The sequence below is a fragment of the Salmo salar genome, chromosome 22, assembly GCF_965601325.2.
Source record: "Salmo salar chromosome 22, fSalSal1, whole genome shotgun sequence".
NCBI lineage: Eukaryota > Metazoa > Chordata > Actinopteri > Salmoniformes > Salmonidae > Salmo > Salmo salar.
Window position 1 is genome coordinate 65326393 of NC_138312.1, and position 144179 is coordinate 65470571.

The 144179-nt window shown below is 43.2% G+C and overlaps 1 protein-coding gene and 10 non-coding genes across 12 annotated transcripts; 8 read left to right on the top strand and 3 right to left on the bottom strand.

Moving 5' to 3' along the window:
* Positions 1 to 5113: 5113 nt before the first annotated feature.
* On the bottom strand, positions 5114 to 95419 carry pparg (peroxisome proliferator-activated receptor gamma). Of its 2 annotated transcripts, none has more exons than XM_014168482.3 (9): positions 95088 to 95419; positions 45886 to 46398; positions 45559 to 45728; positions 38992 to 39130; positions 31703 to 31902; positions 22124 to 22304; positions 20254 to 20697; positions 9917 to 10032; positions 5114 to 7960 (listed from the first exon to the last, which is right to left on the bottom strand). In XM_014168482.3, the coding sequence occupies exons 2-9, from the start codon at positions 46394 to 46396 to the stop codon at positions 7829 to 7831; spliced, it is 1893 nt and encodes a 630-aa protein (XP_014023957.2). In that variant the 5' UTR covers positions 46397 to 46398; positions 95088 to 95419; the 3' UTR covers positions 5114 to 7828. The 2 variants fall into 2 exon arrangements, with proteins under 2 accessions (XP_014023957.2, XP_045561073.1); XM_045705117.2 differs by having other exon boundaries at positions 45895 to 46398; positions 95088 to 95417.
* A 25072-nt stretch (positions 95420 to 120491) lies between these two features.
* On the bottom strand, positions 120492 to 120563 carry trnap-ugg (transfer RNA proline (anticodon UGG)). Its single transcript has one exon. It is a non-coding gene; the product is annotated as a tRNA-Pro (tRNA).
* A 9795-nt stretch (positions 120564 to 130358) lies between these two features.
* Positions 130359 to 130430, top strand: trnap-cgg (transfer RNA proline (anticodon CGG)). The gene has a single exon. It is a non-coding gene; the product is annotated as a tRNA-Pro (tRNA).
* A 2731-nt stretch (positions 130431 to 133161) lies between these two features.
* Positions 133162 to 133233, top strand: trnap-cgg (transfer RNA proline (anticodon CGG)). Its single transcript has one exon. It is a non-coding gene; the product is annotated as a tRNA-Pro (tRNA).
* A 273-nt stretch (positions 133234 to 133506) lies between these two features.
* trnag-ucc (transfer RNA glycine (anticodon UCC)) lies at positions 133507 to 133578 on the bottom strand. The gene has a single exon. It is a non-coding gene; the product is annotated as a tRNA-Gly (tRNA).
* A 991-nt stretch (positions 133579 to 134569) lies between these two features.
* Positions 134570 to 134641, top strand: trnap-cgg (transfer RNA proline (anticodon CGG)). The gene has a single exon. It is a non-coding gene; the product is annotated as a tRNA-Pro (tRNA).
* A 1336-nt stretch (positions 134642 to 135977) lies between these two features.
* trnap-cgg (transfer RNA proline (anticodon CGG)) lies at positions 135978 to 136049 on the top strand. The gene has a single exon. It is a non-coding gene; the product is annotated as a tRNA-Pro (tRNA).
* Positions 136050 to 137386: 1337 nt separating this feature from the next.
* On the top strand, positions 137387 to 137458 carry trnap-cgg (transfer RNA proline (anticodon CGG)). The gene has a single exon. It is a non-coding gene; the product is annotated as a tRNA-Pro (tRNA).
* Positions 137459 to 140232: 2774 nt separating this feature from the next.
* trnap-cgg (transfer RNA proline (anticodon CGG)) lies at positions 140233 to 140304 on the top strand. The gene has a single exon. It is a non-coding gene; the product is annotated as a tRNA-Pro (tRNA).
* Positions 140305 to 141641: 1337 nt separating this feature from the next.
* trnap-cgg (transfer RNA proline (anticodon CGG)) lies at positions 141642 to 141713 on the top strand. Its single transcript has one exon. It is a non-coding gene; the product is annotated as a tRNA-Pro (tRNA).
* Positions 141714 to 143050: 1337 nt separating this feature from the next.
* On the top strand, positions 143051 to 143122 carry trnap-cgg (transfer RNA proline (anticodon CGG)). The gene has a single exon. It is a non-coding gene; the product is annotated as a tRNA-Pro (tRNA).
* Positions 143123 to 144179: the final 1057 nt, after the last annotated feature.

Here is a 144179-nt window from a genome sequence, read left to right on the forward strand (position 1 = left end):
ATGTTATTGAATCTTTACCTTGACTGCCTAATTTGACTTTGGGGATTTCTGTCGACTAAGTTCTCTGGACAACTGTTTGTACTCTGTTCTACATGTGGAGACTGAACATTTGAAGATTTTCAAGCTCTTAATGTCTAAGTCTCTAGAATGGCTATGATCTGTGTGTAAAGTAAAATGGAAAAATACCAGAAATTCACAGAGATATTATCTGCACCCAATGAAAGAAAGCAGTTCATTGTGAATGTTATGAAATGTGTCATGTCTGACTGAATAATAATCCATCTCCTCTTGCAGGGTGTCAGACACTAAACACTAATCAGGTTGAAGCCTTTGTTACCAGTGAATGACTGAAGGGGAAGTGTTCAGCAGGCATGGTTGAACCTGTCACACCCCCACATGACTCATTTTAATGTAGTGTGAAATCTGATTATTGCAAACCTCCCACTTTCTCTGTGTGCTCTATGGTCATCTGTAGATCAGTTAGTAGAACATGGTCGTCTGTAGATCAGTTAGTAGAACATGGTCGTCTGTAGCTCAGTTAGTAGAGCATGGTCCTCTGTAGCTCAGTTAGTAGAGCATGGTCCTCTGTAGCTCAGCTGGTAGAGAATGTTGCTTGCCGATACAAACATTAACATGGACTTCCTTATCCAGAGTGCTATATTTGGACATGTTCCTTTAATAAGGGGGTTTCAGGAGAGGGAAAATATACTTTTGAAAATGATTTTCCAGAAAGACCGCAGAATCTTGGCAGGGCCAAGTCAGCTGAGACTGGACACTAACAAAGTGAGGATATGCTGACAAGACATAAATAACACATTTAATCATCGGCATCATAGGAACAGCATGAGGCTGCCTTCCAGAATACCCACCTGCCAAGTACACTTTATTTTTTAGGACCTATGGAGAGCTGCCTGGGTCACATCTTGCAGTAGGCTACATAATATATCATAATATATATCTAATAGGGTAGATTATATATCCAGTAGACTAGATAATATAATATATCATAATATATATGCAATAGGATAGATAATATATATCATAATATATATGCAGTAGGCTAGATAATATATATCATAATATAAATGCAATAGGCTGGATAATATAATATATAATAATACAGTGGGGGGAAAAAGTATTTGATCCCCTACTGATTTTGTACGTTTGCCCACTGATAAAGAAAGGATCAGTCTATAATTTTAATGGTAGGTTTATTTGAACAGTGAGAGACAGAATAACAACAAAAATATCCAGAAAAACGCATGTCAAAAATGTTATAAATTGATTTGCATTTTAATGAGGGAAATAAGTATTTGACCCCCTCTCAATCAGAAATATTTCTGGCTCCCAGGTGTCTTTTATACAGGTAACGAGCTGAGATTAGGAGCACACTCTTAAAGGGAGTGCTCCTAACCGCAGCTTGTTACCTGTATAAACGACACCTGTCCACAGAAGCCATCAATCAATCAGATTCCAAACTCTCCACCATGGCCAAGACCAAATATCTCTCCAAGGATGTCAGGGACAAGATTGTAGACCTACACAAGGCTGGAATAGGCTACAAGACCATCGCCAAGCAGCTTGGTGAGAAGGTGACAACATTTGGTGCGATTATTCGCAAATGGAAGAAACACAAAAGAACAGTCAATTTCCCTCGGCCTGGGGCTCCATGCAAGATCTCACCTCGTGGAGTTGCAATGATCATGAGAACGGTGAGGAATCAGCCCAGAACTACATGGGAGGATCTTGTCAATGATCTCAAGGCAGCTGGGACCATTGTCACCAAGAAAACAATTGGTAACACACTACGCCGTGAAGGACTGAAATACTGCAGCGCCCGCAAGTTCCCCTGCTCAAGAATACATATACATGCCCATCTGAAGTTTGCCAATGAACATCTGAATGATTCAGAGGACAACTGGTGAAAGTGTTGTGGTCAGATGAGACCAAAATGGAGCTCTTTGGCATCAACTCAACTTGCCGTGTTTGGAGGAGGAGGAATGCTGCCTATGACCCCAAGAACACCATCCCCACCGTCAAACATGGAGGTGGAAACATTATGCTTTGGGGGTGTTTTTCTGCTAAGGGGACAGGACAACTTCACCGCATCATTTGACGAGGCAATGTACTGTGAAATCTTGGGTGAGAACCTCCTTCCCTCAGCCAGGGCATTGAAAATGGGTCGTGGATGGGTATTCCAGCATGACAATGACCCAAAACACACGGTCAAGGCAACAAAGGAGTAGCTCAAGAAGAAGCACATTAAGGTCCTGGAGTGGCCTAGCCAGTCTCCAGACCTTAATCCCATAGAAAATCTGTGGAGGGAGCTGAAGGTTTGAGTTGCCAAACGTCAGCCTCGAAACCTTAATGACTTGGAGAAGATCTGCAAAGAGGAGTGGGACAAAATCCCTCCTGAGATGTGTGCAAACCTGGTGGTCAACTACAAGAAACGTCTGACCTCTGTGATTGCCAACAAGGGTTTTGCCACCAAGTACTAAGTCATGTTTTGCAGAGGGGTCAAATACTTATTTCCCTCATTAAAATGCAAATAATTTTATAATATTTTTGACATGCGTTTTTCTGGATTTTTGTTGTTGTTATTCTGTCTCTCACTGTTCAAATAAACCTACCATTAAAATTATAGACTGATCATTTCTTTGTAAGTGGGCAAACGTACAAAATCAGCAGGGGATCAAATACTTTTCCCCTTCACTGTATATATATACTGCTCAAAAAAATAAAGGGAACACTTAAACAACACAATGTAACTCCAAGTCAATCACACTTCTGTGAAATCAAACTGCCAACTTAGGAAGCAACACTGATTGACAATACATTTCACATGCTGTTGTGCAAATGGAATAGACAACAGGTGGAAATTATAGGCAATTAGCAAGACACCCCCAATAAAGGAGTGGTTCTGCAGGTGGTAACCACAGACCACTTCTCAGTTCCTATGCTTCCTGGCTGATGTTTTGGTCACTTTTGAATGCTGGCGGTGCTTTCACTCTAGTGGTAGCATGAGATGGAGTCTACAACCCACACCAGTGGCTCAGGTAGTGCAGCTCATCCAGGATGGCACATCAATACGAAGCTGTGGGAAGAAGGTTTGCTGTGTCTGTCAGCGTAGTGTCCAGAGCATGGAGGCGCTACCAGGAGACAGGCCAGTACATCAGGCGACGTGGAGGAGGCCGTAGGAGGGCAACAACCCAGCAGCAGGACCGCTACCTCCGCCATGGTGCAAGGAGGAGCACTGCCAGAGCCCTGCAAAATGACCTCCAGCAGGCCACAAATGTGCATGTGTCTGCTCAAACGGTCAGAAACAGACTCTATGAGGGTGGTATGAGGGCCCGACGTCCACAGGTGGGGGTTGTGCTTACAGCCCAACACCGTGCAGGGCGTTTGCCAGAGAACACCAAAATTGGCAAATTCGCCACTGGCGCCCTGTGCTCTTCACAGATGAAAGCAGGTTCACACTGAGCACATGTGACAGACGTGACAGAGTCTGGCGACGCCGTGGAGAACGTTCTGCTGCTTGCAACATCCTCCAGCATGACCGGTTTGGCGGTGGGTCAGTCATGGTGTGGGGTGGCATTTCTTTGGGGGGCCGCACAGCCCTCCATGTGCTCGCCAGAGGTAGCCTGACTGCCATTAGGTACCGAGATGAGATCCTCAGACCTCTTGTGAGACCATATGCTGGTGCGGTTGGCCCTGGGTTCCTCCTAATGCAAGACAATGCTAGACCTCATGTGGCTGGAGTGTGTCAGCAGTTCCTGCAAGAGGAAGGCATTGATGCTATGGACTGGCCCGCCCGTTCCCCAGACCTGAATCCAATTGAGCACATCTGGGACATCATGTCCCGCTCCATCCACCAACGCCACATTGCACCACAGACTGTCCAGGAGTTGGCGGATGCTTTAGTCCAGGTCTGGGAGGAGATCCCTCAGGAGACCAACTGCCACCTCATCAGGAGCATGCCCAGGCGTTGTAGGGAGGTCATACAGGCACGTGGAGGCCACACACACTACTGAGCCTCATTTTGACTTGTTTTATGGACATTACATCAAAGTTGGATCAGCCTATAGTGTGGTTTTCCACTTTAATTTTTAGTGTGACTCCAAATCCAGACCTCCATGGGTTGATAAATTGGATTTCCATTGATTATTTTTGTGTGATTTTGTTGTCAGCACATTCAACTATGTAAAGATAAAAGTATTTAATAAGATTATTTCATTCATTCAGATCTAGGATGTGTTATTTTAGTGTTCCCTTTATTTTTTTGAGCAGTGTATATTTCCAGTAGGCTAGATAATATAATATATATCCAGTAGGATAGATAATATATCATAATATACTATCTAATAATATATATGCAGTAGGCTAGATAATATAATATATATCCAGTAGGATAGATAATATAATATATACCCAGTAGGATAGATAATATATCATAATATAATATATAATAATATATATGCAGTAGGCTAGATAATATAATATATATCCAGTAGGATAGATAATATATATTCAGTAGGATAGATAATATATCATAATATAATATATATGGAGTAGGTTAGATAATATATATCCAGTAGGCTAGATAATATATGCAGTAGGATGGATAATATATATCCAGTAGGCTAGATAATATATTTAATTATATACAGTGCCTTCGGAAATGTACCGAATAAAATGTGTGAAATCTGTGTGCTAATTTTAGAAATGATTGTGTTAAAGCTTGACTGCTCTGTCTGCAGCTGGAAATCATATTGAAGCCATGAGATGTTTATCTTGTGTCTAGTTCAGCAGAGTTCAGTAACGTTGTAACACAACAGGGTGTGTCATGGGGAGACACATTATAGAGCTGATGTAATGGCTGTAAAATAGCTTTGCGTGTTTAGACTGCACGAACACTTCCAGCTCTACAACATGGCAGGAAGCATTTAGGGATTAGATGTAGCATGATAACGCATAGTGGGAAGCCATTATGGCCCACCTCATGTTAGCATGATAACAAAATTCTCCTAATATCATGTTTGTCTGATAAAAATCTGGTTACATCTTTTTAAATATTTTTCTCCAGACATAATGGTGATTAATAAATTATGAAAAAGAGACATAGAAAATATTTATTTACATATTTTGACAAGTTTCAAGAGTCTACAAACTGTTTTTTTTAAATGCAAAAAACAGTCCATTTGCACTTTGAAAATAAAAATGTCTGTTTCAACAACAAAAAATAGTAGCAAATATCATCAAAATCTGAAAAATACTGTATTTGAAATACAACAAGTACAGCATTTTATACTAAGGTGTATTTTGTATTTATTTATCCATCTACGCATGTACAAAAATATGTATTTATTTATATGGCTTTTATTTCACACATTCATTGTATACAAAATACAAATTACAGCTGGCAAATTATTCAAAATATCATATGAAGCACAATATAGTATATTTATCTTACATAATGAGCTCACACCCTATAGAAACCCTATAGAAACCCTATAGAAGCACTAGAAACCCTATAGAAACCCTATAGAAACCCTATAGAAGCACTATAGAAACCCTATAGGAACACTATAGAAACACTATAGAAACACTATAGAAACACTATAGGAACACTATAGGAACACTATAGGAACACTATAGAAACACTATAGAAACCCTATAGAAACACTATAGAAACACTATAGGAACCCTATAGAAACACTATAGAAACCCTATAGAAACACTATAGAAACACTATAGGAACCCTATAGAAACACTATAGGAACCCTATAGAAACACTATAGAAATACTATAGGAACCCTATAGAAACACTATAGAAACCCTATAGAAACACTATAGAAACACTATAGGAACCCTATAGAAACCCTATAGAAACCCTATAGAAACCCTATAGAAACACTATAGGAACCCAATAGAAACCCTATAGAAACCCTATAGAAACCCTATAGAAACACTATAGAAACACTATAGGAACCCTATAGAAACACTATAGAAACACTATAGAAACACTATAGGAACCCTATAGAAACACTATAGAAACCCTATAGAAACACTATAGAAACACTATAGGAACCCTATAGAAACACTACAGAAACCCTATAGAAACACTATAGAAACACTATAGGAACACTATAGGAACCCTATAGAAACACTATAGAAACACTATAGAAACACTATAGAAACCCTATAGAAACACTATAGAAACACTATAGAAACCCTATAGAAACCCTATAGAAACCCTATAGAAACCCTATAGAAACCCTATAGGAAGCCCTAGAGGAACCCTATAGAAGCACTAGCAACCCTATAGAAACCCTATAGAAACCCTATAGAAACACTATAGAAACCCTATAGAAACCCTATAGAAACACTATAGAAACACTATAGAAACCCTATAGAAGCACTAGAAACCCTATAGAAACACTATAGAAGACCTATAGAAGCACTATAGAAGCACTATAGAAGCACTATAGAAACCCTATAGAAACCCTATAGAAACACTATAGAAACCCTATAGAAACCCTATAGAAGCACTATAGAAGCACTATAGAAACCCTATAGAAACCCTATAGAAACCCTATAGAAACACTATAGAAGAAATATAGAAACCCTATAGAAGCACTATAGAAACCCTATAGAAACACTATAGAAACCCTATAGAAACACTATAGAAACCCTATAGAAACCCTATAGAAACACTATAGGAACCCTATAGAAGCACTAGCAACCCTATAGAAACCCTATAGAAACACTATAGAAACCCTATAGAAGACACTATAGAAACCCTATAGAAGCACTATAGAAACCCTATAGAAACACTATAGAAACACTATAGAAACACTATAGAAACACTAGCAACCCTATAGAAACCCTATAGAAACCCTATAGAAGCACTATAGAAACCCTATAGAAACACTATAGAAACCCTATAGAAACCCTATAGAAACCCTATAGAAGCACTATAGAAACACTAGCAACCCTATAGAAACCCTATAGAAACCCTATAGAAGCACTATAGAAACCCTATAGAAACACTATAGAAACCCTATAGAAACACTATAGAAACCCTATAGAAACACTATAGAAACCCTATAGAAACCCTATAGAAGCACTATAGAAGCACTATCGAAACCATGTGTTGCAGGTGAGTCAACTGAGATCAGATCTGACAGGTGGACCTGTTACCTAGTGTAGCCTATCTGGTCCTATGGGGATAAATCTTTAAGACACTTACATCTTGATATTATAGATGTGTTTGTTTATAAACTCTGTAATGAACCTATATTAATTTGTAATGAACAGAATCTATCACCTACATACAGCATAACATATATTAATTGGTGGTGGTGATATGCTCATAATAATCACAGTGTTTTTTCCTTTTCAACAGTGCCAATAGGACCATCTATCACGTCAGACAGGTTAACATCTCATTCTGCCAGGTAACTACTAGTCCCTAATATAGTATTCCAATATTTATTATTTTACCTTTATTTAACTAAGCAAGTCAGTTAAGAACACATTTTTATTTACAATGACGGTTAACTGCCTTGTTCAGGGGCAGAACGACAGATTTTGACCTTGGCAGCTTGGGAATTCGATCCACCAACCTTTCGGTTACTGGCCCAATGCTCTAACCACTAGGCTACCTGCCGCCCCAATATGCCTCCTCAGTGGCATCAATAGGACTAACACATCCATATGAAGTTTTCAACCGGTGTCTTTCCGTTACCTTGGATGAAAAACTATTTCATATAGTGCGCAAAAGTAGTGCACTATATAGGGAATAGGGTGCCATTTCATATTGACCCTACTAGTAGAGGTCTCTCATGATCTCCTGCAGCAGTGGGTGGAGACACATGTCCACTTCAGTCTTCTTCAGTAGCTGGATTAGGTGCACGTGGTCTGTTACTATCTGCCTCAGGTCTGTCATCTTCTGCAGAACCTAAACGATACACAATTTGTTTCATTTGTTAGGAACCTTTTATACACAGCCAACAAATTAAAACGATCAAATACGTCTTTTTTTTTAAAGGCAGAAGACAGATCCCAAATGTACAAACACAGGAAGTTGATTTGAGAGCAAGGGAACACCCACAGGAATAGATTTAGAACTCTTTATAGTATCAGAACTAGAATTAGAACCCATTAGAGTATTCTACAGTATATCTCCAGAACCCATTAGAGTATTCTACAGTATATCTCCAGAACCCATTAGAGTATTCTACAGTATATCTCCAGAACCCATTAGAGTATTCTACAGTATATCTCCAGAACCCATTAGAGTATTCTACAGTATATCTCCAGAACCCATTAGAGTATTCTACAGTATATCTCTAGAACCCATTAGAGTATTCTACAGTATATCTCCAGAACCCATTAGAGTATTCTACAGTATATCTCCAGAACCCATTAGAGTATTCTACAGTATATCTCCAGAACCCATTAGAGTATTCTACAGTATATCTCCAGAACCCATTAGAGTATTCTACAGTATATCTCCAGAACCCATTAGAGTGTTCACCCACACCTCGTCTCACAAAGATCTCCAATTTGGACTCCAGACCAAAGGAAAAATGTCCACTGGTCTAATGTCCATTGCTCGTGTTTCTTGGCCCAAACAAGTCTCTTCTTCTTATTGGTGTCCTTTAGTAGTGGTTTCTTTGCAGCAATTTAACCATGAAGGCCTGATTCACGTAGTCGCCTCTGAACAGTTGATGTTGAAATGTGTCTATTACTTGACCTCTGTGAAGCATTTATTTGGGCTGTAATTTCTGAGGCTGGTAACTCTAATGAACTTATCCTCTGCAGCAGAGGTAACCCTGGGTCTTCCATTCCTGTGGCGGTCCTCTCCAGTACCCATAATCCAAGTCGATATATATTCACGTAATAATAAGGACCACACCCACAAATTGGGGAAAACAAACATTCACCCCCAGTGTAAAAGATACGACTTCGCAGTTGATTTTTTAGTAAAAAGCTGCTGTGTTGTTCAATGTACATGTAACCAGGTCAAAAATCACGACCTACGGATCGCAACGCTCCCACGTAGGCAAATAGAGCCTGGGAGATGAGCCCCGTGGCTTCAGGGTATTCTACGTGGGAGAGTGGGAAATGTGGGGACGCGGTGTCCAAGTAAGCTGTGTGTGAGAAAAATATTTCATCTGTACAAGACATTTAACTTGTTTACTAAATCAAATCAAATTTATTTATATAGCCCTTCTTACATCAGCTGATATCACAAAGTGCAGTACAGAAACCCAGCCTAAAACCCCAAACAGCAAGCAATGCAGGTGTAGAAGCACGGTGGCTAGGAAAAACTCCCTAGAAAGGCCAGAACCTAGGTAGAAACTTAGAGAGGAACCAGGCTATGAGGGGTGGCCAGTCCTCTTCTGGCTGTGCCGGGTGGAGATTATAACAGAACATGGCCAAGATGTTCAAATGTTCATAAATGACCAGCAGGGTCAAATAATAGTAATCACAGTGAACAGTGAACTATAGTCCATTTGTAACTCCACTCACTACTTGTAGTTGTATACTCTGTTTGTAACTCCACACTACTTGTGGCTGTAAAGTCCGTTTGTAACCCATTAGACTATTAGAACTAGAATCAGAACAGAGTATTAGAACCAGAATCAGAACAGAGTACTAGAACTAGAATTAGAACAGAGTATTAGAACCAGAATCAGAACAGAGTATTAGAACCAGAATTAGAACCCATTAGACTATTAGAACTAGAATTAGAACAGAGTATTAGAACCAGAATCAGAACAGAGTATTAGAACCAGAATTAGAACCCATTAGACTATTAGAACTAGAATCCGTTAGAGTATTCTACAGTATATCTTCAGAACCCATCAGAGTATTTTCTACAGTATACTGTATATCTCCATGGTAATACCTTGGCGAAGAGCTGCAGGGAGTCTGGGTGGTTGAGTTTCAGTTGGAGCTCCAGAGAGTGGAGGACTGTTTCCTGTAGCTCCTCAATGGGCTTCACATTCAGCAGGCCTGGACGATCTCACACACACACACACACACACACACACACACACACACACACACACGATGTGTCAGCTTGAGGCTTTCAGCACAACTTGTTTAATGCAGGACTGAGAGCTGAGGTTGCTACGCTTTATCTTGGCCAGGTCGCAGTTGCAAATGAGAACTTGTTCTCAACTAGCCTACCTGGTTAAATAAAGGGTCAGGGTTATATATATATATATATATATATATATATATATATATATATATATATATATATATATATATATATATATATATATACACTGCTCCAAAAAATAAAGGGAACACTTAAACAACACAATGTAACTCCAAGTCAATCACACTTCTGTGAAATCAAACTGTCCACTTAGGAAGCAACACTGATTGACAATAAATTTCACATGCTGTTGTGCAAATGGAATAGACAACAAGTGGAAATTATAGGCAATTAGCAAGACACCCCCAATAAAGGAGTGGTTCTGCAGGTGGGGACCATAGACCACTTCTCAGTTCCTATGCTTCCTGGCTGATGTTTTGGTCACTTTTGAATGCTGGCGGTGCTTTCACTCTAGTGGTAGCATGAGACGGAGTCTACAACCCACACAAGTGGCTCAGGTAGTGCAGCTCATCCAGGATGGCACATCAATGCGAGCTGTGGCAAGAAGATTTGCTGTGTCTGTCAGCGTAGTGTCCAGAGCATGGAGGCGCTACCAGGAGACAGGCCAGTACATCAGGCGACGTGGAGGAGGCCGTAGGAGGGCAACAACCCAGCAGTAGGACCGCTACCTCCGCCTTTGTGCAAGGAGGAGCAGGAGGAGCACTGCCAGAGCCCTGCAAAATGACCTCCAGCAGGCCACAAATGTGCATGTGTCTGCTCAAACAGTCAGAAATAGACTCTATGAGGTGGTATGAGGGCCCGACGTCCACAGGTGGGGGTTGTGCTTACAGCCCAACACCGTGCAGCACGTTTGGCATTTTCCATAGAACACCAAGATTGGCAAATTCGCCACTGGCGTCCTGTGCTCTTCACAGATGAAAGCAGGTTCACACTGAGCATGTGACAGACGTGACAGAATCTGGAGACGCCGTGGAGAACGTTCTGCTGCCTGCAACATCCTCCAGCATGACCGGTTTGGCGGTGGGTCAGTCATGGTGTGGGGTGGCATTTCTTTGGGGGGCCGCACAGCCTTCCATGTGCTCGCCAGAGGTAGCCTGACTGCCTTTAGGTACCGAGATGAGATCCTCAGACCCCTTGTGAGATCATATGCTGGTGCGGTTGGCCCTGGGTTCCTCCTAATGCAAGACAATGCTAGACCTCATGTGGCTGGAGTGTGTCAGCAGTTCCTGCAAGAGGAAGGCATTGATGCTATGGACTGGCCCGCCCGTTCCCCAGACCTGAATCCAATTGAGCACATCTGGGACATCATGTCTCGCTCCATCCACCAACGCCACGTTGCACCACAGACTGTCCAGGAGTTGGCGGATGCTTTAGTCCAGGTCAGGGAGGAGATCCCTCAGGAGACCATCTGCCACCTCATCAGGAGCATGCCCAGGCGTTGTAGGGAGGTCATACAGGCACGTGGAGGCCACACAAACTACTGAGCCTCATTTTGACTTGTTTTAAGGACATTACATCAAAGTTGGATCAGCCTGTAGTGTGGTTTTCCACTTTAATTTTGAGTGTGACTCCAAATCCAGACCGCCATGGGTTGATAAATTGGATTTCCATTGATTATTTTTGTGTGATTTTGTTGTCAGCACATTCAACTATGTAAAGAAAAAAGTATTTAATAACATTATTTCATTCATTCAAATCTAGGATGTGTTATTTTAGTGTTCCCTTAATTTTTTTGAGCAGTATATATATATACGCCTACCTACCTCCGGTTAAATAAAGGTTAAATAAATAAAAAATAAAAATAAAAGGAGTGTTGGGTAGGGTAGAGTAGAGTACCAGGAGCATTAGGTAGAGTACCAGGAGTGTTGGGTAGGGTAGAGTACCAGGAGTATTGTGTAGGTAGAGTACCAGGAGTGTTGGGTAGGGTAGAGTACCAGGAGCATTGGATAGAGTACCACGAGTGTTGTGTAGGATAGAGTACCAGGAGCATGTGGGTAGAGTACCAGGAGTGTTGGGTAGGGTAGAGTACCAGGAGTGTTGGGTAGGGTAGAGTACCAGGAGTGTTGGGTAGGGTAGAGTACCAGGAGTGTTGGGTAGGGTAGAGTACCAGGAGTGTTGGGTAGGATAGAGTACCAGGAGCATTGGATAGAGTACCACGAGTGTTGGGTAGGGTAGAGTACCAGGAGTGTTGGGTAGGGTAGAGTACCAGGAGTGTTGGGTAGGATAGAGTACCAGGAGTGTTGGGTAGAGTACCAGGAGCATTGGATAGAGTACCAGGAGCATTGGGTAGAGTACCAGGAGTGTTGGGTAGGATAGAGTACCAGGAGCATTGGGTAGAGTACCAGGAGTGTTGGGTAGGGTAGAGTACCAGGAGTGTTGGGTAGGGTAGAGTACCAGGAGCGTTGGGTAGGGTAGAGTACCAGGAGTGTTGGGTAGGATAGAGTACCAGGAGCATTGGGTAGAGTACCAGGAGTGTTGGGTAGGGTAGAGTACCAGGAGTGTTGGGTAGGGTAGAGTACCAGGAGTGTTGGGTAGGATAGAGTACCAGGAGTGTTGGGTAGGATAGAGTACCAGGAGTGTTGGGTAGGGTAGAGTACCAGGAGCGTTGGGTAGGGTAGAGTACCAGGAGTGTTGGGTAGGATAGAGTACCAGGAGTGTTGGGTAGGGTAGAGTACCAGGAGCATTGGGTAGGGTAGAGTACCAAGAGTGTTGGATAGAGTACCAGGAGTGTTGTGTAGGTAGAGTACCAGGAGTGTTGGGTAGGGTAGAGTACCAGGCAAGATGGTCCCCCATATATACACTTTGTATGTGGAAACCCCTTCAAATTAGTGTATTCAGCTATTTCAGCCACACCTGTTACTGAGAGGTGTATTTGTATTTGATTTAACCTTTATTTAACCAGGAAGGGCTCATTGAGACTTGAAATCTCTTTTTGAAGAGTGTCCTGGCAAAGATTGGCAGCACTAAGTCATTACACAATTACAGACAGACATGACAAACTCCTGGTAATCTAGTAAAAAACCATAGAATTCATAGGAGTATAACAAAATCATAAAACAGCAAATTAAAAACATTGACAGATCAGAGAATCAGCCTCAAAATCCTTCGTCAGTGATTTAAAACACCAATCGGGACGAGTTCTTCCAGTTTAAAAGTATTTTGTAAGGCGTTTCCAAGGCGATGGCGCAGAGTAAATAAAATCCCTTTTACCAAATTCAGTTCGGACATTTGGAACAGTTAGCAGGATAAAGTCCTGAGAACAAAGGAAGTACCCACCACATTTCTGAACAATAAAAATGCTCAAATAAAATGGTAGTAAACCCAAAATGGCTTTGTAAATATAAGTATACCAGTGACTGAGCCTACAATTGACTACAGAAGGCCAGCTAGCCCCGGTATATAAAGTAGAGTAGTATAAGATCGAGCACACAGCCATGCAATCTCCATAGACACACATTGGAAGTGGAATGGCCTTACTGAAGAGCTCAGTTTTTTTTTAATAAATAGTATTTTGCCATTAATTAACTAGGCAAGTCAGTTAAGAACAAATTCTTATTTTCAATGACAACCTAGGAACAGTGGGTTAACTTCCTAGTTCAGGGGCAGAACGACAGATTTTTACCTTGTCAGCTCAGGGATTCGATCTTGCAACTTTTCGGTTACTAGTCCAACACTCTTACCACTAGGCTACCTGCCGCCCCAGTGACATTCAATGTGGCACCATCATAGGATACCTTCTTTCCAACAAGTCAGTTTGTGAAATTTCTGCCCTACTAGAGCTGCCCCGGTCAACTGTAAGTGATGTTATTGTGAAGTGGAAACTTCTAGGAGCAACAATGGCTCAGCCGCGAAGTGGTAGGCCACACAAGCTCACAGAACGGGACCGCGTAGTGAGTAAAAATCATCTGTCCTCGGGGTTGCAACACTCACTCCCGAGTTCCAAACTGCTTCTGGAAGCAACGTCAGCACAAGAACTGTTGGTCGGGAGCTTTATGAAATGGGTTTCCATGGTTTCCATGGCCGAGCAGCCTAAGATCACCATGCGCAATGCCAAGTGCCGGCTGGAGTGGTGTAAAGCTCACCGCCACTGGACTCAGGAACAATGGAAAGACGAGTAAGGAATCACTCTTCACCATCTGACAGTCCGACGGATTAATCTGGGTTTGGCGGATACCAGGAGAACTCTACCTGCCCGAATACATAGGCCCTTTCCTGTTTCAGCATGACAATGCCCCCATGCAGAAAGAGAGGTCCATATAGAAATAGTTTGTCTAGATCGGTGTGGAAGACCTTGACTGTCCTTGCACAGAGCCCTGACCTCAACCCCATTGAACACCTTTGGGATTTATTGGAACACCGACTGTGAGCCAGGTCTAATCGCTCAACATCAGTGCCCGACTTCACTAATGCTCTTGTGGCTGAATGGAAGCAAGTCCCCTCAGCAGTGTTCCAACATCTATTGGAAAACCTTCCCAGAAGAGTGGAGGCTGTTATAGCAGCAAAGGGGGACCAACCCTTACCCTAACCCTTACATAACCCTAATATAAAACTAAACCTAAAATAACCCTAACCCTAATATAACCCTAACCTTAACATAACCCTAATATAACCCTAACCCTAATATAACCCTGACCATAATTCAACCCTAATACAACCCTAACCATAATTCAACCCTAATATAACCCTAATATAACCCTGACCATAATTCAACCCTAATATAACCCTAATATAACCCTAACCATAATTCAACCCTAATATAACCCTAACCATAATTCAACCCTAATATAACCCTAACCATAATTCAACCCTAATATAACCCTAATATAACCCTCCTGTTCCTCTAATATAATGGTTAGGGTTAACACTAACCCTAACACTAACCCTAACCCTAAAATAACCCTAATATAACCCTAATATAACCCTCCTGTTCCTCTAATATAATGGTTAGGGTTAACACTAACCCTAACCCTAAAATAACTTAATTTAACCCTAATATAACCCTAATATAACCCTGACCATAATTCAACCCTAATATAACCCTAATATAACCCTAACCATAATTCAACCCTAATATAACCCTAATATAACCCTCCTGTTCCTCTAATATAATGGTTAGGGTTAACACTAACACTAACCCTAAAATAACTTAATTTAACCCTAATATAAACCTAATATCAAATCAAATCAAATTCTATTGGTCACATACACATATTTAACAGATGTTATTGCGGGTGTAGTGAAATGCATGTGTTCCCAGCTCCAACACTGCAGTAGAATAACAATTCACATACAATACACACATCTAAAAGTAAAATAACGTAATTAAGAAATATATAAATATTAGGACGAGTAACATCGGAGTGGCATTGACTAAAATACAGTAGAATAGAATACAGTATATACATATGAGATGAGTAAAGCAGTATGTAAACATTATTAAAGTGGCCAGTGATTCCATGTATATAGGGCAGCAGCCTCTAAGGTGCAGGGTTCAGTAACCGGGTGGTAGCCGGCTAGTCTGATGGCCTTGAGATAGAAGCTGTTTTTCTAGTCTCTCGGGTCCCAGCTTTGATGCACATGTACTGACCTCGCCTTCTGGATGGTAGCGGGGTGAACAGGCAGCGGCTCGGGTGGTTGATGTCATTGATGATCTTTTTGGCCTTCCTTTGACATCGGGTGGTGTAGGTGTCCTGGAGGGCAGGTAGTTTGTCCCCGGTGATGCGTTGTGCAGACCGCACCACCCTCTGGAGAGCCCTGCGGTTGCGGGTGGTGCTGTTGCCGTACCAGGCGGTGATACAGCCCGACAGAATGCTTTCAATTGTGCATCTGTAAAACTTTGTGAAGGTTTTAAGTGACAAGTCAAAATTCTCTAGCCTCCTGAGGTTGAAGAGGCTCCGTTGTGCCTTCTTCACCACACTGTATGTGTGGGTGGTCCATTTCAATTTGTCAGTGATGTGTATGCCAAGGAACTTGAAGCTTTCTACCTTCTCCACTGCAGTCCTGTGAATGTAGATGGGGGGTGCACCCTCTGCTGTTTCCTGAAGTCCACAATCATCTCCTTTGTTTTGTTGACATTGAGTGAGAGGTTGTTTTCCAGGTACCACACTCCCAGAGCCCTCACCTCCTCCCTGTAGGCTGTCTCGTCATCGTTGATAATCAAGCCTACTACTGTTGTTTCGTCTGCATTTAACACCATAGGGTACCATGGTGTTGAATGCTGAGCTATCGTCAATAAACAGCATTCTTACATAGGTATTCCTCTTGTCCAGATGGGATAGAGTAGTGTGCAGAGTAACGGCAATTGCATCGTCTGTGGGTCTATTGGGGCGGTAAGCAAATTGAAGTGGGTCTAGGGTGGCAGGTAAGGTAGCGGTGATATGATCCTTGACTAGTCTCTCAAAGCACTTCATGACGACAGAGGTGAGTGCTACGGGGCGATAGTCATTAAGTTCAGTTACATTTACCTTCTTGGGTAGAGGAACAATCGTGGCCATCTTGAAGCATGTGGGGACAGCAGACTGGGATAGGGAGAGATTGAATATGCCCGTAAACACACCAGCCAGCTGGTCTGCGCATGCTCTGAGAACGCGGCTAGGGATGCCGTCTGGGCCGGAAGCCTTGCGAGGGTTAACACGTTTCAATGTTTTACTCACATTGGAACCGGAGAAGGAGGGGCCACAGTCCTTGGTAGCCGGCCATGTTGGTGGCATTGTTATCCTCAAAGCATGCGAAGAATGTGTTTAGCCTGTCCGGCTAAACTGGCTGGTTTTCTTTTGTAGTCTGTGATTGACTGTAGTCCCTGCCACATACGTCTCGTGTCTGAGCCGTTGAATTGCGACTCTACTTTCTCTCTATACTGACGCTTAGCTTGTTTGATTGTCTTGCGGAGTGAATAACTACACTGTTTATATTGTGCCATATTACCAGTAGCCTTGCCGTGGTTAAATGCTGTGGTTCGCGCTTTCAGTTTTGCGTGAATGCTACCATCTATCCACGGTTTCTGGTTAGGGTAGGTTTTAATAGACACAGTGGGTGCTACATCTCCTGTACACTACCTTATGAACTCAGTCACAGTATCTGTGTATGCGTCTAAATTATTTCCGCAAGCTACCCGGAACATATCCCAGTCCACGTGATCAAAACAATCCTGAAGCGTGGATTCCGATTGGTCAGACCAGCGTTGAATAGTACGAAGCACGGGCACTTCCTGTTTGTGTTTCTGCCTATAGGACAGGAGGAGCAAGATGGAGTCGTGGTCAGATATGCCGAAAGGAGGGCGAGGGAGGGCCTTGTAAGCATTCCGGAAGTTTGAATAGCAATGGTCGAGAGTCTTAGTAGCTTGAGTAAGACAGTCAATATGTTGATAGAACTTTGGCAGCCTAGTCCTCAGATTTTCTTTGTTAAAATCCCCAGCTACCAATAAATGCAGCCTCAGGATATGTGGTTTCCAGTTTGCATAAAATCCAGGGAAGTTCTTTGAGAGCCATCGAGGTTTCAGCTTGAGGTGGGATGTAAACGGCCGTGGCGATGACGGAGGATAATTCTCTTGGGAGATAATATGGCATTTAATTGTGAGGTATTCTAGGTCGGGTGAACTGTATGTTCCTAGAATTACACCATGTCGTTAATCATGACAGACACCCCTCTGCCCTTCTGCTTCTATGAGAGATATTTATTCCTGTCTGCGCGATATACTGAGAATCCTGCTGGCTTTACCAACTCCGAAAGAGTATCCCGAGAGAGCCATGTTTCCACGAAACAAAGTATGTTACAGGCCATGATGTCTCTCTGGAAAGGAATCCTTGCTCTAAGCTCATCAACTTAGTTATCCAAAGACTGAACATTAGCGAGTAATATATTCGGAGGCGGTGGGTGGTGTGTGCGCCTCTCCTCCTGTTTTGGGTCAGCCTCTGGAATAAGTTAAATTGCTCTGGGGAGAGTAAACAAAGGATCTGCTCCAGGGAAGTCCTGGTCGTAATGCTGGTAGTTCTGGTGAGTTACCGCCGATGTAATATCCAATAGTTCTTCCCGGCTGTATGTAATAACACAAAACATTTCCTGAGCTAATAATGTACAAAATAGTACATAAAAAACGAAATATCGCAAAGTTTTCTAAGAGCTAGTCGCGATGCTGCCATCTCCGTCGGCGCAATCTAACTTCAATCCACTTATGTAGTATGCTGCCACCTTCACTTACTATATACAAAATAATGCCAACTCCACTTGTGTACTACGCTGCCAACTCCACTTGTGTAATATGCTGAAAATGTCACTTAATATATGTAATATGCTGCCAATTTCACTTAATATATGTAATATGCTGCCAACTCCACTTAGGTAATATGCTGCCAACTCCACTTACTGTTTGTAATATGATACCAACTCCACTTATGTAATATGCTGCCAACTTCCTTTGCGTAATATGCAGCCAACTCGGCCTACTGTAATATGCAGCCAACTCGGCCTACTGTAATATGCAGCCAACTCGGCCTACTGTAATATGCTGCCAACTCCACGTAATATGCTGCCAACTCCACTTACTGTAATATGCTGCCAACTCCACTTACTGTAATATGCTGCCAACTCCACTTACTGTAATATGCTGCCAACTCCACTTACTGTAACATGCTGCCAACTCCACTTACTGTAATATGCTGCCAACTCCACTTACTGTAATATGCTGCCAACTCCACTTGTGTAATATGCTGCCAACTCCACTTACTGTATCCACTTACTGTAATATGCTGCCAACTCCACTTACTGTAATATGCTGCCAACTCCACTTATGTAATATGCTGCCAACTCCACTTATGTAATATGCTGCCAACTCCACTTATGTAATATGCTGCCAACTCCACTTATGTAATATGCTGCCAACTCCACTTATGTAATATGCTGCCAACTTCACATGTGTAACAGGCAGAGAGGGTTTAGGGACCATCTTCACTCCTTTTGTCACGATAAATCTATGCTGCTACTATACAGGTCAAACCTGTCTTTCTGACATACACTAGCTGTCGCTGTGCTGATTAACCCTAAATCTATGCTGCTACAATAAACACATGAAACCTTTCTTGTGGTCTTTGGTATCCAATTGGTAGTTACAGCCTTGTCTCATTGCTGCAACTCCCGTACGGACTCAGGAGAGGCAAAGGTCGAGAGCCGCGCGACCTCCGAAACACAACCCAGCCAAGCCTCACTGCTTCTTGACACAATGCCCACTTAACCCAGAAGCACCAATGTGTCGGAGGAAACACCGTATACCTGGCAACCGTGTCAGCTGCACTGCACCCGGCCAGCCACAGGAGTCAATGGGACAAGGACATCCCTGCCGGCCAAACCCTCCCCTAACCCGGGCGACGCTGGGCCAATTGTGCGCCGCCCCATGAGTCTCCCGGTCACGGCCGGCTGCGACAGAGCATGGACTCAAACCCAGAATCTCTAGTGGCACAGCTAGCACTGCGATGCAGTGCCTTAGACCACTGCGCCACTCGGGAGGCCAAAAATCATAAATGTTTTTGAGAAAGATCAATTGAAAATACAATTGTATTGGAGTAAATTTATTTTTTCTTTTCATTTTGATAAGAGATGAAAATGTAATGAATTTAAGGTTATTTGTCGATGTAAAAATCTAAATGTACAGCTTTTAAGTTTGTGTCATTAGATTTGGGGTGTGGGGGATGGGGTTGCGAGAAATCCTAGCCAAAAAAATGGGTTTCCCAGAAATTTGAATGAAAAAATAGGGTCCCTACTTAAAAAAATTGGAATAACACTTTTCTAGACTGTAAAGCCCCACCACCACTGCTGAGGATGATAGCTAATCCCCACCCACAGCCATTGAGGATGATAGCTAAGCCACACCCACCCCCACTGAGGATGACGGCAAACCCCACCCACCTCCACTGAGGATGACAGTAAACCCCACCCACCTCCACTGAGGATGACAGTAAACCCCACCCACCTCCACTGAGGATGATAGCTAAGCCCCACCCACCTCCACTGAGGATGATAGCTAAGCCCCACCCACCTCCATTGAGGATGATAGCTAAGCCCCACCCACCTCCACTGAGGTGGTTGTCATTATGTAATGATGCTAATAATAATATTACAATACTAACCTCCACTGAGGATGATGACGGCGAGGAAGAGTGCCATATCACTGTCATACAGCTCCAGGGTGTTGAACTTAACAGAGAACTCAAACTTGGGTTCCATCATATCACAGAAGGGTTTCCTCAGGCTCTTCAGGAACTCTCTCGTCATGAAGATCTGTCCATAGGAGATCAGTGTACCATCTTTGTTCATGAGCGGAGCCCACATGATGATGAGCACCTCGATGACGCCGTACTTCAGCAGAGTCACCTGATCGTTCAGGTCCAATCCCACGAAGCCAGGGATGCTCTTAGCGAACTCTGTGACCTCTCGGACGGCCTCGGCGGAGCGCGACTGACAGCTGTAGAAGAACCTGAGCTGCACCTCGTCAGTGGGCTCCTGGGCCAGACCAACACCCCCACCTAGACCTCCACCTACAGCCAGACCTTCACTCACTGCCAGACATCTACCTGCAGAAAATCATATTTGTTCAGTGTTATTTCATTTACACTGAACAAATATATAAAAACAACATGTACAGTGTTGGTCCCATGATTCATGAGCTGAAATAAAAAGACCCTCAAAATGTTCTATATGCACAAAAAGGTGTGGCATATCAAGAAGCTAATTAAACAGCATGATCATTACACAGGTGCACCTTGTGCTGGGACAACAAAAAGCCACTAAAATGTGCAGTTCTGTCACACAACACAATGCCACAGACGTCTTAAGTTTTGAGAGAGCATGCAATTGGCATGCTGACTGCAGGAATGTCAGAAACCAGAGCTGTTGCCAGAGAATTGAATCTTCATTTATCTACCATAAGCCACCTCCAATGTTGATTTAGAGAATTTGGCAGTACGTCCAACCGGCATCACAACTTCAGACCATGTGTAACCATACCAGCCCAGGACCGTCACATCTGGCTTCGTCACCTGCGGGATAGTCTCAGACCAGCCACCGGGACAGCTGATGAAACTGAGTTTGCACAACCAAATAAGTTCTACACAAACTGTTAGAAACCGTCTCAGGGAATCTCATCTGCGCACTCGTCGTCCTCACAAGGGTCTTGACCTGACTGCAGTTCGGCGTCGTAAATGACTTCAGTGGGCAAATGCTCACCTTCCTGGGCCACTGGAAAGCTGGAGAAGTGTGTTCTTAACGGATGAATCCCGGTTTCAACTGTACCGGGCAGATGGCTCGTGTGGGCAAGCGGTTTGCTGATGTCAACGTTGTGAACAGAGTGCCCCATGGTGGCGGTGAGGTTATGGTATGGGGCAGGCATAAGCTACGGACAACGAACACAATTGGATTTTATCAAAGGCAATTTGAATGTACAGAGATACCGTGAGGCCTATTGTCGTGCCATTCAGCCACCGCCATCAGCTCATGTTTCAGCATGATAATGCACGGCCCCATGTCGCAAGGATCTGTACACAATTCCTGGAGGCTGAAAATGTCCCAGTTCTTCCATGTCCTGCATACTCACCAGACATGTCACCCATTGAGCATGTTTGGGATGCTCTGGATCGACGTGTATTCCAGTTCCCGCCAATATCCAGATACTTCGAACACCCATTGAAGAGGAGTGGGACAACATTCCACAGGCCACAATCAATCAATCTATTTTTTAAGGTATCTGTGACCAACTGATGCATATCTGTATTCCCAGTCATGTGAAATCCATAGATAAGGGACTAATGCATTTATTTCAATTGACTAATTTCCTTACATGAACTGTAACTCAGTAAAATCTTGAAATTGTTGCATGTTGCATGTCTATTTTTGTTCAGTGTAGAAAGGTAACTAACCACTCTACAAAAAAATAAAATATAAATAGGAGAAGAAAAGGTACAGGGAAAACAGTCACAGAGGATAGAAACACCATTATAATACCTAGACCACAGCCAGCTCCAGTCCCAGGCCCAGCCTCAGGCCCAGCCTCAGGCCCAGCCTCAGGCCCAGCCTCAGGCCCAGCCTCAGGCCTGGTCTCCTGGACAACATGGATGGGCATCTGCCTGCAGTTGATAAACCTCTGTCCTTCCTGAAGAGACTTCATGTCATGGATTACAAACGGCTGCAGAGAGACAACAAACAAACAAAATCAAGCACATTACTGTGAAACATGCCGCCTCTGTGGAGACAACAGCCTGTTATAACATGATGACTCTCTGGAGACAACAGCCTGTTATAACATGATGACTCTCTGGAGACAACAGCCTGTTATAACATGATGACTCTCTGGAGACAACAGCCTGTTATAACATGATGACTCTCTGGAGACAACAGCCTGTTATAACATGATGACTCTCTGGAGACAACAGCCTGTTATAACATGATGACTCTCTGGAGACAACAGCCTGTTATAACATGATGACTCTCTGGAGACAACAGCCTGTTATAACATGATGACTCTCTGGAGATAACAGCCTGTTATAACATGATGACTCTCTGGAGATAACAGCCTGTTATAACATGATGACTCTCTGGAGACAACAGCCTGTTATAACATGATGACTCTCTGGAGACAACAGCCTGTTATAACATGATGACTCTCTGGAGACAACAGCCTGTTATAACATGATGACTCTCTGGAGATAACAGCCTGTTATAACTTGATGACTCTCTGGAGACAACAGCCTGTTATAACATGATGACTCTCTGGAGACAACAGCCTGTTATAACATGATGACTCTCTGGAGACAACAGCCTGTTATAACATGATGACTCTCTGGAGACAACAGCCTGTTATAACATGATGACTCTCTGGAGATAACAGCCTGTTATAACTTGATGACTCTCTGGAGACAACAGCCTGTTATAACATGATGACTCTCTGGAGACAACAGCCTGTTATAACATGATGACTCTCTGGAGACAACAGCCTGTTATAACATGATGACTCTCTGGAGACAACAGCCTGTTATAACATGATGACTCTCTGGAGACAACAGCCTGTTATAACATGATGACTCTCTGGAGACAACAGCCTGTTATAACATGATGACTCTCTGGAGACAACAGCCTGTTATAACATGATGACTCTCTGGAGACAACAGCCTGTTATAACATGATGACTATCTGGAGACAACAGCCTGTTATAACATGATGACTCTCTGGAGATAACAGCCTGTTATAACATGATGACTCTCTGGAGATAACAGCCTGTTATAACATGATGACTCTCTGGAGACAAGGAGACAACAGCCTGTTATAACATGATGACTCTCTGGAGATAACAGCCTGTTATAATATGATGACTATCTGGAGACAACAGCCTGTTATAACATGATGACTATCTGGAGACAAGGAGACAACAGCCTGTTATAACATGTGCCATCAAACCCCTGCAACTTATTCAGAACACTGCCACCAGATCTGGTGTTCAACCTTCCCAAGTTCTCCCATGTCACCCCGCTCCTCTGCACAATTTACTGGCTTCCAGTCAAAGCTCACATCCAATATAAGACCATGATACTTGCCTACGGAGCAGCAAGAGGAACTACCCCTCCTTACCTTCAGGCTATGATCAACCCTACACCCCAACCTGGGTAGTCTGTTCTGCCACCTCTGGTCTCTTGACCCTCCCACCTCTACGGGAGGGCAGCTCCCGCTCAGCCCAGTCAATGCTCTTCTATGACCTGGCACCCCAATGCTGGAACCAGCTTCCCCCTGAAGCTAAGACAGCAGAGTCCATGCCTATTCAAAAACATCTGAAACCCTACCTCTTCAAAGAGTGTCTTAATTAATCCCACAGTACCCCTCCCCTCCCCCCACCCACTAGTAGTGACTTTCCCCCCTACTAGAACTGAATTTCCCCCCTACTAAACTCAGCAAAAAAAGAAACGTCCCTTTTTCAGGACCCTGTCTTTCAAAGATAATTCGTTAAAATCCAAATAACTTCACAGATCTTCATTGTAAAGGGTTTAAACACTGTTTCACATGCTTGTTCAATGAACCATACACAATTAATGAACATGCACCTGTGGAACGGTCGTTAAGACACTAACAGCTTACAGACGGTAGGCAATTAAGGTCACAGTTATGAAAACTTAGGACACTAAAGAGGCCTTTCTACTGACTCAAAAACACCAAAAGAAAGATGCCCAGGGTCCCAGCTCATCTGCGTGAACGTGCCTTAGGCATGCTGCAAGGAGGCACGAGGCCAGGGCAATAATGTCCGTACTGTGAGATGCCTAAGACAGCACCACAGGGAGATGGGACAGACAGCTGATCGTCCTCGCAGTGGCAGACCACGTGTAACAACACCTGCACAGGATCGGTACATCCGAACATCACACCTGTGGGACAGGTACAGGATGGCAACAACAACTGCCCGAGTTAAACCAGGAACACACAATCCCTCAATCAATGCAAAGACTGTCCCCAATAGGCTGAGAGAGGCTGGACTGAGGGCTTGAAGGCCTGTTGTAAGGCAGGTCCTCACCAGACATCACCGGCAACAACGTCGCCTATGGGCACAAACCCACCGTCGCTGGACCAGACAGGACTAGCAAAAAGTGCTCTTTACTGACGAGTCGTGGATATCCTCCTCCCTCATGTGGTACCCTTCCTGCAGACTCATCCTGACATGACCATCCAGCATGACAATGCCACCAGCCATACTGCTCATTCTGTGCGTGATTTCCTGCAAGACAGGAATGTCAGTGTTCTGCCATGGCCAGCGAAGAGCCCGGATCTCAATCCCATTGAGCATGTCTGGTACCTGTTGGATTGGAGGGTGAGAGCTAGGGCCATTCCCCCCAGAAATGTCCGGAAACTTGCAGGTGCCTTGGTGGTAGAGTGGGGTAACATCTCACAGCAAGAACTGGCAAATCTGGTGCAGTTCATGAGGATGAGATGCACTGCAGTACTTAATGCAGCTGGTGGCCACACCAGATACTGACTGTTACTTTTGATTTTGACCCCCCCCCTTTGTTCAGGGACACATTATTCCATTTATGTTAGTCACATGTCTGTGGAACTTGTTCAGTTTATGTCTCAGTTGTTGAATCTTGTTATGTTCATACAAATATTTACACATGTTAAGTTTGCTGAAAATAAACGCAGTTGACAATGAGAGGACGTTTCTTTTTTTGATGAGTTTATAACCCTAACCCAAATACATCCCTAACCATAATACAAGCCTAATAAAACCCTAACATAACCCTAATATAACCCTAATTTTGCTGAGTTTAGTACTGACTTTTCTCCCTTACTGGTACTGACTTTTCCCCCTACTAGTACTGACTTTTCCCCCCTACTAGTACTGACTTTTCCCCCTACTAGTACTGACTTTCCCCCCTACTAGTACTGACTTTCCCCCCCTACTAGCACTGACTTTTCCCCCCTACTAGTACTGACTTTTCCCCCTACTAGTACTGACTTTTCCCCCTACTAGTACTGACTTTTCCCCCCTACTAGTACTGATTTTTCCCCCTACTAGCAATGACTTTTCCCCTCTACTAGTACTGACTTTCCCCACTACTAGTACTGACTTTTCCCCCTACTAGTACTGATTTTTCCCCCTACTAGCAATGACTTTTCCCCCTACTAGTACTGACTTTTCCCCCTACTAGCACTGACTTTCCCCCCTACTAGTACTGACTTTCCCCCTACTAGTACTGACTTTCCCCCCCTACTAGCACTGACTTTTCCCCCCTACTAGTACTGACTTTTCCCCCTACTAGTACTGACTTTTCCCCCTACTAGTACTGACTTTTCCCCCCTACTAGTACTGATTTTTCCCCCTACTAGCAATGACTTTTCCCCTCTACTAGTACTGACTTTCCCCACTACTAGTACTGACTTTTCCCCCTACTAGTACTGATTTTTCCCCCTACTAGCAATGACTTTTCCCCCTACTAGTACTGACTTTTCCCCCTACTAGCACTGACTTTCCCCCCTACTAGTACTGACTTTCCCCCTACTAGTACTGACTTTTCTGATAGCTACTTCATTTAGGAAAAATGTACTTTCTATGACTGAGATATGTGGTTGTCCCACCTAGCTACACTACATGACCAACAGTATGTGGACACCTGCTCGTCAAACATCTCATTCCAAAATCATGGGCATTAATATGGAGTTGGTTCCCCCTTTGCTGCTATAACAGCCTCCACTCTTCTGGGAAGGCTTTCCACTAGATGTTGGAACACTGCTGAGGGGACTTGCTTCCATTCAGCCACAAGAGCATTAGTGAGGTTGGGCTCTAATGTTGAGGCGATTAGGCCTGGCTCGCTGTTGGCATTCCAATCCATCCCAAAGGTGTTCGATGGGGTTGAGGTCAGGGCTCTGTGCAGACCAGTCAAGTTCTTCCACACTGATCTCAACAAACCATTTCTGCATGGACCTCGTTTTGTGCACGGGGGCATTGTCATGCTGAAACAGGAAAGGGCCTTCCCCAAACTGTTGCCAGAAAGTTGGAAGCACAGAATTGTCTAAATGTCATTGTATGCTGTAGCGTTAAGATTCCCCTTCACAGGAATAAAGGGGCCTAGCATGAACCATGAATAACATCCCCAGTCCATTATTCCTCCACCAAACTTTACAGTTGGCACTATGCCTTTGGGCATGTAGTGTTCTCCTGGCATCCGTCAAACCCAGATTAGTCCGCCAGACTGCCAGATAGTGAAGCGTGATTCATCACTCCAGAGAATCCGTTTTCACTGCTGTAGAGTCCAATAGCGATGAGCTTAACACCACTCCAGCCGACGCTTGGCATTGCGCATTGTAATCTTAGGCGTGTGTGCGGCTGCTCAGATATGATAACCCATTTCATGAAGCTCCCGACAAAGTTCTTGTGCTGACTTTGCTTCCAGAAGCAGTTTGGAACTCGGTAGTGAGTGCTGAAACTGAGGACAGACGATTTTTTCGCGCTACGCGCTTCAGCATTCACTGATCCCGTTCTGCGAGCTTGTGTGGCCTACCACTTCGTGGCTGAGCCGTTGTTGCTCCTAGACGTTTCCACTTCACAATAACATCACTTACAGTTGATCGGGGCAGCTCTAGCAGGGCAAAAATTTGATGAACTGACTTGTTGGAAAGGTGTGTCCACATACACTATGTGAATGCACTAAGTTGCTGTGTGTGAGTGTCTGCTAAATGACTAAAATGTAGAGGGAGGAGAGGAGTGAGATCTGCAAGGCCATGATGCTGGAACTAAAAAACAGATCAGAGGTCAGGCTGAGGGTTTACTCTGCTAGCTAGTTTGTTAAATAACATGCTGCTGTTTCCTGCCATGCTTCCTCTGGTCAACTATCAACTCAAAACATTTCACATGTATCAGAATGTGGACTCTCGTTCTATTCGGATCTATTCCATTGTACTGTATATTCTACTGTACTCTGTCATAACATAGGTTATCAATAAATATCACAATACGGTGCAGAGTGTTCGATGTGCCTTCTGTCGGGCAAGGAGATCTCCATCTCCGCTAAAACCATTGACATCTGTGTGGCGCTTTCAAGGGATTGTCATTCTCATTGACGGGGCTGTAGTGGAGCAGGTTGAGAGCTTCAAGTTCCTTGGCGTCCACATCAACAAACTAACATGGTCCAAGCAGACCAAGACAGTCATGAAGAGGGCACAACAAAACCTTTTCAAATCAAGGTATGGCAACTGCTCGGCTTCCGACTGCAAGGCACTACAGAGGGTAGTGTGTACGACCCAGTACATCAAGCTTCCTGCCATCCAGGACCTCTATACCAGGCGGTGTCAGAGGAAGGCCATAAAAATTGTGAAAGACGCCAGCCACCCTAGACAGACTGTTCTCACTGCTACCGCACGGCAAGCGGTACCGGAGCGCCAAGTCTAGGTCCAAGAAGCTTCTAAACAGCTTCTAACCCCAAGCCATAAGACTCCTAATCAAAGGGCTACCCCGACTCCTCTTTAAGCCATAAGACTCCTGAACGTGTAATCAAAGTGCTACCCAGACTATTTGCCATGACCCCCCTCCTCTACGCTGCTGCTACTCTCTGTTATTATCTATACATAGTCACTTTAATAACTCTACCTACATGTACATATTACCTCAATTACCTCGACTAACCAGTGCCCCCGCACATTGACTCTGTACCGGTACCCCTGTATATAGCCTCCACATTGACTCTGTACCGGTACCCCTGTATATAGCCTCCACATTGACTCTGTACCGTAATACCCTGTATATAGCCTCCACATTGACTCTGTACCGGTACCCCCTGTATATAGCCTCCACATTGACTCTGTACCGGTACCCCCTGTATATAGCCTCCACATTGACTCTGTACCGGTACCCCTGTATATAGCCTCCACATTGACTCTGTACCGGTACCCCCTGTATATAGCCTCCACATTGACTCTGTACCGGTACCCCCCTGTATATAGCCTCCACATTGACTCTGTACCGGTACCCCCCCTGTATATAGCCTCCACATTGACTCTGTACCGGTACCCCTGTATATAGCCTCCACATTGACTCTGTACCGGTACCCCCTGTATATAGCCTCCACATTGACTCTGTACCGTAATACCCTGTATATAGCCTCCACATTGACTCTGTACCGGTACCCCCTGTATATAGCCTCCACATTGACTCTGTACCGGTACCCCCTGTATATAGCCTCCACATTGACTCTGTACCGGTACCCCCTGTATATAGCCTCCACATTGACTCTGTACCGGTACCCCCTGTATATAGCCTCCACATTGACTCTGTACCGGTACCCCCTGTATATAGCCTCCACATTGACTCTGTACCGGTACCCCCTGTATATAGCCTCCACATTGACTCTGTACCGGTACCCCCTGTATATAGCCTCCACATTGACTCTGTACCGGTACCCCCTGTATATAGCCTCCACATTGACTCTGTACCGGTACCCCCTGTATATAGCCTCGCTATTGTTATTTTACTGCTGCTGTTTATTTGTTATTTAAACCATTTTTACTTAAGAAGTTAAGAAAAATAAGTGTTAAAGCATTGTTGGTTAAGGGCTTGTAATTAAGCATTTCACTAAGGTCTACACCTGTTGTATGCGGCGTATGTGACAAACACGATTTGATTTAAAATGCCACCTTCTGCTGCTTGACAAGCAGAGCTCATAAAGGATGGACAATTAACCTAAACCACACATACTTGTCAGGTATAGTACATTTTTGTCACTTAAATCTCCAATTAGTGGTGGCCAATGTTGAGAAAGGTGTAATCCAGCTCTGTTTCTGCACTGTAATGCATTGGAGCAGGCTACGCTTGCCCCCCAGCTGTGGATGGAATGTTTCAAATGGAACAAAATTACAATTTCTAAAAACCTATAATGTACTCTGTCATAACACTCTACAGTATTCTGTCATAACACTCTACAGTATTCTGTCATAACACTCTACAGTATTCTGTCATAACACTCTACAGTATTCTGTCATAATGTTCTACTGTTCTCTGCATAACTTTCTACTGTACTGGCATAACTTTCTACTGTACTGGCATAACTTTCTACTGTACTGGCATAACTTTCTACTGTACTGGCATAACTTTCTACTCCACTGGCATAACTTTCTACTCCATGTTTTATTAGTGTGGACAGGTCATCAACCTGAAACTCTTTCGCCTAGTAAAACAAGCATTTCTGCAATTACCACCCATGTGGCTGAAAACTGAATTTTCACTGACTCGTCTCTTAGTGTGTCGACTAGGGTCCACACCTGCTGAAAGGACAGGTACAGTGAGGGAAAAAAGTATTTGATCCCCTGCTGATTTTGTACGTTTGCCCACTGACAAAGAAATTATCAGTCTATAATTTGAATGGTAGGTTTATTTGAACAGTGAGAGACAGAATAACAACAAAAGAATCCAGAAAAACGCATGTCAAAAATTTTATAAATTGATTTGCATTTTAATGAGGGAAATAAGTATCTGACCCCCTCTCAATCAGAAAGATTTCTGGCTCCCAGGTGTCTTTTATACAGGTAACGAGCTGAGATTAGGAGCACACTCTTAAAGGGAGTGCTCCTAACCGCAGCTTGTTACCTGTATAAACGACACCTGTCCACAGAAGCAATCAATCAGATTCCAAACTCTCCACCATGGCCAAGACCAAAGAGCTCTCCAAGGATGTCAGGGACAAGATTGTAGACCTACACAAGGCTGGAATGGGCTACAAGACCATCACACAAGCAGCTTGGTGAGAAGGCGACAACAGTTGGTGAGATTATTCGCAAATGGAAGAAACACAAAAGAACTGTCAATTTCCCTCGGCCTGGGGCTCCATGCAAGATCTCACCTCGTGGAGTTGCAATGATCATGAGAACGGTGATGAATCAGCCCAGAACTACACAGGAGGATCTTGTCAATGATCAAGGCAGCTGGGACCATAGTCACCAAGAAAACAATTGGTAACACACTACGCCGTGAAGGACTGAAATCCTGCAGTGCCCGCAAGGTCCCCCTGCTCAAGAATACATATACATGCCCATCTGAAGTTTGCCAATGAACATCTGAATGATTCAGAGGACAACTCGGTGAATGTGTTGTGGTCAGATGAGACCAAAATGGAGCTCTTTGGCATCAACTCAACTCGCCGTGTTTGGAGGAGGAGGAATGCTGCCTATGACCCCAAGAACACCATCCCCACCGTCAAACATGGAGGTGGAAACATTATGCTTTGGGGGTGTTTTTCTGCTAAGGGGACAGGACAACTTCACCGCATCAAAGGGACGATGGACGGGGCCATGTACCATCAAATCTTGGGTGAGAACCTCCTTCCCTCAGCCAGGGCATTGAAAATGGGTCGTGGATGGGTATTCCAGCATGACAATTACCCAAAACACACGGCCAAGGCAACAAAGGAGTGGTTTAAGAAGAAGCACATTAAGGTCCTGGAGTGGCCTAGCCAGTCTCCAGACCTTAATCCCATAGAAAATCTGTGGAGGGAGCTGAAGGTTTGAGTTGCCAAACGTCAGCCTCGAAACCTTAATGACTTGGAGAAGATCTGCAAAGAGGAGTGGGACAAAATCCCTCCTGAGATGTGTGCAAACCTGGTGGCCAACTACAAGAAACGTCTGACCTCTGTGATTGCCAACAAGGGTTTTGCCACCAAGTACTAAGTCATGTTTTGCAGAGGGGTCAAATACTTATTTCCCTCATTAAAATGCAAATAATTTTATAACATTTTTGACATGCGTTTTTCTGGATTTTTTTGTTGTTATTCTGTCTCTCACTGTTCAAATAAACCTACCATTAAAATTATAGACTGATCATTTATTTTGTCAGTGGGCAAATGTACAAAATCAGCAGGGGATCAAATACTTTTTTCCCCTCACTGTATGTCTGTGTGGCAACATCCATCTCTGCATGGCAGATATTTTAGCTTGGATGTCGGGCCACCACCTATCATCACATGGTGTGATAGCGAATAGCTACTGTGCCATGTTAGTATGGTTGTGACTGTGATAGGGAATAACTCGTAGCTACTGTGCCATGATAGGTCTGGTCCATACCGCGTTATCCCCAGTCTTTCCAGATAGGATGGCCCTGGCCTTGGCCTTAGTGAGGGGAAAGTATTTGAGATAGGACTCCAGGAGCAGCTTGGCCAGGCTCCTCAGGTCGGCAGCCTCAGGGTGCATGGTGTCAATGTCAGTAGAGAACTCAGCTAGGAGCTTCTCCTTCTCAGCCTGGGGCATCCGGCCAAAACGAATTGCTGTATGGGAAACAACACAGACAACATTATCAGATCAATAATGACAAACCTCCTGCCATTGACAACTTTGATGGAAAACTACTGAGGATGGTAGGAGTGGCCATAGTCAGCTATCTGTCATATCTTTAATCTGAGCCTAGAGGAAAGTCTTTGTCCTCAGACCTGGAGGGAAGCCAAAATCATTCCCGCTACCTAAGAGTGGTCAATTTACTGGTTCTAACAGCAGACCTATCAGCTTGCTTCCAGCTCTTAGCAAACTGTTGTAAAACAATTGTGTTTGACCAAAAACAATGCTATTTCTCTGTAAACAAATTGACAACAGACTTTCAGCATGCTTATAGAGAAGGGCACTCAACATGTACTGCACTGACACAAATTACTGATGATTGGTTGAAAGAAAATGAAAATGCACAGCCAGAAGAGGACTGGCCACCCCTCATAGCCTGGTTCCTCTCCAGGTTTCTTCCTAGGTTTTGGCCTTTCTAGGGAGTTTTTCCTAGCCACCGTGCTTCTACACCTACATTGCTTGCTGTTTGGGGTTTTAGGCTGGGTTTCTGTACAGCACTTTGTGATATCAGCTGATGTAAGAAGGGCTATATAAATACATTTGATTTGATAATAAGAAGATGGACTTCAGTGCAGCCTTTGATATGATTGACCATAACCTGTTTTATGGCTTTTCAACCTCTGCCATATTGTAGATTCAGAGCTATCAATCTAAAACTCAGAGGGTTTTATTTAATGGAAGCCTCTCTAACATCAAACGTGTAGGGTGTACCGCAAGAGAGCTCTCTACTCTCTTCTATTTTTACCAATGACCTGCCACGAGCATTAAACAAAGCCTGTGTGTTCATGTATGCTGACGATTCAACCATATACATTTTAGTAATTTAGCAGACACTCTTATCCAGAGGTACTTACAGTAGTGAATGCATCCACTTCATTTCATGCATTTTTTTTTGTACTGGCCCCCCATGGGAATTGAACCCACAACCCTGGCATTGCACACACCACGCTCTACCAACTGAGCCACAGGTACAGTACCAGTCAAAAGTTTGGGCACACCTACTCATTCAAGGGTGTTTCATTATTTGTACTATTTTCTACATTGTAGAATAATAGAGAAGACAAACTATGAAATAACACATATGGAATCATGTAGTAACCAAAAAAGTGTAGTAACCAAAGAATTAAAAATATATTTCAAATTCTTCAAAGTTGCCACCCTTTCCCTTGATGACAGCTTTGGACACTCTTGGCATTCTCTCCACCAGCTTCACGAGGAATGCTTTTCCAACAGTCTTGAAGGAGTTCCCACATATGCTGAGCACTTGTTGGCTGCTTTTCCTTCACGCTGTGGTCCAACTCATCCCAAACCATCTCAATTGGATTGTGGTTGGGTGATTGGAGGCCAGGTCATCTGATGCAGCACTTCATCACTCTCATTGGTCAAATAGCCTGTACACATCCTGGAGGTGTGTTTTGGGTCCTTGTCCTGTTGGAGAAAAATAAATGATAGTGCAAACCAGATGGGATGGCGTATCGCTGCAGAATGCTGTGGTAGCCATGCTGGTTAAGTGTGCCTTAATCTAAATAAATCACTGACAGGATCACCAGCGAAGCACCCTCACACCACCTCCATGCTTCACGGTGAGAACCACACATGCAGAGATCATCCGTTCACCTACTCTGCTTCTCACAAAGACACAGCGGTTGGAACCAAAAATCTCACATTTGGACTCAAGCAAGTCTCTTCTTATTAGTGTCCTTTAGTAGTGGTTTCTTTGCAGCAATTCGACCATGAAGGCCTGATTCACGTAGTCGCCTCTGAACAGTTGATGTTGAGATGTCTGTTACTTGAACTCTGAAGCATTTATTTGGACTGCAATCTGAGGTGCAGTTAACTCTGGGTCTTCCTTTCCAGTGGTGGTCCTAATGAGAGCCGGTTTCATCCATAGCGATTGATGGTTTTTGCAACTGCACTTGAAGAAACCTTCAAAGTCCTTAATGTTCCGTATTGACAGATCTTCATGTTTTAAAGTAATGATGGATGTCATTTCTCTTTGCTTATTTGAGCAGTTCTTGCCATATCTTCTGTGTACCACGCCTACCTTGTCACAGCACAACTGATTGGCTCAAACGCATTAAGGAAAGAAATTACACAAACTTAACAAGGCACACCTGTTAATTGAAATGCATTCCAAGTGACTACATCATGAAGCTGGTTGAGAGAATTCCAATGTGCAATGCTGTGATCAAGGCAAATGGTGGCGACTTTGAAGAATCTCAAAAACAGGTCTCTCTCGACTAAGAGTTGAGGAGCGACTGACTGCATCACTTCTTTTTATAAAAAACATTAATGTTGTCACGCCTGCTCCCACTCCCGGCAGACAGGCTGCCCATCATTACGGGCATCAGCGCTCCATTGGACTCACTTGGACTCCTTCACTTTGTTGATTGCCCCATCTATATCTGTCTGTTCCTCAGTTTGTTCCCAGTGTCAGCATTAATGTTGTTTTGTTGCATGTCCGTTATTTATTAAATGTTCAGTCCCTGTACTTGATTCTCATCTCCCAGCTTCTGTCCTCACAAATGTATTGAAAATTCCAAATTGTTTGCATAGTCAACTTGCACACAGCTCTCTGACACACAAACCTAACTGACCAGACATGCCACCAGGGGTCTTTTCACAGTCCCTAAATCCAGAAAAAAAAGAAGTATTATATAGCGTCATTATTGCATGGAACTCCCTTCCATCTCATTATGCTCAAATGAACAGCAAACCTGGTTTAGAAAAACTGAAGTAACAGCCCAACGTTTTTCCGCTGTTTGACCTAGATAGCCTATATATACACAATATACAAACTATGTGTGCCTTTTTTAAAGTTGTTGTAGTTCTGTCCTTGAGCTGTTCTTGTTTATTGATGTTCTGTATTATGTCATGTTTTGTGTAGACCCCAAGAAGAGTAGCTGCTGCTTTCGCAACCGCTAATGGGGACCCTAATAAAATACCAAATTCCATATACAGCGCAACCCTCCAAATCTTCAAACTACAGAGTAACTCCCCAAACTCCTAGACTGCAGCATATCTCCCCAAACCGTTCTGTGCCGTTTGTGTGGTATGTAAATGTGTATCTCATCACAACATCTGACATGGATAAACATTTAAGAAATTAAGTGAAAAACAGGCAATTTAATATTTTGTTTGTAGTTGTGTGATTATTAAAACGGATAATATTAATCAGTAACAAATAAATACTGACCCAGAGAGATCAGATGGTTGACATCACCAGAGTGACTATACTTACTGATTATTATATGACTTCCTATCAAATGTTTTACCTTTTATACATCTTTCTACAGAAATAATGTGAGAAACGGTAAGAAATAGATTCAGAAATAAAGTGAAACAGACAATTTAATCTCTTTCACATGTTTCTAGTTTTCTGTAAATGTGGTGATTAAAACTGATCATAATAACCAGTAACAAATAAATATTGATAAATACTGACTCAAAGAGATTAGATGGTTGACGTCACCAGAGTGACACTACAACTGATTATGACTTCCTATTACATTTCTTTTACATTTTTAGTCATTTAGCAGACGCTCTTATCCAGAGCGACTTACAGTAGTGAATGCATACATTTCATTTTCAAGCATTTTTTTTTTTTGTACTGGCCCCCCGTGGGAATCAAACCCACAACCCTGGCATTGCAAACACCATGCTCTACCAACTGAGCCACAGGGAAGCTATCACGTTTGACCTTTCTACAGTCAAATACCAGTTATTGACCACAGTTTCAAGCGTCATTAAATGACAATTATCAAGTTTAGGATGACCGATGTTGTATAACCAGACTTTTCTAGAGAGAGACAGAATTCCTAGAAAAACTTTTTTTTCTTCCTCTGATAGAATGGATAGGTTGAACTGGAGCTTTGTGAATGAAGGTAAGTCGGACAGAAAACCAATCTGTGGATTTACCAACACATCTCTAATACAGGTTTACAGTATATTACATTATGTCTAATACAGGATTATGTTCCCCTCTGCGTCAGTCAAGCGGAAGGACAAAGCTGTTTCATTTAGTAGAAGTCAACAGTATTCAGTTGACCTGTTTAATATATGGTTAGGGCTATGTCTAAACCTGTTTTTGTATAATGGTGACTTGCAGAGTAATAAATGATCTGGTCTATCAGCCATCACACCTTTTGTAAATGTATATGTCTCCTCCTACGTCCGGGCACCCAGCCAAGCACCATGACACAGCAGAATCTACAGCCAGCTACCAAGCGCTAGCTAGTGTGTGTGTCTACGTGTGTAAACCTCTGTGAATCATTGATGAAAACACAAAAACTCCCCTGGCAGATTTCACTAGCCACTACAGCTTATGATGGGATGTGAGTGTATATAAGGAGTAACTCAGATGACCCTGCCGCTACAGGGACTACACCTGGACTAGAACCACAGGACTTTCTCTGGGAGCAACCTTGCCTCAGAGCAAAACGTATGACTCAAATCCCTGCCACTCCATTTAATATGATACTTCACGTTAGGTTACATTTCATTGGCCTACCAATGTAATAGCAGTCGTACAATAGCATACAATTCATATACACTGCTCAAAAAAATAAAGGGAACACTTAAACAACACAATGTAACTCCAAGTCAATCACACTTCTGTGAAATCAAACTGTCCACTTAGGAAGCAACACTGATTGACAATACATTTCACATGCTGTTGTGCAAATGGAATAGACAACAGGTGGAAATTATAGGCAATTAGCAAGACACCCCCAATAAAGGAGTGGTTCTGCAGGTGGGGACCACAGACCACTTCTCAGTTCCTATGCTTCCTGGCTGATGTTTTGGTCACTTTTGAATGCTGGCGGTGCTTTCACTCTAGTAGTAGCATGAGACGGAGTCTACAACCCACACAAGTGGCTCAGGTAGTGCAGCTCATCCAGGATGGCACATCAATGCGAGCTATGGCAAGAAGGTTTGCTGTGTCTGTCAGCGTAGTGTCCAGAGCATGGAGGCGCTACCAGGAGACAGGCCAGTACATCAGGAGATGTGGAGGAGGCCGTAGGAGGGCAACAACCCAGCAGCAGGACCGCTACCTCCGCCTTTGTGCAAGGAGGAGCAGGAGAAGCACTGCCAGAGCCCTGCAAAATGACCTCCAGCAGGCCACAAATGTGCATGTGTCTGCTCAAACGGTCAGAAACAGACTCCATGAGGGTGGTATGAGGGCCCGACGTCCACAGGTGGGGGTTGTGCTTACAGCCCAACACCGTGCAGGACGTTTGGCATTTGCCAGAGAACACCAAGATTGGCAAATTCGCCACTGTCGCCATGTGCTCTTCACAGATGAAAGCAGGTTCACACTGAGCACGTGACAGACGTGACAGAGTCTGGAGACGCCATGGAGAACCTTCTGCTGCCTGCAGCATCCTCCAGCATGACCCGTTTGGCGGTGGGTCAGTCATGGTGTGGGGTGGCATTTCTTTGGGGGGCCGCACAGCCCTCCATGTGCTCGCCAGAGGTAGCCTGACTGCCATTAGGTACCGAGATGAGATCCTCAGACCCCTTGTGAGACCATATGCTGGTGCGGTTGGCCCTGGGTTCCTCCTAATGCAAGACAATGCTAGACCTCATGTGGCTGGAGTGTGTCAGCAGTTCCTGCAAGAGGAAGGCATTGATGCTATGGACTGGCCCGCCCGTTCCCCAGACCTGAATCCAATTGAGCACATCTGGGACATCATGTCTCGCTCCATCCACCAACGCCACGTTGCACCACAGACTGTCCAGGAGTTGGCGGACTTGTTTTAAGGACATTACATCAAAGTTGGATCAGCCTGTAGTGTGGTTTTCCACTTTAATTTTGAGTGTGACTCCAAATCCAGACCTCCATGGGTTGATAAATTGGATTTCAATTGATTATTTTTGTGTGATTTTGTTGTCAGCACATTCAACTATGTAAAGAAAAAAGTATTTAATAAGATTATTTCTTTCATTCAGATCTAGGATGTGTTGTTTAAGTGTTCCCTTTATTTTTTTGAGCAGTATGTTAACATTCCACCGTTGAGGTTACTAAAGGGTGATTTGGTCATTTGACTTCAGGAACAGGGTCTGCCTAACCTATTGTCCATATTGTAATTACTTCGCCACCATGGCCTATTTATTGCCTTACCTCATTTGCACACACTGTATATAGACTTTTTCTACTGTATTATTGACTGTTTGTTTATTCCATGTGTAACTCTGTTGTTGTATGAGTCGACTGCTTTGCTTTATCTTGGCCAGGTCGCAGTTGTAAATGAGAACTTGTTCTCAACTAGCCTACCTGGTTAAATAAAGAGGAAATAAAGAAAATCTATACAAATAAAATGTAACATATAATAATTAGTGTCTCGGATGTACATTTAGTCAATGTTATGTAACCTAACATATCATACTAAATGGAACGGATTTTTGTCAAATATGATCTCCACCCGGCACAGCCAGAAGAGGACTGGCCACCCACCAGAGCCTGGTTCCTCTCTAGGTTTCTTCCTAGGTTCCTGCCTTTCTAGGGAGTTTTTCCTAGCCACCGTGCTTCTACATTGCTTGCTGTTTGGGGTTTTAGGCTTGGTTTCTGTATAAGCACTTTGTGACATCTGCTGACGTAAAAAGGGCTTTATAATTATGTTTTTGTACTTTTACCCCTTTTTCTCCCCAATTTCATGATATCCAACTGGTAGTTAGTCTAGTCCCATCGCTGCAACTGCCGTACGAGAGCCATGAGTTCTCCGAAATACGGCCAAGCCGCACTGATTCTTGACACACTGCTTGCTTAACTTGGAAGCCAGCCACACCAACGTGTCAGAGGAAACACCGTACAATTGGCAACAGAAGTCAGCTTGCAGGCACCCAGCCCACCACAAGGAGTCGCTAGAGCGCGATGGGACAAGGAAATCCCGGCCAAACCCTCCCCTAACCCAGACGACGCTGGGCCAATTGTATGCTGCCTAATGGGTTTCCCGGTGCTGGCTGTAACACAGCCTGGGATCAGGGTACATTGACTGATTGATTGTAATATTGGTTCTTACCATTGTGAGACATGCCCACCACCAGGCACTTCTGAAAGCGACAGTACTGACACTTGTTGCGGCTCTTCTTGTGGATGCGACAGTGCAGGTCACAGTGGTCATAAACCAGCTTCAACCGGATGGTCCGACGGAAGAACCCCTGGAGACACAGGTTTTATTAGAGAAGGGAGAAACATAAGATAAAAATTCATTCTAAATGGGCACAACTTAACAATTATTCCATTTTTTTTCTCTTGGTGGTTCTACGCCTTGCTCTAAACAGTAGGAAGCAGGTTATTCAGTTGTGAAGGCCCTCCCACTCTGTCTGCAGAATTCGTTCTCTTTGCTCTTGTTTTCCTTATTAGGATGTCGGTGGGTGGAGCCGGGAGGGTTGTCAGTGAAATGGGGGACACCTGGGCTGGGTGTGTCCCATGATAAATACACAACTTCCCCATTCATTGAGGAGACTCTCTCCAAGCAGACACACTGATATTGTGGTTGTGGCATTTTTGTGGCCGTTTCGTTTGTTTGCTTTGGCACCTTTCAACACCCCTCATTATCACATTTATGCACGCAAACACTCATTTACACTACAGATTACTGACTACACACACCATTGTTAATTGTATTTAGTTTACTTAAGTTAATAAATATATTTTGTTATTCCTTATCTCCACGTTGTCTCCCTTTTTGGTTATGAACTTCGAGCCGGTTCGTGACACAGTCAACCTTTTTATCTGTTGATTATGGTGATAGTATTAATCAAAGTGCAGCTGCTATTACTCTTAAACCTTTGGATGCCATCTCCCATAATGCCCTTTGCTTTGTTACAGGTGACAGTTTTGATACTCAACCCTGCATCCTGTTTCAAAAAGTTGTCTGGACTTCGCTAAAGACCCATAGATTTCTACATGACTCTCTTTTTGTTTACAAGGCCCTACTTCATAAACTTCCGTCTTATCTAACTTTGCTTTTGAAGTATAGACACCGGAGTTGCCTAACCTGTTCACAGGATTGGTTAACTCTTGAGGTTCCTAGGGTCTCAACCGCGCTAGGTAAATCTGCTTTTAGTTTTAATGCACCATATTATTACTGCAACAACATTCAAAATACATTTCATCTGGATGTTCTGGTGCCGTTCGGGCAATTTAACCCCTTCAAGACAAGTAATGACAGTAAAGACATCTCTCCAACCCTCATCAGCTCTTTCCTATAAATAGAACTGTTGAATCTTGGCCACTGACAACTTCTTGTGTGGAGCGAGTTGTTTTGATTGTAGTGAGCGCCGTCAACAAGTTGTAGCTAGCTCCCCTTTGTCTGTGCACCAAATGTGTAATTCACACTGCGACCTGTGAAAGGTGATGGGGTGGCTTGCCCAGATAACCATGTAATGGACCTAGCTAGCACAAAACATGGTACAAAAAATTATTGGGCACAGACAACAGTACAAAGGGCAGGAAGGTAGAGACAATACATCACGCGAAGCAGCCATAACTGTAAGTAAGAGTGTCCATGATTGTGTCTTTGAATGAAGAGTTGTGGGTAAAACTGTCCAGTTTGAGTGTTTGTTGCAGCTCGTTCCAGTCGCTAGCTGCAGCGAACTGAAAAGAGGAGCGACCCAGGGATGTGTGCTTTGGGGACCTTTAACAGAATGTGACTGGCTGAACGGGTGTTGTATGTGGAGGATGAGGGCTGCAGTAGATATTACAGATAGGGGGGAGTGACGCCTAAGAGGGTTTTATAAATAAGCATCAACCAGTGGGTCTTGCGACGGGTATACAGAGATGACCAGTTTACAGAGGAGTATAGAGTGCAGTGATGTGTCCTATAAGGAGCATTGGTGGCACATCTGATGGCCGAATGGTAAAGAACATCTAGTCGCTCGAGAGCAACCTCACCTGCCGATCTATAAATTATGTCTCCCAAGTACTTGTATGAATTGACACTATTCAGCTGAATCAAACTATCAATGTAACAAGCATTTTTTTAAAAATGTAATCAGCTGTGTAGTGCTAAGGCAAAAATGAAAACCCATTTGGGTGCCTAGGACCAGGAAACAATAATCTAGGTCTTCTACAACACCCAGAATCAGGAAACACTACTCAAGGGCTGGGCTACTACAGGATCAGGAAACACTGCTCTGGGGCTAGGGTACTACAGGACCAGGATCAGGATCAGGAAACACTGCTCTAGAGCTAGGGTACTACAGGACCAGGATCAGGAAACACTGCTCTGGGGCTAGGGTACTACAGGACCAGGAAACACTGCTCTGGGGCTGGGCTACTACAGGACCAGGACCAGGAAACACTACTCTGGGGCTAGGGTACTACAGGACCAGGAAACACTGCTCTGGGGCTGGGCTACTACAGGACCCAGGACCAGGAAACACTGCTCTGGGGCTAGGACTACTATAGGAACAGGAAACACTGCTCTGGGGCTAGGGTACTACAGGACCCAGGACCAGGAAACACTGCTCTGGGGCTAGGGTACTACAGGACCCAGGACCAGGAAACACTGCTCTGGGGCTAGGGTACTACAGGACCCAGGACCAGGAAACACTGCTCTGGGGCTAGGATACTACAGGACCCAGGACCAGGAAACACTGCTCTGGGGCTAGGATACTACAGGACCAGGAAACACTGCTCTGGGGCTAGGGTACTACAGGACCAGGAAACACTGCTCTGGGGCTAGGGTACTACAGGACCCAGGACCAGGACACACTACTCTGGGGCTAGGGTACTACAGGACCAGGATCAGGATCAGGAAACACTGCTCTGGGGCTAGGATACTACAGGACCAGGAAACACTGCTCTGGGGCTAGGACTACTACAGGACCAGGACCAGGAAACACTACTCTAGAGCTAGGGTACTACAGGACCAGGAAACACTGCTCTGGGGCTAGGACTACTACAGGACCAGGAAACACTACTCTAGAGCTAGGATACTACAGGACCAGGAAACACTGCTCTGGGGCTAGGACTACTACAGGACCCAGGACCAGGAAACACTGCTCTAGGGCTAGGGTACTACAGGACCAGGAAACACTGCTCTGGGGCTAGGGTACTACAGGACCCAGGACCAGGAAACACTGCTCTGGGGCTAGGGTACTACAGGACCCAGGACCAGGATCAGGAAACACTGCTCTGGGGCTAGGGTACTACAGGACCCAGGACCAGGAAACACTGCTCTGGGGCTAGGGTACTACAGGACCAGGATCAGGAAACACTGCTCTGGGGCTAGGGTACTACAGGACCCAGGACCAGGAAACACTGCTCTGGGGCTAGGGTACTACAGGACCAGGAAACACTGCTCTGGGGCTAGGGTACTACAGGACCAGGAAACACTGCTCTGGGGCTAGGGTACTACAGGACCCAGGACCAGGATCAGGAAACACTGCTCTAGAGCTAGGGTACTACAGGACCCAGGACCAGGAAACACTGCTCTAGAGGGCTAGGGTACTACAGGACCCAGGACCAGGAAACACTGCTCTGGGGCTAGGGTACTACAGGACCCAGGACCAGGAAACACTGCTCTGGGGCTAGGGTACTACAGGACCCAGGACCAGGAAACACTGCTCTGGGGCTAGGGTACTACAGGACCCAGGACCAGGAAACACTGCTCTGGGGCTAGGGTACTACAGGACCCAGGACCAGGAAACACTGCTCTGGGGCTAGGGTACTACAGGACCCAGGACCAGGAAACACTGCTCTGGGGCTAGGGTACTACAGGACCAGGAAACACTGCTCTGGGGCTAGGGTACTACAGGACCCAGGACCAGGATCAGGAAACACTGCTCTAGAGCTAGGGTACTACAGGACCCAGGACCAGGAAACACTGCTCTGGGGCTAGGGTACTACAGGACCCAGGACCAGGAAACACTGCTCTGGGGCTAGGACTACTATAGGAACAGGAAACACTGCTCTGGGGCTAGGGTACTACAGGACCCAGGACCAGGAAACACTGCTCTAGGGCTAGGGTACTACAGGACCAGGAAACACTGCTCTGGGGCTAGGGTACTACAGGACCCAGGACCAGGAAACACTGCTCTGGGGCTAGGACTACTATAGGAACAGGAAACACTGCTCTGGGGCTAGGACTACTATAGGAACAGGAAACACTGCTCTAGAGCTAGGAACACTACAGGACCAGGGTCAGGAAACACTGCTCTAGGGCTAGGTGACAACAGGACCAGGGTCAGGAAACACTGCTCCAGGGTTAGGCTACTACAGGATCAGGAAACACTGCTCTAGAGCTAGGAACACTACAGGACCAGGGTCAGGAAACACTGCTCTAGGGCTAGGTGACAACAGGACCAGGGTCAGGAAACACTGCTCTAGAGCTAGGACTACTACAGGACCAGGGTCAGGAAACACTGCTCTAGGGCTAGGAACACTACAGGACTGATGAATGCGTGTGATGCCATGACTACAATTATTCAAGCCCAGGACGAAACTGTGCCATTGTACCCTTGAGCAACGCCCTTAAACCCCCACTTGCTCTCCAGCCAGGGATGTTGCACTGCAGGGTGTTTGGAGAAGCAGAAGACACATTTCTGTTCTAACCAATGGACAACATAGTATCTATTCTCTCCATGGTCTTGTCTCAAGATGACTCTTCGCACATCTCTACAGCCACACCACTGTTGCCTCTACTGCACAAGTATTCCATGTGTTGTACTACACTGCCATTACTGTGTGTATGGCTACTATTTCAGTGTGCTATGTAAACTATCCTGTATTTGTATTTATTAGGGCTCCCCATTAGCTGCTGCCAAGGCTGCAAGAAAACTTTAGATGCTAATTTAGATTGATGCATTCATTCTATAATTTAAGACATTTATTCTTGTAAGTACTGATTTATTTGTTATGTATTAGTCTATCAATTATTTGCCTTCCCGAATGGCGCAGTGATCTAAGGCACTGCATCTCAGTGCTAGAGGCATCACTACAGACACCCTGGTTCAAATCCAGCCTGTATCACAACCGGGTGTGATTGGGAGTTCCATAGGGCGGCGCAAAATTGTCAGTGTCTGCTGCACACTGCCCCCTACGGCCCGTTGCTTCTCTGCTGCACACGGCCCGTTGCTTCTCTGCTGCACACCACCCCCGACGGCCCGTTGCTTCTCTGCTGCACACCGCCCCCTACGGCCCGTTGCTTCTCTGCTGCACACCGCCCCCTACGGCCCGTTGCTTCTCTGCTGCACACCGCCCCCGACGGCCCGTTGCTTCTCTGCTGCACACCGCCCCCTACGGCCCGTTGCTTCTCGCCACTATCCAGGCCAAAAGCCCACGTCCTCTGTAGTGTCTGGCTGGCTAGCTCTGCCTCTGACTTCTCCATACACTGACTAGACTACATATAACCCAGCTTTATAAGTAGACCTTGTTTACTTTTCGGCTTGTAACGTGCACTTGACATGTTGAGTTCTCTGGGGCAGCCGCGTGTTCTAAATCAGTTTGTTATTGTTTACATTCCAAAAAAGGTCTGTAGGTATATATTGGTCGTATGACCATCACAGCTCTGAGTCCCATAGGCCCTTGAGCTAGGAGTTTACCTCCATACTGTTACAATAATAATAACAGTAATAACAACAGTAGTAATAATAACAATAGTAATAAAAGGAGTAAAAATGTATAGTAATAATCAAAATAATAACACTAATAATACGTTTTAATTTTTTTTTTTTTTTTTTACATTTAACGAGGCAAGTCAGTTAAGAACAAATTCTTATTTACAATGATGGCCTACTGGGGAACAGTGGGTTAACTGCCTTGTTCAGGGGCAGAACGACAGATTTTTACCATGTCAGCTCGGGGATTTGATCACTGGCCCAACGCTCTAACCACTATGCTACCTGCCACCCCAAACAATAACACAAGTAATAATACTATTAAAACAAATAAAAATATTATAATACATAGTATTTATTTAATGATTTTCAAGGACCCAACATAGAAAGAGGAAGCTGGGGAGAGTATGAGGCTCCACCTCAATAAAGAATGTTTTAAACATCTGACCCTGGTTGGCTGACCCCAGCAGCTCTTGGCTTCTATCCTGATCCTCATACTAACGTACCACAAGATAATAGAACAATGAATACTGACTCACTGCTAACACTCTGCCTTGAAGTAGATACACACACACTGCTAACACTATGCCTTCCGGTAAATACACACACTGCTAACCACACTGACTGGCAAAGTATACTGATACATTCATGACTACACACACTTTTATGTTTTCTTGAAAGTAAGCACATATTTATCGGAAGATAGGATCTGTTTCAGAGAACGAAGGGTGGAAATATGCCTCGCACCTCTGGTCTTCGTATGATTATTTTTATTCAGAGAAGTGTCAGTCTGTCTAAGATGTTCTGCCATTGCAGGCTGTGCTGCTCAGGGGAAGGAAACTATGTATGGGCTTGTGGTTAAAGTGACAGACAGACCCACATGAAGTGCAAGAAATGTTTAACTTGGTTGAAAGCAGGCAACTTTTGACCCTGTCTGTCAGCGTGAGTTTAAGCCTCTTTAGGGTGTGAGGTTATAGCACACAGGTAAACAAAGGAGACATACAAACACAGAGTAGTAGTACCTTGCAGCCTTCACAGGCATGGACTCCGTAGTGGAAGCCAGAAGCTTTGTCTCCACATACTCGACACTCTATGTTGAGTAGGGAAGCGGTGGTGTCGTCCTGTAGCTTGGAGTAGAGAGGACTGCTGTCTGGATGCTGGGGAGGAGACTCTGGCTCCAGCTTTATACAACCTGATGTACAGCAGAGACAGAGGTTTATACAACCTTCGGAACAGAACCGACAGAAACACTGATACAAAGACAGAGCAGGGTCACACAACATGCACATTCATATAGAAGAGATGTTGTTGTGTTATTTTCAAACGCTAGCAAATATTTGAGCACACACAGGTCTCACCGTGTCCCTCCTGAACCTGGCTGTGGTTGTACATGTGGTCCATGTATGCAAGGTGGTGGCCTAGGGCAGGACTGGAGCCAGGGCTGGGGGAGGGCTGGTAACCCTGGCCAGGTCTAGGGCTGAGGTGACTGGGGCTGTAGCTGGGTTGGTAGTGGTGGGCCTGTGTGGGCCTGGGGCTGTGGCTGGCTTGGTAGTGGTGGGCCTGCGTGGGTCTGGGGCTGTAGCTGGGTTGGTAGTGGTGGGCCTGCGTGGGTCTGGGGCTGTGGCTGGCTTGGTAGTGGTGGGCCTGGGTGGGTCTGGGGCTGTTGCTGGATTGGTAGTGGTGGGCCTGGGTGGGTCTGTAGCTGGAGATGGTGGGTCCGTGTTCGTAGTCCAGGCTAGTGTAGTCCAGGGTGGTGAATGGTTTCATATCCAGAGAGTGAGAACTGTCATCAAGCTCCTCCAGGTGTACAGGGGTCAGACTGATGCCCATTGGCCATGCGAGGAGCTGGGTATCCACCATGTCTGTTAGAGCGAGAGAAGAAGAGGGGGAGGGAGGGGAAGAGGGGGAGGGAGGGGAAGAGAGGGAGGGAGAGTGTGTCAGGATCTGTGTGTGAGAGAGTGTGACAATGTGGTAAAAGACTAACTGATACAAAACATACTGAGTCCTCCCTTCTGTTTCCCTCAGGCTTGTCAATGTGAGACCATTTCAGACTGAGATTAAAAAGATATGTGAGCTCTTTGTTGTTCTGTAATAAATCTTCTGCATGTTTGCCATAAATACCATTTGAGACCCTCCTATTCCTACTAGTCTACAGAACTGTGTTCATAGTAGGGAACCTCCCAGTGAAGTCTACAGAACTGTGTTCAATCTCCGAACAGAACATATCCTGTGAGATAGTGAACTGAACTCTAACTTGGTTGACCCCCAATCAGTGACTGATGAAAACCACTGCTCTGAACCCATGGGATGTTACACTCAACTTTATATAACCAAGGCTATCCTTCACTATTAACAGATACCAGGGGAAATACTACTCCTCAAAACAAACAGATCATTTATAACATGGGGTCTAACAGTACCAGCCCTAGTAGTAGGCTAAGCAGATAGATTTCATCTTAACACTTTCCCATGTTATAAATGATCTAACAGTACCAGGCCATAATAGTAGTCTAAGCAGCGAGCTCTTGGAAATACTGTGTGTACATATTTAGTTATTTAAAAATGTAATGGTGTTTTATTGCATACATGTGGTGTTTTTGACCCACAGACTAGCAGATAAACTGGCACGTCAACTCTTTTTGGCTTGGCGAGCTAGCTGGCTAATAATTTTTGTTCGAATGATGCATGACCTGTCCCCAACGTCAATGTGAAGATGGGGAAAGGTCTGTCCGTGATAAAGATGTTCTGCTTTTTAACACAACAAAGCAAGTCCTGCAGGCTCTAGTTTTATCTTATCTTGAATATTGCCAAGTCGTATGGCCAGGTGCTGCAAAGAAGGACCTAGAAAAACTGCAGCTGGCCCAGAACATAGCGGCACGTCTTGCTCTTTACTCTTACCAGAGGGCTGATATAAATACTATGCAGGCCAGTCTCTCTTGGCTAAAAGCAGAGGAGAGACTGACTGCGTCACTTCTTGTTTTTATAAGAAACATAAATGTGTTAAATTCCAATAGTTTGCATAGTCAACTTACACACAGCTCTGACACACGCACACGTACTCCACCAGACATGCCACCAGGGGTCTTTTCCCAGTCCCCAAATCCAGAAGAAATTCAAGTGTATAGTATTAAAGAGCCATTTTGCTCAAATGAACAGCAAATCTGGTTTCAAAAAACAGATAAAACAACACCTCTCCCCTATTTGACTTAGATAGTTTGTGTGTATTGATATGTAGGCTATGTGTTTGTGTGTATCTATTGATATGTAGGCTTAGTGTTTGTGTGTATCTATTGATATGTAGGCTTAGTGTTTGTGTGTATCTATTGATATGTAGGCTTAGTGTTTGTGTGTATCTATTGATATGTAGGCTTAGTGTTTGTGTGTATCTATTGATATGTAGGCTTAGTGTTTGTGTGTATCTATTGATATGTAGGCTTAGTGTTTGTGTGTATCTATTGATATGTAGGCTTAGTGTTTGTGTGTATCTATTGATATGTAGGCTTAGTGTTTGTGTGTATCTATTGATATGTAGGCTTAGTGTTTGTGTGTATCTATTGATATGTAGGCTTAGTGTTTGTGTGTATCTATTGATATGTAGGCTTAGTGTTTGTGTGTATTGATATGTAGGCTTAGTGTTTGTGTGTATTGATATGTAGGCTTAGTGTTTGTGTGTATTGATATGTAGGCTTAGTGTTTGTGTGTATTGATATGTAGGCTTAGTGTTTGTGTGTATTGATATGTAGGCTTAGTGTTTGTGTGTATTGATATGTAGGCTTAGTGTTTGTGTGTATTGATATGTAGGCTTAGTGTGCCATTTTTACATTTGTAGTTCTGTCCTTGAGCTGTTCTTGTCTATTAATGTTCTGTATTATGTTTAATGTGGACACCAAGAAGAGTCTTTTTATTTATTTGCACCAAAGACGACAAGTGATAGACAACAATACAGGTAAAACAATTATTTAAAAAAAAAATGTGCAGGTGTGTTTGGAAACCCAAGGGCTGATAAATTCTACACCACAGAAAAAAAAACTATATACAACACATAAGTACAAAAATGAAAAAGGTTTTTAGGTTTTATTTATTCGCACCAAAGAAGTGAAAGACAAAACAGTACAGATAAAAACGGGTAAAAACAGTGTGCAGGTGAGGTTGGAAGACCAAAAGGGCTGATATGAAAACCACACCACAAATATAAGTACAAAATAAAAAACTTTGTTCAATCAGTTAAACAAAGTATATTAACTGTAATTATACATAATATACTCAGTAAACAGGAAAAACCATGTGTGATCATGTATGTGCGTGTGATCATGTATGTGCGTGTGATCATGTATGTGCGTGTGATCATGTATGTGCGTGTGATCATGTATGTGCGTGTGATCATGTATGTGCGTGTGATCATGTATGTGCGTGTGATCATGTATGTGCGTGTGTGAGTGTTACGCTACATGGAGGGGATTATTGGGTAGTTTGGTTCATCAGGCTGACCAAGTCGTCACTTGAAGTTATTGAGGGATGATGGGGTTTTGACAACGTGAAGATAAGAATTCCAGAGTATGGTACCTCTGTATCTGATAGTAAATTGTCTGTGTGAGGTGTGGCAGTGGGGAGGGTGAAGGTTATCACAGTGTCGTGTTATATCAGTGGGGAGGGTGAAGGTTACCACAGTGTCTTGTTATATCAGTGGGGAGGGTGAAGGTTATCACAGTGTCGTGTTATATCAGTGGGGAGGGTGAAGGTTATCACAGTGTCTTGTTATATCAGTGGGGAGGGTGAAGGTTATCACAGTGTCGTGTTATATCAGTGGGGAGGGTGAAGGTTATCACAGTGTCGTGTTATATCAGTGGGGAGGGTGAAGGTTATCACAGTGTCGTGTTATATCAGTGGGGAGGGTGAAGGTTATCACAGTGTCTTGTTATATCAGTGGGGAGGGTGAAGGTTATCACAGTGTCGTGTTATATCAGTGGGGAGGGTGAAGGTTACCACAGTGTCTTGTTATATCAGTGGGGAGGGTGAAGGTTACCACAGTGTCTTGTTATATCAGTGGGGAGGGTGAAGGTTACCACAGTGTCTTGTTATATCAGTGGGGAGGGTGAAGGTTACCACAGTGTCGTGTTATATCAGTGGGGTGGGTGAAGGTTATCACAGTGTCGTGTTATATCAGTGGGGAGGGTGAAGGTTACCACAGTGTCTTGTTATATCAGTGGGGAGGGTGAAGGTTATCACAGTGTCGTGTTATATCAGTGGGGAGGGTGAAGGTTACCACAGTGTCTTGTTATATAGATGGATTCTTTGTAATGGCACTAGAGGGGATGGCTTACGTTTTACATTCTCCAAACCAACTGTGCTATTTACAAGAAAAAATGGTGTTGTTGTCACTTATATTTTAACTTATTTTGTACATAATGTTGCAGCAACCGTCACTTATGACCGAAAAATTACTTCTTGACATCAGAACAGCGATTAAAACGAAAAAGGTGGACGGTGGTCAGGCTGCCTTCTGAGAATTTGTAGGCGAGTGAGTAAATCCCTCTACCATCAGTCCTATTAGCCAACTTGAAACCATTGGATAACAAAATGGATGAGCTTCGGTCAAGGATATCCTACCAACGGGACATTAACTGTAATATCTTATGTTTCACCGAGTTGTGGTTGAACGACGACATGGATAACATACATCGGCCAGAGAGAACAGCTGCCTCCAGTAAGACAAGGGGTGGTGTTCTGTGTCTATTTGTAAATAACAGCTGGCGCACTATATACCAAGAGAGTTATCTATATTTTTCGTAGCTGTTTATTTCCCACCACAAACCGATGCTCAACGAGCTGTATAGGGCCATAAGCAAACAGGAAAATGCTCATCCAGAGTGGCTGGGGACTTTAATGCAGGGAAACTTAAATCCATTTTACCTCATTTCTACCAGCACATTTGGGGCAGCAGGTAGCCTAGTGGTTAGAGTGTTGGGCCAGTAACCAGCAGGTAGCCTAGTGGTTAGAGTGTTGGGCCAGTAACCAGCAGGTAGCCTAGTGGTTAGAGTGTTGGGCCAGTAACCAGCAGGTAGCCTAGTGGTTAGAGTGTTGGGCCAGTAACCAGCAGGTAGCCTAGTGGTTAGAGTGTTGGGCCAGTAACCAGCAGGTAGCCTAGTGGTTAGAGTGTTGGGCCAGTAACCAGCAGGTAGCCTAGTGGTTAGAGTGTTGGGCCAGTACCTGAAAGGTTGCTAGATCAAATCCCCAAGCTGACAAAAAAGAAATCTGTCGTTCTGCCCCTGAACAAGGCAGTTAACCCACTGTTCCCCTGAACAAGGCAGTTAACCCACTGTTCCTAGGCTGTCATTGTAAACAAGAATTTGTTCTTAACTGACTTGCCTAGTTAAATTAAACAAATGTTTTAATGCTAAATGTGCAACTAGAGAGAAAAAAACTCCACACACAGAGATGCGTACAAAGCTCTCCCTCAACCTCCATTTGGCAAATTTGACAAACTTGATCCTCCTGATTCCTGCTTACAAGCAAAAACTAGAGCAGGAAGTACCAGTGACTCGCCCAATAAGGAAGTGGTCAGAGGACGCAGATTCTAAGCTACAGGACTATTTTGCTAGCACAGACTGGAATATGTTCCGGGATTCTTCCAATGGCATTGAGGAGTACACCACCTCAATCACCAGTTGCATCGATGACGTCGTCCCCACAGTGACTGTGTGCACATGCCCCAAACAGAAGCCATGGATTATAGGCAACATCCACACTGAGCTAAAGGGCAGAGTAGCCGCTCTCAAGGAGCGCTTATAAGAAAACCCGCTATGCCCTCTGACGAACCATCAAACAGGCAAAGGGTCAATACAGGACAAAGATTGAATCGTACTACACCAGCTCCGACGGGGGCAAATCCAAGGTTGATGCAAGGATATCAATGAAACTACCAATGTCAGGAGCGGGTGGCCGATAGACAGATCCAATTACCACTTTTTAACCACCAACAAATGAGCAGCAGGGAATTTCTATGAAAAGAGATTCAACATCAATGAGGTCCTCTATTGCAAAGAATTGAAAACGTTTATGAACTAAAATGGACCCTCACTTGATGTTCTACAGTGGTGAACAGCATTATAAGGAGACATGTCATGAAGCGTGGTTGTCACTTCAGTCAAGCATGTTTCTGAAAGGGCAACAATGGAACATTCATGACTGAGAGGACACCGATAATGAACAAGGTGGTCATGATATTTAGGAAGATTGAACATTCAAATGAAAGATAGAAAATCAGCTTGTCTTGGACTTAGATAAACTACTATACAGGTTGTTAAATTGCTTTATCATAGTAATCACAAGTGATAGACTCTCTGGTAAACCTCAGGAAATTTTCATCTGGATCAACACAATCATATTTATTGTTGGCTTCATTAATGTCTAATGGGTTAAAGACCATGTTATTAGAGTTGAAATCCCAACAAGAGAGATATACACTTTCGGAATCATCCAGAGTGTAACGGAAAAATAGAAGTGCATGTCCAATACAACCATACATTTGTGTTAGTTTTATCAATAGGGGTGCACTTCCTATAGAATGAACATTGACACAGTCCACATAACACCATTCTGATTGCTTCAGGATGGCGCCGACAGAGATGGTCGCCTCGCTTTGCGTCCTTAGGAAACTATGCCGCATTGTTTTTTTTTATGTATTATTTCTTAGTGTTACCCAAGGAAATCTTAAGTATTATTACATACAGCTGGGAAGACCTGTTGGATATAAGAGCAACATCAACTTACCAACATTACGACCAGGAATATGACTTTCCCGAAGCAGATCCTCTGTTTGGACAACCACCCAAGACAATGAATCAGATCCCAGTAGGTGACCCAAAACAACGGTGCCGCAGAAGGGGCAGACGGAGCGGTCTTCTGGTCAGGCTCCGTAGATGGGTACGTCGCTCACCACTCCGAGTATACTACTCGCCAATGTCCAGTCTCTTGACAACAAGGTAGACAAAATTTGAGCAAGGGTTGCCTTCCAGAGAGACAGAGATTGTAACATTCTCTGTTTCACGGAAACATGGCTCACTTGGGATACCTTAGTCGGTAAAGCCACCCGGTTTCTTCACGCATCGCACCAACAAACAAACATCTATCTGGTAAGAAGAAGGGCGGGGGTGTATGCCTTATGATTAACGAGTCGTGGTGTGATCATAACAACATACAGGAACTCAAGTCCTTTTGCTCACCTGACCTAGAATTCCTCACAATCAAATGCTGACCACATTATCTACCAAGAGAATTCTCTTCGGTTATAGTCACAGTCGTGTATATCCCCCCCCCCCCCCCAATCAGACACATCGACGGCCCTGAAAGAACTTCATTGGACTCTATATAAACTGGAAACCACATATCCTGAGACTGCATTTATTGTAGCTGGGGATTTTAACAAGGCTAATCTGAAAACAAGGCTCCCTAAATTTTATCAGAATATCGAATGCACAACCTGGGCTGGCAAAACCCTGGATCATTGCTACTCTAACTTCCGCAACGCATACAAAGCCCTCTCTCGCCCTCCTTTCGGCAAATCTGACCACGACTCCATTTTGTTGCTCCCAGCCTATAGACAGAAACTAAAACAGGAAACGCCCGTGCTCAGGTCTGTTCAACGCTGGTCCGAACAATCGGATTCCACGCTTCAAGATTGCTTCGATCACGTGGACTGGGATATGTTACGAATAGCCTCAGACAACATTGATGTATATGCTGATTCGGTGAGCGAGTTTATTAGCAAGTGCATCGGTGATGTTGTACCCATGGTGACTATTAAAACCTTCCCCAACCAGAAACCATGGATTGATGGCAACATTCGCGCAAAACTGAAAGTGCTAACCACTGCTTTTAATCAGGGCAAGGCGACCGGAAACACGACCGAATACAAACAGTGTAGCCATTCCCTCCGCAAGGCAATCAAACAAGCTAAGCGTCAGTATAGAGACAAAGTAGAGTTGCAATTCAATGGCTCAGACACGAGAAGTATGTGGCAGGGTCTACAGTCAATCACAGATTACAAAAAGAAAACCAGCCCTGTTGCGGACACCAACGTCTTGCTCCCAGACAAACTAAACAACTTCTTTGCTCGCTTTGAGTACAATACAGTGCCACTGACACGGCCCGCTACCAAAACCTGCTGGCTTTCCTTCACCGCAGCCAACGTGAGTAAAACATTTAAACGTGTTAACCCTCGCAAGGCTGCCGGCCCAGATGGCATCCCTAGCCGAATCCTCAGAGCATGCGCAGACCAGTTGGCTGGTGTGTTTACGGACATATTCAATCAATCCCTATCCCAGTGTGATGTTCCCACATGCTTCAAGAGGGCCACCATTGTTCCTGTTCCCAAGAAAGCTAAGGTAACTGAGCTAAATGACTATCACCCTGTAGCACTCACTTCCGTCATCATGAAGTACTTTGAGAGACTAGTCAAGGATCATATCACCTACCTGATCATATCACCTACCTGACACTCCAATTTGCTTACCGCCCCAATAGGTCCACAGACGACGCAATCGCAATCGCACTGCACACTGCCCTAACCCATCTGGACAAGAGGAATACCTATGTCAGAATGCTGTTCATCGACTACAGCTCAGCATTCAACACCATAGAACCCTCCAAACTCGTCATTAAGCTCAAGATCCTAGGTCTCGACCCCGCCCTGTGCAACTGGGTCCTGGACTTCCTGACGGGCCGCCCCCAGGTGGTGAGGGTAGTGAGTAGCAAGGAAGAGCAGTGGCTTCTTCCTTGCTGAGCGGCCTTTCAGGTTATGTCAATATAGGACTCGTTTTACTGTGGATATAGAGACTTTTGTACCCGTTTCCTCCAGCTTCTCCACAAGGTCCTTTGCTGCTGTTCTGGGATTGATTTGCACTTTTCACACCAAAGTACGTTCATCTCAAGGAGACAGAACACGTCTCCTTCCTGAGCGGTATGACGGCTGCGTGGTCCCATGGTGTTTATACTTGCGCACTGTTGCTTGTACAGATGAACGTGGTACCTTCAGGCGATTGGAAATTGCTCCCAAGGATGAACCAGACTTGTGGAGGTCTACAATAATTTTTCTGAAGTCTTGGCCTTTTTCTTTTGATTTTCCCATGATGTCAAGCTAAGAGGCACTGAGTTTGAACGTAGGCCTTGAAATACATCCACAGGTACACCTCCAAATTGACTCAGATGATGTCAATTAGCCTATCAGAAGCTTCTAAAGCCATGACATCATTTTCTGGAATTTTCCAAGCTGCTTAAAGGCACAGTCAACATTGTATGTAAACTTCTGACTCACTGGAATTGTGATACAGTGAATTATAAACAATCAACTGTAAACTGTAAACAAACAATTGTTGGAAAAATGACTTGTGTCACAAAGTAGATGTCCTAACCGACTTGGCAAAACTATAGTTTGTGGACTGGTTGAAAAAATAGTTTTAATGACTCCAACCTAAGTGTAACTATAGTTAGATCAACCAAATACATCACCATGAGTAGCCTAGCTATAGTTGGCTGGCTAGCTCAACCAATACATCATCATGAGTAGCCTAGCTATAGTTGGCTGGCTAGCTCAAACAATACATCATCATGAGTAGCCTAGCTATAGTTGGCTGGCTAGCTCAACCAATACATCACCATGAGTAGCCTAGCTATAGTTGGCTGGCTAGCTCAAACAATACATCATCATGAGTAGCCTAGCTATAGTTGGCTGGCTAGCTCAACCAATACATCACCATGAGTAGCCTAGCTATAGTTGGCTGGCTAGCTCAACCAATACATCACCATGAGTAGCCTAGCTATAGTTGGCTGGCTAGCTCAACCAATACATCACCATGAGTAGCCTAGCTATAGTTGGCTGGCTAGCTCAAACAATACATCATCATGAGTAGCCTAGCTATAGTTTGCTGGCTAGCTCAACCAATACATCATCATGAGTAGCCTAGCTATAGTTGGCTGGCTAGCTCAAACAATACATCACCATGAGTAGCCTAGCTATAGTTGGCTGGCTAGCTCAAACAATACATCATCATGAGTAGCCTAGCTATAGTTGGCTGGCTAGCTCAACCAATACATCATCATGAGTAGCCTAGCTATAGTTGGCTGGCTAGCTCAACCAATACATCATCATGAGCAGCCTAGCTATAGTTGGCTGGCTAGCTCAAACAATACATCATCATGAGTAGCCTAGCTATAGTTGGCTGGCTAGCTCAACCAATACATCACCATGAGTAGTCTAGCTATAGTTGGCTGGCAAGCTCAAACAATACATCATCATGAGTAGCCTAGCTATAGTTGGCTGGCTAGCTCAACCAATACATCACCATGAGTAGCCTAGCTATAGTTGGCTGGCTAGCTCAACCAATACATCACCATGAGTAGCCTAGCTATAGTTGGCTGGCTAGCTCAAACAATACATCATCATGAGTAGCCTAGCTATAGTTTGCTGGCTAGCTCAACCAATACATCATCATGAGTAGCCTAGCTATAGTTGGCTGGCTAGCTCAACCAATACATCACCATGAGTAGTCTAGCTATAGTTGGCTGGCAAGCTCAAACAATACATCATCATGAGTAGCCTAGCTATAGTTGGCTGGCTAGCTCAACCAATACATCACCATGAGTAGCCTAGCTATAGTTGGCTGGCTAGCTCAACCAATACATCACCATGAGTAGCCTAGCTATAGTTGGCTGGCTAGCTCAAACAATACATCATCATGAGTAGCCTAGCTATAGTTTGCTGGCTAGCTCAACCAATACATCATCATGAGTAGCCTAGCTATAGTTGGCTGGCTAGCTCAACCAATACATCACCATGAGTAGCCTAGCTATAGTTGGCTGGCTAGCTCAAACAATACATCATCATGAGTAGCCTAGCTATAGTTGGCTGGCTAGCTCAACCAATACATCATCATGAGTAGCCTAGCTATAGTTGGCTGGCTAGCTCAACCAATACATCATCATGAGTAGCCTAGCTATAGTTGGCTGGCTAGCTCAACCAATACATCACCATGAGTAGCCTAGCTATAGTTGGCTGGCTAGCTCAACCAATACATCACCATGAGTAGCCTAGCTATAGTTGGCTGGCTAGCTCAACCAATACATCACCATGAGTAGCCTAGCTATAGTTTGCTTACTCATGATGATGTATTGGTTGGTTTGTTTTTTTCGTCTTTGGAAGCGCTTTGAGATTGTTATGAAAAGCACTGTGGACATTAATATACTTAAAAAAAATAAAAACTCAACATGAAACAATTTCAATGATTTTACTGAGTTACAGTTCATATTAGGCCCTAATCTATGGATTTCACATGACTGTGCAGGGGCACAGCCATAGGTGTGCCTGGGAGGGCATAGGCCCACCCACTTGGGAGCCAGGCCCATCAACTGGGGAGCCAGGCCCAGCCAATCAGAATTAGTTTCCCCCCAAACAGAAATACACCTCCGTTTCAACGGCTGTTCTCAAGTGAAAAAAGACGGATGTGGAGGTCCTGGGTTGGCATGGTTACACACAGTCTGCGATAGTGAGGCCAGTTGGACCAAATTCTCTAAAATGACGTTGGAGGCAGTTTATGGTAGATAAATTAACATTTAAATTCTCTGCCAACAGCTCTGGTGGACATTTCTGCAGTCATCAGGCCAATTGCAAGCTCCTTCAAAACTTGAGACATCTGCGGCATCGTGTTGTGTGACAAAACTGTAAATTTTAGAGTGGCCTTTTATTGTACCCAGCACAAGGTGCACCTGTGTATTGATCATGCTCTTTAATTAGCTTCTTGATATGCCACACCTGTCAAGGTGGATGGATTATCTTGCAAAGAAGAAATGCTCACTAACAGGGATGTAAACAAATTTGTCCACAAAATGAGAGAAAGGCTTTTTTGCATATGGAACATTTCTGGGATATTTTATTTCAGCTCCTGAAACATGGGACCAACACATTACATGTTTATATTTTTGTTCAGTTTAAAATGATTATTGGCCAGTGTTGAGATGAAATCTCACAGTACATATGACAGTGAGGTGAAATCTAACAGTACATAGATTTCGCCTCAACACTGTCCTAACAGTAAAACGCTTTAAAAGGTGTTCAGGGCATTTTTAAATAGATCAATAAGAGTGCCAAGTATGCCATGTATATTAATAGGACAGCATTATAAATCCGTAGTTAGAGGATAAACTAAAATGGGTCGAAATAACTGTCAATGACTTCCAGAATAAAACCATGGTAAAAACATCCTCCTTTAAATTACTTATTGTTTCCTTCATACTGAATGGGTGGAATGTGGACAACAGAAGTTAACGGGAGTCCACTTCAGCTTACAGTAACTGGCACATTGTTCCAAACAGGGAAAGGAGGAGAGAAGCCAACTGCACTATAGAAAGGTTCTGTTCTGGATTCACTAGGCAAGTTACTATTATTAATAGATTAACACAGGTTTCCGTCCAGCGGTCCAATGGACATCTATTCACTATCTGGTAAACAGGGTTTTAATGCGGATGGACTTTTGCTCTGATTGGCAAAGCCTTGATACACACACACGGGGGGGGGGGGGGGGGGGGAGAGAAACTCCCCAGACCATCTAAAGGCCCTGAATGACTCCCTGGAGGCCAAGTTTTGGAACATCAGATGGAGACACTGTTTTTCTGTCCCAGCCTGGTCTCACCCAGAGGCCTCATGCCTATTGACACCCAGGAGACATGTGTCCCGTAAAGTCTAGATCCATTAGTAGGGAGAAAATACAGTGCCTTTGGAAAGTATTCAGACCCCTTGACTTTTTCCACGTTACTTTACAGCCTTATTTTAAAATAAAATAAAAATGTCCTCAGCAATGTACAAACAATACCCCATAATGACAAAGTGAAAACAGGTTTTTAGAAATGTTGGTAATTTATTAAATATAAAACAGATACCTTATTTACATAAGTATTCAGACCCTTTGCTATGGGAAATTTGCTATGAAGTATTCACTCCCTTTGCTACGAAATTGAGCTCAGGTGCATCCTGTTTCCATTGATCATCCTTGAGATGTTTCTACAAATTGATTGGAGTCCACATGTGGTAAATTTAATTGATTGGACATGATTTGTAAAGGCACACACACCTGTCCCACAGTAACCGCAACCCACAGGTCCCACAGTTGGCATGTCAGAACAAAAACCAAGCCATGAGGTTGAAGGAATTGTTCGTAGAGCTCCAAGACAGGATTGTGTCGAGGCACAGATCTGGGGAGGGGTACCAAAACATTTCTGCAGCATTGAAGGTCCCCACAGTGGCCTCCATTATTCTTCAAAGGAAGACGTTTGGCACCACCAAGACTCTTCCTAGAGCTGGCTGCCTAGCCAAACTGAGCAATCTGGGGAGAAGGGCCTTGGATAGGGAGGTGACCAAGAACCCAAATGGTCACTCTGACAGAGCTCCAGAGTTCCTCTGTGGAGATGGGAGAACCTTCCATAAGGACAACCATCTCTGCAGCACTCCACCAATCAGGCCTTAATGGTTGAGTGGCCAGACAGAAGCCACTCCTCAGTAAAAGGTACATGACAGCCCGCTTGGGGTTTGCCAAAAGGCACCTAAAGGACTCTGACCATGAGGAACAAGATTCTCTGGTCTGATGAAACCAAGATTGAACTCTTTGGCCTGAATGCCAAGCGTCACGTCTGGAGGAAATCTGGCACCATCCCTATGGTGAAGAATGGTGGTGGCAGCATCATGCTGTGGGGATGTTTTCAGTGGCACGGACTGGGAGACTAGTCAGGATCAAGGCAAAGATGAACAGAGCAAAGTACAGAGTGATCCTTTATGAAAACCAGCTCCAGAGCACTCAGGATCTCAGACCGGGGCAAAGGTTCACCTTCCAACAAGACAAGGACCCTAAGCACACAGGCAATAACAATGCAGGAGTGGCTTCGGGACAAGTCTCAATGTCCTTGAGTGGCCCAGTCAGAGCCCGGACTTGAACCCGATCAAACATCTCTGGAGAGACCTGAAAATAGCTGTGCAGCAACGCTCCTTATCCAACCTTATAGAGCTTGAGAGGATCTACAGAGAAGAATGGGAGAAACTCCCCAAATGCAGGTGTGCCAAGTTTGTAGCATCATACCCAAGAAGACTCAAGGCTGTAATTGCTGCCAAAAGGTGCTTCAACAAAGTACAGAGTAAACGGTCTGAATACTTATGTAAATGTGATATTTCAGTTTATTTTAAATAAATTAGCAGACATTTCTAAAAACCTGTTTTTGCCTTGTCATTATGGGGTATTGTGTGTGTGTGTGTGTGTGTGGATTGATGAGGGGGAAAAAACTATTTTAGTACATTTTAGGACAACGCTGTAACATAACAAAATGTGGAAAAAGTCAAGGGGTCTAAATACTTTCCGAAGGCAGTGTATACTGTACAATATACTTTACATGGATTCCTTTATACAGAATTAGGAAGAGGATTTTACATTTGGCCACTAAAACAGTTAGTTGAATACAGCCTGAAAACCATTCGTTTCGGCAAAAGTTCTCAGAACTCAAAAACTGTCCAGTTGTGCTGATGATTATACAATGTTTATTTAAAACAATCGCCTGATGTCGCAAGAACATTCCCAGAGCACATTCAGTCTGTGCTTTACATGGAAACCTAAAGATAACTTTTGGGGAATATTCTGTGGTGGTTGTTACAGATGTTGTGCACAACAATTTAGTACATTTCAGAAGAACATTCCATGGATATTTCATTTAAAACATTTGCTAAAAAAAATCCATTATCCTAATGTTAGATCAATTCCTAACTAAAACGTAATGGGAATCTTAGCTAATTTTCTGGGAATGTTTCCGTTTGCTGGGTAGTCTGTAGCGTGTAGTCTATAGTGTGAAGTCTGTAGTAATGTGTTGTGTAGAGTTTATAGTGGGTGATGTGTCGTTTGTAGTCCGTTTTGTGAAGCGTGCAGTATGTAAAATGTACTGTGCAGTCCGTACTGTGTAGTCTATAGTGTGCAGTCTGGAGTGGTAATATGTAGTCTATAGTGTGCAGTCTATAGTGTGCGCAGTCTATAGTGTGTAGTCTATAGTGTGTAGTCTATAGTGTGTAGTGTGTAGTCTATAGTGTGTAGTCTATAGTGGTAATGTGTAGTCTATAGTGTGCAGTCTATAGTGTGCAGTCTATAGTGTGCAGTCTATAGTGTGCAGTCTATAGTGTGCAGTCTATAGTGTGTAGTCTATAGTGTGTAGTCTATAGTGTGTAGTCTATAGTGTGCAGTCTATAGTGTGCAGTCTATAGTGTGCAGTCTATAGTGTGCAGTCTACAGTGTGCAGTCTATAGTGTGCAGTCTATAGTGGTAATATGTAGTCTATAGTGTGCACTCTATAGTGTGCAGTCTATAGTGGTAATATGTAGTCTGTAGTGTGTAGTCTATAGTGTGTAGTCTATAGTGTGCAGTCTATAGTGGTAATATGTAGTCTATAGTGTGCAGTCTGTAGTGGTAATATGTAGTCTATAGTGTGCAGTCTATAGTGTGTAGTCTATAGTGGTAATATGTAGTCTGTAGTGTGCAGTCTATAGTGTGTAGTCTATAGTGGTAATATGTAGTCTGTAGTGTGCAGTCTATAGTGTGCAGTCTATAGTGTGCAGTCTATAGTGTGCAGTCTATAGTGGTAATATGTAGTCTATAGTGTGCAGTCTATAGTGTGCAGTCTATAGTGTGCAGTCTATAGTGTGCAGTCTATAGTGTGCAGTCTATAGTGTGCAGTCTATAGTGTGCAGTCTATAGTGTGCAGTCTGTAGTGTGTAGTGTGTAGTCTATAGTGGTAATATGTAGTCTATAGTGTGCAGTCTGTAGTGGTAATATGTAGTCTATAGTGTGCAGTCTATAGTGTGCAGTCTATAGTGTGCAGTCTATAGTGTGTAGTCTATAGTGTGTAGTCTATAGTGTGCAGTCTATAGTGGTAATATGTAGTCTATAGTGTGTAGTCTATAGTGGTAATATGTAGTCTATAGTGTGCAGTCTATAGTGTGTAGTCTATAGTGTGTAGTCTATAGTGTGTAGTCTATAGTGTGTAGTCTATAGTGTGTAGTCTATAGTGTGTAGTCTATAGTGTGTAGTCTATAGTGTGCAGTCTATAGTGTGTAGTCTATAGTGTGCAGTCTATAGTGGTAATATGTAGTCTATAGTGTGTAGTCTATAGTCTATAGTGTGTAGTCTATAGTGGTAATATGTAGTCTATAGTGTGCAGTCTATAGCATTCAGTCTGTAGTTTGTGGTCTATACTGTGTAGTTTGTAGTCTGTCGTGTGTAGTGTCAATTACGTAGAATGCAGAATGTAGTCTAGCCAGTAGTCTGCACTGTGTAGTTTGTACTGTGCAGTGTGTAGTACATATTATATAGTGTGTAGTCTAGTGTTTAGTCTGTAGTCTATAGCGTGTAGTGTGTAGTAACCATAGTGTGTAGTTTATAGCGTGTAGTGTGTAGTAACCGTTGTGTAGTCAAGTCTGAAATTGTAGTCTAGTCTAATATCTGGTCTGTAGTGTGAACTGTGTAGTTAGTAGCGTGTAGTCTGTGCAGTCTCGTGTATCTGTGTAGTCTGAAGTCTGTAGTCTACAGTGTGAAGTGTGTAGTCTAGTGTCTTGTCTATAGTGTGAAGTCTAACTTGTCTTGTCTATAGTGTGTAGTGTGAAGTCTAACGTGTCGTCTGTAGTCTAGTGTATAGTCTGCATTGTAAAGTCGAGTGAGTCGTCTGTAGTGTGTGTGTGTAGTTTGTAGTCTACAGTGGGCAGTCTGTAGTGTGTGGTGTGTGTGTGTAGTTTGTAGTCTACAGTGGGCAGTCTGTAGTTATAAATGTGATATGTGTAGTGTGAAGACCGTAATGTGGGGTCTGTAATGAGTAGTCGGTACTGTGTAGTCTAATCTTTAGTCTGTAGTCTATTATGTAGTGTCTAGTCTGTAGTGTGTAGTCTTGTGGAGTCCATAGTCTATAGTGTGTAGTGGTAATGTGTAGTGTGTAGATATGTGTGAAGTGTGTAATGTGAAGTCCGTAATGTATATTCTAGTGTATAGTCTAATGTGTAGTGTGTAGTCTAATGTGTAGTGTGTAGTGTATAGTGTGTAGTCTAATGTGTAGTGTGTAGTGTATAGTCTAGTGTATAGTGTATAGTCTAATGTGTAGTGTGTAGTGTGTAGTGTATAGTCTAGTGTGTAGTGTGCAGTCTAATGTGTAGTGTGTAGTCTAATGTGTAGTGTGTAGTCTAATGTGTAGTGTGTAGTCTAATGTGTAGTGTGTAGTGTATAGGCTAGTGTATAGTGTATAGTCTAATGTGTAGTGTGTAGTGTATAGTCTAATGTATAGTGTATAGTCTAATGTGTAGTGTGTAGTGTATAGTCTAATGTGTAGTGTGTAGTGTATAGTCTAGTGTATAGTGTATAGTCTAATGTGTAGTGTGTAGTGTATAGTCTAATGTGTAGTGTATAGTGTATAGTCTAATGTGTAGTGTATAGTGTATAGTCTAATGTGTAGTGTATAGTGTATAGTCTAATGTGTAGTGTGTAGTGTATAGTCTAATGTATAGTGTATAGTCTAATGTGTAGTGTATAGTCTAGTGTGTAGTGTGTAGTGTATAGTCTAATGTGTAGTGTGTAGTGTATAGTCTAATGACTAGTCTGTAGTCTAATAGTCTGTAGTGTATAGTATGTAGTGTGTAGTATATTGTATAGTCTAGTGCTTTGTCTGTAGTGTAATGTTAATGTTTAGTCTGTAGTTGTAATGTGTAGTATATTTTGTAGTCCGTAGTCTATAGTGTTTAGTCTGTAGTGTGTAGTCTAGTGTGTAGTCTAGTGTGTAGTCTATAGTGTTTAGTCTATAGTGTTTAGTCTAATATTAATGTTTAGCCTGTAGTTGTTTTTATTTTATCTTTATTTATACAGGTTTTTCTCATTGAGATAAATATCTCTTTTCCAAGAGAGACCTGGTCCAATAGCAGCAGGGGAACAACGTTTCAGACAAAACAACTTCCATACACTAACAATTACATACACTAACACAACATTAAACACAACTATAAACACACATACACTAACACAACATTAAACACAACTATAAACACACATACAGTACAACAATTACATACTAACGCAACATTAAACACAACTATAAACACACATACAGTACAACAATTACATACTAACGCAACATTAAACACAACTATAAACACACATACAGTACAACAATTACATACTAACACAACATTAAACACAACTATAAACACACATACACTAACACAACATTAAACACAACTATAAACACACATACACTAACACAACATTAAACACAACTATAAACACACATACACTAACACAACATTAAACACAACTATAAACACACATACACTAACACAACATTAAACACAACTATAAACACACATACACTAACACAACATTAAACAGAACTATAAACACATCCAGTACAACAACAACATTTTACATTAAAAGCACAAACATCTTGACTAAAAACAGCTGGCCTAAAAACAATTCCACTCTTCTATGAATATAAACATCGATCAAGTGTTTAAACTCCACCAACGAAACTAGATCATCACATCACAAAATGTTCAGGAGAGAATTCCAGGACCACGGAGCTGAGTAACTAAAACTATTTCTACCATGACCTGGTCTAATTTTTGGTACTGTCAGAAGCAAATGAGAATAGGACCGTAATTGATATTTATTTACTGACCTGACTAAAAAAAGAACAGAGATGAAATGGCATTTTACCCAATATGGCCTTATAAAATCAGTGTATACCAGTGTTTAAGCCTACGCAAGGTCAATGACGACCAGCCAACAGCGCTGTAGAGATCACAATGATGTGTTAGACGTTTCTGATTTGTAATGAACCTGAGGGCTGCATGATATACTGAATCAAGTGCTCTCAGGGTAGTGGTTGAGGCCTGCATATATATAACATCACTAAAATCTAAAACCACCAGTAATGTACATCGTACCAGCTCCTTCCTGGCCTCCAGAGAAAAACAAGCCTTATGCCGATAATAAAATCCTATTTTCAGCTTGAGCTTCCTTATCAAGTTCTCTACATGCACAGTGAAGCTCAGCTTATCATCAACCCACGCACCCAAATATTTGTACACTTTAACTTGCTCTATAGTATGTCCAGCCAATGTAGCAAAGACATGATTAGTAACATGCCTGGCATTTGAAAATACCATGCATTTTGTTTTATGTGAATTTAGAACCAGCTTTAAATCATACAGATTCTGTTGTATGATGTTAAATGCTATGTGGGCATTTTCAAAAGCTAAAGATAAACTATTACCACTTGAATAAAGAACAGTATCATCTGCATAAAAATGAACATCCGCTGTTTCAATAAGATCCCCAATGTTGTTGATATACAAAATGAACAACAGTGGGCCCAAAATAGAACCTTGCGGAACACCTGAGCACACCTCTATGGACTCAGATTTACAATCATCCGCCATTACACATTGTGTACGATTGGTTTATAAATTACCTATCAAATCTAGAGCATGACCAGTAATTCCACAACATGTTAACCTTTTCACCAACACAGCATGGTCCACGGTGTCAAAAGCCTTCGACAAATCAATAAAAACAGACACACAATGTAACTTCTTATCAAGAGCACAGTGGATGTTGCTGAAGCAGAGCTGTGGCCAGACCTAAACCCTGATTGCATTTCATTTAAGATGTTGTTTTCTTGTAAGTAGGTCTTCAGCTGCCTTCTAACTAAGGACTCCAGTACCTTAGACAGTACAGACAGCTTTGATATGGGTCGATAGTTGTCAAGTAGCGAAGGATCTCCACCTTTCAGGAGAGGAAGTACAAAAGCAGATTACCATAACTTGGGGATTTCCTTAACATCAAGCGTGAGGTTAAAAATACATATTAAGTGGCGAGCAATGATGTCTGCAGCTCGGTGTAGGAGGCGGGGGTCTAGTTCATCAGGGCCAGGGGATTTATTTCCATCAATTTCTTTCAGGACATTACATAATTCTGAAACAGAGAAGGATGTAAGGGAGAACCTGGTGAAGGAGTGCACAGGGGTGTCCGGTAAATTCATATGGGGCTCAATTATACCTTCGACTTTGTCAAATAAACTGCCTACATCTAAAAAATGCTGATTCAAGGCTTTCAGAATAGAGGTTCTCTCAGTTACAATCTGTGTGTCGACCAACAATTGTTTGGGAAGCTGTGTATCTTTTCTGCACTCCAAACCTTTCACTACTTGCCAAAATTTGGATGGATTATTTAAATTTTGTGAAGTAGATTTCAGGTAGTGGTCTGCTTTCAGTTTACGGATCATAGCCACACCCATATTTCGAAGAGGTTTAAAAGCCATCCAATCATCTGCCAAACCAGTCCCTCTTGCATTAGCCCACATAGCATTTCGTTCCCTTATGATTTTTGTAAGTTCCTTAGTAAACCAAGGGTTCTCTCTGCCCTTAATCCTGAATTTTTTTAAAAGGGGCATGCCTATTGCATACATCCTGGAATGCGTTATGGAAGTAAGAAAAGGCTAGTTCAACATCAGGGATTAATTCCATTCTATTCCATTCAATGTTGGATACATCATGTAAAAAACCTGGAATATCAAACAGCTTCCGGTTTCTTTTCGTAATAACACGTGGAGATTTCTTAGGAATTTTACCATCTCTCACACAGGCAATAGCACAGTGATCACTTATGTAATTTGCAAAAATACCAGAAGCATTAAAACGATGAGGAGTATTGGTTAAGATCAAATCAATCAAAGAGGATATTTTATATTCAACCTAGTTACACTGTTGACAATCTGAGTGAGATTGTAGGTATTGCACAGAATTTAGAGTTGATCAGATCTAGATGTTAGCCAGCCCTGATTCAGATCACCCATCAGGACAAACTCACAATTGACATTCTGTGATAACAATTTGAAAATACAATCCAGAGAGCCAACATTGCAATGTGTGTGAGTTGTTATGTGTAGTATATTGTGTATTGTGTTAGAAGTATAAAGTCCGTAATGTGTAATGTGTACACTGTACTGTGTTGTCTGTAGTCCGTAGTCTATATTGTGTGGTCAAGTGTGTAGTCTGTACTATAAAGTGTGTACTATTAGTCTGTAGTCTATAGTGTGTATTCTATATTGTGTAGTTAGAAGTGTGAAATCTGTAGTATGTTGTCTTTTGTGTAGTTTATGGTGTGTAATCGTCAGTCTCCTGTGTGTAACCTGGAGTGTGGAGCATTTAGTGTGTAGTTTTCAGTGTGTAGTCTACAGTGTGTGGAGTATATAGTGAGTGATCTGTAATGTGTAGTCTATAGTGTGGAGTGAGGAGTATCTAGTGTGTGGTCTGTAATATGTAGTCTAGTATGTAGTCTATTGTGTAATCTGTAGTATATAGTGTAGAGTCTACAGTCTAGTGTGTAGTCTAATCTGTAGGTAGTAGTGTGAAGTGTGTCGTCTATAGTCTGCAGTGTACAGTCTGTAGTGTGTCATCTGTAGTGTGTAGTCTGCAGTATGTAGTGTGTAGTCTGCAGTATGTAGTGTGTAGTCTGCAGTATGTAGTCTGCAGTATGTAGTGTGTAGTGTGTAGTCTGCAGTGTGTAGTCTGCAGTGTGTAGTGTGTAGTCTGCAGTATGTAGTGTGTAGTCTGCAGTATGTAGTGTGTAGTCTAGTGTGTCATCTGTAGTGTGTAGTCTAGTGTGTCATCTGTAGTGTGTCATCTGTAGTGTGTAGTCTGCAGTATGTAGTGTGTAGTCTATAGTGTGGTGTGTGTAGTGTGTAGTCTATAGTGTGGTGTGTGTAGTCTGTAGTGTGTAGTCTGTAGTGTGTAGTCTGTAGTGTGGTGTGTGTAGTCTATAGTGTGGTGTGTGGTGTGTGTAGTCTATAGTGTGGTGTGTGGAGTGTGTAGTCTGTAGTGTGTAGTCTATAGTGTGTAGTCTATAGTGTGGTGTGTGTAGTCTGTAGTCTGTAGTGTGTAGTCTATAATGTGGTGTGTGTAGTCTGTAGTGTGTAGTCTATAGTGTGGTGTGTGTAGTCTGTAGTGTGTAGTCTGTAGTGTGTAGTCTGTAGTGTGTAGTCTGTAGTGTGTGTAGTGTGTAGTCTATAGTGTGTAGTCTATAGTCTGTAGTGTGTAGTCTGTAGTGTGTAGTCTGTAGTGTGTAGTCTGTAGTGTGTAGTCTGTAGTGTGTAGTCTGTAGTGTGGTGTGTGGAGTCTGTAGTGTGGTGTGTGTAGTCTATAGTGTGGTGTGTGTAGTGTGTAGTCTATAGTGTGTAGTCTATAGTGTGTAGTCTATAGTGTGGTGTGTGTAGTGTGTAGTCTATAGTGTGGTGTGTGGAGTCTGTAGTGTGTAGTCTGTAGTGTGTAGTCTGTAGTGTGGTGTGTGGAGTACACCTTCATTCCTGCAGGATGGTGTCCTTCAGTGGAACCACATCTCATTGATGCTGACAGCACTGTGTCTTAATCTTGTCATTTCCCAGACCACATTTACATTGCTATAGCAGGGTGTGTTTTACCAGACTAGTTACATTGCTATAGCAGGGTGTGTTTTACCAGACTATTTACATTGCTATAGCAGGGTGTGTTTTACCAGACTAGTTACATTGCTATAGCAGGGTGTGTTTTACCAGACTAGTTACATTGCTATAGCAGGGTGTGTTTTACCAGACTATTTACATTGCTATAGCAGAGTTCAGTTCATCGCGCAGACAGGAATAAAGATCTCTCTGGGAAGAAGAAGAAAGGAGGTGGTGTCTGTTCCATGATTAACTGCTTATGGTGTGATTGGGTTAACCTAACCCTAACCCTAACCCTAGATTATGTCAGCAGAGTACCCAGCCAGAAATAATCAGACACCCATTTTTCAAGCAAGCATATAATGTCACATAAACCCAAACCACAGCTAAATGTAGCACTAACCTTTGATGATCTTCATCAGATGACAACCCTAGGACATTATGTTATACAATACATGCATGTTTTGTTCAATCAAGTTCATATTTATATCAAAAACCAGCTTTTTACATTAGCATGTGACTAGCATGTGACTAGCATTCCCACCGAACACTGCCGGTGAATTTACTAAATTACTCACGATAAACGTTCACAAAAAGCATAACAATTATTTTAAGAATTATAGATACAGAACTCCTCTATGCACTCAATATGTCCGATTTTAAAATAGCTTTTCGGTGAAAGCACATTTTGCAATATTCTCAGTAGATAGCCCGGCATCACAGGGCTAGCTATTTAGACACCCAGCAAGTTTAGCACTCACCAAAGTCAGATTTACTATAAGAAAAATGTTATTACCTTTGCTGTCTTCGTCAGAATGCACTCCCAGGACTTAACAAATGTTGGTTTGGTCCCAAATAATCCATCGTTATATCCAAATAGCGGCGTTTTGTTCGTGCATTCAAGACACTATCCGAAAGGGTAAATAAGGGTGACGAGCATGGCGCAATTCGTGACAAAAAAATTATAAATATTCCATTACCGTACTTCGAAGCATGTCAACCGCTGTTTAAAATCAATTTTTATGCCATTTTTCTCATAAAAAAGCGATAATATTCCGACCGGGAATCTGCGTTTAGGTAAACAGATGAAAGAAAATAAAGCATGGGGTCGACTCGGGCACGCGCCTAAGCCCATAGTACTCTGATCGGCCACTTGCCAAACGCGATAAAGTGTTTCAGCCAGAGGCTGCCTCGATATCGTTCAGCTTTTTCCCGGGCTCTGAGAGCCTATGGGAGCCGTAGGAAGTGTCACGTTATAGCAAAGATCCTCAGTCTTCAATAAAAAGAGCCAAGATGAAACACAACTTGTCAGACAGGCCACTTCCTGCATGGAATCTTCTCAGGTTTTGGCCTGCCATATGAGTTCTGTTATACTCACAGACACCATTCAAACAGTTTTAGAAACTTTAGGGTGTTTCCTATCCAAAGCCAATAATTATATGCATATTCTAGTTACTGGGCAGTAGTAATAACCAGATTAAATCGGGTACGTTTTTTATCCGGCCGTGTCAATACTGCCCCCTAGCCCTAACAGGTTAACACAGGGGCCCCACAAGGGTGCGTGCTCCTGTACTCCCTGTTCACCCATGACTGCGTGGCCATTCACGTCTCCAAATCAATAATCAAGTTTGCAGACGACACAACAGTAGTAGGCCTGTTTACCAACAATGACGAGACAGCCTACAGGGAGGAGGTGTGGGCCCTGGCGGAGCGGTGCCAAGAAAATAATCTCTCCTTCATCGTTAACAAAACTAAGGAGCTGATTGTGGACTTCAGGAACCAGAAGAGGGAGCATGCCCCTATCCACCTCAACAAAACCGCAGTGGAAAAGATGGAAAGCTTCAAGTTCCTTGGTGTAAACATCACTGACAAATTGAAATGGTCCACCCACACAGACAGTGTGGTAAAAAAGGCACAACAGTGCCTCTTCAACCTCAGGAAGCTGAAGAAATTAGTCTTGGCCCCTAAAACCCACAAACTTTTACAGATGCACAATTCGAGAGCGTACTGTTGGGCTGTATCACCGCCTGGTATTGTAACTGCACCCCCCGTAACCGCAAGGCTCTCCACACTACCTGCCCTCCAGGTCACCTACACCACCCGATGTCACAGGAAGGCCAAAAAGATCCTCAATGACATCAACCACCTGAGCCACTTCCTGTTCACCCCGCTATCATCCAGAAGGCGAGGTCAGTACATGTGCATCAAAGCTGCGACCGAGACAGTGAGAAACAGCTTCTATCTCAAGGCCATCAGACTGTTAAATAGCCATCACAAGACGGATACTCTACACCTTAGGGGTTGCTGCCCTATATACAGTTGAAGTCGGAAGTTTACATACACCTTAGCCAAATACATTTAAACTCAATTCTCGTAAAAATTCCCTGTCTTAGGTCAGTTAGGATCACCACTTTATTTTAAGAATGTGAAATGTCAGAATAATAGTAGAGAGAATGATTGATTTCAGCTTTTATTTCTTTCATCACATTCCCAGTGGGTCGGAAGTTTACATACACTCAAGTAGCATTGCCTTTAAATTGTTTAACTTGGGTCAAATGTTTCGGAAAGCCTTCCACAAGCTTCCCACAATAAGTTGGGTGAATTTTGGCCCATTCCTCCAGGCAGAGCTGGTGTAACTGAGTCAGGTTTGTAGGCCTCCTTACTCGCACACGCTTTTTCAGTTCTGCCCAGAAATGTTCTATAGGAGTGAGGTCAGGGCTTTGTGAAGGCCCTCCAATACCTTGACTTTGTTGTCCGTAAGCCATTTTGCCACAACTTTGGAAGTATGCTTGGGGTCATTGTCCATTTGACAGACCCATTTGCGATCAAGCTTTAACTTCCTGACTGATGTCTTGAGATGTTTCAAAATATATTCACATAATTTCCCTTCCTCATGATGCCATCTATTTTGTGAAGTGCACCAGTCCCTCCTGCAGCAAAGCACCCCCTCAACATGATGCTGCCACCCCCGTGCTTCACGGTTGGGATGGTGTTCTTCAGCTTGCAAGCGTCCCCCTTTTTCCTCCAAACATAACGATGGTCATTATGGCCAAACAGTTCTATTTTTGATTCATCAGACCAGAGAACATTTCTCCAAAAAGTACGATCATTGTCCCCATGTGCTGTTGCAAACCGTAGTCTGGCTTTTTTATGGTGGTTTGGGAGCAGTGGCTTCTTCCTTGCTGAGCGGCCTTTCAGGTTCATCTCTAGGAGACAGAACGCGTCTCCTTCCTGAGCGGTATGATGGCTGCGCGGTCCCATGGTGTTTATACTTGCGTACTATTGTTTGTACAGATGAACATGGTACCTTCAGGCGTGTGGAAATTGCTCACAAGGATGAACCAGACTTTTTCTGAGGTCTTGGCTGATTTCTTTTGATTTTCCCATGATGTCAAGCAAAGAGGCACTGGGTTTGAAGGTAGGTCTTGAAATACATCCACAGGTACACCTCCAATTCACTCAAATGTTGTCAAGTAGCCTATCAGAAGCTTCTAAAGCCATGACATAATTTTCTGGAATTTTCCAAGCTGTTTAAAGGCACAGTCAACTTAGTGTATGTAAACTTCTGACCCACTGGAATTGTGATACAGTGAATTATAAGTGAAATAATCTGTCTGTAAACAATTGTTGGAAAAATGTCCCAAGATGTCCCAACCGACTTGCCAAAACTATAGTTTGTTAACAAGACATTTTTGGAGTGGTTGAAAAACAAGTTTTAATGACTCCAACCTAAGTGAATGTAAACTTCCGACTTCAACTGTACATAGACATGGAATCACCCGCCACTTTAATAATGTTTACATATTGCTTTACTCATCTCATATGTATATACTGTATTCTATTCTACTGTATTTTAGTCAATGCTACTCCGACATTGTTTGTCCTAATATTTATACATTTTTAATTCCATTCTTTTACTTTTAGATGTGTGTATTGTAAGATAGTACTGCACTGTTGGAGCTAGGAACACAAGCATTTCTCTACACCTGCAATAACGTGCTAAATATGTGTATGTGACCAATAATATTTGATTTGATTTGATTCAACCCTGGACACCAAGGCCTAAACATTCTAGAGATAATTCAAGATTAACTAGAATATAGAATGTTGAGGGTTATCTACATTTTAGAGTGTTGCTGTATATACTCAAATGCCCTTGTGGATTTATTTACATAGGACAGACAAAATAAAACATTTTGAAGGTGTTTCCTGCTTGGTCTAACATTTCATTACAGTTCTCTGTGTGTGTGTGTGTGTTCGGACCTGACTTGGTGTCAGTCACGGAGACAGTGTGTGCTCGGACCTGACTTGGTGTCAGTCACGGAGACAGTGTGTGCTCGGACCACACTTGGTGTCAGTCACGGAGACAGTGTGTGTTCGGACCTGACTTGGTGTCAGTCACGGAGACAGTGTGTGCTCGGACCTGACTTGGTGTCAGTCACGGAGACAGTGTGTGTTCGGACCACACTTGGTGTCAGTCACGGAGACAGTGTGTGCTCGGACCTGACTTGGTGTCAGTCACGGAGACAGTGTGTGCTCGGACCTGACTTGGTGTCAGTCACGGAGACAGTGTGTGCTCGGACCTGACTTGGTGTCAGTCACGGAGACAGTGTGTGCTCGGACCTGACTTGGTGTCAGTCACGGAGACAGTGTGTGCTCGGACCTGACTTGGTGTCAGTCACGGAGACAGTGTGTGCTCGGACCTGACTTGGTGTCAGTCACGGAGACAGTGTGTGCTCGGACCTGACTTGGTGTCAGTCACGGAGACAGTGTGTGCTCGGACCTGACTTGGTGTCAGTCACGGAGACAGTGTGTGCTCGGACCACACTTGGTGTCAGTCACGGAGACAGTGTGTGTTCGGACCTGACTTGGTGTCAGTCACGGAGACAGTGTGTGCTCGGACCTGACTTGGTGTCAGTCACGGAGACAGTGTGTGTTCGGACCACACTTGGTGTCAGTCACGGAGACAGTGTGTGCTCGGACCTGACTTGGTGTCAGTCACGGAGACAGTGTGTGCTCGGACCTGACTTGGTGTCAGTCACGGAGACAGTGTGTGCTCGGACCTGACTTGGTGTCAGTCACGGAGACAGTGTGTGCTCGGACCTGACTTGGTGTCAGTCACGGAGACAGTGTGTGCTCGGACCTGACTTGGTGTCAGTCACGGAGACAGTGTGTGCTCGGACCTGACTTGGTGTCAGTCACGGAGACAGTGTGTGCTCGGACCTGACTTGGTGTCAGTCACGGAGACAGTGTGTGCTCGGACCTGACTTGGTGTCAGTCACGGAGACAGTGTGTGCTCGGACCTGACTTGGTGTCAGTCACGGAGACAGTGTGTGCTCGGACCTGACTTGGTGTCAGTCACGGAGACAGTGTGTGCTCGGACCTGACTTGGTGTCAGTCACGGAGACAGTGTGTGCTCGGACCTGACTTGGTGTCAGTCACGGACACAGTGTGTGCTCGGACCTGACTTGGTGTCAGTCACGGAGACAGTGTGTGCTCGGACCTGACTTGGTGTCATCACAGAGATGGTAGCACAATTTTACAGGTAATCCAGACAGTTCATCACTGCTGCAGTAGCTATGGAAACACCAGAAAGACGCCATGTCAACATAGAAGAACCTGTCTCACTGCATTCATTAACAACTCCATGCTCATCTTCACAGATTCACAACTAAAACATAAACCCCGCTCTAAATGAACTTTTACTGCACTCACTGAGCACTACAATTCATGCTGAAATGTAGGTGTTAGGCTAGATGCCCAGCATTGAATCTGCCCCCCAAAAATACATCAGACTAGCCCAAGGTCGTTCCAGTGGCCTCTCTATAGACCCGAGAGTCTGAGAAAAGGCCCACTCACCCAGTAGCTGGTACACATCTCAGTCATCACTCCAGACAGACAGAGAGCAGAAACAACGCAGCCAGCCGGGGTAGATACAAGGACAGAAACAGATCAAAGCATTATACAGGCGGGGCTGGCAACCAAACTCAGCAGGCTTGTATCATTCTGACTCAAACCAGAATCAAAACCACTTCAGATTGCTCTGACTTATCTTACCTACTTTACATACGGTAAAGGAGAATGCTCATTTACATATTCTGAATGATCTAGAACATAGATATCTCACTGTTTCTTTATTAGTTATTTAAAGTCCAGGACTGACCCTGTCCGCTCTCTGTGTGGTTCGGAAGCCTACTGGCCTGGCTGCTGCTGACTGTATGCTGCAGTAGGGAGGAGGTGTGTGGTTTAGTATGGCTTGACTAACCCTGGACAGGAAGACTGAACCACTAGACAGGAGGGATGAACCACTAGACAGGAGGGATGAACCACTAGACAGGAGGGATGAACCACTAGACAGGAGGGATGAACCACTAGACAGGAGGGATGAACCACTAGTCAGTGGGGATGAACCACTAGTCAGTGGGGATGAACCACTAGACGGGGTGGATGAAACACTAGTCAGGGGGGGACAAACCACTAGTCAGGGGGGGACGAACCACTAGTGCGGAGGGATGAACCACTAGTCAGGAGGGATGAACCACTAGTGCGGAGGGATGAACCACTAGACGGGGGGGATGAACCACTAGACAGGAAGGATGAACCACTAGACAGGGGGGGGGGGGGGATGAACCACTAGACAGGGGGGGGGGGGATGAACCACTAGACAGGGGGGGGGGGATGAACCACTAGACAGGGGGGGGGGGGATGAACCACTAGACAGGGGGGGGGGGATGAACCACTAGACAGGGGGGGATGAACCACTAGACAGGGGGGGATGAACCACTAGACAGGGGGGGATGAACCACTAGTGCGGAGGGATGAACCACTAGTGCGGAGGGATGAACCACTAGACAGGGGGGGGGGGATGAACCACTAGACAGGGGGGGGGGATGAACCACTAGACAGGGGGGGGGGGATGAACCACTAGACAGGGGGGGGGGATGAACCACTAGACAGGGGGGGGGGGATGAACCACTAGACAGGGGGGGGGGTGAACCACTAGACAGGGGGGGGGGGATGAACCACTAGACAGGGGGGGGGGATGAACCACTAGACAGGGGGGGATGAACCACTAGACAGGGGGGGATGAACCACTAGTGCGGAGGGATGAACCACTAGTGCGGAGGGATGAACCACTAGTGCGGAGGGATGAACCACTAGTGCGGAGGGATGAACCACTAGTGCGGAGGGATGAACCACTAGTGCGGAAGGATGAACCACTAGTCAGGAGGGATGAACCACTAGTGCGGAAGGATGAACCACTAGACAGGCGGGGATGAACCACTAGACAGGCGGGGATGAACCACTAGACAGGCGGGGATGAACCACTAGACAGGGGGGATGAACCACTAGACAGGGGGGGATGAACCACTAGACAGGGGGGGATGAACCACTAGACAGGGGGGGGATGAACCACTAGACAGGGGGGGGATGAACCACTAGACAGGGGGGGGATGAACCACTAGACAGGGGGGGATGAACCACTAGACAGGAGGGATGAACCACTAGACAGGAGGGATGAACCACTAGTGCGGAGGGATGAACCACTAGACAGGGGGGATGAACCACTAGACAGGGGGGATGAACCACTAGTCAGGAGGGATGAACCACTAGTCAGGAGGGATGAACCACTAGTCAGGAGGGATGAACCACTAGTCAGGAGGGATGAACCACTAGTCAGGAGGGATGAACCACTAGACAGGAGGGATGAACCACTAGACAGGAGGGATGAACCACTAGTGCGGAGGGATGAACCACTAGACAGGAGGGATGAACCACTAGACAGGGGGGATGAACCACTAGACAGGAGGGATGAACCACTAGACAGGGGGGATGAACCACTAGTCAGGAGGGATGAACCACTAGACAGGGGGGATGAACCACTAGACAGGGGGGATGAACCACTAGTCAGGAGGGATGAACCACTAGACAGGAGGGATGAACCACTAGTGCGGAGGGATGAACCACTAGACAGGGGGGATGAACCACTAGACAGGAGGGATGAACCACTAGACAGGGGGGATGAACCACTAGTCAGGAGGGATGAACCACTAGTCAGGAGGGATGAACCACTAGTCAGGAGGGATGAACCACTAGTCAGGAGGGATGAACCACTAGTCAGGAGGGATGAACCACTAGACAGGAAGGATGAACCACTAGACAGGAAGGATGAACTATTTAGGAGAAATTATCTAGTAGCCAGAAGGGAAGTACTAGTCAGGAGACCTGAAATACTGGTCAGGAGGGATGAACAATTGGGCCGACCAAACAGTGCTCCCGCATATTGGCTAACTGGGCTATCTGCATTGTGTCCCGTCACCCATCAACCCCTCTTTTAAGCTACTGCTACTCTCTGTTCATCATATATGCATAGTCACTTTAACCATACCTACATGTACATACTCCCTCAATCAGCCTGACTAACCGGTGTCTGTATGTAGCCACGCTACTTTTATGGCCTTGCTACTGCATATAGCCTGTCCTTTTACTGTTGACCTAATACCTTTTTTGCACTATTGGTTAGAGCCTGTAAGTAAGCATTTCACTGTAAGGTCTACACCTGTTGTATTCGGCGCACGTGACAAATAAACTTTGATTTCAACAACTAGTCAGGAGGGATTAACTAGTCAGGAGGGATTAACTAGTCAGGAGGGATTAACTAGTCAGGAGAGATTAACTAGTCAGGAGAGATGAAGTACTACTAGTGCGGAGGGATGAACTACTAGTCCGGAGGGATGAAATAGTTAAAAGGGCTGAGCGAGTCGGGAGGGATGAGGTACGAGTCGGGAGGAATGAGGTACGAGTCGGGAGGAATGAGGTACGAGTCGGGAGGAATGAGGTACGAGTCGGGAGGGGATGAGGTACGAGTCGGGAGGGGATGAGGTACGAGTCGGGAGGGGATGAGGTACGAGTCGGGGGGGATGAGGTACGAGTCGGGGGGGATGAAGTACGAGTCGGGGGGGATGAAGTACGAGTCGGGGGGGATGAAGTACGAGTCGGGGGGTGGATGAAGTACGAGTCGGGGGGTGGATGAAGTACGAGTCGGGGGGTGGATGAAGTACGAGTCGGGGGGTGGATGAAGTACGAGTCAGGGGGGGATGAAGTACGAGTCAGGGGGGGATGAAGTACGAGTCGGGGGGTGGATGAAGTACGAGTCGGGGGGTGGATGAAGTACGAGTCAGGGGGGGATGAAGTACGAGTCGGGGGGGATGAAGTACGAGTCGGGAGAAATGAACTAGTAGTCAGGAGAAATGAACTATTGAGGAATGAACTACTAGTCAGGAGGGTTGAATTAGTCAATGGGGAAGAACTGATGAGGGCTGAAGTACTAGTCGCCCCAACTAGTCAGGAGTGCTGAACAACTAGTCAGCAGGACCTTGTGGTTAAGAGGTTGGCTCATGCCTTTTCCTGGGGATGTGACTGGTTTAAAAGAACCTAGAGGAGTCATTTTCCTCTCTGACTGCAGATAGTTTCACTTCAGAGAGCAGCCAGACAGAGAAAACAGCTCAGGGTCATGTGGTATTAAGGTGGTCTGGTGTAGTGTTGTGTTAGAGCAGTCTTATGACTTCCTGTTGCTTCATCTTGTTCTGACGCTATGTCTCTGGGTTATGGTTAGTGTTAGGGTTTGTCTCTCAGGGTCATGTGGTGTTAAGGTGGTCTGGTGTAGTGTTGTGTGTGTTAGAGCAGCCTTTGGACTTCCTGTTGCTTCATTCTGTTATGAAGCTATGTCTCTGGGTTAGGGTTATGGTTAGGGTTTGTCTCTCCGGGTCATGTGATGTTAAGGTGGTCTGGTGTAGAGTTGTGTGTTAGAGCAGTCTTATGACTTCCTGTTGCTTCATCCTGTTCTGACGCTATGTCTCTGGTTCCACTTCTCTATGCTGAGAGACATTGAGCTCACTTCTTGTTCTAAGGAATATCAGGTAGTCATCTTATTATTACACTGTTTAAAAGTATCTAAAAATATAGTTTATAATATTTGAATTCCCGATATATTGTATGAAGCAATACTTGGAAATCACTATTCTTCAAATCTACAGCAGACTTTCACAGAGTCCAGTGTTATTCAGCAGTCTCATTCATGAAGACTGACATCCCCACTGTCTCTCTGTCTCTTTGGTGTCTACACTTGTCGCATGTAAGTGTCTTCTGCTATCAGAATATGAAGATCGCATTGAAAAGACGGGTCTAGACACACAAAAGTTGCTTTGTGATCTGATCGTGTTCAGATCTGGCTGGTCAGGGATTTCTCTTCAGTCTGGACGCAATCAGGCTACCGAAAGTGCATACAGTTGGCGACGTCATCAGCACTCCTCCCACGTGTTTTGGGACCAAGAGGCACCTTTTCATTATAACATTGGAGGAAATACATTCTTAGCATGTGAGGAACGTGTTTGCTGGTCTCAAATCTAGCCAGCCAACTAATATTTAGCAGAAAAAAAAAAAAATAGGTTTGGCTACAGTTAATCTAACCCGTTTGCAATCCCTTTAGCGTTGCTTGCTAGCTACAGTAGTTAACACAACAACTGATGGCAGTAGCTATCATATTCTGCCTATTCCACTGTTTGAAGAATGCATACTACTGGTCTCTCTCTCTCTCTCTCTCTCTCTCTCTCTCTCTCTCTCTCTCTCTCTCTCTCTCTCTCTCTCTCTCTCTCTCTCTCTCTCTCTCTCTCTCTCTCTCTCTCTCTCTCTCTCTCTCTCTCTCTCTCTCTCTCTCTCTCTCTCTCTCTCTCTCTCTCTCTCTCTCTCTCTCTCTCTCTCTCTCTCTCTCTCTCTCTCTCTCTCTCTCTCTCTCTCTCTCTCTCTCTCTCTCTCTCTCTCTCTCTCTCTCTCTCTCTCTCTCTCTCTCTCTCATATATATATATATATATATATATATATATATATATATATATATATATATATATATATATATATATACTAACACACAGTTCGAACCAGTGTTCATTATTTCACCAAAAAGAGAGACTAAAATAATATTAACGCTACGCTGAAATTATGGCGTATAGAAATTAAGAGCAGAATGGCATGGTTAAGAGCTTTGCTTGATGTACCGATTGGTTTCATACAACCACACAACACTGCAGCAGACTTCCTTGTTGGTTTTGGGTCGAATTTAGGCACAACATCGACTTCTCAGAGAAGTCCTCCACCTGCAAAACCGAGACCATTATTTGTGCTTCTGTTGTGGGTGTGGTAACGTCATATTATAATGGTACTGATGATTGTCCTTCCTATATTCACACTGGACCTGTCACATTATAATGACACTAGTGATTGTCCTATACTCGCACTGGGTCTCTCCTTCCTACAGCTGAGGGTCAGGGTCCAAACAAATAACACGTTTTCTCAAGCCGTTCTCAACATACATGCAGGCATGAGGGTACCTTTGAACATGCACACGTGTACAAAGACACACACACACACACACACACACACACACACAGCAACGTTATCATGTGGAGATGTAAAAGCGTGTTCAATATACCCCAACACAGCTTTAGAACAGTGTTCAATATACCCCAACACAGCTTTAGAACAGTGTTCAATGCACCCAATGTTCAATATAAAATGTTGAACATGTTCAATATATGACACGTTCAACATATAATGGATGACGTGTTCAACATAGAACGTTTGATGTGTTCAACATAGAATGGATGACGTGTTCAATATGACATGTTCAATATAGAATGTTTGACATGTTCAATATAGAATGGATGACATGTTCAATATAGACCGTATGACGTGTTCAACATAGAACGTATGACGTGTTCAACATGACATGTTCAATATAGAACGTATGACATGTTCAATATAGAACGGATGCCATGTTCAATATAGAATGGATGACATGTTCAACATGACATTTTCAATATAGAATGGATGCCATGTTCAATATAGAATGGATGACATGTTCAATATAGAATGGATGCCATGTTCAATATAGAATGGATGCCATGTTCAATATAGAATGGATGCCATGTTCAATATAGAATGGATGCCATGTTCAATATAGATTGGATGACATGTTTAATATAGAACGTATGACATGTTCAATATAGACCGTATGACGTGTTCAATATAGAAGTATGACATGTTTCAATATAGAATGGATGACATGTTCAATATAGAATGTATGATGTGTTCAACATGACATGTTCAATATAGAATGGATGACATGTTCAATATAGAATGGATGATGTGTTCAATATGACGTGTTCAATATAGAATGTATGATGTGTTCAATATGACATGTTCAATATAGAATGGATGACATGTTCAATATAGAATGGATGACATGTTCAATATAGAATGGATGATGTGTTCAATATGACATGTTCAATATAGAATGGATGACATGTTCAATATAGAATGGATGACATGATCAATATAGAATGGATGACATGTTCAATATAGAATGGATGATGTGTTCAATATGACATGTTCAATATAGAATGGATGACGTGTTCAATATAGAATGGATGACGTGTTCAATATGACATGTTCAATATAGAATGGATGACATGATCAATATAGAATGGATGACATGTTCAATATAGAATGGATGATGTGTTCAATATGGACATGTTCAATATAGAATGGATGACATGTTCAATATAGAAAGGATGACGTGTTCAATACGAATGGATGACGTGTTCAATATAGAATGGAATGACATGTTCAATATGACATGTTCAATATAGAACGTATGACGTGTTCAATATAGAACGTATGACGTGTTCAATATAGAACGTATGACGTGTTCAATATAGAACGTATGACGTGTTCAATATAGAACGTATGACGTGTTCAATATAGAACGTATGACGTGTTCAATATAGAACGTATGACGTGTTCAATATAGAATGGATGACGTGTTCAATATAGACCGTATGACGTGTTCAATATAGAATGGATGACATGTTCAATATGACGTGTTCAATATAGAACGTATGACGTGTTTAATATAGAACGGATGACATGTTCAATATAGAATGTATAAACATGTACAATACAGAATAGAATGCAGAATAGAATATAGAATGTATAACATGTACAATACAGAATAGAATGCAGAATAGAATATAGAATGTATAACATGTACAATACAGAATAGAATGCAGAATAGAATATAGAATGTATAACATGTACAATACAGAATAGAATGCAGAATAGAATATAGAATGTATGACATGTTCAATATAGAACGGATGACGTGTTCAACATAGAATGTATAACATGTACAATACAGAATAGAATGCAGAATAGAATAGAATGTATAACATGTACAATACAGAATAGAATGCAGAATAGAATATAGAATGTATAACATGTACAATACAGAATAGAATGCAGAATAGAATATAGAATGTATAACATGTACAATACAGAATAGAATATAGAATGTATGACATGTTCAATGTATAACATGTTCAATATAGAATGTATAACATGTACAATACAGAATAGAATATAGAATGTATGACATGTTCAATGTATAAAATGTTCAATATAGAATGTATGACATGTACAATGTATAAAATGTTCAATATAGAATGTATGACATGTACAATATAGTATTTATAGAAACAAGATAATCTGGCTCTCAGATTTTGTCGTACTTGTTGTGTTTTCTGTGTTCAGGCTATCCAGTGTGTTGGTTCTTGTCTATGGGAGGATGATTTTTTACAGTAGAGACGTGAGGTTTTGTCTAAGGGACTCATTCTCCCATTAAGACGCTCTAGGGAGACTAAGGAACATTAAGATACATACTAGAGCCATTACAACAACACGCTCCCGGCCAGCAGCCCCCTCCCTAGTCTCCTGACCCCCCCAGCAGCCCCCTCCCCACTCTCCTGACCCCCCCAGCAGCCCCCTCCCCACTCTCCTGACCCCCCCACCACTCTCCTGACCCCCCCAGCAGCCCCCTCCCTAGTCTCCTGACCCCCCCAGCAGCCCCCTCCCTAGTCTCCTGACCCCCCAGCAGCCCCCTCCCCACTCTCCTGACCCCCCCAGCAGCCCCCTCCCTAGTCTCCTGACCCCCCCAGCAGCCCCCTCCCCAGTCTCCTGACCCCCCCAGCAGCCCCCTCCCTAGTCTCCTGACCCCCCCAGCAGCCCCCTCCCTAGTCTCCTGACCCCCCCAGCAGCCCCCTCCCTAGTCTCCTGACCCCCCCAGCAGCCCCCTCCCTAGTCTCCTGACCCCCCCAGCAGCCCCCTCCCTAGTCTCCTGACCCCCCCAGCAGCCCCCTCCCTAGTCTCCTGACCCCCCCAGCAGCCCCCTCCCTAGTCTCCTAGATTCCCAGGGAGCTGCACAATGGCAATGAGAGTTTGCACAATTTCTGAGGACGTGAACTTTTCCCCAATTTATTTGAATAGGAGTTAATGGTTGATTGCTCCCATGGGCTTTAAGCAGAGCCTCCTCCAAGGAGAAGGAAAGAGCTACAGCCTTACTACACACACACTATGTCAAGGTCTCCTCCGCTCCCGCTGCGGAGGCAGGGGGATGTTCCTCGAGGTAGAAAGGAAAACACACACACAGGAAAAGACGGAAGTGTGCTAAACGGATAAAACATGTGTACATCGTGTTACAGTAACATCCCTCCACCGGTCTCACTAGAAAGGTGAAGTTTTGACCTGAGTCTTTTTGGGTTTCTGTCCCCTAAAGGCTTTATTTTAGTCATATAGTCCTCTCCAGGCCTGGGGTAAAGGCCACAGCCTCCTCAGGTCTAACCATTACCTTAACCCTAACCCTTAACTTTAACCACAACCCTCTTAAAAGGTTGTATTTTTTGTTCTATATTCCTCTCCAGGACTGGAGTGAAGGCCACAGCCTCCTCTGTGTGGGTACTCTGCAAGACTAACCCTAATACCGGTACCCCCAGTATACAGCCTCGCTATTGTTATTTTACTATTGTTCTTTTAATTATTTGTTACTTTTATTTCTTATTCTTATTTTATTTTATTTATTTTTTAAACTGCATTGCTGGTTAGGGCTTGTAAATAAGTATTTCACTGTTGTATTCGGCGCATGTGACAAATATAATTTGATAAAAACAAATATATCTTAATATAATAGTGTGACGACCCTGGGTTTATAAGCGCGGAAATCGACATTACAATATTATAATCTTAACCCCGTTAGCTGCTGCTAGCCGCCGCTAGCCGCTGCTAACTAACCCCTCTAGCCGCCGATAGCCGCTGCTAGCCGCTGCTGCTACTAACTCTAACCCCTCTAGCTGCTGCTGCTACTACTAACTCTAACCCCTCTAGCTGCCGCTGCTGCTACTACTACTACTAACTCCAACCCCGCTAGCTGCCGCTAACTCCAACCCCGCTAGCTGCCGCTGCCAAAAACTCCAACCCCGCTAGCTGCCGCTGCTAATAACTCCAACCCCGCTAGCTGCCGCTGCTAATAACTCCAACCCCGCTAGCTGCCGCTGCTAATAACTCCAACCCTGCTAGCTGCTGCTGCTGCAGCCAATAACTTACTCTGTCCGGACCTCTGGCAGTCTCTATGGGGTTACCACCGGGTTCAATTCTTGGGCCGACTCTTTTCTCTGTATATATCAACGATGTCGCTCTTGCTACGGGTGATTCCCTGATCCACCTCTACGCAGACGACATCATTCTGTATACATCTGGCCCTTCTTTGGACACTGTTAACTAACCCCCAAACGAGCTTGAACGCAATACAACACTCCTTCCGTGGCCTCCAACTGCTCTTAAACGCTAGTAAAACCAAATGCATGCTTTTCAATCGATCGCTGCCCGCACCCGCCTGCCCGGCTAGCATCACTACTCTGGACGGTTCTGACTTAAAATATGTGGACAACTACAAATACCTAGGTGTCTGGCTAGACTGTAAACTCTCATATTAAACATCTCCAATCCAAAATTAAATCTAGAATTTTGCTACAAAGCCTCCTTCACTCACGCCGTCAAACATACGCTCGTAAAACTGACTATCCTACCGATCCTCGACTTAGGCGATGTCATTTACAAAATAGCTTCCAATACTCTACTCAGAAAACTGGATGCAGTCCATCACAGTGCCATCCGTTTTGTCACCAAAACCCCATATACTACCCACCACTGCAACCTATATGCTCTAGTTGGTTGGCCCTCGCTACATATTCATCGCCAGACCCACTGGCTCCAGGTCATCTATAAGTCTATGCTAGGTAAAGCTCCGCCTTATCTCAGCTCACTGGTCACCATAGCAACACCCACCCGTAGCACGCGCTCCAGCAGGTATATCTCACTGGTCACCCCCAAAGCCAACACCTCCTTTGGCCGCCTTTCCTTCTAGTTCTCTATTGCCAATGACTGGAATGAATTCCAAAAATATATATTTATAAAAAATTCAAATCAAATCAATTTTCTTATATATATATATATATATTTTTTTTTAAATCGCTGAAGGTGGAGACTTATATTTCCCTCACTAACTTTAAACATCAGCTATCTGAGCAGCTAACCGATCGCTGCAGCTGTACATAGTCCATCTGTAAATAGCCCAACCAATCTACCTACCTCATCCCCATATTGTTTTTATTTACTTTTCTGCTCTTTTGCACACCAGTATTTCTACTTGCATATCACCATCTGCTCATCTATCACTCCAGTGTTAATTTGCTAAATTGTAATTACTTCGCTACTATGGCCTATTTATTGCCTTACCTCCTCAGGCCATTTGCACACACTGTATATAGACTTTCTTTTTTTTCTTCTATTGTGTTGACTGTACGCTTGTTTATGTCGCACTGCTTTGCTTTATCTTGGCCAGGTCGCAGTTGTAAATGAGAACTTGTTCTCAACTAGCTTAACTGCTGCTGCTAATAACTCTAGCCCCGCTAGCTGCTAACTCTAGCCCCGCTAGCTGCTAACTCTAGCCCCGCTAGCTGCTAACTCTAGCCCCGCTAGCTGCTAACTCTAGCCCCGCTAGCTGCTAACTCTAGCCCAGCTAGCTGCTAACTCTTACCCCACTGGCTGCTGCTAACCCACTGGCTGCTGCTAACTCTAACCCATCTAGCAGCTAACTCTTACCCCACTGGCTGCTGCTAACCCCACTGGCTGCTGCTAAACCTAACCCCGCTAGCTGCTAACTCTAAACCATCTAGCTGCTAACTCTAAACCATCTAGCTGCTAACTCTAAACCATCTAGCTGCTAACTCTAAACCATCTAGCTGCTAACTCTAAACCATCTAGCTGCTAACTCTAAACCATCTAGCTGCTGCTAACCCCGCTAGCTGCTGCTAACCCTAACCCCGCTAGCTGCTGCTAACCCCGCTAGCTGCTGCTAACCCCGCTAGCTGCTGCTAACCCCGCTAGCTGCTGCTAACCCTAACCCCGCAAGCTGCTGCTAACCCTAACCCCGCAAGCTGCTGCTTACCCTAACCCCGCAAGCTGCTGCTAACCCTAACCCCGCAAGCTGCTGCTAACCCTAACCCCGCTAGCTGCTGCTAACCCTAACCCCGCTAGCTGCTGCTAACCCTAACCCCGCTAGCTGCTGCTAACCCTAACCCCGCTAGCTGCTGCTAACCCTAACCCCGCTAGCTGCTGCTAACCCTAACCCCGCTAGCTGCTGCTAACCCTAACCCCGCTAGCTGCTGCTAACCCTAACCCCGCTAGTTGCTGGTAACCCTAACCCCGCTAGCTGCTGCTAACCCTAACCCTGGGGGTACTTGTATGAGGTGACTACCTCAAGATAAAAGGAACACCTATGTGAGAATACTATTCATTGACTACAGCTCAGCGTTCAACACCATAGTGCCCTCAAAGCTCATCACTAAGCTAAGGACCCTGGGACTAAACACCTCCCTCTGCAACTGGATCTTGGACTTCCTGATGGGCCTCTCCCAGGTGGTAAGGGTAGGTAACAACACATCCGCTGCGCTGATCCTCAACACGGGGGCCCCTCAGGGGTGCGTGCTCAGTCCCCTCCAGTACTAGGCATGACTCCAACACCATCATTAAGTTTGCTGATGACAACAGTGGTAGGCCTGATCACCGACAACGATGAGACAGCCTACAGGTAGGTCAGAGACCTGACTGTGTGGTGCAAGGACAACAACCTCTCCCTCAACATGATCAAGACAAAGGAGATGATTGTGGACTACAGGAAAAGGAGGACCGAGCACGCCCCAATTCTCATCGATGGGGCTGTAGCGGAGCAGGTTGAGAGCTTCAAGTTCCTTGGCGTCCACATCACCAACAAACTATTATGGTCCAAACACACCAAGGCAGTCGTGAAGAGGGCATGACAACACCTTTTCCCTCAGGAGATTGAAAAGATTTGTCATGGGTCCCCAGATCCTCAAAAAGTTCTACAGCTGCGCCATCGAGAGCATCCTGACCGGTTGCATCACTGCCTGGTATGGCAACTACTCGGCATCTGACCAGAAGGCGCTACAGAGGGTAGTGCGTATGGCCCAGTATATCACCGAGGCCAAGCTACCTGCCATCCCGGACCTACATACTAGGCGGTGTCCGACGAAAGCCCAAAAATTTGTCAAAAACTCCAGTCACCCAAGTCATAGACTGTTCTTTCTGCTACTGCACAGCAAGCGGTACTAGAGCGCCAAGTCTAAGACCAAAAGGCTCCTGAACAGCTTCTACCCCCAAGCTACAATTAATCAAATGGCTACCCAGACTATTTGCATTGACACCCCTCCATTTGTTTTTACACTGCTACTACTCGCTGTTTATTATTTATGCATAGTCACGTCACCCCTACCTATATGTACAAATTACCTTGACTAATCTGTACCCCTGCACATTTACTCGGTACTGGTACCCCCTGTATATGGCCTCGTTATTCCCACAGGGGACCAGTACGGGGGGAATTTTTTTTTATGAAATGTATGCATCCACTACTGTAAGTCGCTCTGGATAAGAGTGTCTGCTAAATGACTAAAATGTAAATGTTATTGACTCGGTACCGGTACCCCCTGTATACAGCCTCGTTATTAACTCGGTACCGGTACCCCCTGTATATAGCCTCGTTATCGGTATCCCCTGTATATAGCCTCCACATTGACTCTGTACCGGTACCCCCTATATATAGCCTCCACATTGACTCTGTACCGTAATACCCTGTATATAGCCTCCACATTGACTCTGTACCGTAATACCCTGTATATAGCCTCCACATTGACTCTGTACCGTAATACCCTGTATATAGCCTCCACATTGACTCTGTACCGTAATACCCTGTATATAGCCTCCACATTGACTCTGTACCGGTACCCCCTGTATATAGTCTCCACATTGACTCTGTACCGGTACCCCCTGTATATAGTCTCCACATTGACTCTGTACCGGTACCCCCTGTATATAGCCTCCACATTGACTCTGTACCGGTACCCCCTGTATATAGCCTCCACATTGACTCTGTACCGGTACCCCCTGTATATAGCCTCCACATTGACTCTGTACCGGTACCCCCTGTATATAGCCTCCACATTGACTCTGTACCGTAATACCCTGTATATAGCCTCCACATTGACTCTGTACCGGTACCCCCTGTATATATCCTCCACATTGACTCTGTACCGGTACCCCCTGTATATAGCCTCCACATTGACTCAGTATCGGTACCCCCTGTATATATCCTCCACATTGACTCTGTACCGGTACCCCCTGTATATAGCCTCCACATTGACTCAGTACCGGTACCCCCTGTATATATCCTCCACATTGACTCTGTACCGGTACCCCCTGTATATAGCCTCCACATTGACTCTGTACCGGGACCCCCTGTATATAGCCTCCACATTGACTCTGTACCGGTACCCCCTGTATATAACCTCCACATTGACTCTGTACCGGTACCCCCTGTATATAGCCTCCACATTGACTCTGTACCGGAACCCCCTGTATATAGCCTCCACATTGACTCTGTACCGGTACCCCCTGTATATAGCCTCCACATTGACTCTGTACCGGTACCCCCTGTATATAGCCTCCACATTGACTCTGTACCGGTACCCCCTGTATATAGCCTCCACATTGACTCTGTACCGTAATACCCTGTATATAGCCTCCACATTGACTCTGTACCGGTACCCCCTGTATATAGCCTCCACATTGACTCTGTACCGTAATACCCTGTATATAGCCTCCACATTGACTCTGTACCGTAATACCCTGTATATAGCCTCCACATTGACTCTGTACCGGTACCCCCTGTATATAGCCTCCACATTGACTCTGTACCGGTACCCCCTGTATATAGCCTCCACATTGACTCTGTACCGGTACCCCCTGTATATAGCCTCCACATTGACTCTGTACCGGTACCCCCTGTATATAGCCTCCACATTGACTCTGTACCGGTACCCCCTGTATATAGCCTCCACATTGACTCTGTACCGGTACCCCCTGTATATAGCCTCCACATTGACTCTGTACCGTAATACCCTGTATATAGCCTCCACATTCTGTTCCTTTTTTACTTTAGTTTATTTGGTAAATATTTTCTTAACTCTTCTTGAACTGCACTGTTGGTTAAGGGCTTGTAAGCATTTCACTGTGAGGTCTACTACACCTGTTGCATTCAGCATTTCACTGTGAGGTCTACTACACCTGTTGTATTCAGCATTTCACTGTGAGGTCTACTACACCTGTTGTATTCAGCATTTCACTGTGAGGTCTACTACACCTGTTGTATTCAGCATTTCACTGTGAGGTCTTCTACACCTGTTGTATTCAGCATTTCACTGTAAGGTCTACTACACCTGTTGTATTCAGCATTTCACTGTAAGGTCTACTACACCTGTTGTATTCAGCATTTCGCTGTGAGGTCTTCTACACCTGTTGTATTCAGCATTTCACTGTAAGGTCTACTACACCTGTTGTATTCAGCATTTCACTGTAAGGTCTACTACACCTGTTGTATTCAGCATTTCGCTGTAAGGTATTCTACACCTGTTGTATTCAGCATTTCGCTGTAAGGTCTACACCTGTTGTATTCGGTGCATGTGACCAATACAGTTTGATTTGATATGATTATGTAATCCACATTATATGTACTCTGTTTCCTCCCCTGGTGTGTGATCACACACTCATGGGCTGCATCTTCCTTCTCAGTGTAAGCTTCCAGATGAATAATAATAATAATAATAATAATAATAATAATAATAATAATATGACCATCTTACGTTACTGGAATTATGTATTCCGTACTGCCTTATTTGCATATTAAGTGCCACATTTTTATAATATTGCAATTTAATTTCATGAGCTGTTCTACATCAACACTGAAAATGTCATAACAATATGACCACTGTATCTTGATATTGGACAAAACGTGTCGATGTTAAGAATCCAGACAGGTGATTTGGTGCAATTGCCTACGGAATAATAGTGACCAGTCCAAGACCTTCCCCGATCACTTGAAAATAAGATCTCAGCAATGTTAAGTCCTACCCTCATGAAATAAAGTGTTTTGTGTTAATGAGAAGGTTCTCTATAACATGGAATACAAAGTATAACACCAGAACCAAAGCTGAATTTTGTCACCTAACACCCTAGTTATAAAGTCAGAGGGGAAGTAATGCTGTTGCAGTGCAACAGGACTGCCTTTACTGAGGCTGAATCCTATTATATTCCTTTCAGCTGGTTTAGGTAACAATATTTGTTAGGAATCTTCTTGTTCATTCACTACCAATGAGTTCTGCTCTAACACATTGGAAATCAAAATAGCACAAGAAATCCCTAGAAAATATAGTTTTTTTTAATCACTGGATAATCACTAGAAATCATTACAAAATCACTGGAAATTAATAAACGATTATAATAATAAGGAATCACTGGACATCAGTGGAAATCATTGGAAATGACAGGAAAATTCTTGTGTTGGTCACAGCATTAGAAACACCATCTCTGTGTGGGGAATGAGTTTGTGTAAATTGCAAATGTTTGTACAATCAGAATGCATCAGTTTCTGATAAAGAATATATATATTTTAATGTTTTTTTTCTTTATCAATTAAAAAAAAAGTTTTTAAATGATGCTTTATTGCTAAGCGGAGGTAGTACTCTGTAGATGTATTTTATGTATTGTATAGGTAGTACTCTGTAGATGTATTTCATGTATTGTATAGGTAGTACTATGTAGATGTATTTGAGGTATTGTATAGGCATTTATATTTGGCTCCTGAGTGGCACAGCGGTCTAAGGTGCTGCATCTCAGTGCTAGAGGCGTCACTACAGACCCTGGTTCGATTCCAGGATGTATCAAACTGGCTGTGATTGGGAGTCCCATAGGGCGGCGCACAATTGGCCCAGCGTCGTCCGGGTTAGGGTTTGGCCAGGGCAGGCCGTCATTGTAAATAAGCATTTGTTCTTAACTGACTTGCCTAGTTAAATAAATAAGAAATAGGTAGTACTATTTGCATTGACCCCCCCCCCCCCCCTTTGTTTTTACACTGCTGCTACTCGCTGTTTATTATCTATGCATAGTCCCTTTACAAATTACCTTGACTAACCTGTACCCCCACACATTGACTCTGTACCGGTACCCCCTGTATATAATCTCTTTATTATGTAATTTTCTTGTGTTACGTTCAGATATTTTGGAGAAGAAAAATTGACTTTAGTTTATTTAGAAAATATTTACTTAACCAACAATGCAGTTAAAGAAATAGAGTTTAGGGCTTTTAAGTAACTATTTCACAGTAAGTTCTACACCTGTTGTAATTGGCGCCTGTGACTGATACAATTTGATGTATTGGAGGCCAGGTTAGGCCCAATATAAAGGAGCAATATAAACACAGCTTTGTCTCTGTAGACGCTCCTTCCATTTATGACAACAGAGCAAAGTCCAACATACGCACACATTGCTCTTTAGGAATGATATAACCCATTATGAAACTCTGAAGTAAAGTATCCCTCTTTTTAATTCAGTCCTTGTTGCTCTAGTATCCACACATCACTCCACACATCACTCCACACATCACTCCACACATCATCACATCACTCCACACATCCACACATCACATCACTCCACACATCACTCCACACATCACTCCACACATCATCACATCACTCCACACATCATCACATCACTCCACACATCCACACATCACATCACTCCACACATCACTCCACACATCCACACATCACATCACTCCACACATCACTCCACACATCACTCCACACATCCACACATCACTCCACACATCCACACATCATCACATCACTCCACACATCACTCCACACATCCACATCACTCCACACATCACTCCACACATCCACACATCACTCCACACATCACTCCACACATCCACACATCACATCCACACATCACATCCACACATCACATCCACACATCACATCCACACATCACATCCACACATCACTCCACATCACAGTCTTCCCTGTGGCTCAGTTGGTAGAGCATGGTGTTTGCAACGCCAGCATGGTGTGTGTAACGCCAGGGTTGTGGGTTCGATTCCCACGGGGGGCCAGTACAAAAAAAGAAATTGCATGAAATGTATGTATTCACTACTGTAAGTCGCTCTGGATAAGAGCGTCTGCTAAATGACTCAAATGTAAATCACTGTTATATCAGGTTATAAAGAGTTCTACGGTAGATACAGACTTGATGGTTCCTGCTAGATTTACCTTATAGAAGATTATACTGTAGCCCATGGAGGGAGAAATGCTAAACATGAGACTATAATGAGGAATAATTGGTGTAGGCATACTACCCTATACTTATACTGTAGTGGAGTGAAAACCAGTGTGGAAAAAGTACCCAATTGTCATACTTGAGTAAAAGTAAAGATACCTTAATAGAAAATGACTCAAGTAGAGGTGAAAGTCACCCAGTAAAATACTACTTGAGTAAAAGTATTTGGTTTTAAATATACTTAAGTATCAAAAGCAAATGGAATTGCTCAAATATACTTAAGTATCAAAAGTAAAAGTATACAGTACTTAATTTCACATTCCTTATATTAAGCAAACCAGACGGCACAATTTTCTTGTTTTTTTAATTTACAGATAGCCAGGGGCACACTCCAACACTCCAACATTTACAGATAGCCAGGGGCACACTCCAACACTCCAACATTTACAGATAGCCAGGGGCACACTCCAACACTCCAACATTTACAGATAGCCAGGGGCACACTCCAACACTCCAACATTTACAGATAGCCAGGGGCACACTCCAACACTCCAACATTTACAGATAGCCAGGGGCACACTCCAACACTCCAACATTTACAGATAGCCAGGGGCACACTCCAACACTCCAACATTTACAAACAAAGCATTTGTGTATAGTAAGTCCGCCAGATCAGAGGCAGTAGGGACCAGGGATGTTCTCTTGATAAGTTTGAATTGTACCATTTTCCTGTACTGTCAAGAATTCAAAATGCAAGGAGTACTTTTGGGTGGCAGGGAAAATGAATGGAGTAAAAAGTACATTATTTTCTTCAGGAATGTAGCGGAGTAAAAGTTGTCAAAAATATAAATAGTAAAGTACAGATACTTTAAAGTACTACGCAAGTAGTTTTTTTAGGTAATTTTTTCTTAAATACTTTACACCACTGGGGAAAACTATGCGTTCTCGGTCTTTGTGAAGGGAAATGTTGTGAAACTGAACCTGAAGTATCCTATCACTTTCAGCGGACACAGACTAGTCCTCGCTTCTCCAAAATACTGTTCATGTCACAACCATTTTTCAAAAATAGCTTTACAAATGTTAAGTTATTCAGTCATATCTTTAAATAAATGGTTTATTTTAAGTCATTGCATGAGGAAATATTATGCTGACCTGTGTCATGACTAACAATGTTGGCCTCAGATGATGCTATGACCTTGTAACATAGAAAGTAAATACAAAATTATACAGCCTATTTTGATCAAGAATACAAATTTCTACATAAGTGGAGCCTAATTTAAAGTATTTTTTATAGTAACCTAACTATTGTAGTCAACAGGTGGCAGGTGATTGTAAGACATAAGGCATAATTGTTAAACCAATAACTCAATTCAAAATCGATTTGCTTCAGTAATAAGTCAATTTATATTTGAAATGAAGTTTGGTTTTTGTAAATATGACTATATTTTAAAATATTTTTATTCAAAATAAATATAAAGTAAATATCTGGAGGTACCTACAGCCTAAATTAAAACACTGCAGCAATAACTTACTGAATGATTTGACTGATGAAAGTTTGCTTACGACAAAATAGGATCATTGTGTGGATATCGGGCGGGTGTGTGGTGGGCGGGTTGAATAAAGATAAAACCAATAGGCTTACCTTAAAAAAAAATCCATAAATGTATCATTATTGTGCAATTTATATCTATGGGCTACATTGAGGTTTTTCTTTCATTATTTTAGGCTCTATCATTAGTGTATAAGCCTAAGCTTTAGGGCCTAACTGTATACGGGGCAAATAGCCTACACGCCAAATGCTTCATGGAATGGGGCAGAAAACGTTAAAGTTGATTCACAGAGGAAAAAAGGACAATATGAGACTTTAATTCAATAGAAGGAAAAAATGATCAAGGTTGGAGTTTAATTCATTAAGAGAAAAGCTGTGTAATGGAGAGTTGAAAATAAAGACAAGGGAGGACCATAAAAGTAATGTTTGGGAAAGATTTGATGAAGTGGTAAAAGAAGATGAAAGCAGTGCTGGGCTGTGTTGTGATGATTGTGAGGCGCTATACAAATTCCGCAGTCACAAGACAGGACTTCAAATAGGCTTATGACATGTCAAGGGAACTGCAGCCTACTGCTCAGATGGGTTTAAATGGAAACGGACATCTGGACACTGACTGTAGGTCTATAACCTCTCACAAAGCCTTTAATATTAACTCATGCAGAATTAAGCATTTCTTGCAGTAAAATTCCACACCAACTGTAGGCTAAATGTTGACCCGGGAACATGAGGGAAGAAATAAGATGTATTTCTTTCAGCATCTTGAGAGAATGTGAATGCACCTCTACAGATACCTTCTATGGTGCTATCTTTATCAGCATCATAAAAGCTGATAGTATGTCACCCACATAAAATTTGCATCCAAGCCAAACGGAAATCTTATCAGAAACATGTTGGGTCATTTTCACAGCTTTCCATTTCCTTACAACTGGTCAAACTGATGTAATTTGGAAATGTTGCACATCACTTTTTTTGGTCAGTTATTGCATTCTCTCTCTGGTCCCCGAAAGAAGCAAAGATGACAGAACTTTACTGACCTCAACTATATAGAAACATTCATTCTATCGATTTATGACATTCTGGTGATCAAGAGTGTATTTAGTCTACTTGGGCAACATATGACAGAAGAGAAGCTGAATATATGTAATTATAAACAAGTTGACTAACAAATAGCCTACCAAACGTCGGAAATTATAAGCAGAAACATATGCAAATCAGGCAACAACAAAAAATCCTGCGCCCCATGTAGCCTAGATGCATTTTCTTTTATAATTCTTCAGATTGTCACTTTGTCACATGTAGTTGGGTGGTTGCTGATGGATAATTAGTAGTTGCGGGCGGCGGTAGGTGAACGAACAGCTGACCAGCGCTGCTGCCACGCAGGACTGAGATATACCCGCTAATTCAGTGCAATACTATCAGTCTATAATTTAAAACTAAAACTGAACAAGTTGCCTAGCTATTCCTGATTATAAAGGGCTATGACGACAAATGATTGTCAAAACATATTTTAATATTGCAAATCTTCCAATGTGTGAGGGCTTGAAATTATCAGCACATGCTGCAAATTTGGAAAAAGTTTGGGAATTCATTTGTTGAATTGAATAAAAACGTACCTGTACCACAGCGAGGACGTTGCTTGTTAAAATTGATACACATCATGTGCATGTCCTATACACTTGTATTCATTTCCCCAATAATAGGCATACACTGTAATGTTTAAATGAAAGTAGGCCTACGCTTGCCAATGTGTTGACAGGCAGCGTAATTGATCCCCCTCCTCTCCGTGGGTTAAATACCATGCTGCTCATCGCAGGAAGAAATATAAAATCGACTGACCTGAATAAGATATCAAATAATGTGCGATGCCGTCTCCTTCTATAGCAGCTGCTGCCTGTTTGTCCTTCTATAGTTGCTGCTGCCTGTTTGTCTCTTGTTTGTTCTCTCGCCGCGCAGCGGGACCCGCTCTGGAGCCTCTCGATGTCTTTATTTGTCTCTGCAGGCAGTCAATCGGCAACGACAGGACCGGGCTATACTGCTTGGTGGGCAGGATGATAACGTAGTATTGCAGCAGTAACAGGAACAATGACAGTAGTCATGTTCTACCAACTCGTGTTGTAGACATATATCGCTTTGTTTCCCCTCCCTCTCTGGAACACCTACTGGGATCACATGGAACAACGCGGAAGGAAGAGTAATTCTGGCTTCAGTCCTGTTGATGGTTATTACTGAACAATTATCCTACAGCTTTTTAACACGCACTTCTGAGTGCAGAAAATGACTTGATTGCACATCATGATTAGAGTGAGGAATTATCATGAAGTGATCACTGATGGTTTGTGATAAATTAATTAAAAGTGAGAATTAAAGTAAAAATAATTACAGTATTTGGGGAATATGCACAAACTGTTATGGCTACACTATTAGTCTATACTGTGTAGATGTTGCATGTACCACAATAAATCAGTTAGAGAAATCTACCACAGTAAATAAATCAGTTAGAGAGATCTACCACAGTAAATCAGTTAGAGAGAAATCTACCACAGTAAATCAGTTAGAGAGATCTACCACAGTAAATCAGTTAGAGAGAAATCTACCACAGTAAATCAGTTAGAGAGAAATCTACCACAGTAAATCAGTTAGAGAGAAATCTACCACAGTAAATAAATCAGTTAGAGAAATCTACCACAGTAAATCAGTTAGAGAGATCTACCACAGTAAATCAGTTAGAGAGATCTACCACAGTAAATCAGTTAGAGAGAAATCTACCACAGTAAATCAGTTAGAGAGAAATCTACCACAGTAAATCAGTTAGAGAGATCTACCACAGTATATCAGTTAGAGAGAAATCTACCACAGTAAATCAGTTAGAGAGAAATCTACCACAGTAAATCAGTTAGAGAGAAATCTACCACAATAAATCAGTTAGAGAGAAATCTACCACAGTAAATCAGTTAGAGAGAAATCTACCACAGTAAATCAGTTAGAGAGAAATCTACCACAGTAAATCAGTTAGAGAAATCTACCACAGTAAATCAGTTAGAGAGAAATCTACCACAGTAAATCAGTTAGAGAAATCTACCACAGTAAATCAGTTAGAGAGATCTACCACAGTAAATCAGTTAGAGAAATCTACCACAGTAAATCAGTTAGAGAGAAATCTACCACAGTAAATCAGTTAGAGAGAAATCTACCACAGTTAGAGAACTCTCATCCAAGATGGCGTAGCAGTCAGATGTCTTTGTCCTCGTCTTGTCCCGTGTCCCGTGTATATATCTTTTATATCTTTTTTCTTCGCATATTTTTTTATATTTTTCCTAAACCTTAACTTCAATATACTCTCCTGCAACCCGCCTCACCCAATGTGGTATGGATCTGCTATTTTCTAAAGTATTTTTCTTTACTTTCGAACCGGAATCCCCTACAGAAGCCAGCCAGCAAACTAGCTAACCACTAGCTCGGAAACGCGATTCAAACCAGAGCATACCAGACTTATTTTCTCTCCATATCCCCAGATTCCTACCGCAAGCTCTGAACCTTTTCACCTGGATCATCGCAGCTAGCTAGCTGCAATCCGAGTTGCTACTCCTGGCTAATGTCTCTGTCCCGAAGCAAGCACCAATTAGCCTGGAGCTAGCCCATGCTAGGCCCATCTCCCGGCTAGCTGAAGAGGTCCATCAGCCACTCCTTGGGCTACAATACCTATTTTGGACCCTTTTTACTACATGAAGCCCTGCTAATCCATCACGACTGGACTACCGACGTAACCTGCCCCAGGGTTCTTTTTGCAACAGGCCCCTCCGTCGCGACGTCCCCTGAATGATCTGCTAGCCTGCTAGCCGCGGCCCGCTAGCTGTCTAGAGCATATCGGACTGTTAGCTGAATAGGTCCATCGGCCAATTTCTTGGGCCACTATACCTATTTTGCCAATTGGACTGGGCACCTTTACTACACGGAACCCTACTAATCCATCATGGCTGGTCTGCAGACGGAACCGCACGAGGAGGCTCTGCACGAGGAGGCTCTGCACGAGGAGGCTCTGCACGAGGAGGCTCTGCACGAAGAGGCTCTGCACGAGGAGGCTCTGCACGAGGAGGCTCTGCACGAGGAGGCTACAACAGACTTCTTCCGTCACGACGTATCTCTAAGGCCCTTCTGCTAGATTGCTAGTCCTGGCCCGCTAGCTGTCTGAATCGCCGTGTCTCCAGCCAGCTTAACTACTCACTGGACCCCTACGATCACTTGGTAACGCATGCCTCCCCCTAATGTCAATATGCCTTATCCATTGCTGTTCTGGTTAGTGATTATTGTCTTATTTCACTGTAGAAGTCTAGCCCTGCCTGAGCTAACCCTTCAGTTCCACTTCCCACACATGCGGTGACATCACCTGGTTTAAATGATGTTTCTAGAGACAATATCTCTCTCATCGTCATTCTATGCCTAGGTTTACCTCCACTGTATTCACATCCTACCATACCTTTGTCTGTACATTATGCCTTGAATCTATTCTATCGCACCCAGAAACCTGCTCCTTTTACTCTCTGTTCCGAACGTACTAGATGACCAGTTCTTGTAGCCTTTAGCCGTACCCTTATCCTACTCCTCCTCTGTTCCTCCGGTGATGTAGAGGTTAATCCAGGCCCAGCAGTGCCTAGCTCCACTCTCATTCCCCAGGTGCTCTCATTTGTTGGCTTCTGTAACGATAAAAGCCTTGGTTTCATGCATGTTAACATTAGAAGCCTCCTCCCCAAGTTTGTTTTATTCACTGCCTTAGCACACTCTGCCAACCCAGATGTCCTAGCCGTGTCTGAATCCTGGCTTAGGAAGACCACCAAAACCCCTGAAATTTCCATCCCTAACTATAACATTTTCCGACAAGATAGAACTGCCAAAGGGGGCAGAGAGGCATTTTTCTGCAGAGATCGTCTACGGAGTTCTCAAATCAAATCAAAGTTTATTTATCACGTGCGCCGAATAAAACAGGTGTAGACCTTACAGTGAAATGCTTACTTACAGGCTCTAACCAATCGTGCGAAACAAAGGTGTGTGTGTGTGTGTGTGTGTGTGTGTGTGTGTGTGTGTGCGTGTGTGTGTGTGTGTGTGTGTGTGTGTGTGTGTGTAGGTAAGTAAATAAATAAAACAACAGTAAAAAGACATTTGAAAATAAGAGTAGCAAGGCTATATACAGACACTGGTTAGTCAGGCTTATTGAGTTAGTATGTACAAGTAGGTATGGTTAAAGTGACTATGCATATATGATGAACAGAGAGTAGCAGTAGCGTAAAAAGAGGGGTTAGGGAGGTCTGTGCCCAAACAATTCGAGCTTCTACTTCTAAAAATCCACCTTTCCAGAAACAAGTCTCTCACCGTTGCCACTTGTTATAAACCACCCTCTGACCCCAGCTGTGCCCTGGACACCATATGTGAATTGATTGCCCCCCATCTATCTTCAGAGCTCGTGCTGCTAGGTGACCTAAACTGGGACATGCTTAACACCCCGGCCATCCTACAATCTAATCTTGATGCCCTCAATCTCACACAAATTATCAATGAACCTACCAGGTACAACCCCAAATCTGTAAACACGGGCACCCTCATAGATATCATCCTAACCAACTTGCCCTCCAAACACCTCTGCTGTCTTCAACCAAGACCTCAGCGATCACTGCCTCATTGCCTGCATCCGTAATACATCTATGATAATTGAGAATTTTAATAAGCATTTTTCTATGGCTGGCCATGCTTTCCACCTGGCTACCCCTTCCCCGGTCAACTGCCCTGCACCACCCACAGCAACTTGCCCAAGCCTTCCCCATTTCTCCTTCACCCAAATTCAGATAGCTGATGTTCTGAAAGAGCTGCAAAATCTGGACCCCTACAAATCACCTGGACTAGACAATCTGGACCCTCTCTTTCTAAAATTATCCGACGCAATTGTTGCAACCCCTATTACTAGCCTGTTCAACCTCTCTTTCGTATCGTCTGAGATCCCTAAAGATTGGAAAGCTGCCGCAGTCATCCCCCTCTTCAAAGGGGAGACACTCTAAACCCTAACTGCTACAGACCTATATCTATCCTACCCTACCTTTCTAAGGTCTTCGAAAGCCAAGTTAACAAATAGATCACCGACCATTTCGAATCCCACCGTACCTTCTCCGCTACGCAATCTGTCTTCCGAGCTGGTCATGGGTGCACCTCAGCCACGCTCAAGGTCCTAAACGATATCATAACTGCCATCGATAAGAGACAACACTGTGCAGCCATATTCATCGACCTTGCCAAGGCTTTCGACTCTGTCAATCACCACATTCTTATCAGCAGACTCAACAGCCTTGGCTTCTCAAATGACTGCCTCGTCTGGTTCACCAACTACTTCTCTGATAGAGTTCAGTGTTTCAAATCGGAGGGCCTGTTGTCCGGACCTCTGGCAGTCTCTATGGGGGTGCCACAGGGTTCAATTCTCGGGCCGACTCTCTTCTCTGTATACATCAGTGATGTCGCTCTTGCTGCTGGTGATTCTCTGATCCACCTCTACGCAGACGACACCATTCTGTATACTTCTGGCCCTTCTTTGGACACTGTGCTAACTAACCTCCAGACAAGCTTCAATGCCATACAACTCTCCTTCCGTGGCCTCCAACTGCTCTTAAATACAAGTAAAACTAAATGCATGCTTTTCAATCGATCACTGCCTGCACCTGCCCGCCCGTCCAGCATCACTACTCTGGACGGTTCTGACCAAGAATATGTGGACAACTACAAATACCTAGGTGTCTGGTTAGACTGTAAACTCTCCTTCCAGACCCACATTAAGAATCTCCAATCCAAAATGAAATCTAGAATCGGCTTCCTATTTCGCAACAAAGCATCCTTCACTCATGCTCCCAAACAAACCCTCGTAAAACTGACTATCCTACCGATCCTCGACTCCAGCGATGTAATTTACAAAATGGCCTCCAACACTCTACTCAACAAATTTAATGCAGTCTATCACAGTGCCATCCGTTTTGTCACCAAAGCCCCATACACTACCCACCACTCCGATCTATATGCTCTCGTTTGCTGGCCCTCGCTTCATACTCTTCGCCAAACCCACTGGCTCCAGGTCATCTACAAGTCTTTGCTAGGTAAAGCCCCGCCTTATCTCAGTTCACTTGTTACCATAGCAGCACCAACCCGTAGCACGCACCCCAGCAGGTATATTTCACTGGTCATCCCCAAAGCCAATTCCTCCTTTGGCCGCCTTTTCTTCCAGTTCTCTGCTGCCAATGACTGGAACGAACTACAAAAATGATTTACTGTGGTAGATTTCTCTAACTGATTTATTTACTGTGGTAGATTTCTCTCTAACTGATTTACTGTGGTAGATCTCTCTAACTGATTTACTGTGGTAGATCTCTCTAACTGATTTACTGTGGTAGATTTCTCTCTAACTGATTTACTGTGGTAGATTTCTCTCTAACTGATTTATTTACTGTGGTAGATTTCTCTAACTGATTTACTGTGGTAGATTTCTCTAACTGATTTATTTACTGTGGTAGATCTCTCTAACTGATTTACTGTGGTAGATTTCTCTCTAACTGATTTACTGTGGTAGATTTCTCTCTAACTGATTTACTGTGGTAGATCTCTCTAACTGATTTACTGTGGTAGATTTCTCTCTAACTGATTTACTGTGGTAGATTTCTCTAACTGATTTACTGTGGTAGATCTCTCTAACTGATTTACTGTGGTAGATTTCTCTCTAACTGATTTACTGTGGTAGATTTCTCTCTAACTGATTTACTGTGGTAGATTTCTCTCTAACTGATTTATTTACTGTGGTAGATTTCTCTAACTGATTTACTGTGGTAGATTTCTCTCTAACTGATTTATTTACTGTGGTAGATCTCTCTAACTGATTTACTGTGGTAGATTTCTCTCTAACTGATTTACTGTGGTAGATTTCTCTCTAACTGATTTACTGTGGTAGATTTCTCTAACTGATTTATTGTGGTATATTTCTCTAACTGATTTACTGTGGTAGATCTCTCTAACTGATTTACTGTGGTAGATTTCTCTCTAACTGATTTACTGTGGTAGATCTCTCTAACTGATTTACTGTGGTAGATTTCTCTCTAACTGATTTACTGTGGTAGATTTCTCTAACTGATTTACTGTGGTAGATTTCTCTAACTGATTTACTGTGGTAGATTTCTCTAACTGATTTACTGTGGTAGATTTCTCTAACTGATTTACTGTGGTAGATTTCTCTCTAACTGATTTACTGTGGTAGATTTCTCTCTAACTGATTTACTGTGGTAGATTTCTCTAACTGATTTACTGTGGTAGATTTCTCTAACTGATTTACTGTGGTATATTTCTCTAACTGATTTACTGTGGTAGATCTCTCTAACTGATTTACTGTGGTAGATTTCTCTCTAACTGATTTACTGTGGTAGATTTCTCTAACTGATTTATTGTGGTATATTTCTCTAACTGATTTACTGTGGTAGATCTCTCTAACTGATTTACTGTGGTAGATTTCTCTCTAACTGATTTACTGTGGTTTATGGGTTAGGGTTAGGTTTAGGGTAGATTTCTCTGTCTGATGTATTTAAAACAAAATTCTCTAAATGATTTATTGTGGTAGGGTTAGGGTTAGAGGTTAGGTTTAGGGCTAGGGTCAGTGTTAGGGTTAGGGGTTAGGGTTAGGTTTTGAATATAATTGTGTTTCGTGTCAGCTAGTTTGTTTCACGGTGCACAGGCCTATCTCCTGTTCATCCCTCTCCTTCTGTTGATGTTATATTAGGTGTAGTACTTAAAAAGGCCTGTAGGTGTCCTCCTAAGATCATAAAATAGACTAAAATGAGTTCTAAAATGCCTTTTTCTGGGTGACAGTACAGGAGCCGATGTGGTGAGAGATTCATTCAACCATAGTGTTAAATATGAACATAAAAGCAATATTGTGCATTTAGTTGGTTTTATTGTTTTATTCTGTTAAAAGAAAGGAAAAACCTAAAAAAAGGAAGATGCCAAACTAAAACTGAACAAAACATAAATATATAGAATATAAATATATAGAATATAAATATATAGAGTATAAATAAAACCATGTTCTTCTCCATCCATTTTCCTGTCTGTTAAAACCCATTTTCTAAAACCTCTCGTTCAGGCCATTTGGTGTTATTGTCTATAGGTGCTGGATCCACTCCCGTTCTGCCCTCTTTCGCTGCCCACAGGTCCAGCCTATATATGACTGTAACCCTGATATGGTGAGGTGAGTGATGGGGTGATCCTGGAAGTGGGTTATTAGTGTCGTTTGTAAGTGTGCCCTTTTGATGTTGTACAGGTGTTGTTTGAGTCTGGTTTCTATAGTGTGTTTGGTTTCTCCAATGTATTGTTTATTGTAGGGATCTGATTCTATGTGAAAATGTGGTTACTAGGGGGATGATAATTGTCTGTTGATTGGGTATTGATGACAAAGGAGAAGAGACAGAGGAAGTGTTGCGGTTTAGTGATTGGTGCAGATCACTCCCCAGAGGGGGGTCAGGATTAGGGTGAGGGAGGGAGATAGGGGTTAAGTTGGGATGAGAACCCTGGTTAGGGTAATGGTGAGCATTAAGGTTAGGCGTGGGGTTTGGGGAGAGGTTAAGGTTAGGCGTGGGGTTTGGGGAGAGGTTAAGGTTAGGCGTGGGGTTTGGGGAGAGGTTAAGGTTAGGTGTGGGGTTTGGGGAGAGGTTAAGGTTAGGCATGGGGTTTGGGGAGAGGTTAAGGTTAGGCGTGGGGTTTGGGGAGAGGTTAAGGTTAGGCGTGGGGTTTGGGGAGAGGTTAAGGTTAGGCGTGGGGTTTGGGGAGAGGTTAAGGTTAGGCGTGGGGTTTGGGGAGAGGTTAAGGTTAGGCATGGGGTTTGGGGAGAGTTTAAGGTTAGGGGTGAGCTTAGGCTTAGAACCCTGGCTAGGGTAATGGTTAAGGTTAGGCGTGGGGTTTGGGGAGAGGTTAAGGTTAGGAGTAGGATTGAGGTTGAGATTAAGAGAGGTGGATGGTTTGATGTGGTCTGTGAGGGTTGGATGAATGGGAGAGAGGGCTGCCAATGTGTTGTTTTTAATGGTTCTTAAAAATCGTTTTGAATATCCTCTTCTTCTGAGTGCATTGAATAGTGTATTTATTGCATAATCCAGGTCTTGCTTGCAAGATGATATCCTGTAGAACCGTATGATTTGTGATTTTATTATTCCCTTAAATGTATGTTTAGGATGGTAACTGTGTTTATGAAGTAAAGCATGTGTGTCTGTTGGTTTGAAGTAGACTCTAGTGTGTAGTGTTTTCTGTGGTTGATTGTTATCACTGAAAAACACTGTTGTGTCTAAGAAGTTGACTTCTTGCGGATGAATTGTGTATTTAACCTTAAATGATGAATGATGGCTGTTGAGAATGTTCATAAAGTCTGTGAATAATTGGATGTCGTGGGGCCAGGCTCCTATTATGTCGTCTAAAAACCGGTAATAAAAAGTGGGTTGATATGGACACTTGGCCAGTGCCTCTCTCTCCCATTCAGCCATGTATATGTTGGTGTAAGCAGGTGCGAATTTTTTGCCCATAGCTGTTCCCTCCACCTGCAGGTAATAGTGATCATTGAATAAAAAGTCATTGCTAGTCAGGCTGATTTCTAATAGTTGTAATATTTCTTTGTCCGGTCTAGTGTTGTCTGGGTATCTCCTGAAGATATTTCTAATTGCTTGTATTCCTGTTGCTGTATTTATATTAGTGTATAGACTATCAATATCTATGGTGAATATGTGTGTGTGGGAGGGAACAACTATGGGTCCAATCCTCTCCATGAAGTGATAAGTGTCCCTGAGAAAGCTGGGGTGCCTGGTGGAGAGAGGGTTAATATAATGATCTATATATTGTGAAATGTTATAGGATTCACTATTGCAGTCTGACACAATCGGTCTGCCAGGAGGAACTTCAAAGGGAATTGTCCATGTCCCCGGTTCCTTGTGTACTTTTAACAGTAAGTAGAATAGTCTAGGTCGTGGAGTATCTGTGCCGTAGAGAAAGTCCCGTTGTTTTGCTGTGATGTAGTGTTGGTCGTAGAGTCTTTTTATTATTGTCCTTAACTGTATCTGTGTCTGTGGTTGTATACTATTTTCTATTGGTTTATAATGTTTGGTGTTGGATAGCTGTCTGTTGGCTTCATACATGTATTGATGTTTATCCAATATTACTATTTTTGAACCTTTATCTGCTGGTTTGATGATTATGTGTGGGTTATTTTTAAGTTGTTGTATTGCCTGTCTTTCTACGTGTGTGAGGTTATCCTCCCTATCCGTGTGAATCTGGTGGTTGTGAAGTGTGTTCTTGTCTATTCTGATTAGTTTCCTGATTCTACCATCTATCTGGGAGGTTTTAGGTTCCCAGGTAGATGGTAAGGTAAATGGTTGGTGGTTGTCGTCTGTGTTGTAGTCAAAGTAGTCCAACAGTTTAAGTCTTCTATGATATTTGTGAGTGTCCCTTTGAAGTTCCTCCCAATCAAATTTGTTTGGGCGAGGGATGAATGTCAACCCTCTCTCCAGGAGCTTTACCTGTGCTGCTGTGGGTATGAAGGATTTGGAAAGATTCATGATATTAGATGTTGACTGGTCTGCTGCTCCCCTTGGTGGAGGATCTGCACCGGTTATTAGGGAAGGAAAGAGATTGAAAGAAAGATTATTTCTATCCAGACTGTGGCTTGTGGTTAATGTAAATTTAACTGTCTGCACCAGTGTTGAAAGATGAGGTCTGCTGTGGTGGATGTCCAGTGTATGAGATCTGTTGTTGTGTGAAATGTATCTTGTGGAATCTCTAATAGGGTTGGGAAGTTAGTGGTAATGTAAGCGTTGATGAGCTTAAGGCTTTCTCTTCTGCTGTGAAGTAAGAAGAGGTGAATGGCTGATGACAGGAATGTATACTGCTCAAAAAAATAAAGGGAACACTTAAACAACACATCCTAGATCTGAATGAAAGAAATAATCTTATTAAATTATTTTTTCTTTACATAGTTGAATGTGCTGACAACAAAATCACACAAAAAGAATCAATGGAAATCCAATGTATCAACCCATGGAGGTCTGGATTTGGAGTCAGTGGAAAACCACACTACAGGCTGATCCAACTTTGATGTAATGTCCTTAAAACAAGTCAAAATGAGGCTCAGTAGTGTGTGTGGCCTCCACGTGCCTGTATGACCTCCCTACAACGCCTGGGCATGCTCCTGATGAGGTGGCGGATGGTCTCCTGAGGGATCTCCTCCCAGACCTGGACTAAAGCATCCGCCAACTCCTGGACAGTCTGTGGTGCAACGTGGCATTGGTGGATGGAGCGAGACATGATGTCCCAAATGTGCTCAATTGGACTCTGGTCTGGGGAACGGGCGGGCCAGTCCATAGCATCAATGCCTTCCTCTTGCAGGAACTGCTGACACACTCCAGCCACATGAGGTCTAGCATTGTCTTGCATTAGGAGGAACCCAGGGCCAACCGCACCAGTATATGGTCTCACAAGGGGTCTGAGGATCTCATCTTGGTACCTAATGGCAGTCAGGCTACCTCTGGCGAGCACATGGAGGGCTGTGCGGCCCCCCAAAGAAATGCCACCCCATACCATGACTGACCCACCGTCAAACCGGTCATGCTGGAGGATGTTGCAGGCAGCAGAACGTTCTCCGCGGCGTCTCCAGACTCTGTCACGTCTGTCACGTGCTCAGTGTGAACCTGCTTTCATCTGTGAAGAGCACAGGGCACCAGTGGCGAATTTGCCAATCTTGGTGTTCTCTGGCAAATGCCAAACGTCCTGCACGTGTTGGGCTGTAAAGCACAACCCCCACCTGTGGACGTCGGGCCCTCATACCACCCTCATGGAGTCTGTTTCTGACCGTTTGAGCAGACATATGCACATTTATGGCCTGCTGGAGGGCATTTTGCAGGGCTCTGGCAGTGCTCCTCCTGCTCCTCCTTGCACAAAGGCGGAGGTAGCGGTCCTGCTGCTGGGTTGTTGCCCTCCTACGGCCTCCTCCACATCTCCTGATGTACTGGCCTGTCTCCTGGTAGCGCCTCCATGCTCTGGACACTACGCTGACAGACACAGCAAACCTTCTTGCCACAGCTCGCATTGATGTGCCATCCTGGATGAGCTGCACTACCTGAGCCACTTGTGTGGGTTGTAGACTCCGTCTCATGCTACCACTAGAGTGAAAGCACCGCCAGCATTCAAAAGTGACCAAAACATCAGCCAGGAAGCATAGGAACTGAGAAGTGGTCTGTGGTCCCCACCTGCAGAACCACTCCTTTATTGGGGGTGTCTTGCTAATTGCCTATAATTTCCACCTGTTGTCTATTCCATTTGCACAACAGCATGTGAAATTTATTGTCAATCAGTGTTGCTTCCTAAGTGGACAGTTTGATTTCACAGAAGTGTGATTGACATTGTGTTGTTTAAGTGTTCCCTTTATTTTTTTGAGCAGTGTATATTGTTGCGTTTGTAAATGTTTTCTTTGCCTCCTTGTGCATACCTGACAACTGTTTTAGTGATGTTTGGAATGGGTCGTGATCCTTGTTGTTCAAGCCCACCGAGATAACAACAGTCGCAGTGTCTGTATGTATGGGGGTTTTCTCCAGTACCTTTGTGAAATGATAGAATGTTGCCCCTGGATAACTGTCGACTTGGATGTTGGGGTTATTAAATGGTGGGATCCGGTTGAGGTTTGAGTCTCCTATGATGAGTGTTGGTGTGTGTCCCTCAATGTTCCAATCTGTCACCTTGTAATTCGGGTTAGGGGTTAGGGGTTAGGTTGGTTTAGGGTTAGGTTGTTGTTTGGTGGAGCAAACAAAGAGACAGACACGCACGCAGGAAGGCAGGAGAGAGAAGCTATGAACAGCAGACTAAGATGTGATTGTGGGCTTTGTTCCAAGCTGAATATTGTGCGGATAGACCGACATTTCAAGTCAGTCCATACACTTAAGCCTGCTACTATAGAATGGAAGCGTGCTATGCAATCTAGCCGGCGTTCAACTGAGAGACAGCAGCCCGAATCATGGCAGTGTATGCAGCCTAACAACGATGTTGTACCGCGGCTGGAGCCCTGGGAGAACCCTGGGTATTTGCAGTGTGTTGAAAGTGAGTTGTCCGTGGAGCAGCAGCTGGTAGACGAGGTTGAGCAGTCCGCGGTTGTAGATCAGCAGCTGTGGGACGAGAGTGAGCAGGCGGCGGCGACTGCGCCGGTGCAGTCAACCAGTCAGATCGGTGGTGAACCATGCTCGGAACCGAGGGAGCAAGGCTGTGTCGTGGCGACTTCCACAGAGAGCGAGAATGATGTAGGTGGCGGTTTGTCGTCCAGAATTGAAGGTTGGAGGAATGGAATTTTGACTGAATATGAACACTTTGCTATGGGTAAAAACCCTTCAGTTAAATGAATTGCCAATAGTCGCACCAGTCTATCCCGAGTACGGCAATTCCTCCACTATATGTCAGAGGGCAAGGCCGATGAAGGACTGTGTTCTCTGGATAACTACAGACGTGTGTCTGAGTGGTATGGTCAATGTGAAGACCGTTGTTTGGCACCATCCACGTTAAAAATGTACAGAGCCGATGTTCGAAGTTTCTTGAATTATCTTATTCAGTTCCGGCCAAAAGGTCTGCAGGCTAAAGCCAGTGGAATTCGAAAGGTGTTACTCTGCTTGGCAAAGATGGACAGGGATTCGCGGCAGAGCCAGGCAACACACAGGGCAAAATTCCGCAAACGCTGCAGGGACGAGGTGCTCAGCGCTGCGGAGTTAAGCCGATTTGTTGAGCAAAGAAATCAAGCTATTCCTTCGGTTCTCACTAGGCTGGAGGTCCGAGCCACCTGCGCTGATAGACGTAGGTTTGCGGCTCTCATGTCCAGCCGGTTGGCCATCTTTAATGGCACTCGACGATCCCCAGTCACCATCTTCAGTGAGAGGGAATTTACTGAAGTAACCCCAGAAAGTGGGGGTTATCAGATGTCTATTTCAAGCCACAAAACGAACTATAGCTTCGGTGAGTGCAGAATTGTTCTATCTGGGCAGGAATACACTTGGCTTAAACGATTCCATCAGATCAGGCCTAATCTGAGTGGAATCACCTCAGACACAGAACTCTTCTTTTTCACGTCCTGCGGTCAACCGTACGGCAATCTCTGTGAGTATGTGGGCCAGATATTTGCAGAGTTTGGCATTGGAAGTAAAGTCACCTTCGGTACAATTCGACGAAGCGTTGCTACATTGAACTTTAATCAAGGCTCGGTTACAGACCGGGGAACTGTGGCTGACCATATGTCTCATTCTCTGGAAACGCAGGCACGTTACTACCGGTACCATAATTTGCCTCGTAATGCCAGCCGAGCGCGGTCACTAATTGAGGGACAAATCAACCCATGATTCACTGATAAATAAAGAACATTTATTTGAAATTCACCCTTGTCTTTGTGTGTCATTTGGTCACGGTTGAGAATGTATGGAGGCCTGAGGGTCTGAAATACCAGGGTGTTATGGGGTACCAGGTGCACTGAGCTGAAGAGACAGGCCGAGATAGAGGGCAGGCAGGCAGGGTAGAGAGAGTAAGCCCAGAGGAATGGAGATATGGAGCTCCCTTGGTAACCAGTTCAATCACCAGGTACACATGCTGGACTTAGTGCAATGAGAGAGAAGTATGACTCTGTCATTGAATTATATTGGGTTACCAGGTGACCTTGGTGGGGGGTGTGGGGCCCCCCTATGGGGTCTCCCTAACCACCCTATGGTGGTCTCAGAGTGGGCATGGAGGTCTGTATACCCTTTAAAAGTATTTAAAACAGTTTTGAACATTCTGACCTCAAAATAATACCAGGCCAACAAGAGGTGGACACAGCTCCACCAAATATTAAAACACTCATAAATCACTATTGCTTTATCCCACTGAATTGGGCCTTCAGTATGTTGCTGACATAGTAGGAAGGGATGTCTGTATACCCTTTAAAAGTATTTAAAACCGTTTATAACATTCAGTCTTGGTAACCCAAAACGTAAAACATAGTGCAATTTCTGACAAGTAAAACATAGCCGATTTTCTGAGAAGTTTGGACAGTCTGTCTCTGACTATTTTTTAATAGCTCCATAAATTGACCAATGGCGCCCTCAAGTGACTTTTTTCCCAGTACTGGTGTTATTCTACACTGGGCGTGGAGGTCTGTATACCCGCTATATGTATTTAAAACCGTTTCAAAAAAATTCACCCTGGTAACCCAAAATAATACCAGGCCCATAACAAGTAGGACATAGCCGATTTTCTGAGAAGTTTGGACATAGTCTGTCTTTGACTATTTTTTGATAGCTCCATAAATTGACCAATGGCGCCCTCAAGTGACTTTTTATCCGCTATATGTATTTAAAACCGTTTTAAAAATGTCATCCTGGTAACCCAAAATAATACCAGGCCCACAGTTGGACTTTGTCTTTGGAGCGAACTGAAAAGTGGGCACTCTGTCTCTTTTTCGACCAATTTCTGAAATGTTCAAATAATTATTAAAAATACTTCCCGGGGGGCTAGTGGTCCCAAATGTTGGCTCATAACCTCTCTCTTGATGGGCAACAATTAGCCCCTGTTTAGAACATTTCGCATGCGTAGGAATCAATTTTTTCGGTAACCGGAACTTTTTCCCACAAACTTAAAACTTGATTTTTATTATAAATTGTTATGGAAAAACGGTTTAAATTAGATGGAAATTTTGGTCTATGTGTGCCCTTTCGTGCAAAAAAAAGCCCCATCCGGATTGGCGTTGTACTTTTCGATTTAATCAAGTTTAAAGTTTCCTCCTGTGACATCGGAAAAAACTTGAAAGTGCGTGAGTGACAGTAATCGGTCATTTTTCCTGTCCGGCCTTTTCCTGTCCGGTCTAAGGTGAAATCCCGATCGCGTGGTGGTTATCTCCCAGGTGTAGAGAGAAAAAATGTTGTATGAAGATGGAGTGTAGAGAATTAAAAAATTGAGAATTGTCTTATTAGGTTGTTGAATCAGGGATCCGTGGTGAAGATTTAAGGTTGTATCCGAGGTTTCAAAATTGGTGAGCTTAAAAAAAAAAAAAAATAGGTAGTTCTTTGAGTTTCATCTGTTGTTGTAGATTTCCGGTGTGATGTCCTGTACCATAAAAAAGAGGTATGTGGTGGTTGACTGAAGGGTCTTTGGTGAAGATGTAAAAATATGTTTCCAGGGTTTTGGGAGTAGTGGAGTCTTTGGGAGTAAGTAGATTTTGAAGGTATCATCCGTTGTTGTGGAGTTTCAGGTCAAAAAGTAGAGTCGAGGTCAAACCGTTGAGAAAACAGTATATGGTGGTTGAATCAAGGATCCTTGGTGAAAAATAAGAATCTGTTTCCAAAAAATTGCGAGTGGTGAAAGCTTGAGAGTGAGTGGATCTAGAAGTGTCGTCCGTTTTAGTAGATTTCCAGGTAAAAAAATTAGAGGTTTTGGAGATTCCAGTCTCTGTAAGTTGGTGAAATATTTGTCACCCGGTGAGCTTCTTTGGTTCGTTGTGAGAGCTTTGGAGACGGCTGCGTACCTAGGAATCCCTCAGGTTGGTATTTCTTCTGAAGGTCAGGATGGGTGTGTGGAGAGGAAGTAGTTGCTATGAGAGTAGCCTCTTCTTAATTCTGGTCACCACCCGGCAGCTTGATGAGTTAACTTTGAAGAGTATATGGAAGTTGATGGTTGGGGAGTTGTAACCTGCTCCTGCTGATTTTCATTCCATACCACCCTGGTCTGGGTATGGGATGGAAATGAAAGTTCAGAGGCCACCTTAACACTCTACCTCTGCTCCTCTCCCTTAATCGCCCCTGTCAGGGTATGATGTGGGGGTAGGTTAGGAGGGTTTGTTTCCCCAAAAGGAGCCCTCCCTGTGCCACCCTGGTCGGGGTATGGCCGGGTCTCTGGGTCCCCGGGTATGGTGGGGGTTTGCTGCTTTCTTGGAAAGGTTTCGTTTTGTTGGTGAAATATTTTTCCTTAGGTGGTGTTGGTAAAAATATTGGTCCAGGTAGGGGTAAGATTCATCCGGTGTGGGATGGGTTTCTAGGTGTGTTGTAGCCTGGAAATATGGCTATGTACGTAATGGAGGTGACGTATCCGCAGTGAGACTCGGTTACCGGTCGAAACATTTTTTCTGCCGGCCCCTCTATGCGTCTCCTCTTAAAAGATGTAGAGGGCTAAAATTAATCTTTCTGCCCCGTCGAAACTTCTGGGCCTGTTTCGTGGTACCGTTTGAGGTAAAAGGTGGACCTTAGAGTCCCAGCTATTGTTAGGGTTTGACCAACTATTTGTTTGCATAACCAATATAATACAACTATTTAAACCTATATAATAAAATTAGTTGTGGTGCATAACTTATGAATACTAATGCTAAACATAAAAGGTTTATATTGTATTAACATAGATTGAGCGACATATAATAGACATGACTAACTGGAGGGTTGCTGACTAGTAGTGTAGGCTGAGTAGACTCGTGACACACACACACACACACAATGCCTGGTTGTGGGGGCCACTCAAGGACAGGTCTACGGGAGGGGCTGGTAGAATGGAAGATGGCTGTAGCACAAAAGCAGAAACTGTCCTAACTGTAGCATAAAAACAGGCACTGTCCTTGGGTGTCTGACTCTCGGTTACACACACGAAGATAAGCTAGAAGACAACTATGCTTGGCAACAAAGATGCGTCTAGAGGCTGGGACCAGCCTGCACGCCAACGATAGACTGGAGTAAGTCTAAACCAGACCCAAGCCTCTACTATGACAGGCCCTCAGGGAGAGGGAACTACGTCTGTCAAGAAGTATTTAAGGAAGAACTTATGATGTCATTTCAGTTCTCTGTTTTGCCCTGCGAGGTGTTACAGAGAGCCCGTATATACGAGCCACATATTTACCATTCAAGTGTTTGCATTAATTACAGTACAAAGAAATCAGAAGTTACTATGTGCTGACTATTTTGTTCTGATACCAGATTCGAATTAACGCGACCTAACACTATGTCGTGGATTTACCATGCTGTGTGTCCCTGTGTAAAACTCAAAGTAAGGGGAGAGAAAAGTACAAAGTAAAATAAGTAGCCAAAAGGAGATACCTCCGACGTCCGTGTGGATCCTGCCTTCCTTACAGCTACACAACGGATCTAGAGGTATCCCAGCCACGACGCCTTTCTGCCTTACTCGGCTTCATCAGGTAGCAGGGAGGTAAAAAGTAAAAATGTGCCAAAAGTGTGCACTCGGTCGTGGTATGGGAAAAGGCCGTTTTGGACTGGAAAAATCGTTTGTCTGTGTGTGTGGGTGAGTGTTGTGGAGGTTGAGACTCTATAGTCTGAAAGTTCAATGAAGTTCCGTAATGAATGCAAAAGTGCGTAAATTCGTTGAAATATGAGCTCGGTGATGTAGGAATCCAGAAAATGACGGTGGTCGCAAGGATTAAAACGGGTCGAAATGATCAAAATTCAGGGTGTAGCATGAGCCTGGGGCCTACCTTTAGTAAAAGGTAATGGTCCAAAGTGGAATGTATTCACTGGAAGTTGTTAGATCTAAATTGCATGTTGTCCAGGTGAAAGCGTCTTCAAAAAGTTTTTCCACCAAATGGTGCTGAGACTGAGGGATTCTCTTCTTTTATAGGAACGGAGGGGGCATGGTCACAAGGTGAGTGGAATCCTATTGGTGCATGAGGCGTGCATGCAGTGTACATGTGAGGGGCATGGCCATGATCGCCCAATGAGATTGCTGCATTGCTTTAGATGAAGGGTCTTTAACCTGTTTGTATTGGTAGAGGCCTCCTCCATTGATTCCTATGGGGGATTGCATGGGGTGGTAGCCCCTTGCATTTTGGGGTACCATTTGTGTTGTGGGTGTCAGAGGTTCCGGGTAATTTTCAGATAAGACTAGAAGTCCCAGGGGTTAGAATGAGCCATTCGTGAAGTTCCTGTGATGTGTAGAAGGTTATTAGATCCCCTGTGAAGGTGGTGAGTTTGACCTCTGCTCTGCCATTGACTTGTATGTTAACGTGGAGAATGGTCGGCTCCGGTTTAGGGATTTTGGCTGAAAAATCCCGAATGTGAAATTCTGTGGGTCCAGAGAGGGTGGATGGTGGAGTAGACATCTGTAGGTTGTAATGGATTTGGATTTGTTGTTGGAGGTATGTGGTATCTGATAGGTCTGGTTATGGGTCTTCCAATATAGTTGAACTATTTTTCCTCCGCTGTTGAAATTGCGTCATTTGAAGGCCGTATTACAGTAGGGTGCGATGTGCAGAGAGAGGTTGTATCCATGGTATTTTTTCCTTTGTGATGCTAAAGATCTTGGTCCTGGTTTCTTTTTTAAGGGGTAATTGTAGGTTGGGGTCCCAGAGAAGTGTTCCCTTTTACAGATTTTAAAAGGGTGCTTTTTATCATTTTTGTTGACGCATTTTAGCGGAGTTGATATTGTCGTGTTCAGCTGCATTAGGGTTCCCGTAATTGCGGTTGAGTGTCCCGTTTTGCTGTGTTCAAATACACTTTGAGGAATAGGAAGTACGGATCCGGAAAAACTTTTTGCCCATTTCTTCCAGTAATATTTTCATCCGAAGTTGATGCTACCCATCCTATAAGGGGGATACTTACCTGGGGTGGGCACCGGTGTTGAATATTGATACTTACCTGGGGTGGGCACCGGTGTTGAATATTGATACTTACCTGGGGTGGGCACCGGTGTTGAATATTGATACTTACCTGGGGTGAATATTGATACTTACCTGGGGTGAATATTGATACTTACCTGGGGTGGGCACCGGTGTTGAATATTGATACTTACCTGGGGTGAATATTGATACTTACCTGGGGTGAATATTGATACTTACCTGGGGTGGGCACCGGTGTTGAATACTGATACTTACCTGGGGTGGGCACCGGTGGTGAATATTGATACTCACCTGTATGAGAGATGGATTTATTGGTGTTTTGTATTTATTTGTCCAGGTTGTTCGTTAGGTTAGACATTTCCTTTTTGATTATTCCATGTATGTTCCCCCAATGCACAGGTGTTAGGCTCTCCTGGTCAGGCTCATGGTTTGGGTTGGTGTGGTGAGGGTGGGAGTGTTCCTAGGTAATTTGTTTGGTTATGTATGGTGCAATAGTGTAAGTGGAGTTAATATTATTATTTTTAGTATAATTATTTTTGTTTTTGACTTAACCTAAGGTGAAATTCGAATCGCGTGGTGGTTATGTCCCAGGTGGAAAGATTAAAATTGTAATTAAAAGTTAAAAGTGAAAGATTAAAATTGAAGTATGTTGTGGTTAAATCAAGGATCCATGGTGAAGGTTAAAAATGTGTGTCCAATGATTGAGAGTTGTAAAAGCTTAAGAGTAAGTGGTTCCTGAAGTGTCATCCGTTGTTGTAGATTTCCAGGTTAAAAATTAAAACCCAATTTGGAGTTATTTTTAGGTTAGGTAATTTTGACCTATTCACTAACCAACCATTCCGTAAAAAGTACAATTATGGTTAAAAAAATCACCCCCATGTAAAAGCCAGATTTAAGATTCGAAAAAGTAGAAGAATTGTGAAAATTATAAAAAAATCACAGATAAAATTCAGGGATAAAAAGGTAATGGCTTGATGCGTCCGGGCCCAGCGGCCAGCAATGCCACGGTGACGGGCTATGGTTTGGTTTCTAGTTTTGAGTCGGTTGATCCACTTCCATCTCTGACACGTGGAAGCCGAAGGGGGGGAAAGGGAATGGGTGCACTCCACAGCATTGACGCGCGGGCCAGGGGGGTCCGGGCGCACTCGGCCAAAGTTGTAGACCCCATTGTTGCCCACTTGTAGAAATGAATTAGGGGTGCGTTGGTTGGGCTTAAAACCGTCCGTCCGTATGGTTAAGGGATGATTAAGGTTAGGGTTGAGGTTAGGGTTAGAACGGTTAAGGTTAGGGTTAGAGATGGTTAGGGTTAGGGTTGGAGTGGTTAAGGTTAGGGTTAAGGTTGGGGTTAGGGTTAGGGGTTAGGGGTTAGGGGGTTAGGGTTAGGAGTTAGGATCGTAGTGTACCAGTGGTATGTCATCCCTAGACAGTGAATTTTATCGTAGTCAGAAAGGTCAAAAAGTGTTTCGGTTGTCCAGGCTCAGTACGGCGGGGCGAGGTCTCCCCCAGTGAAAAATTGTTCTGTGGGATGAAACGCTCCGCCAGATATCATCTGGGCACCCCAGGGATCTCCCGGCCCGGGGATAATTCCAGCGGCACCGCCCACCTCCCAAAGCACCATTTTACCTTAACTTAAAAGAACTCTACCCACACGAAGTAAACATGCGCTACTGGACATACTACCAATCCAATTCTAAACTGGGGTAGGTAGTCGTCCAGCGCGGTACGTGAGCCCTCATTCGGCGGGGTTGAGATTGTTGGCCTGTCGGTCTGCACAACGGGTTAGGGTTAGGTTGTAGTTTGGTGGAGCACACAAAGAGACACACGCACTCGGGAAGGCTGGAGAGAGAAGCTATGAGCAGCAGACTAAGACGTGATTGTGGGTTATGTTCCAAGCTGAATATCGTGCAGATAGACCGACATTTCAAGTCTGTCCATGCACTTAAGCCTGCTACTATTAAATGGAAGCGTGCCATGCAATCTTGCCGGCTTTCAACTGAGAGACATCAGCCCGAATCATGGCAGTGGATGCAGCTTAACAACGGTGTTGCACCGCGGCTGGAGCCCTGTGAGAACCCTGTGTATTTGCAGTGTGTTGAAAGTGAGTTGTCCGTGATCAGCAGCTGTTGGACGAGAGCGAGCAGGCGGTGGCGACTGCGCCGGTGCAGTCACCCAGTCAGATCGGTGGTGAACCATGCTCGGAACCGAGGGAGCAAGGCTGCGTGGTGGCGACTTCCACGGAGAGCGAGAGTGATGAAGGCGGCGGTGTGGAGTCCAGAATTGAAGGTTGGAGGAATGTAATTTTGACTGAATATGAACACTTTGCTATGGGTAAAAACCCTTCAGTTAAACGAATTGACAATAGTCGCACCAGTCTATCCCGAATACGGCAATTCCTCCGCTATATGTCAGAGGGCAAGGCCGATGAAGGACTGTGTTCTCTGGATAACTACAGACGTGCGTCTGAGTGGTATGGTCAATGTGAAGACCGTTGTTTGGCACCATCCACATTAAAAATATACCGATCCGATGTTCGAAGTTTCTTGAACTATCTTATTCAGTTCCGGCCAAAAGGTCTGCAGGCTAAAGCCAGTAAAATTTGAATGTTGTTACTCTGCTTGGCAAAGATGGACAGGGATTCACGGCAGAGCCAGGCAACACACAGGGCAAAATTCCGCAAACGCTGCAGGGACGAGGTGCTCAGCGCTGCGGAGTTATGCCGATTTGTTGAGCTAAGCAATCAAGCTATTCCTTCGATTCTCAGTAGGCTGGAGGTCCGAGCCACCATCGCTGATAGACATAGGTTTGCGGCTCTCATGTCCAGCCGGTTGGCCATCTTTAATGGCACTCGACGATCCCCAGTCACCATCTTCAGTGAGAGGGATTTTACTGAAATAACCCCGGAAAGTGGGGGTTATCAGATGTCTATTTCAAGCCACAAAACGAACTATAGCTTCGGTGAGTGCAGAATTGTTCTATCTGGGCAGGAATACACTTGGCTTAACCTGTTATGGCTAGGGGGCAGTATTTTCACGGACGGATAAAAAACGTACCCGATTTAATCTGATTAGTACTCCTGCCCAGAAACTAGAATATGCAGATAATTATTAGCTTTGGATACAAAACACTCCAAAGTTTCTAAAACTGTTTGAATGGTGTCTGTGAGTATAACAGAACTCATTTGGCAGCCCAAAACCTGAGAAGATTCTGTACAGGAAGTACCCTGTCTGACCATTTCTTGGCCTTGTTGATTATCTCTATCTATTACAGGGGATCTCTGCTCTTACGTGACACTTTCTACAGCTCACATGGCCTCTCAGAAGGCGGCAAAATGCTGAATCGTGGCTTTGCAGGCTCTGGCTGAAACAAAGTAGCGCGTTTGGGTAGTGGCTGGTTACAGTACTGTGAGACTCAGGTGCCCGCGTCGACCGAAAGCTTTGTTTTCTTTCCTCTGTTTAGCTAAACGGAGATTCCCGGTCTGAATATTATTGCTTTTTTACGAGAAAAATGGCATAAAAATGGATTTTAAACAGCGGTTGACATGCTTCGAAGTACGGTAATGGAATATTTAGAAATCTTTTGTCACGAATTGCGCCATGCTCGCGACCCTGATTTACCATTTCGGATAGTGTCTTGGAACGCACGAACAAAATGCCGCAATTTGGATATAACGATGGATTATTTTGGACCAAACCAACATTTGTTATTGAAGTAGCAGTCCTGGGAGTGCATTCTGACGCAGACAACAAAGGTAATGAAAATTTTGTAATAGTAAATCGGAGTTTGATCAGGGCTAAACTTGGTCGGTGTCTAAATGGCTAGCCGTGATGGCTGGGCTATCTACTGAGAATATTGCAAAATGTGCTTTCACCGAAAAGCTATTTTAAAATCGGACATATCGAGTGCATAGAGGAGTTCTGTATCTATAATTTTTTAAATGAATTGTTATGTTTTTTGTGAACGTTTATCGTGAGTAATTTTGTAAATTCACCGAATGTTTGCGGGGGGTATGCTAGTTCTGAACGTCACATGCTAATGTAAAAAAGCTGGTTTTTGATATAAATATGAACTTTATTGAACAAAACATGCATGCATTGTATAACATAATGTCCTAGGGTTGTCATCTGATGAAGATCATCAAAGGTTAGTGCTGCATTTAGCTGTAGTTTTGTTTTTTGTGACATTATATGCTAGCTTGAAAAATGGGTGTCTGATTATTTCTGGCTGGGTACTCTGCTGACATAATCTAATGTTTTGCTTTCGTTGTAAAGCCTTTTTGAAATCGGACAGTGTGGTTAGATTAACGAGAGTCTTGTCTTTAAAATGCTGTAAAATAGTCATATGTTTGAAAAATGGAAGTTTTCGGATTTTAGAGGAATTTGTATTTCGCGCCACGCCCATCATTGGATATTGGAGCAGGTGTTCCGCTAGCGGAACGTCTAGATTTAAACGATTCCATCAGATCAGGCCTAATCTGAGTGGAATCACCTCAGACACAACACTTTTCTTTTTCACGTCCTGCGGTCAACCGTACGGCAATCTCTGTGAGTATGTGGGCCAGATATTTGAAGAATTTGGCATTGGAAGTAAAGTCACCTTCGGTACAATTCGACGAAGCGTTGCTACATTGAACTTTAATCAAGGCTCGGTTACAGACCGGGGGACTGTGGCTGACCATATGTGTCATTCTCTGGAAACCCAGGCACGGTACTACCGGTACCATAATTTGCCTCGTAACGCCAGCCGAGCGCGGACACTAATTGAGGGACAAATCAACCCATGATTCACTGATAAATAAAGAATATTTATTTGAAACTCACCCATGTCTTTGTGTGTCATTTGGTCACAGGTGAGAATGTATGATAGAGGGCAGGCAGGTGGGCAGGCAGGGTAGAGAGAGTAAGCCCAGAGGAATGGAGATATGGAGCTCCCCTGGTAACCCAAAAATAAAACATAGTGCAATTTCTGAGAAGTGAAACATAGCCAATTTTCTGAGATATTTGGACTTTGTCGTTTTTCTGAGAATTTTTTAAAACTTCCATAAATCAGCCAGGCCGGCCCCCATTGACTTGGGCCCGTAGTAGGGTGCTCTCAGGGTGGGTATGTAGGCATGTATACCCTTTAAAAGTATGTAAAACCGTTTTTAAAATTTCGACCTGGTAACCCAAAATAAAACCAGGTGCATATCCTACGGACACGTCCCACCAAACCTTAAAACATCCATAAAACACTCATTCTTCATCCCACTGACTTGGGATCGACGTGGGGTGCTCCCACGGTGTGCAGGGAGGTGGTGATGGCCTTTAAAAGTATTTAAAACCGTTTTTTTTTTTAATGGTCCTGGTAACCCAAAAATATAACATGGTGCAATTTCTGAGAAGTGAAACATAGCCGATTTTCTGAGATATTTGGACTTAGTCGTTTTTCTGAGAATTTTTTTAAACTTCCATAAATCAGCCAGGCCGGCCCCCATTGACAAGTGTCACGGGACTAATCTGAAGGTAACAGGTACTGATTAAAATGATAGATTTTTTAACCCGGGACCTCTCGCACCCTAAGCGAGAATCATACCCCTAGACCAACGAGCCTTACACAAGAATACAATTGTTTTGCTTTCTGCGGCAATGACAATGAGGATATCAATTGTTCTTGTACATGGTGCTTGGAAAGATTGAACCTCATGTGAGTGTTTGTGCTATACTTGTGAGCATAGCAGTCTTCCAAACTGTTGACCAGGCTTCAGTTCAAATCTTTTGTATTTCATCTGCTGTGTCTTTCACATTCTGTCTTCTTAAGCCGCGACAGCAAACTGATGATGAGTGTTGACAAATGAATATTGAGGAAAATGAGATCAATTAATATTTTAAAAGAGAAACTGAAAAAATAAAACTTCAAAAAGAATGGAGCTCATTTATTTTGAGTTGATTGATGCATCAGTACGTGAATCAAAGGAAACGAACGTAAAAAAGACCCATTCAAATCGATCAGTTTTCAACTAGAGAGATTGAAACGCGTCGTATCTGTCTCAAGCCTCCATAACTGTTTATGTTACACCTCCACATCTGCAATACATTTTGGTGGAGCTAGAGCGGTGTTTGTCAAACCATGAGACATACCTATAATCGGTCCTCTCACAAAAACATCTGTAGCTTCTGAACCGTTTGACCTACAACATCGTATGATCACTCCCTGGAAAGGGGAGACCCTCACGAACACGGTGGTGTTCTCAATTCGTCTCTACGTCCCCCACAAGTGTCAGGGAACTCGTCTGAAGTCGGAACCCTCTATGTGCCAACTTCTGTTTGTAGAATCCCAAATCTTTGGGCTACAAACTAATGTGACCCCACTTGTCACAATGTTCTCCGTTTTGCCCTACGTTCCCCACAAGTGTCACGGGACTAATCTGAAGGTAACAGGTACTGATTAACTTCTCTAGGGCCAGTGGGACGATTTCGTCCCACCTACTCAACAGCCAGTGGGATCCCGTGGCGCGTTATTGAAATACCTTAGAAATGTTATTACTTCAATTTCTCAAACATATGACTATTTTACACCATTTTAAAGACAAGACTCTCGTTAAAAGATCTGCAAAAGGGCTCATCCAGGATTTGAACCCGGGACCTCTCGCACCCAAAGCGAGAATCATACCCCTAGACCAACGAGCCTTACACAAGAATAACATTTTTTGCTTTCTGCGGCAATGACAATGAGGATATCAATTGTTCTTGTCCATGGTGCTTGGAAAGATTGAACCTCATGTGAGTGTTTGTGCTATATTTGTGAGCATAGCAGTCTTCCAAACTGTTGACCAGGTGTCGTGGAAAATTGTCTTAAGAATAACACTTCTTACAAGAACTTGTAAATTCAATATAGACTTTAATACAGAGTAATAAAGCCGAGCCGGCCCGCGGACAACAACTCCCTTCCTTAGGCCCCGGCTCTGCTTTTATGCACATACAATACATAGGTCCATCCTTTATGTAAATTAAGTAAAACCCCCTATGCGTTCTGCCACCTATTTTCTTTCAACCCAATGGATAACGCCCTCATCTGCTTTTAGCTCTAACATAGTAGTGGCTGGATAACGCCCATATCTGCTTTTAGCTCTAACATAGTAGTGGCTGGATAACGCCCATATCTGCTTTTAGCTCTAACATAGTAGTGGCTGGATAACGCCCATATCTGCTTTTAGCTCTAACATAGTAGTGGCTGGATAACGCCCATATCTGCTTTTAGCTCTAACATAGTAGTGGCTGGATAACGCCCATATCTGCTTTTAGCTCTAACATAGTAGTGGCTGGATAACGCCCATATCTGCTTTTAGCTCTAACGTAGTAGGGGCTAGACTCTCCTCATATGGATATGAAAATAATGCATGCATTGCAGGCTTACGCTTGGCATATATTTAGTCATGGCCATACATACAGCTTGCCTGGCCGTTCCTACTTGGGGATGTATGGCCATCTGTTATCTCCACTCAGGGCCTGCTGTCAGTCTCCTCTTTCGCTAGCTAATGTATTTCTATCTTTCTTTCCCTCAGCAAGTCTACCTTTCTCCCACATAATCCCTCCTCTGGGACTAATTAGTCCCACATCAAACATGCTTAAACTAGAGACAATAAGGATGGAAGCAAAATAATAGATACATAGAATAGTAAATGTGTTGAACGAAATGTGAACAGATAAAACATAATCATATACTGGACCAAACATCTCCAAATTGATAACATAGATAGGAGTAAAAGATCCAGTCAAACTTTAACAAATAAACCATAGTAAACGAGGATACATATAACAAATCAGTATACTATGAAGAAGCACGAGCATGTAGTACATAGCCTTGCCTGAGGTCATCTTAGTTATGTAGAGTGTAGAATATAACAAGAATTTTAAAAGAATAATAAACATAATAGACCTAATTAAAGTTAATATTCTTACTATGAATCTGAACAAGGCCTAAGTGATCAAAAATAAAAGTTATAGACAACATTCCAAATTGAGACACTCACTACTGCTAGAAGATTAAGGGCATGGTTCGTAGACACTTGTAACCAGAATTTCCCCATTTTACCCACAAGTTTAAGTATACAAAATTCAGAAGTTCTAACTTAATTTATCCCTTGTCAAAGGTAGAAAGGAAATAGACAATACACTCCATAGTAAATGATTACCAGGTTATACATATTGCATCAGTCCAGTTTTCAACCAAGCACATAATAATCAGGAGCTTTACTAAAACAGGAAACCCTTGAACACCACGATCATTGCAATCATGTCGTCCTCCTGGAGTAACCCCATTTACTTAAAGCTAAATCCAACCAGTCCCAACCATGGGTTCATTGTCCTTAACCTCTTGTCACAATCCCTTCAGTTTGGTCATAGCTACGGGAAAAGTTCCATCTAGTACGTTGTTATTATTAGGTGTTATCCAAAGAAATATTGATTCAAAACCTGATTTAACCTCATCTCTTGGTTTGTATTCATCAGGAACTCCTCTCACCTGTCCAATCGCATCTAGATATACTATGGGATCTGATTCATAGGCTTCCCTTACTCTATGCTTTACAGACTCATCCTGCTGTGATTTAATGATAGACACCTGTTGTGTTACTCTAATCAAGGCACAGTCCAGCCTTCTGGTAAAATATTCAAGAGTTTGTTCTGCCCACACATCCCGAAACTATCAGCTTTACTTCTGTCCTGATTCTTTAATATTGCAAGAGATAGTGTTACTTGAGTTATATTACCACATGTACCTTTGTAATCCATAATCATTCCTTTATCATCAAATTGACTAAGTCCTGCAGTTTCTAACACCCAAATAGTTTAACAATTAACTGTAGTGTTTCTCACATCTATCCCATTATCCCCATAGCTGTAGAAACATTCATATCTACTTTTTACCATAGTAAACCTATCATTATGAGGACCATTTAATTCAGTTCTCATGTCATATGTTGCACATTCATGTTCTCCCAACATATTTTGGTTTAATTCACTTCTACCTTTAGTGCTACCTAATGCCAATCTGCATTCTATGTTACACAAAGGTATGTAGTATTGACTCTGAATACATTGAACATTTTCCATTTAACACATTCTTCAACAGATGCAAGTTCATGTATTATTAAAATATCAGACAAATGTGATTTGCTAGACAAAATGCAATTGTCCATCCTATGTTTAGTTGCTTCTTACTGAGCCCACCTATACAAGCCATTTGTTATTGCTTTTCTACATTTTTGGTCAATGTTTGATTCTTGGGTAGTTTCTTCATTGTAGCTACCCCAGTTGGTAACAGATGTCCAGATTTTCTGCATCAACCCACTTTCTTTTGGTTTTTCTATTGTCTTAGTTGGTGTACTAGTCTCTAGTGGGAGGTAATTTTACAATTTCTTCTAGGTTTGTTGCCGTTGCTGTCAAGACCATTCTACCGTTCTTCATCTATCCTGTTTCACTGTCTGTTAAAAAGACCATGTGAGGATAGAGAAGTTGATAAGAAAGTCTCCTTTCCATTCTCCTGTCGTTGTTTCTCTGTCCCCTTGAACAACACCTCTATCAGGGGTATCTGCCAGAGTAGGTATGTCATCAGGAGCAACAGGCATGTCACTCCTCCCCATCCCTGGACTCTCTGGATTTTCAGGAGAGAGTGTCTGTTGGCTGTTGAAAGTTGCTCCTCGATCCACCTCCTCTTCGTCTCCTGCCTGTCTCCTGCCTGGCTCCTGCCTGGCTCCTGCCTGGCGGTGGTTGTCCCCTCCTTTCCAACGGGACTTTGGTACAGTGGTTTAGATGGTACCACGTGTTGCTTCCTTTCACCTGGACAGCAGTTAACATTGTTCGAGCCACCTTGTAGGGACCCTCCCTCCTTGGCTCATTCCTTTCTTCCGGAACACTCGGACCTGGTCTCTTGGATCACCAGACGTGGAACCTCTGGTCCTGGTTCAGGTTTCTGCCTTCTTTCTGTGAGGCATTCAAACTTAGAGACTTATGGCCTCTGTTTTATGATCACACCATACATCCACTTATTTCCATCACTCATCATACACCAACTAACATTCTAGCTGAAGCTGGCGACCCCTCTCCTTCTGGTTCCTAAGCATAAGACTTGGAAAGTGGAAAACAAAAACACAACAGTATTGACAATGTGATATGTCATGCATAAATATATTCATGGAAACCGAAATCTGAGACCATGACAATTCCCACTCTCTCTTCACCTGACTCTATGCCTCCAGGATACTTTTCTGCTGGAATCCACAAAAGTAAAAGCACTAAAAAGCTTCCTCATGCTTCCACCCAGTCTTCCCCTTTCGGCCCCAGGTTCTGAGAGGTGTTCCCAAATCATGTCATTTTCACTTTGTTTCCCATCTGCTCCATTTCAACTGATAGGCATATCCCTAATCAACATATATTCTTGAAGTAATTCAATACTGTATATGCTTTCACATTAATGCCTTCAACATGTTGTTTAGAGCACAATTACCCTAACATCTATCCTTTTTCATATGATGCATTAATCAATAAAATAAGTAGCTCCCAAACCCAACAACTGTATGTCTACAGTGGAATCTAGTCTCTCTCTCTCCGCGTCCCCTGTCATGGTGCTTTCAAGCTCACCCATTATTCAGCTGGACCTTACTTCTTGTGAGAATTATGCGCCCACCGAAGAGAGACATGATGATCTTTACCACTGCAGGTGCTGTAAGAAGTATACCCCCAGCCTGGTATAGCTTGATGTACACTCAATCTCTAGAAGTCAGCCCATGCCCTTGGTTATTTCTGGCTTCTTATGTGCTGCTTTTCTCCTGAGGACATACACACTAACACATGGGTTATTTCCTGACAACAGACTTTCTTCTCATGTCAAGATCATTACTTTGGAATATTTAAATAACAGCCCTATTTAAACATTGTCTCAAATACCTCGCCTCCTACCACAGATATTCTTATACATAATGATAGCCAAATTATGGTCCCTACAGCAACTGCTGTTAGAATAACATGTAATCAGTCAAGTGTCTTCCAGTTGGAAGACTATCCAACCTCTTAAAACTCCAAGTCATAACTCTCTTAAACTTTTACCATAGTGTTAAATGTCACCACTATCACTTTTACTCTTACCATAATCTAGGTATGTGTAATGTTCAATTTACTCAGAATTGTCCCTATGTTGTGCATCCCTATATTTTACACAGCCAGCTGTCCTTTCTCTTCTGTGAGTTCTCTCTTCTATTAATATACATAGTCTCTAGAAATAACACCCCTCTACTACCATAACCTTCGTTTATGAGCCCCCTCAGATCCCCAATGCAGTCATAGTTCTTCTAACCCATAACACATAATTTACTACCAATTTCCTTCCACAGTTTGATACATACTTAAACATTCTCAAATCAATTTTAGTCAATTTATATCATTCCCTCCTCAGGAACAATAAACACACTTATGTTCCTTAAAACAAAAATAAATTGACCAGACAAGAAAAGAGCAAAAATAAATTACAATAACTGCATATTTGTAATAAGTGACCACTACTCATAATGTAACTAAACCTGGGGAAAACGTCCATCCGTTACGTTCTATGATAATACTATATAATACTAAATAATACTCATAATGTTGGTCTCCTCCTTCATCCTTGTGTGTATCGCAAAACAGACTATAAACATTTTATGCAATTAATTATATCAATACAATTTAACATTACATTTCTAATGACATAATAAAACAGAAGATCTGTCAACCTCCCCGTCTCAGGATTTAGTTTCCAGAGCTTCCCCAGGCCTAGTACATTTAAACAGTTCTACGTCCAAATCATAACTACAACGTTTTATAAATTGTCCAACCCAAATCAGAATTCAGTCCTTAGTGCTTCATTCCCTTAAAAATGTACATTTATACTAAACTTGTAATACCAGTACTATCTATTCATATTACAGCCCCCATTTGCCTCTGTTTTTCTGTCATGAGAGGCCTGGTAATGAAAGGTCAGTAACCTATTCCCCTTTTAGTCTTCCTCCTCCAGCACATATCATTCCAGCATGTCTATTTCAGATACAGTTCACAGGTCATCAGACGCAGTTGTCCCTCACTCTTCCGCTGGTTAGGGAGAGTTAGAGCTTCACACACACTTGTTGTAAAAATATTTCTCCCATGCATTCTGACATCACCTTCCATGATAACTCCCTTATTCTGCTGGTGATCTCTCAGACGAGTTACAGATCATTTAACAACATAACCTCTCGCAAACTTCAATATCCCAATGTTGCAAATTTTGTATTGAAACAAAAACACACAATGAAATCATCTTTACTTATATCATAATCCATTTGGAGTGACTGTCATCCCTTGTTAACAGATATTTCCTTTCTATATGCAGACTGAACAAAGCACATGTGTATATTTACCCAAAGACAATAACCCCATGGAACTGCTCAGTTTCCCTCTGAACACATGATTCAACAACAACGTGTTAAATAAATAAAAAATACAATTATTTGAGTAACTACTCAATTTAAGATTACAACTCTTCATCATTTTCATATGGAAATAATAGAATTTCAAAGTGATTGTACTCTGAATAGAGACTGGTGTTTCTTAGTCATTTTATATTTAAATCCCACCTGTTCCAATAATTTCTAGTGAAGTTGATCAGTCTTCACGGGAAATGTTTAGGATTCAGGGCATTTGACACCATTAAATGTTTCCTCTCCCTTCTCTGTCCCTGTCCTTCAGAACCCATTTGGATACATTTCAAAACATTTCCATCTTCCTGTATACCCAGTTTAAAACTGAATTGAAAAAGGTCCATCCAAATTAAATCCCATAGGCCTTTCCAGTAATCTAATCATTTTAACCTGTGTCATTAGTTTAGTATAGTATACAAAACTATTGGTTAACCACTGTAGAACCTTCAACAAGTTGATGCTGTCTTATCATCTTGTTAGTCAAGACGTAATTCAAACAGATTACAATGTCCAGAATACATAACTTTCCTGCTCAAATTCACTAGTGTTATCTAACTATAAAACCAAACAATAGTGATGTTTGTTCATATCTTTATTTCAAACATCGCACTAGTTGCTTGTTTGCTTCCAACCGCAAATTATGTTATTCTTTTTTATTTTTACAATCTCAAGGCTCAATTTATTCATCAAATAACCTTGTATTGAAACCTTAGTTTTTCAATTTACTAAAATATCTCATCATTAGAGTGCTATAAAGACATTAATAATATATTACCATTCACATACTGTCAACACTCATTAAACATCCATTAGTTTAAGAGTAACCTGTAAAGCAGCAAATGTAGAAAATACATCAGCCAATTCTTATGTCACTTCAATATATTTATTTTGAATACCGAAACAAAGGCTACGTTTTTCTTGAGTCACATGGTTCTCAAAACCCCAAATATGTTGTAATGAACAGAGTTGAACCAAACTTTCTGAATCATTAGCTCCTACTATTTTTCCCTATGACAGTCAAACACCCAAGCTAACGTTTAACTGTGCTGCTTGCAATAATTCTAATTATGTTTCCTCCCTGACGTTTACTGACACCAGCAATATTCAATCAGACATTTGTAAACTAATCCATTCTTCTGCACTTTGGTATATCCATACTAGTGCTTTTGACATCCCACCAAAATAGCCTGAAAAACATTACCAAGCACCCCATTTTACACTATCCCTTCTCTAAATAAATCCACTAACGCATGTTCTTTCCCGTTACATGGTGTGTACTTGCTGGTAGGTCAAGATCACAGGAACTGGACTCTTTTATTCGGAACTCCATTTATAGCCTAATCCAGATACTTTTACTCTTAAAACAGCCGACTATCACTAACTGCTTTCCCCAGTATCGCATTCTCCAAGGACATTTCCGACAAGAGAAAATGAAAAACCCTTCTGGAAAAGAAAGTATACATTTCGTTAGTATTCACAATGTTACCTTTTAGTCAGCAAGCCAATAGTATTACTTTTATACTGAACATTATAATTATAATTCCACTATCCTTACTTCAATCATTAAATGTTTGTTTCAATCCTCCACTATGTTCATAAACTAACTAAAACATTTTAAAAGTTTTAATTTAAATTTGGCAATCCCAATGCTGGCGTTTAACCCAATGAATTCTTTAAACCGACAAACATTTCCTCACGCTCTTTATTCCATTCTACAAGTGTTTTAGCAGTTTCAGAGAACGTCGGCATAAAATGTCTAACAATATTGAAAACCCCTTATGTTTTCCTGAGCATGCGCGGAGAGTTTAGCCATGCCTCAGAACGCATAGTTTCTACCCGATCCCGGGTTAAGTCTTGCCTTCAGAAATTGAAAACCTCAAATATGTTAAACTTTGCTTTGCCTGTTCCTCCAACTAATTTACTAAGGTGGTGATCTCTCATATAAGTTTATTTTCCATCGTTCGACGCCAATAACAAATCATCCTCGTATTTTATCACCACCGAAACTATTGTTTCAATGCAAAAAGTTACCAAGTGGGACTATTTGTAAATCCCATCGGTGCTCTAATAACAGTTAGTAAAACGTGATCTAATACGTCTTCCATCACATAGAAACTGTCATCTCTATTAATCACTCATTGATCGAACGGAGACCATACACCGCTATGTGAAAGTTCCATTCTTACTAAGCTCAAAACGATTAGTTGTTGCTCTATTGAAAAGGATGCAAACTCTTGTAAACTGCATTTCCTGCCACTGCACCAGGCTCCAGTGTCTCCCTACTCACATTCTTCCCACATTCTTCCCATAGTCCCATATTTAAAACAGGGAGCTATCTTCTTACGTTTTGATATTTTATGGTTTTTATGGCTCTACTCACCCCTCGCACGTCTGCGGGGCGAGCAGAGTCACATCTGGCCCCCATCGTAATGTATTTTCTGATGATAGAATGCTGATTTCAAAACACTGGTAAATTGAGCTTCTTATTCTGGTTTCATTTGATTCTATTTATCCAGTTTACCGGGTAATGTTGCCCTTCATTATCCAGTTTGCTCTTTCACATTCAAACCGAATTGGTGGAATTATTGTGCGCTTCTCTCAGCGACTCCATGGCTTTACTAAATTCCATTACTTTAACTTTATTACATCCTATTTATCACACTTTCCCGTCTAATTCAGCTGTTGTTTATATCTACACTTTCTTATCTCTTTATATTTATTCACTTATGATATTCTATCCTACTGTTACTTATATTCCTAATTTATCCTATCTTCTATCCTATCTTTTACCTATTTTCTATACTTGTAGAGTCTCTCCAGACCCTTTCTCTCCTCGATGGTGTAACTTCTTAGGGGTCCTGCAACTACAGTGTTACCCCCCGTTTTCCTCCTACCGTCCTTCGCGGTGCTGTAATATCTCTAGTATATACTACAGACTATACCATGGTATGGTTCTTTATGTATTTGTTGTTACTATTTATTCTATTTTAGTCCTGGTTCCTATTTTTCAGATTTTTCCCCAGACCCTCTCTGTCTCATCTAGTTATCGTAATCTGATCCTTTTTCCCTAAACTGCGGCCTCCTAGGGATCCAGCGGCTATATGACATTTTATTCGTTACTAGTGTTTCTACTGCGCTATGCTATCCGATTCGTGAATACTATAACTTTATATCGCGGTTCGGTATTTTATCTTATTTTATTCTAGCTGACTTTATTTTAACTGTAGTTTATATTTTATTCGTTTGTTTTTCCTATCCTGCCTACACACTATGTGTGTGCGTTTACTGCTTTTTATTGTATCCTATGTATTTTCCAGTTTTATCAGTTTAACAAGCTCAGACAGGCAAATCTCTGGCCACTGGTTGCAAACAGCCACCTCTTGGGCGCAGGACGAGGTGGCTGAATGGTTTAGGCGATGGACTCCATATCTATTGTGATATTCACTAGTTGGCTCAATAATACACTACATTTAGAAAACCTGCAAGAAGTAAGAGCAAATCTGACTTCCACGAACAAGGACATTGATTCCAATGTAATACACGTGAAATGACACCCAGCCACTAAAACTAGTGAATATCTCATGCTCTGCATTGGCCGTGAATTGAACCCGGGTATTTTTTACGTTCGTTTACTTTGATTCACGTACTGATGCATCAATTGACTCAAAATAAATGAGCTCCATTCTTTTTGAAGTTTTATTTTTTCATTTTCTCTTTTAAAATATTAATTGACCTCATTTGCTCAATATTCATTTGTCAACACTCATCATCAGTTTGCTGTCGCGGCTTAAGAAGACAGAGTGTGAAAGACACAGCAGATGAAATACAAAAGATTTGAACTGAAGCCTGGTCAACAGTTTGGAAGACTGCTATGCTCAAAAGTATAGCACAAACACTCACATGAGGTTCAATCTTTCCAAGCACCATGGACAAGAACAATTGATATCCTCATTGTCATTGCCGCAGAAAGAAAAACAATTTTATTCTTGTGTAAGGCTCGTTGGTCTAGGGGTATGATTCTCGCTTCGGGTGCGAGAGGTCCCGCGTTCAAATCCCGGATGAGCCCTTTTGCAGATCTTTTAACAAGCTCAGACAGGCAAATCTCTGGCCACTGGTTGCAAACAGCCACCTCTTGGGCGCAGGACGAGGTGGCTGAATGGTTTAGGCGATGGACTCCATATCTATTGTGATATTCACTAGTTGGCTCAATAACACACTACATTTAGAAAACCTGCAAGAAGTAAGAGCAAATCTGACTTCCCGACAAGGACATTGATTCCAATGTAATACACTTGAAATGACACCCAGCCCCTAAAACTAGCCAATATCTCATGCTCTGCATTGGCTGGGAATCAAACCCGGGTCAACTGCTTGGAAGGCAGCTATGCTCACCACTATACCACCAATGCTATTTGAAGCTCTGAAGCAAAATGGAGACATCGATTCATATCCTGACCGTCATTTTTGTGGAAAGTGAAAATTCTTTGACCAAACGGATCGTTGGTATAGTTGTACTATTATGGCTTAGGGTGAGAGAGGTCCCCGGTTAAAAAATCAATTATTTTAATCAGTACCTGTTACCTTCAGATTAGTCCCGTGACACTTGTGGGGAACGTAGGGCAAAACTGAGAACATTGTGACAAGTGGGGTCACATTAGTTTGGAGGCCAAAGATTTGGGATTCTACAAACAGAAGTTGGCACATAAAGGGTTCCGACTTCAGACGAGTCCCCTGACACTTGTGGGGGACGTAGAGACGGATTGAGAACACCACCGTGTTCGTGAGGGTCTCCCCTTTCCAGGGAGTGGTCATACGATGTTGTAGGTCAAACGGTTCAGAAGCTACAATTGTTTTTGTGAGAGGACCGATTATAGGTATGTCTCATGGTTTGACTAACACCTCTCTAGCTCCACCACCTTTCATTGCAGATGTGGAGGTGTAACATAAACAGTTATGGAGGCTTGAGACAGATACGACGCGTTTCAGTCTCTCTAGTTGAAAACTGATCGATTTGAATGGGTATTTTTTACGTTCGTTTACTTTGATTCACGTACTGATGCATGAATTGACTCAAAATAAATGAGCTCCATTCTTTTTGAAGTTTTATTTTTTCATTTTCTCTTTTAAAATATTAATTGACCTAATTTGCTCAATATTCATTTGTCAACACTCATCATCAGTTTGCTGTCGCGGCTTAAGAAGACAGAGTGTGAAAGACACAGCAGATGAAATACAAAAGATTTGAACTGAAGCCTGGTCAACAGTTTGGAAGACTGCTATGCTCAAAAGTATAGCACAAACACTCACATGAGGTTCAATCTTTCCAAGCACCATGGACAAGAACAATTGATATCCTCATTGTCATTGCCGCAGAAAGAAAAACAATTTTATTCTTGTGTAAGGCTCGTTGGTCTAGGGGTATGATTCTCGCTTCGGGTGCGAGAGGTCCCGGATGAGCCCTTTTGCAGATCTTTTAACAAGCTCAGACAGGCAAATCTCTGGCCACTGGTTGCAAACAGCCACCTCTTGGGCGCAGGACGAGGTGGCTGAATGGTTTAGGCGATGGACTCCATATCTATTGTGATATTCACTAGTTGGCTCAATAACACACTACATTTAGAAAACCTGCAAGAAGTAAGAGCAAATCTGACTTCCACGAACAAGGACATTGATTCCAATGTAATACACTTGAAATGACACCCAGCCCCTAAAACTAGCCAATATCTCATGCTCTGCATTGGCTGGGAATCAAACCCGGGTCAACTGCTTGGAAGGCAGCTATGCTCACCACTATACCACCAATGCTATTTGAAGCGCTGAAGCAACATGGAGACATCGATTCATATCCTGACCGTCATTTTTGTGGAAAGTGAAAATTCTTTGACCAAACGGATCGTTGGTATAGTTGTACTATTATGGCTTAGGGTGAGAGAGGTCCCTGGTTAAAAAATCAATTATTTTAATCAGTACCTGTTACCTTCAGATTAGTCCCGTGACACTTGTGGGGAACGTAGGGCAAAACTGAGAACATTGTGACAAGTGGGGTCACATTAGTTTGGAGGCCAAAGATTTGGGATTCTACAAACAGAAGTTGGCACATAAAGGGTTCCGACTTCAGACGAGTCCCCTGACACTTGTGGGGGACGTAGAGACAAATTGAGAACACCACCGTGTTCGTGAGGGTCTCCCCTTTCCAGGGAGTGGTCATACGATGTTGTAGGTCAAACGGTTCAGAAGCTACAATTGTTTTTGTGAGAGGACCGATTATAGGTATGTCTCATGGTTTGACTAACACCTCTCTAGCTCCACCACCTTTCATTGCAGATGTGGAGGTGTAACATAAACAGTTATGGAGGCTTGAGACAGATACGACGCGTTTCAGTCTCTCTAGTTGAAAACTGATCGATTTGAATGGGTATTTTTTACGTTCGTTTACTTTGATTCACGTACTGATGCATGAATTGACTCAAAATAAATGAGCTCCATTCTTTTTGAAGTTTTATTTTTTCATTTTCTCTTTTAAAATATTAATTGACCTCATTTGCTCAATATTCATTTGTCAACACTCATCATCAGTTTGCTGTCGCGGCTTAAGAAGACAGAGTGTGAAAGACACAGCAGATGAAATACAAAAGATTTGAACTGAAGCCTGGTCAACAGTTTGGAAGACTGCTATGCTCAAAAGTATAGCACAAACACTCACATGAGGTTCAATCTTTCCAAGCACCATGGACAAGAACAATTGATATCCTCATTGTCATTGCCGCAGAAAGAAAAATAATTTTATTCTTGTGTAAGGCTCGTTGGTCTAGGGGTATGATTCTCGCTTCGGGTGCGAGAGGTCCCGGGTTCAAATCCCGGATGAGCCCTTTTGCAGATCTTTTAACAAGCTCAGACAGGCAAATCTCTGGCCACTGGTTGCAAACAGCCACCTCTTGGGCGCAGGACGAGGTGGCTGAATGGTTTAGGCGATGGACTCCATATCTATTGTGATATTCACTATTTGGCTCAATAACACACTACATTTAGAAAACCTGCAAAAAGTAAGAGCAAATCTGACTTCCACGAACAAGGACATTGATTCCAATGTAATACACTTGAAATGACACCCAGCCCCTAAAACTAGCCAATATCTCATGCTCTGCATTGGCTGGGAATCAAACCCAGGTCAACTGCTTGGAAGGCAGCTATGCTCACCACTATACCACCAATGCTATTTGAAGCTCTGAAGCAACATGGAGACATCGATTCATATCCTGACCGTCATTTTTGTGGAAAGTGAAAATTCTTTGACCAAACGGATCGTTGGTATAGTTGTACTATTATGGCTTAGGGTGAGAGAGGTCCCTGGTTAAAAAATCAATTGTTTTAATCAGTACCTGTTACCATCAGATTAGTCCCGTGACACTTGTGGGGAACGTAGGGCAAAACTGAGAACATTGTGACAAGTGGGGTCACATTAGTTTGGAGGCCAAAGATTTGGGATTCTACAAACAGAAGTTGGCACATAAAGGGTTCCGACTTCAGACGAGTCCCCTGACACTTGTGGGGGACGTAGAGACGAATTGAGAACACCACCGTGTTCGTGAGGGTCTCCCCTTTCCAGGGAGTGGTCATACGATGTTGTAGGTCAAACGGTTCAGAAGCTACAATTGTTTTGTGAGAGGACCGATTATAGGTATGTCTCATGGTTTGACTAACACCTCTCTAGCTCCACCACCTTTCATTGCAGATGTGGAGGTGTAACATAAACAGTTATGGAGGCTTGAGACAGATACGCCGCGTTTCAATCTCTCTAGTTGAAAACTGATCGATTTGAATGGGTATTTTTTACGTTCGTTTACTTTGATTCACGTACTGATGCATCAATTGACTCAAAATAAATGAGCTCCATTCTTTTTGAAGTTTTATTTTTTCATTTTCTCTTTTAAAATATTAATTGACCTCATTTGCTCAATATTCATTTGTCAACACTCATCATCAGTTTGCTGTCGCGGCTTAAGAAGACAGAGTGTGAAAGACACAGCAGATGAAATACAAAAGATTTGAACTGAAGCCTGGTCAACAGTTTGGAAGACTGCTATGCTCAAAAGTATAGCACAAACACTCACATGAGGTTCAATCTTTCCAAGCACCATGGACAAGAACAATTGATATCCTCATTGTCATTGCCGCAGAAAGAAAAACAATTTTATTCTTGTGTAAGGCTCGTTGGTCTAGGGGTATGATTCTCGCTTCGGGTGCGAGAGGTCCCGGGTTCAAATCCCGGATGAGCCCTTTTGCAGATCTTTTAACAAGCTCAGACAGGCAAATCTCTGGCCACTGGTTGCAAACAGCCACCTCTTGGGCGCAGGACGAGGTGGCTGAATGGTTTAGGCGATGGACTCCATATCTATTGTGATATTCACTAGTTGGCTCAATAACACACTACATTTAGAAAACCTGCAAGAAGTAAGAGCAAATCTGACTTCCACGAACAAGGACATTGATTCCAATGTAATACACTTGAAATGACACCCAGCCCCTAAAACTAGCCAATATCTCATGCTCTGCATTGGCTGGGAATCAAACCCGGGTCAACTGCTTGGAAGGCAGCTATGCTCACCACTATACCACCAATGCTATTTGAAGCTCTGAAGCAACATGGAGACATCGATTCATATCCTGACCGTCATTTTTGTGGAAAGTGAAAATTCTTTGACCAAACGGATCGTTGGTATAGTTGTACTATTATGGCTTAGGGTGAGAGAGGTCCCTGGTTAAAAAATCAATTGTTTTAATCAGTACCTGTTACCATCAGATTAGTCCCGTGACACTTGTGGGGAACGTAGGGCAAAACTGAGAACATTGTGACAAGTGGGGTCACATTAGTTTGGAGGCCAAAGATTTGGGATTCTACAAACAGAAGTTGGCACATAAAGGGTTCCGACTTCAGACGAGTCCCCTGACACTTGTGGGGGACGTAGAGACGAATTGAGAACACCACCGTGTTCGTGAGGGTCTCCCCTTTCCAGGGAGTGGTCATACGATGTTGTAGGTCAAACGGTTCAGAAGCTACAATTGTTTTGTGAGAGGACCGATTATAGGTATGTCTCATGGTTTGACTAACACCTCTCTAGCTCCACCACCTTTCATTGCAGATGTGGAGGTGTAACATAAACAGTTATGGAGGCTTGAGACAGATACGACGCGTTTCAATCTCTCTAGTTGAAAACTGATCGATTTGAATGGGTATTTTTTACGTTCGTTTACTTTGATTCACGTACTGATGCATCAATTGACTCAAAATAAATGAGCTCCATTCTTTTTGAAGTTTTATTTTTTCATTTTCTCTTTTAAAATATTAATTGACCTCATTTGCTCAATATTCATTTGTCAACACTCATCATCAGTTTGCTGTCGCGGCTTAAGAAGACAGAGTGTGAAAGACACAGCAGATGAAATACAAAAGATTTGAACTGAAGCCTGGTCAACAGTTTGGAAGACTGCTATGCTCAAAAGTATAGCACAAACACTCACATGAGGTTCAATCTTTCCAAGCACCATGGACAAGAACAATTGATATCCTCATTGTCATTGCCGCAGAAAGAAAAACAATTTTATTCTTGTGTAAGGCTCGTTGGTCTAGGGGTATGATTCTCGCTTCGGGTGCGAGAGGTCCCGGGTTCAAATCCCGGATGAGCCCTTTTGCAGATCTTTTAACAAGCTCAGACAGGCAAATCTCTGGCCACTGGTTGCAAACAGCCACCTCTTGGGCGCAGGACGAGGTGGCTGAATGGTTTAGGCGATGGACTCCATATCTATTGTGATATTCACTAGTTGGCTCAATAACACACTACATTTAGAAAACCTGCAAGAAGTAAGAGCAAATCTGACTTCCACGAACAAGGACATTGATTCCAATGTAATACACTTGAAATGACACCCAGCCCCTAAAACTAGCCAATATCTCATGCTCTGCATTGGCTGGGAATCAAACCCGGGTCAACTGCTTGGAAGGCAGCTATGCTCACCACTATACCACCAATGCTATTTGAAGCTCTGAAGCAACATGGAGACATCGATTCATATCCTGACCGTCATTTTTGTGGAAAGTGAAAATTCTTTGACCAAACGGATCGTTGGTATAGTTGTACTATTATGGCTTAGGGTGAGAGAGGTCCCTGGTTAAAAAATCAATTGTTTTAATCAGTACCTGTTACCATCAGATTAGTCCCGTGACACTTGTGGGGAACGTAGGGCAAAACTGAGAACATTGTGACAAGTGGGGTCACATTAGTTTGGAGGCCAAAGATTTGGGATTCTACAAACAGAAGTTGGCACATAAAGGGTTCCGACTTCAGACGAGTCCCCTGACACTTGTGGGGGACGTAGAGACGAATTGAGAACACCACCGTGTTCGTGAGGGTCTCCCCTTTCCAGGGAGTGGTCATACGATGTTGTAGGTCAAACGGTTCAGAAGCTACAATTGTTTTTGTGAGAGGACCGATTATAGGTATGTCTCATGGTTTGACTAACACCTCTCTAGCTCCACCACCTTTCATTGCAGATGTGGAGGTGTAACATAAACAGTTATGGAGGCTTGAGACAGATACGACGCGTTTCAATCTCTCTAGTTGAAAACTGATCGATTTGAATGGGTATTTTTTACGTTCGTTTACTTTGATTCACGTACTGATGCATCAATTGACTCAAAATAAATGAGCTCCATTCTTTTTGAAGTTTTATTTTTTCATTTTCTCTTTTAAAATATTAATTGACCTCATTTGCTCAATATTCATTTGTCAACACTCATCATCAGTTTGCTGTCGCGGCTTAAGAAGACAGAGTGTGAAAGACACAGCAGATGAAATACAAAAGATTTGAACTGAAGCCTGGTCAACAGTTTGGAAGACTGCTATGCTCAAAAGTATAGCACAAACACTCACATGAGGTTCAATCTTTCCAAGCACCATGGACAAGAACAATTGATATCCTCATTGTCATTGCCGCAGAAAGAAAAACAATTTTATTCTTGTGTAAGGCTCGTTGGTCTAGGGGTATGATTCTCGCTTCGGGTGCGAGAGGTCCCGGGTTCAAATCCCGGATGAGCCCTTTTGCAGATCTTTTAACAAGCTCAGACAGGCAAATCTCTGGCCACTGGTTGCAAACAGCCACCTCTTGGGCGCAGGACGAGGTGGCTGAATGGTTTAGGCGATGGACTCCATATCTATTGTGATATTCACTAGTTGGCTCAATAACACACTACATTTAGAAAACCTGCAAGAAGTAAGAGCAAATCTGACTTCCACGAACAAGGACATTGATTCCAATGTAATACACTTGAAATGACACCCAGCCCCTAAAACTAGCCAATATCTCATGCTCTGCATTGGCTGGGAATCAAACCCGGGTCAACTGCTTGGAAGGCAGCTATGCTCACCACTATACCACCAATGCTATTTGAAGCTCTGAAGCAACATGGAGACATCGATTCATATCCTGACCGTCATTTTTGTGGAAAGTGAAAATTCTTTGACCAAACGGATCGTTGGTATAGTTGTACTATTATGGCTTAGGGTGAGAGAGGTCCCTGGTTAAAAAATCAATTGTTTTAATCAGTACCTGTTACCATCAGATTAGTCCCGTGACACTTGTGGGGAACGTAGGGCAAAACTGAGAACATTGTGACAAGTGGGGTCACATTAGTTTGGAGGCCAAAGATTTGGGATTCTACAAACAGAAGTTGGCACATAAAGGGTTCCGACTTCAGACGAGTCCCCTGACACTTGTGGGGGACGTAGAGACGAATTGAGAACACCACCGTGTTCGTGAGGGTCTCCCCTTTCCAGGGAGTGGTCATACGATGTTGTAGGTCAAACGGTTCAGAAGCTACAATTGTTTTGTGAGAGGACCGATTATAGGTATGTCTCATGGTTTGACTAACACCTCTCTAGCTCCACCACCTTTCATTGCAGATGTGGAGGTGTAACATAAACAGTTATGGAGGCTTGAGACAGATACGACGCGTTTCAATCTCTCTAGTTGAAAACTGATCGATTTGAATGGGTATTTTTTACGTTCGTTTACTTTGATTCACGTACTGATGCATCAATTGACTCAAAATAAATGAGCTCCATTCTTTTTGAAGTTTTATTTTTTCATTTTCTCTTTTAAAATATTAATTGACCTCATTTGCTCAATATTCATTTGTCAACACTCATCATCAGTTTGCTGTCGCGGCTTAACCTGTTGGGTCTAGGGGGCAGCATTTGCACGTCTGGATAAAAAAAATGTACCCGATTTAATCTGGTTACTAATCCTACCCAGTAACTAGAATATGCATATACTTATTATATATGGATAGAAAACACTCTAAAGTTTCCAAAACTGTTTGAATGGTGTCTGTGAGTATAACAGAACTCATTTGGCAGGCAAAACCCTGAGACATTTTCTGACAGGAAGTGGATACCTGATGTGTTGTATTGACTTTAAACCTCTCCCATTGAAAAACACAGGGGTTTAGGAATATTTTGGCACTTCCTATTGCTTCCACTAGATGTCACCAGCCTTTACAAAGTGTTTTGAGTCTTCTGGAGGGAGATCTGACCGAACAAGAGCCATGGAACGGTGATGTCCCATTAGACACCTGGCGCGCTACTTCATGTTGGGTACCCTCGTTCCAATACGTTATAAAAGGCTATGCATTCGTCCACCTTGAATATTATTCATGTTCTGGTTAAAAAAGGCCCTAATGATTTATGCTATACAACGTTTGACATGTTTGAACGAACGGAAATATATTTTTTCCCCTCGTTCATGACGAGAAGTCCGGCTGGCTTACATCATGTGCTAACGAGACGGAGATTTTTGGACATAAATGATGAGCTTTTTTGAACAAAACTACATTCGTTATGGACCTGTGATACCTGGAAGTGACATCTGATGAAGAGAATCAAAGGTAATGGATTATTTACATAGTATTTTCGATTTTAGATCTCCCCAACATGACGTCTAGTCTGTATCGCAACGCGTATTTTTCTGGGCACAGTGCTCAGATTATTGCAAAGTGTGATTTCCCAGTAAGGTTATTTTTAAATCTGGCAAGTTGATTGCGTTCAAAAGATGTAAATCTATAATTCTTTAAATGACAATATAATATTTTACCAATGTTTTCTAATTTTAATTATTTAATTTGTGACGCTGACTTGACTGCCGGTTATTGGAGGGAAACGATTTCCTCAACATCAATGCCATAGTAAAACGCTGTTTTTGTATATAAATATGAACTTGATAGAACTAAAAATGCATGCATTGTCTAACATAATGTCCTAGGAGTGTCATCTGATGGAGATTGTAAAAGGTTAGTGTATCATTTTAGCTGGTTTTATGGTTTTGGTGACCCTGTCTTTGACTTGACAAAACATTACACACAACTCTTGTAAATGTACTGTCCTAACATACTCTAAATTTATGCTTTCGCCGTAAAACCTTTTTGAAATCGTAAAACGTGGTTAGATTAAGGAGATGTTTATCTTTCAAATGGTGTAACATAGTTGTATTTTTGAAAAATTTGAATTTTGACATTTATTTGGATTCAAATTTGCCGCTCTTGAAATGCACCTGCTGTTGATGGAGTGCACCACAGGTGGCACGCTAGCGTCCCACCTAGCCCCAAGAGGTTAAGAAGACAGAGTGTGAAAGACACAGCAGATGAAATACAAAAGATTTGAACTGAAGCCTGGTCAACAGTTTGGAAGACTGCTATGCTCAAAAGTATAGCACAAACACTCACATGAGGTTCAATCTTTCCAAGCACCATGGACAAGAACAATTGATATCCTCATTGTCATTGCCGCAGAAAGAAAAACAATTTTATTCTTGTGTAAGGCTCGTTGGTCTAGGGGTATGATTCTCGCTTCGGGTGCGAGAGGTCCCGGGTTCAAATCCCGGATGAGCCCTTTTGCAGATCTTTTAACAAGCTCAGACAGGCAAATCTCTGGCCACTGGTTGCAAACAGCCACCTCTTGGGCGCAGGACGAGGTGGCTGAATGGTTTAGGCGATGGACTCCATATCTATTGTGATATTCACTAGTTGGCTCAATAACACACTACATTTACAAAACCTGCAAGAAGTAAGAGCAAATCTGACTTCCACGAACAAGGACATTGATTCCAATGTAATACACTTGAAATGACACCCAGCCCCTAAAACTAGCCAATATCTCATGCTCTGCATTGGCTGGGAATCAAACCCGGGTCAACTGCTTGGAAGGCAGCTATGCTCACCACTATACCACCAATGCTATTTGAATCTCTGAAGCAACATGGAGACATCGATTCATATCCTGACCGTCATTTTTGTGGAAAGTGAAAATTCTTTGACCAAATGGATCGTTGGTATAGTTGTACTATTATGGCTTAGGGTGAGAGAGGTCCCTGGTTAAAAAATCAATTATTTTAATCAGTACCTGTTACCTTCAGATTAGTCCCGTGACACTTGTGGGGAACGTAGGGCAAAACTGAGAACATTGTGACAAGTGGGGTCACATTAGTTTGGAGGCCAAAGATTTGGGATTCTACAAACAGAAGTTGGCACATAAAGGGTTCCGACTTCAGACGAGTCTCCTGACACTTGTGGGGGACGTAGATACGAATTGAGAACACCACCGTGTTCGTGAGGGTCTCCCCTTTCCAGGGAGTGGTCATACGATGTTGTAGGTCAAACGGTTCAGAAGCTACATATGTTTTTGTGAGAGGACCGATTATAGGTATATCTCATGGTTTGACTAACACCTCTCTAGCTCCACCACCTTTCATTGCAGATGTGGAGGTGTAACATAAACAGTTATGGAGGCTTGAGACAGATACGACGCGTTTCAATCTCTCTAGTTGAAAACTGATCGATTTGAATGGGTATTTTTTACGTTCGTTTACTTTGATTCACGTACTGATGCATCAATTGACTCAAAATAAATGAGCTCCATTCTTTTTGAAGTTTTATTTTTTCATTTTCTCTTTTAAAATATTAATTGACCTCATTTGCTCAATATTCATTTGTCAACACTCATCATCAGTTTGCTGTCGCGGCTTAAGAAGACAGAGTGTGAAAGACACAGCAGATGAAATACAAAAGATTTGAACTGAAGCCTGGTCAACAGTTTGGAAGACTGCTATGCTCAAAAGTATAGCACAAACACTCACATGAGGTTCAATCTTTCCAAGCACCATGGACAAGAACAATTAATATCCTCATTGTCATTGCCGCAGAAAGAAAAACAATTTTATTCTTGTGTAAGGCTCGTTGGTCTAGGGGTATGATTCTCGCTTCGGGTGCGAGAGGTCCCGGGTTCAAATCCCGGATGAGCCCTTTTGCAGATCTTTTAACAAGCTCAGACAGGCAAATCTCTGGCCACTGGTTGCAAACAGCCACCTCTTGGGCGCAGGACGAGGTGGCTGAATGGTTTAGGCGATGGACTCCATATCTATTGTGATATTCACTAGTTGGCTCAATAACACACTACATTTACAAAACCTGCAAGAAGTAAGAGCAAATCTGACTTCCACGAACAAGGACATTGATTCCAATGTAATACACTTGAAATGACACCCAGCCCCTAAAACTAGCCAATATCTCATGCTCTGCATTGGCTGGGAATCAAACCCGGGTCAACTGCTTGGAAGGCAGCTATGCTCACCACTATACCACCAATGCTATTTGAAGCTCTGAAGCAACATGGAGACATCGATTCATATCCTGACCGTCATTTTTGTGGAAAGTGAAAATTCTTTGACCAAACGGATCGTTGGTATAGTTGTACTATTATGGCTTAGGGTGAGAGAGGTCCCTGGTTAAAAAATCAATTGTTTTAATCAGTACCTGTTACCATCAGATTAGTCCCGTGACACTTGTGGGGAACGTAGGGCAAAACTGAGAACATTGTGACAAGTGGGGTCACATTAGTTTGGAGGCCAAAGATTTGGGATTCTACAAACAGAAGTTGGCACATAAAGGGTTCCGACTTCAGACGAGTCCCCTGACACTTGTGGGGGACGTAGAGACGAATTGAGAACACCACCGTGTTCGTGAGGGTCTCCCCTTTCCAGGGAGTGGTCATACGATGTTGTAGGTCAAACGGTTCAGAAGCTACAATTGTTTTTGTGAGAGGACCGATTATAGGTATGTCTCATGGTTTGACTAACACCTCTCTAGCTCCACCACCTTTCATTGCAGATGTGGAGGTGTAACATAAACAGTTATGGAGGCTTGAGACAGATACGACGCGTTTCAATCTCTCTAGTTGAAAACTGATCGATTTGAATGGGTATTTTTTACGTTCGTTTACTTTGATTCACGTACTGATGCATCAATTGACTCAAAATAAATGAGCTCCATTCTTTTTGAAGTTTTATTTTTTCATTTTCTCTTTTAAAATATTAATTGACCTCATTTGCTCAATATTCATTTGTCAACACTCATCATCAGTTTGCTGTCGCGGCTTAAGAAGACAGAGTGTGAAAGACACAGCAGATGAAATACAAAAGATTTGAACTGAAGCCTGGTCAACAGTTTGGAAGACTGCTATGCTCAAAAGTATAGCACAAACACTCACATGAGGTTCAATCTTTCCAAGCACCATGGACAAGAACAATTGATATCCTCATTGTCATTGCCGCAGAAAGAAAAACAATTTTATTCTTGTGTAAGGCTCGTTGGTCTAGGGGTATGATTCTCGCTTCGGGTGCGAGAGGTCCCGGGTTCAAATCCCGGATGAGCCCTTTTGCAGATCTTTTAACAAGCTCAGACAGGCAAATCTCTGGCCACTGGTTGCAAACAGCCACCTCTTGGGCGCAGGACGAGGTGGCTGAATGGTTTAGGCGATGGACTCCATATCTATTGTGATATTCACTAGTTGGCTCAATAACACACTACATTTACAAAACCTGCAAGAAGTAAGAGCAAATCTGACTTCCACGAACAAGGACATTGATTCCAATGTAATACACTTGAAATGACACCCAGCCCCTAAAACTAGCCAATATCTCATGCTCTGCATTGGCTGGGAATCAAACCCGGGTCAACTGCTTGGAAGGCAGCTATGCTCACCACTATACCACCAATGCTATTTGAATCTCTGAAGCAACATGGAGACATCGATTCATATCCTGACCGTCATTTTTGTGGAAAGTGAAAATTCTTTGACCAAATGGATCGTTGGTATAGTTGTACTATTATGGCTTAGGGTGAGAGAGGTCCCTGGTTAAAAAATCAATTATTTTAATCAGTACCTGTTACCTTCAGATTAGTCCCGTGACACTTGTGGGGAACGTAGGGCAAAACTGAGAACATTGTGACAAGTGGGGTCACATTAGTTTGGAGGCCAAAGATTTGGGATTCTACAAACAGAAGTTGGCACATAAAGGGTTCCGACTTCAGACGAGTCTCCTGACACTTGTGGGGGACGTAGATACGAATTGAGAACACCACCGTGTTCGTGAGGGTCTCCCCTTTCCAGGGAGTGGTCATACGATGTTGTAGGTCAAACGGTTCAGAAGCTACATATGTTTTTGTGAGAGGACCGATTATAGGTATATCTCATGGTTTGACTAACACCTCTCTAGCTCCACCACCTTTCATTGCAGATGTGGAGGTGTAACATAAACAGTTATGGAGGCTTGAGACAGATACGACGCGTTTCAATCTCTCTAGTTGAAAACTGATCGATTTGAATGGGTATTTTTTACGTTCGTTTACTTTGATTCACGTACTGATGCATCAATTGACTCAAAATAAATGAGCTCCATTCTTTTTGAAGTTTTATTTTTTCATTTTCTC

Excerpts from the sequence above, each read along its gene's own strand:
- pparg (XM_014168482.3), bottom strand. The coding sequence starts at position 46,396 with ATGGTGGATACCCAGCTCCTCGCATGGCCAATGGGCATCAGTCTGACC. Across the intron at positions 39,131-45,558 it reads ATGCCTGTGAAGGCTGCAAG|GGGTTCTTCCGTCGGACCAT; the intron begins GTACTACTACTC and ends CTGTGTCTCCAG. Across the intron at positions 31,903-38,991 it reads GGTGGGCATGTCTCACAATG|CAATTCGTTTTGGCCGGATG; the intron begins GTAAGAACCAAT and ends TTTCCCATACAG.